General features: G+C 37.2%; 2 long non-coding RNA genes across 4 annotated transcripts; one reads left to right on the forward strand and one right to left on the reverse strand.

Moving 5' to 3' along the window:
* The first annotated feature begins 5,354 nt into the window (after nucleotides 1-5,354).
* Nucleotides 5,355-49,272, forward strand: LOC106895538. Of its 3 annotated transcripts, none has more exons than XR_001413439.1 (4): nucleotides 5,355-5,960; nucleotides 48,362-48,647; nucleotides 48,746-48,859; nucleotides 48,986-49,272. It is a non-coding gene; the product is annotated as an uncharacterized LOC106895538 (long non-coding RNA). The 3 variants fall into 3 exon arrangements; XR_001413438.1 differs by having other exon boundaries at nucleotides 5,368-5,444; nucleotides 5,829-5,960; nucleotides 48,746-49,272; XR_001413437.1 differs by having other exon boundaries at nucleotides 48,746-49,272.
* A 6,632-nt stretch (nucleotides 49,273-55,904) lies between these two features.
* LOC106895539 lies at nucleotides 55,905-60,950 on the reverse strand. Its single transcript, XR_001413440.1, has 3 exons — nucleotides 60,827-60,950; nucleotides 58,393-58,500; nucleotides 55,905-56,549 (listed from the first exon to the last, which is right to left on the reverse strand). It is a non-coding gene; the product is annotated as an uncharacterized LOC106895539 (long non-coding RNA).
* Between the last annotated feature and the right edge of the window lie 83,229 nt (nucleotides 60,951-144,179).

The following is a 144,179-nucleotide window of genomic DNA, read 5'->3' on the forward strand; positions in this document are numbered from 1 at the left end:
GCTTGGAATGTTACATTTCTAAATGGCATGTGAATTAAAATACAGTAACTCTCCAGAGTGAAACAAGATATGTAGTTAAGAGTACCCTCTAACAGATGGAGAGGAGCTTTACTGACATTGTACTGTATCTTCACAAGACAGCCCACAGGAAACATCACTTTTGAACATAGCCATTTTGAGAGTGAACCCTGCTGATAAACACAGAGCAGATATAATTATATGCACTAGTAACACTCCATAGTAGCAATAGGGATTTGACTTAATGGTGCTTAGAGAGTCAGATGAGTGTGCTGTTGATGCCTTGGGTACCAAGAAAAGAATAATCAGCATTTAACTGGGCTCATAAAATTCAGTCTTAGCTAGGACTTTTCTATTCTAGGGAAAAAGAAAAGGGAATGAAGACAGATTTAATGACATTAATTAATGTTTATTTTTCCGTTCCTAATATGATAGGTAATTTAGGTAACTTAAGTATTTTTATAGTGTGACACAGATTTTTAAAATAACTGAGAAATCTGATTTCATATCTTGCAGTAAGAGGGAATTAATAGAACTAAGACTAAAAAGATTTTTCAGGGTCCATGAGTATATATTCAGATACAGGTCCACAAATATAATTAACCTTGAGATAAGCAAGAATTCTCTGCCTTTAAAAATATAACTCTAAAGACAAAGAAACTGTATTTATAACGACAAAAAGTTTCTAATTTTAGAATTCTTGCTATAAGGACACCTTTTAAGAAAAATGTAGCATTCCTTAAAACCAGAGGCAAGAATATTATCATTATAACGTATGGGTCCTACATGGGGATCTGCATTCCATAGTCACATTTACTTTGTAGTAAAACCCCACAGTCTCAATGAACGTAGGGGAATACGTAATTAAAAAGTCATATTATTAACTGTGTTAATTAAATACGGTATGAATAACTGAAGGAAAAAAAAGTGTAGGTGGTGGAAAGGGGGGTTTTTTGCTGGTCCTATAAAAAGGTGGAGTACATTAAACACTGTTATTGTGTGCCATGCATCACATCTGTACTCTCAGGCACTATTCAATCTATTTGGAAGAAAATAAAGTTTTACAGGACAGCTTCCACTGCAGATGGGAAAGCAAGGAACATACTCAGTAGTATCACTCTTAGACAGGACGTTTCTAGTGTTATTACATTCTTTTGAAATTAAATACATTTGGAAAGGTAAGATTTTGTCTAAAACTGAGAAGTTAATTTACACAGAAACATCCTATCAAGAAAATTCTAGGTTCCTTTTATTTGTACTCAAGTTTTTCACTTACGAGTCCAGAATAATGATGGTATAGATTAGGCATCAGTAAGTTACTACAGACCAAAGCTGGAAAGATGTGATTTAACAGAATGTTAATTGAGCACCCGGAATGCAAAATAAGAGGTACCTAGAGAACAAAGTAAAATATTGTTATCTTAAGAAGTAATAGCTGAAGACCCCCTGACAGCAGAGAGCTCACAGCCATTCTAGATCTAGGGAAGCGAAGGGCACACTATATCCATTTTCACAGTATTTCCATCACAGACTATGACAATACATCATACAAATCTCTGTGGCAAAATACTAACATACATTTTATCTAAAAGGAGCATGAAATGAAATGCAAAGGTTTCAGGTTATGTAAAAGAAAACTTGCAGTACTGTGTTGAATGATACTCAGAAGCATAAGTACATCGTATTAAAATGAGTCATCTGCCAGGTGCAACATGTGTACTGCAACTGCATTTTCATTATACTGGATTTTCAAATGTAAACTCATTACAAAACAAACAGCCTCTCAAACAAGGTAGCTCCATCAACAGAAGTAACACTGATGCAAGTTACCGGCTTGAGAATACAATTTGTTTTATGACACCGATGTGAATAGGTCATGGAAGCGCTAAACACTTTAATACCATCCTGGGTGTAGGATGTGATCCTTACTAAGCAGGAAAAGCAAATTTCAGCTTAAGTGGTAAATCTTCGGCTATAAGGATACTAGCAGGGATGAAAAATGGGAGGTTTTTTAATTGTTATTACTATTATATTCAGCATATTCTGGGTTCTCTCTGTGTCCTCAGAATGTTAGCTATGATAAATACTGTATTTTGTGATGATCCCAAAATCAAAGTTTCCCCATACACTTTCCACTAAAGACCAAGTTAGTGTCACAATTGTTAAGATTAAGGACATAATTTTTTCTGGAAAAAAGCAATGGAGACAGAAGCTTTGAAGGTGCTATACAACTGCTGACGTTAGAAAGCACTGATATTCTCCAAGCACCTTTTTACTTTTTATGATCAGTGCAAATATTGTCCCTCAACTCTAACAAAAGTTTCAGATCATCACAGCATTTACAGATTTGCACTTTGAAAAGCAATTTTTCCAGTTAAACAGCAGAGAAGTTAAAAAAATAATTTGTTCATAAATGAATATATTGTTTTACCAAGATTAAAATAGAAATAAGAGAAGCTGGAGATCCGACTAACTCTGGAAGCAATCAAAACCAAGCAGTAGCCAATCCAGGGCAAAAAGTGCAGCATGTATATTTCAAATTGCTTATATTTTGTATGTTATCAGGAGGACTCAGAGACCTAGCCTGTTTGTACAGACCTAGCCTGACATGCATTCACAAATTCATAAGTCCTCTTGAAATTTGGTTCTGAGACTGGCAGACACACACCAAAAAAAAAAAAAAAAGATTTCCTGACAGATTTAACAGTATTTACGTGTTTGTCTGAATCAAGTTCAGGAATCTCACTTTCTGTGATCTGATGCCTTTTCTGAGGGCTTGCAACTTGATGATCAGCATATGATCTTCCTTCCTAGTCCAGGATACTACTCATTATTACTAAAAGCTAGCATTAACTTTAGGGAAGCATGAGCGAAGACAATTTCTTTCTCATTTAGTTATAGAAAGAGCTGTTGATTTATGTCTTCAGAATCCAATTATAAAACTGTATATGGTTACTGTGACTAAACTGGTATTATGGAGTGCCTAGTTTACTCTCCCACCATCTTACACTAGAAAGCTGGCTTTTATCGGTCTACTCAAATTACAAAGAATTTGCAAACCATTCTTGAGGTAGTGGTATGTCCTCAGAAAACAAGTATATCCTTAGGAAAGCTAGCCATGTGGCAGCCTGTGATCATTGCTTATGTTCTGTTAATAGAAGTGCAAACATGTGTGACTGCCAAAGAAAAAAAAAAAGGAAAAAAAGAAAAGGAGCTGAGAGGGATATACGTTTCTACATGAAGATTAATAAGTGTTCATTTTGGATATACAAGCATGAATTCAGGCCTACTTTAAATTATCTTCAAAGCACGTCATCCTCCTTTACTCTGCATGTAATTTCAAATTTCTCTGTCTAGTAGCAAGCATGATATGCTACCATTCAAAACAAGCCATTAATCTGTTTTTGCTACTGCTGGTTAGTCAAGCAATCAAATTCAAAGTTCAAATTCAGTAGCACTCTACTTCAAAACGAGATCTACGGCCTGAACAATTTTTAGTCAATAACTGCTGCAGTTTGAATGTTCTGTTCCTAGCCATATTTCTGTGGCATACTTCTGATTTATTTTTTTTTAAAGGTCTAACTCAAGCATGCTTTTTTCTACAGTTAACTTTTGGATAATTTCTGGATGGCAACAACTCACAAGCAGTTAGCAGCCTCTTTTTACCATCTCTGCAGCTAGATGGGATTTGGTAAAATATGAATAGTACCTACTAAATATGGGCTTGGAATTTTGTGTGTACACACGTATGTGTACATGTGTGCACTCTCACGCTTCAAATGGGAAGGAAAAAGAGCGACTTAAATACCATTCAATTTTACAAGGCGAACAAAAACGCTTCACAAAGAATATATGAAAAACTAGACAGTTTCTTCAATGCAATCTTACACAATGAGATATGATAATAGCAAGTGCAATTCTCAACACTTCCTCAACTGGGGGACACAAAGATGCATTATGGATATTTGCCATGATGAAAGACACAATATTTCTGCAAGTAGAGTCAATACCTTCCAATACCACAAGACCAAGGAACACATTTCTAGTCCCAACATTTTATTTAAGTGCTATTTCAATGCACCAAGAATTACAACTAACACAGTGCAATCTAGAATGTCTGAAAAAGAGACACATTTGGGTTTGAAGTTAAGAGTTTACTTCTCTCAAACTCCAACCTAACAGAACATAAGAATGAATTATAAACCTAGTCTCAAAAATAGTAATGAAGGAGCACTTGCTCAGGATTAGCATCGGTGCTGACAGTCGTGCGAGCACTTGTCCCTGTAAGCAGCAGCACTCCTAGAAAGTTTGTCATGCACAGAATTCAGCGGGGCAGCTATGCGCTTTGCACTCTTAAAGTCTTAGGAAAGGAAGACTGACGTTACTTGTGTTTGGGAAAAGCTGGAAACCAGAGAATTTACCTCACACCCTGGGAAAAAAGCCTCATGTTTAGATGTTTCTTATTAAGGTAGCAAAAGCGTGTATTGCTCTGTGGAAAGTGTTAAACTAACAGTATAGAAAGGTACAGTGGACAGGACGCTTTGGAGGTGATGAAACATCCTGAACAAAATTAGAAAGAACAAAAATCTCCTACAAAAAAAAAAAAAAAGTTACTTAATGCAAAATTGTAGCTATTGTACCTTTTTTTTAGCTGACTTCATCACACAAACTACAAACAAAGCAGCTTTTTTAACCCATTCCTCCCAGAACTTCTTAAACCAGCAAGGACCTGGGAGGCGTCTGTTCTCTCCCTCAACCACCACACCATCCCTTCAAGCCACAAGACAAAAGTGCACCTTGGTCACCACCATAGACCCAGCAGAGCACACCACCACCTCACCTACCCCAGCTCTGCAATTAACAAACCCCAACCAAGCCACACCCACACTGCTCAGTTATTTACCTTGCAAAAGAAACACCTTCTCCAACATCTAGACAAGGTATTCACGTACAATTTACTACTCTCAAGATACGTGCAAACACTTGAAAGTATCTCTGAAAACCAAGATTACTGGGTACTTGACCTCCCCTCACAGACACCGAAGCAAGGCCGGCAGCCTACAACGCTCCCCACCTCCGGCACTCACATTTGTGACTAACCCACAAACATCGCCCCGGATTACCAGGGCGGGGGGGGATGCCTTCCTTTCGGGTGCACTTCAAATAAAAACAGCTCAGCGATAAACCTACCCCTACAATGACCTTCGAGGCTGAAGCCTCAGCGCCGCTCTCCCGCCGGGCCGCCCCGGCTCTCCACAGGCACGCGCCCACGCCTCGCGCCGCTCCGGAGGCTTCCCGCCCCGCGCATGCGCAGTGCCCACCCGCTGACAGGCGGCACGGCCCGGCCCGGCCCGGCGCTGCCTCGAGATGGCGGCCGAGCCTGAGGGGCCGAGTGCGCCCCCCCTCCCCCCTCCGTCTTCCCTCAGGTACGGGAAGGAGGTTTTAGGGGGGGCTCAGCATCGGATAATTCAGTCTGTGGTTACAGCAGGATTGTTTTTGTTAATTGGCTGAACTACTTGGGAGCGAAAGGTTCGCATACAGTAATCAAGCAAAAATTAGAGGCTTTTCTGTGAATTTAGTTGTCACCAAGATACAGGCAGTTTTGTAGTGTTCAGATTTCAGTCATTTTCATGTTACGTTTACTGTGAGACGTGTACAGCACTTTCCAAACCAGGAGCCGTTTCCTGTCAGTAACACCACGAGTGCTTCGCTCCATCTTCACTGAAGCTGGGCCTGTCTTCCCACTTGCGCTCTTCTGACAGCCTCATGCACTTGGAAGCAGTAATAAGTGGTAAATTTTTCATCGTTAGGACAAGAAGCTTATACTGAGTGGACAACAACTTCTCACATGGCCACATGTTGGGGTAAATGCTGGAGGAGGCAGTGCCAGAGGTGGCTGTGCAAAGCGGAACCGCGGCATCTCTCAAAACTGCTGGAATTGAGTGAGTATTTTCTTACCTTAATTCTGGTAACTTGGGCTGAGGCACACGCCTGCTCTTGTTGGGATGTACTTGTCCACACATCATCAAACATAGTAACTAAACATAAGTATTATGCTTATACCTTGAAATGTTGTAACTGGTAATTAGAAACAATCTATTCTTTGTTGACATTTTTTGTTACAAGTGAGTGAATGGAAGTTGGAGGTATGCCTAGGACAGCAGTAAGAAGGACAGCTATTGTCCTGTTAGCAAGGTTGTTTAATTTCATGCATGGGATTGAAAGAGGAAAAGAGATTTTTGTCAGGAAAACTTCTTCAGTCTTTTTAAATATACTCTTCTTTAAAAACTGAAAAAAATTCTTTTTTGTTAGCAAAATAGTGAAAGAAAACTTGAAGGTCTCTCATGAAATATTTTCTCCATGTAGTACACCAATGGAAATAGTAAGTAGCTTTGTGATAGTTTTTTAGGATTGTTTCCTAGATAAAATATAAATTTACCTAGCTAATACAGGTAACGTTGCAGTATAAGAAAAAACATCTCATTGAACTGACAGTTTATTTAGGGTCAGACAAAAGGTGCCTAGGACGACCAGAAGTTCTTCTATATTCTTTTTATACTTTGATGTTTCTTGTTGAATAAGGATTTTTTAAAATATCAGAAACATTTAATGAATAAAAGGAAATGTCCATACACAAATGAACCAGCTGTTCTCTCCACCTGGTTAAAAAAATTGACCAAAGTGCAACCAGTCACAACTTCTCTCAGAATTTTTCTGACCAATACCATCCATACACGCTACTAACCTCAGGAGAGGTCCCAATATTAGTTACAGCTTAAGGGAGACTGGCTGTACTAGAGCTACAGAGCATTGCGAACAAATTAGAACAGAAAGCAAAATTCATACTCTCTGAGAGAATATGGTCTCTGCTTCTCGTAGGAGCAGTCTACAAAAAATACTGACTAAAATAATCTGAAAAGAAGTTTCTAAAGCAGAGTTTACAGGTTTTTACACAATTGTCATATAAAGCTATCAAGGAATGCTTTCAGAATAATTACACCATGAAAATTGAGCATGCGAGTTTTAAGACTTGAACATAAAGGGCATCAAAGCATTCTAAAGACAAACTAGGGCTACAAATTAAATCTAGCGAAAAAGCAGCAGACTGGTTATGCGTGAGCTGAGGTTAATGTCAGCCTATAAACCAATAAAGAGGATCTGAGGTAAGTGCCAGAATAGCTTTCAAGCATATTTTCCCTTGTCTGGTTTTGACTAATACAATAGGACTACCAATAGGCCAATGGAAAATTTATCTAGTTTATTGATAATGTCTTAAAGTGTCTAAGTACCTTAAAGTTCACAATACACACAGTGTTTACAGCAGAAGCTTAATGAAGCTTTAATTTCAAATTAAAGTTGAAACATAGTCATTTTCAAGCAAGATGGGTGTGGGATACCTCCCAAGTCTGTGCTGTAATGATGCTTTTGCCTCAGGCAAATGACCTAGACAATTACTGAAAAGGGGTATTAGCAAGAGCAAACTGAATTGAAGAAGTACAGATGATTGGAGTGTAAAACCGAGGGAATTTTCATGTCTTAGAATACCTTACCAGGTTCATGTATAGGAGTTCATTTAGGTGAATTGCTTGTCAGAAGACAGATAAGATCAAAGTGTTGGAAGTCAGATGGCAAGCACAGGTGGTGTGATTTAGGATCGTGTGAGAAGATAATCTAATAAAATTATAAGGAGAAAGGTATGTATAAGTCATGTGATACTACATTAAGAACCTAATTGGGAAAATGCATTCTTTTCCCCAGCTCCCCTATACTCTTTGTACAGTGTTGCAGCTGAAAAATCCAACAGGAGTGAGAAAAAGTTATCCATTCCACTCTAAATAAAAAAGTAATTTTTGTCGCACAATATATGGGATGGAGGCTACAGTGTAAGATGTGCCTTATGGAATTTAAAGCATAAAAAAGCAAGTGTGAACATAATAGACTACCATTAGGAAATTATATGAAAGCACTTTGTTATAGTTCAAACTATGTTTTAGGCACTTAATGAAGTAGGGAGGCTGAGCACTAACTCTGGGGATGCTTGAAGTGTGATACTGTAAGGATATTAAAATGTTTATGCTGCAAAGGTATAAGATTGTTACATAACTAACAGGATTGTAACTAATAATATCCAGTAACACCATTTAGTTAGGTGGAGTATATTCTACTTTGTCTTGCTTTTTCAATAAATCCTATTTTAATCTCCTTGAATAAATACAGACTAACCTAACTGTACACTTTCACGAAAATATGATGATTGCTTTATGGTAAAAGGCACAGGGCAAGTTTCTCTGTACAATTCATTGTCACTCAGGACTTGCAGCATCCTTTCTCTTCCAAGCTGCAGTCCTTGGCAGAAATAATGTTTTACTCTATTGTTTAAAATGCCATAGGGATGACAGTAAAGAGAACTATGTGCTGAAGTGGAGGCAGTTCTTTAATACTGATGATGGAAAGTAATATATATATATATACACACACATATCCACACAACTCATTCTACTTAAACTGAAATAAATTGGGCAGGGAAGGAAAGTGATTTCACAACTGCTCTTCAGTATGCTACTGAATTCCTTTTCTCTCTGTTGAACTAAATACAAAATTCAAGACAGATTTTCCTTAACGTTCAATAATTTCTATGAGTATAGATTTGGAAGTTTGGAGTGTTAGAAGAGTCAAGGTTTGGATTTGTCTTATCTATGAGTGATGGAAGGCTTACAGAAATATGAATTTAATCTAGATTTGTCATCTCAGTTCACGTGACTGAATGCAACTTTACTGCTGTCATCCAAAAAGTTATGTAATGTTTCAACTTCAGTAGAAACCAACAGTATTTATAGAATAAACACAATATATAACAGTAACCACCAATTTCTGAGAACATAGTGCAAAATATACTTTCAGCAGTTGCATAGAATAATAGGTTATTAGCAGATTTATAATAAAAATATTTTATTGGAATTAATAATTAAAATAATGCTCTAAGGAATTTTTTTTTTAAAAGATGATTCTTCTTAGAAGCTTTTCCTTAAGGAAGGGGAGGGTACTTTTAAGGATACAGATGACATTTGGTTTATTTTATTATTAGGCACAAGCTCTTTAACCTAAGTCATTTCAGATGTTAAATTACCTTGTAAAAGCCAAAGGGCTCTTCTGAAGTACTTTCTTCTATGCACATTATGGTTTCAGTACGACGGAGTTAAAGAACCTGTATTTTGTAATGTAATTGAAAAACACTCATTTTTATCCTAGTCAGATGATGGGAAAAATCTAGATTATTCTATATTTTTCTAAGCTGAATGTGTTCAGGACAGCTGACAGGCATTCAAGATATGAATGAGTCTAACAGTAATTATTCTACCTTTTGAACTAATGGTTCCATTAAATAGTCACAGAAGCTCTTTACAGGGCAGAGGGAGTGAGAAGAAACACCGGTGCAGACTTAAGCTCAGTGGCTATAACAAAAAACATGTTTTAAGTAAACTTGTCTGATAAAGCTGACAAGAAAAGCCTCAAAGCAATAGTTTTGCTGATGGAACTGAAAGGTAATGAAAATAAAAATTAGAAATAAAGATTTTCCTACTCACTTTGCTAAAATAGTGCAAGAGAGAGAAAAGCAGTAAAATAGCTTCTTTAATGAAAGCACTCCATCAAAGGATATTCTTAGGGTATGACTCCATGTGTTTGTTAGATACAGGTATAGAAACTTAAATATGTTGAAACTGTTTTAAAAATGAAGTACATACTATTCATAGTATTTCTTTTTCATGCTATGCTTTATCACTGGCTCCTTTTGTTACTTTCAGTAGCTAAAGAAAATGCTGCTAGTTGTGAACTATAATTACATTTTTCATTCAGACACTCTAGACATACCTTTAAAGATAAAATTTATAACTAAAGAAGACGTGTATGGGACTTCTGGTTTGTTCTTCTTCCTACATGATATTATATTATACTTATATCTCTCTATATCTGAATATGCTCATCTTGTGTCATTTCAAGGACAGATTAAAAGGCCAGAAATAATTGTAATTTTTCTTTAAAGCAGAACTAGGTGGGGGTTTTGTCATCCAAATAACTTCGCTGTTGCCAATGGAAATATTGCTTACTGTACTTCTTGGTAGACTGTTTATATTTGACACGTGGTCATTTAGTTAATTGCTTTGTCAAAAGAGCTTGAGATCGGATAACAGGATATGTCCAAACTCGGCAGTGGTAAACTTCTCCCTAATCCCTGCAGACTTTTTAAGCTCTGAAGCACGACTCCTATCTTTTTCTAATCTAGTTCTCTCATCTTTTCTGAGAGGTATTTGATCACATTAATATTTGTGATGTCTAACACGTTCTACTGGAATGCTTCTCCAACTTGTGTTTCTTGTTTGTCCGCAGGAAAAAAAAAAAAAAAAGGTAAAATGTTCCAGATAATGAAAATCAAGAGTAAACAGTTCAGGATAAGACAATGAAGCAACCAAATGGGCTTCATTAGCAACTAAATCTTGTGGGGAGTTTTAAAACATGGAATTCATGTTTTAGTGCTATCCTTCTATAGAAGATCCATAGAAAACTGGCACATCTAATACCTAGGACAAATCAAGATGAAAGGTATAAGAATTAACAGAATACTCTAATTTTCCAGGTAGGATTTTCTGTACAGTGCAAGCTGACATTAGCTGAACATCTGATAAATTGCAAAGTCAAAATTATGTTATTTTGTTCCAAGGACATCCTCAGGTCATGTAGTTCCTTTTTACAAAATAAGTAAAAGGTACCATTTCCAGAAATATGGCGTAAATATTCCAACTATCTGTTTAGATTTCATCTTGTCATAGAGCTCCTTCAACACAGTTCCTTGATTTTAAAAAATGAAATCACCTAACATAAGAGAGCTGGTGATATTTCTCTCTTCTCAGTTGTTGTCTTAAGAGATTGTTACAGCTATGTTCAGGGACTTTTTTAATTCCACTAAATCACAAGCTTCCATGCACAGTGTTCTTGTGATTTGTTTTTGTACATCTTAAATCTTTTTGAAGTTTTGTTTTCCAAGGCTATTACCACAGACAGCTAGTGGGGGAGCAGTTTTTATCAACCACTGAGGTAGCTATAAGTGGAAAAAAAAATGCAGTGACTGTTTCTGTCTCTGTTTTTGAGGTTCTTCAGCATTTTTGAGAAATTTCAGAAATAATAGTGTGATATAGGTTGTGTTTCTGGTTTTAATGATTACTGGTTAATGATCATTACTTCCTATGCACAGACCAGAACATACTTCAGAAAAGGCAGCAGCCCTCACTATTGCTTGTCCTCAATAAAGCTGGCACGCACCTACAAGGATTATGGTGGAAATAAGAGTTTCCAACACTTTCAAACATAAGAAAATATTCCAGTCCCTTTTTCAATGTTATTTGACTGCAAGCGAAGAAAATGGCAGGCTGAGGGAGTGACAATTATGAAAATCTCTAACCTGATTTTGACAAATGTGCATAGAATAGAGTTCACTTACTTTTGGAAGACTAAAAAAAAAAAAAAAAAAAAGAGGTGTCTTAAGGGCCCATATCTGTGTGGGTAAGATAACTGTTATAATAACACGTAGTTATACACATCAGCCTTCAGGAGCATTCCATTGCACTGTCTACAGTACGCTTAGTATAACAGGCAGCTTATTGCTTTTACATAGTAAGTGTTTCAGTTTATTGTTGGTTGCTCAATGTTATCTCTGCATTTGCGAGAATCACGTTTGAAGTCAGATATCACAACATGACAAAGTATTGAAAGACTGGTTGGGTTTTTTGTTGCATTATTTTTTTTTTTATAATCAACGTTCCTGTTACATGAGATGTCATATTGAATTTGGTTTTGCCCTGAGGTGACTGGATAGGATTCTGAAAGGGTTTTCATAGCCTGGATTTTAGGAGATAGAGGTGTTGCTAGAAGCAACTCCCTAAAGAAGGAATACATGCAGTACATTTATTAAAAATAACTGGTATTTAAGTTAGTTAACTGTCAGTACACCTGATGACTTCTTCTGTATTGTTCTTTGTACTCAGAATCTGCAGTCTGCTGTATGCTGCTTTGGTTGAAGATTTTTCTAATAAAATCCTTCTATGCGGGTATGTGCTGTTGGTGAGAAGTTTCTGTTAGATGTGGGAGTGGGAGGTTGCAAAACTCTCCTGTACAAAAGTAACAGGGAGAACAGTATGGTCATAAAAATAGAAGTATTTTGGACCAGTATTTTGTTGCAGAGAAAATATCACAGAGAACTAACTGAAAGAGGGTCTAATCTGCTGATTGATCATCACATTGAATTTTCTTTTGTTTGGGTTTTTCCATAGTGTTACTTAAGGTTTTTTTCAGATACCTTTGGAAATGAGATACCATTGCCCTATGCATTAAATGACATTTTGAAAGTCCTTCAGTCCTCAGAAATTACTTCAGGACATAGTGTGCAATGAGGACAATAATGGAATACTTCAGAGCGGAAGGGACCTCTGAAAGTAGCCTAGTGAAACCCTCTGCTCAAAGCAGGGTTACCATCAAAGCTAAACCAGATTCCTCAGGGCTGCTTCCAGTCAAGTTTCAAGTATCTCCAATGATGGAGATTCCATGAGCTCTTCAACTAGGTGTTGTCAGTTGACTTGTTGCCAATTATTTTCTCATAACTAGTAAAAATGTTCATTGCTGCAGTTCCTGTCCACTGGCTCTTCACCTATTATCTTTTCTCACCTCTGAGAAAAGTCTGTCTGTGTCTTTTCTGTAACTGCCATTCACCAATGGAAGGCTGACACTACCTTCTTTCACCAGCTCTTCTTTTCTCCGGGCAAAACACACCCAACCCTTCCAGCCTCTCTTCTTACCTCCTGTGCTTCAGGCCCTCCACTGAACTCGCTCCAGTTGTGTCAGTCTCTGGTCGTGAAGAGGTCTAAATCTCGAGTGAGTACTCTAGAGCAGGCTTACACAGGCTGAATAGAGAGGGAAGAAATTCAGTCTTGTACGTAGCAACAAACTGATACTAAATGGCAATAGAATACATACAGTATCTAGGGCACTGGCTACATCCAGTGCTCTCTCTTGATCTAGCCAGTATTAAAGCATGAAAACACAGAATATCGAACTTCACGTGAGTTTGTGCTTATGCTTCCAAAATCATTTCTGTTCCTTAAATGATCTAAACATGTACATGAATGGTAGCTCTTGTTTCTTCCCTCATCTTATGTGCTGGCTGTAAAATGATGGGCAATTACAAGGCAACCAAGGACCTGTGTTAATTTTTTTCTTTTGGTACCTGTGTATGTAAGTGGACCATGAAAACAGAAGATAAAGCCCTATGTGCCTATGAATGGTATGATTGTTTATTTTAGTTGCAGTGAATAAAATTAATCTTGATGGCTTTCCTTGACTCTATAAAGAGTGGCTACTTTGAGTGATAGTTCAGTATCAGTGGAAAAAACGTGCTTTCAGTTTTATCAAAAAAGAAATTAATTTGGGATGCAAACACAGTTTCTAATTCAGCATTATAAATGATCCTATTTACACAGAGAAATACAACAGATTTTTTTGTTCTTAATGTTATTTAGATTGAAAGGTATTTCTAATGCATCATTTGTTCTATTGTTCTGCACCATGGCAGGCTTGATGTAATTATTCCTCTTTCCTTTAATAGGTAGCTTAGTAGAAATAGGAATTGCTTCCTTTCCTCAAAGTGTCTCTGACTTCAAGGTATGTAATGCTGATATGCTCTAAGAAAGATACTGTCAGAACCTAGCTCATTCCAAGGAAGTAGTCTCATTTTCTGTTTTGAACTCTTCTAACTTGTCCTGCCCCACCACTGATAATGACCTACTCCTGTTAACTTAATAAGCAGTAATAATTAAGTGATTTGGTAATAAGAGCATAAATAATATTTTCACCAATTTACCAGTGGAGGTCACTATCCCTGCCTTTAAGATCTGTGTAAGTCTTCGGTGGATTCAGCCATGTTCTTTGTGAGTGACTTGTACCACACATTTTCTTTTTATATGTTTTTTGCCATTTAACTTTTGTGAGGTTTAATCACTGTAAGCAGACTCATTTGACTTTTATGATGCAAATAGTAAGCATATGAAATGTGTTGCTTTGGTCATCTTTGCAAGCTGTGCAAGGCTTAGAGCCATAAATCTTTTAGTTTCTGTGTCAGATTCTACCATGATCACAATGGCTTGAGATTTTGAGAAAAGATGAAGTATAGCATATGTCTTTAGAATTAGTCTGCTCACTCTGTCATGGGCCTGAGCCTTGGCAGGAAGATGCTATGGGATACAGGTTACTTTCCTGATTTATGTATGTCTCCTGATTTGGTATGCTAGAATACGGCTGTCTCTGTGGTAATATGTTCTTTAATGCTTCATTGAAGCTGTTCTTAGAGAAATGAAAATGCATGTATTTGACATGCTTGTGTAGTCGGTTGGTCGATCAAAATAGATTTTTGTCTCACTCATCTTTTCATGGACATCATTATCTATTACTTAAAATTATTCCGAGAACAATGTCTGAAGCTTCTTTCCTAAACTTATTTGAATATGGCTGTATAATCTACACAGAGCAGTGTCCTTTTGGACATGTGATAAAAAATTAATAGGACGTCAGATTTTTTTAACACTTGGCTCCAGCTGCTGGATTTCTTCCTGTATTAAAATCACTGAAAATCTCTTTTCAGTTCTGTTCAGAAGGCAAATTATCTATGAAGGGTAGATAAAGTAAAACTGGCAGATCTAGTATTTCTTGATGAGATGTGTGAGTATTAAAATATGCAGTTCTCTGAGGCAACATATAAAACATGCATAATCTATTATAATGAGATTCCAGAAAGTACCGTTCACAAAAGCTGAAAAGCTTGGAAGTGATATGAAGGAATGTGCAGTGCAGGCCTGGCTTCAGATGGAACTCTGACTTCTGTGAAATTAGTGTGGGAGTTATCAGTGTAGTCCAGAATAAAATATACCTATTACTGTTGACATTATTTGTGTTACAGTGTGCGAACGTTGTCCTTTTTTTTTTTTTTTATTAAAAAAAAAAAAAACAAACTTGTGCTCTGTTTTACTAAATATCACAGATATACATGGTAAAATCACTGCAGTAGAGATAGTCCCTCTTCCTGTGTTTTTCTTTCCAGTACTATGTGATAGAAGGTAGGAGAGGGAAGAATTTTTTCATTATCAGTATTTTGGAAGAGAAAGGCTGAAAGGTGTTAACAAAAGTTGTCTGGCTTTAGGCAGATAGGACAATGAATCATTCTTTAAATCTCTGTTTTCACAATATAAAAGTAGTATAGTTCCATATCCTGCACACTTTAAAATTTTGAATAAAATAGAATGATATTATAAGAGGAATAATTATTTAGCTCAGAACTGCACTATCCTTTTCACTAATGATTTATTTTCAAAATATTTGAAATTATTACATGATGATAAACAGTACCTTGTTGTTGCCTCACAGTTACCAACATAGTGTGAGTGTTCTGTTAATTAATCCATCTTTTCTAATAGTCTGAATCTCTAAGAAACCTTTAAATAGTACTTAGGACAAGATGTTACATGCTGTGAACATAGAATTTCACATGCAAATTAAACAGATAGTAGGACATAATTATGTCAGACAGTCCAGCAGTAAAAGTTATGGCCCTGAATAAACCAAAAATTCAAGAATGCAAATTAGAGATTTGCTAAACGGGACACCTAAGGCAGCTGATGACAGGTAAATGAAGAGAGACGTGTTTGAAATATGACTTGTATCTTGAATAGGGAGGGCCTTCAGTTTGTGATCAGTATCACTGTGTAGCTGGACTCCTAAGCCCCAAATGCCTCTCTGGGCGTACATATTTCAGTCTTCCATTTAGACACACAATTAAAAACCACCTTCTTAGAAATACAAATTGGAAGGGTCACTGACCAAAGCAGAAAGGTCTCTGCTTTTTTGGTTATCATGTAATGGTACATTACACACCTAGGAAATCCAGGAGATTCAAAGTCTGTTGCAACCATCATGCAAACGGTAGGTTTAAGCAGGTAATAGGCACAAACAAGAATTATAATCTCCCATTGACATCAGGAGAGAAAGACACTTGGCATGTTGCATACTTATGATGTAGTTCCAATAGATATGAATTGACATTCACCAGGAATAGGCTGGCAAAAGGTGTTCTTCTGGTTTTGTTGTGGTTTCCTAGTTCTTAGATAGATATTTTACTTATCACAAAGGGGGAGAAGAAATGGTTCTAATTGGAAAACATGAGTGTGAGCCCACAGTAGTTGTTATCATGCCTCAAACACTTATCTATTAACAACGTAATATTTTGAACTGAGTGTTATAGCTAATGTATGATCTAGTTATTTTTAGAAGAGATTTGCGAGTTAGATTGATTTCATGTTATTTGTTGTTCTAAGTACTTCTTTATTAAATTATATGGTACTAACTGGGATTAAAGTTTGTCAAACCATACATGGAGCTCACGCTTGCCCCCAGATAAACATACTGCTAAGGTTTTTGAGTAACGTTCAGAAATATCTCAATAGGCAGTCATGTTTCAGAGGAGAGGAAACAGTATGTGGAACTTTACTTTCCATTGCCATTTATTTAATTTTAGGTAGCATCTAAGAAACAAATAAAAAGAATTATGAAGGATTCTTCTTCGGCATGCAGTATCACAAGATATGCTAAAACACTTAGACTTGTATAACTCGGAGACTGAATAGACACAGCTTATATACTTACCAATATTTTGTAGGTGCCATTTATTAATATTAGTAATAAAACTAAGAACAAATTTCTTATATATTTGTCTTCCTTGTTTATAATATAGTTGTGGAAAGTGAAAGGTGCAGGGTTTGGGTGTGCTGATTATTATTTTTTGTCATTTCAGAAATTCTTAATTTTATTTCATGTATATGCATATATTTACTGTTGTAGCAAATCTGGCTAGAGATTTGTCATTTTGTTGGGTTTTTTTAAGTGGGCATAAAGGCATTTGTAGCATTCTTAAGAAAAGCATACCTGTGAAATCTACAAATATTCTGCCTATAAAAACAAAACATATTACATTTTGTCAAATCTTTATATCTGTCCATTAATACAAATTTGGGTTGAATAAGAAACTAGATACATAGTTCTATTTGAATTGCTGAGTTTCTCTGCTAGTGAAGCAGTAACTTCACTGTCGATAAGTGCTAGTTGTACTGTTCAAGGAACTAGGTTCTCGGTGGATACACTGTGATGCTCAAAGCTGCTAGCATCAATTCTCATCAGACTTTTGGCACAATATTGCTGGCATTTTCTGTGAATACTGTTGAAGTCACCTTGTGAATTGAAATGCTGCTTAACTTCTAAATGACAGCACATAATTAATATAAAAGAATATTATCAGCTCTCTTGATAATATAGCCATCATACCACTGTTAAGAAACCCACTGTTAGAAAACCCACCTATTTCATAGCATGCCCATCATTCTCTCTTTTCCCCCTTTTCTGCCTACGTGCTTGCTTGTGAGGTGCCTCTGTTGCAAAAATTAACCAATATATATTTGCTATTTTAAAATATAACTGCAAACTGTAATCAGAGAAATAAGTATTCCCACAGCAAATACTGAGGGAACTGAGTAACTGGCAGTACTTAAAGGAGGAAGGAAATAAATATATCAAAACAAAAAAAACCACTTTTTTGTTGCATGTCTCAAGGTGTCTGTGGCCACAGTTTGCATTGACTAAAATGCCTTTTATCATTCTTAAACATAGTCCTCATGTAAGCAATCAATATTGGGGGGGGCTTATCTTTTTGACAAAAAGTGTAGGATTTATTACCTGCATCAGTGCTATTTTTAGAAATAATTCATCAAGGTTGTACAGACATCTTGATGTCTATAATATTAACACATTTTGAGCCTTCTCTCTCACCCCCATCACAGTTAATCTTGCTTTAGTCTTTTACAACTTGGAAAGAATTAATATATTGAAGCAAATGAAGAAAGAACTGGGTATGTTGATATGTCCTCAAATTCATACAAACTGTTTAGCACCTCTTAATAACAACCAGAAAGTCCCTGTGTGACACAGGCTTGGGTTTTGCGGCTCTAGCTGGACAGAGCTATGGTTTGCTGAAGCCTGTTGTTGCATGAGGCAGCACTTTGCTGTAAAGCAGACGCTATTCCCAGTTAAAAGAAGTAGCAGAGTCCTCTCAATGTATATCCCTCCTGTTTCTTAGGATACTTCTTGCTCCACCCTCTTCCTTCTTGTTCACCTGTTCCCAGAAGAACAGGGAAAGGAAAACCCTGGGGTTTTCTAAAATGCTGTTGGAGAAGAGAGGGGACTGCTTTTTGCTGGATGGCATTACAAAAGGATGATCTGTATTGTAGGAAAGGAAAGAAAAAACAAGGCTGCTTGGAGAACATGTTGGGAGGAGTCTTGCAAGGTCTGGAAGGGAATGAGAGTATTTTTTTCATTTAAATGGAGGAGGAAGACGAAGTCTTGGAAAAGAGATAATAGGATAGGCTGTGGAAAAGAGAAATATAGACCTCTAAACCAGTCATGATCTTCTGAAGTTTCTTAAATTCCCTCCGAGCCTGACAGACCCTTATTTAATAGAAGCTTTTTCTTTTTTTTCAGATCAAAGGAAATATTGACATAACAATGTACAGTCTTAGGTTTCAATTGAGGCGAGGTTTTGCATTCATTTCAGTGACATTAGACCAAATCTATAAACGAAACAAAAAGTATCTACTATTTTTTGACTTTCAGAATGCACAGCTGAAGTGAAAAAACAGATTTAGCTTGAATGAAGATGAAGTACTTAAAGGTGTACTAAATTATAACTATCTTTTTATAGTGTAGAGATTAACACTTCACAATAAGCATAAGAGTTCAGTAATTCTCCTGTGAAGTCAGTCTAAGATAAAAAGACAGCTTTCAGCAAGGAAAGTAGATAATTTGTAAATCAGGATAGAAGCAGTGGCTGTATCACAGTGCAGCTGACCATTCTGTACCTTTTTCAGAAGAAAAATAAAATCCATATTCTTGTTTACCATATTTTTTTTGGAATCATTAAAATTATTGTAAAGTAGTATGAAGATGACAACAGAGAAATTGAATGTTCTCAAATGGGAGGCAATTTAAGCAGTTCTTTTAAGAGGAAAAGAATGTCAGAATTCTCACTGTGTGATTATACAAGCATTCTAGACAACTTTTATTTCTTCTTATTTTAGAATTTTGTTTCTAAAGTTAATTTAAGTCTTAAACTGGTTGCTAATGCTAGGAAGACCAATTGATAAGAATTATTTCCTGTGTCTTGGGAAGCTCCAGTGTGTCTGTTTTCATGGTTGATTATTGTGGATTGTTAAACTCCTTTTTGGAATAAACCGGTATACGTGGTTTTTTAATTTGCTCTGGATTAATTTAATATATATTGGAACTAGACGGGATGAATTCAAAGTATATGGATATATCCCTTTTATCTTTGTGATGTTTTAAAATTATATTATAAAAGTGTTCACCAGAAAAAGCTCTTGCACTTAGCCTGCTCTACAGAAAGGAAAGGAATTCAAACTACTCTCTTACCCACGACAGAGTATTTCTTTGGCTTTATACATGTTCTGTATTATTGTTAGTTCTCTGTAAATTCTCTCTTTTGACTTCAAAACTTTGGTCTTGCTGTAGACGTTACAGAGATTATGATTTAATTATAAGCTGTGAGACTTATTTTGAGAGGAAACTGCATGGCAACATAAAGGAAGCAATGATAATTACATGGTAATTTTTGTTATAAATGTGGGATGTTCATTTGATAAGTTATATTGTGCCATATGCATCTTGAGATGAATATTAATGCTACTTCAATATAAGACAGAACAAATATGTCTGATAAACTGGAAGGGCATTACATTACATAGAAATAACAGAGGAGAGCTAGGCAAGTTCCTGTGGAAGGTCTCTAGGGTTCAAGATGGTTCAGGCCTTGAGGCTTTGGAGTTCCTGTAAGAATTGAATTGTCAGGGTAAGAGGACCCTGTAATTTACTAAAAGTGGTGAAGGAATAGGGTGTCTGCTTTAGTGTTCTCTTCAGGCAGGACTGCAGATCCATGGGCTGGGTTGTTGTGGGTTGCTGCCAACTGGAGCAGTTCTTATACTGGGGAAAAGAAGTTAAATTCTGCATGGATGAGAGAATTAGTAATTGAGGAGGATACTCCCCCATATGCTTCAGATTAGCCATTTTGCTATTTCTTACAATCTGCTGTCAACATCTTATGAGGGCAAACCACTGCAATTGCTGTGTTTTTATTTTTGATTTCTGCAGCAAGCAGCAAAGAAAATTCTGACAGCTTAATCAGCCAGTGTTATGCAAATGTGTGGAAAATTACAGTAGTTGATGTTTGAAGAGCGTTGTCAGCAGTGAAAGTGTTTATAATGTTTGATAAAGTTACGGCTTTTTTTGCAAACAAGTAAAAATAAAGACTATATCATCGTGTTTTTCCGTACATTTATGTTTTGGATTCCCAGGGAAATTCAAATTCAACTGAATCAGTTTTGTCTAATCAGATGGTCAGTGTTTAGTGCTAGGGTAATATATTTTTGTGTTTATTTTTTTTGGTCTTTTCAATTGTTGTTAATACAGTGAAGAAAATGAAAGAGGAAAAAAGCTGGCAAAAGGCAGAAATAGCTATCACCAGCCAAGTATCTTCAACACATTGATTACTTTGTAAGATGTGAGGTGTTGTCACCATAGTTGGCCTGGTGCAGAAAAATGGAGAAGAGCACCTTGTGTTGGCAGTTTGGATTAGTGCTGGTTTGAGGCACCACAGAAGCAGGCACCATCTGATAGACCGGGCAGCAACAAGCATTGGCATAATTCTGAGGCTGACAGAAAAAGGCTACATTGTATCATTACTCACTGGGAAATTTCTTCCTGGTATATTGAATAGGCATATTGGCAGGAGAGTCACAGTATCTTAGCAGATGCTGTGATCTATGAAGTCAGGTAGAGATGCAGATTTTTTACTGATGTGCTATACTACCTTGTTCTTCATGTTGATTTCACGGCATGGCTGAGAATGTAATTATTTGAACTTCTGCAGGGGCCTCATCTTGATGAGGGGGTTTATTATACTGAGACTCGCTTGTACAGATGTTTGATCTGAAAGAGGCAGAAGCATATGAGAAAGGTGGGATAATGCATTAGTTAGCCTGCTCTACAGAAAGGAAAGGAATTCAAACTACTCTCTTACCCACGACAGAGTATTTCTTTGGCTTTATACATGTTCTGTATTATTGTTAGTTCTCTGTAAATTCTCTCTTTTGACTTCAAAACTTTGGTCTTGCTGTAGACGTTACAGAGATTATGATTTAATTATAAGCTGTGAGACAACATGTATTATTTTGAGAGGAAACTGCATGGCAACATAAAGGAAGCAATGATAATTACATGGTAATTTTTGTTATAAATGTGGGATGTTCATTTGATAAGTTATATTGTGCCATATGCATCTTGAGATGAATATTAATGCTACTTCAATATAAGACAGAACAAATATGTCTGATAAACTGGAAGGGCATTACATTACATAGAAATAACAGAGGAGAGCTAGGCAAGTTCCTGTGGAAGGTCTCTAGGGTTCAAGATGGTTCAGGCCTTGAGGCTTTGGAGTTCCTGTAAGAATTGAATTGTCAGGGTAAGAGGACCCTGTAATTTACTAAAAGTGGTGAAGGAATAGGGTGTCTGCTTTAGTGTTCTCTTCAGGCAGGACTGCAGATCCATGGGCTGGGTTGTTGTGGGTTGCTGCCAACTGGAGCAGTTCTTATACTGGGGAAAAGAAGTTAAATTCTGCATGGATGAGAGAATTAGTAATTGAGGAGGATACTCCCCCATATGCTTCAGATTAGCCATTTTGCTATTTCTTACAATCTGCTGTCAACATCTTATGAGGGCAAACCACTGCAATTGCTGTGTTTTTATTTTTGATTTCTGCAGCAAGCAGCAAAGAAAATTCTGACAGCTTAATCAGCCAGTGTTATGCAAATGTGTGGAAAATTACAGTAGTTGATGTTTGAAGAGCGTTGTCAGCAGTGAAAGTGTTTATAATGTTTGATAAAGTTACGGCTTTTTTTGCAAACAAGTAAAAATAAAGACTATATCATCGTGTTTTTCCGTACATTTATGTTTTGGATTCCCAGGGAAATTCAAATTCAACTGAATCAGTTTTGTCTAATCAGATGGTCAGTGTTTAGTGCTAGGGTAATATATTTTTGTGTTTATTTTTTTTGGTCTTTTCAATTGTTGTTAATACAGTGAAGAAAATGAAAGAGGAAAAAAGCTGGCAAAAGGCAGAAATAGCTATCACCAGCCAAGTATCTTCAACACATTGATTACTTTGTAAGATGTGAGGTGTTGTCACCATAGTTGGCCTGGTGCAGAAAAATGGAGAAGAGCACCTTGTGTTGGCAGTTTGGATTAGTGCTGGTTTGAGGCACCACAGAAGCAGGCACCATCTGATAGACCGGGCAGCAACAAGCATTGGCATAATTCTGAGGCTGACAGAAAAAGGCTACATTGTATCATTACTCACTGGGAAATTTCTTCCTGGTATATTGAATAGGCATATTGGCAGGAGAGTCACAGTATCTTAGCAGATGCTGTGATCTATGAAGTCAGGTAGAGATGCAGATTTTTTACTGATGTGCTATACTACCTTGTTCTTCATGTTGATTTCACGGCATGGCTGAGAATGTAATTATTTGAACTTCTGCAGGGGCCTCATCTTGATGAGGGGGTTTATTATACTGAGACTCGCTTGTACAGATGTTTGATCTGAAAGAGGCAGAAGCATATGAGAAAGGTGGGATAATGCATTAGGAAGTGCATTAGCTTTGGGGGGTCCAATTTGTGCTCACGGGATAGTACGGTCACACAGAAGAAAGCAGAAAATATGGACCTACTCGTCTGCCTCTAGACAGGGATGTATAGTTGTCATGACTTAACTGTGTTGTGATTTTAGTCATTCTTTTTTTTGACATGTAGCAGCTAAGTGTCCCCGAAATATCAGAAAAAGTGAGCTTTAACTGAAATTCAGAAATAACCCTTCCAGTCAAAGAAGAACCATTGTGGGTTTAAGTGTTACAAATGAAATGCTATATGAATAAGCTATAGTTATCTAAGGCTTATAGAATTCAATGCAAAATCTGGAAAGCAAGAAGCAGTGGATGGACAATAGTTGCAGTTCATCCACCACTGGGTGTTAAAACCAAAGACAGAGAGCATATTGTTGAGCAATTTTTGTGCATGTGTGACTCCATGTTATGTTTTTGGCTTACTGAATGGAAGGAAAAAAGCTGTGTTTCTTGGGGCGTAAGTGGGAAGAGCTGCAATAATATTCTAAATAATAGTTCCTCTTTATTTTTTTATTAAAATGAGAAAATAACTGCTATGGGAATAGGCATGTCTCCTGCTACTGCACAGCTGTAATCAAAATTCAGTAAACAAAGTTTTTTCCTCAACTGTACATGCAAAAGGAACTTCTGTCAGAGAGATCAATTAAATCATAATTGATGGTACCATATCTCTAAATAGGAAGTGTCTAGATTTAAAAAATAATAAGCAACCAAACCCTTTCATTTGCATAAAAATATGACCTACAGCTGTAGTACATTTTAAAGATAATTATGCAAGGGGAAAAGAAAGAATCCTTATAAAATTAAGGGTTTATTTAACTTATTCTAGGGATAAAAAGTATTCTAAAACGTATATGTTTCTTGTATGCAGTTTGCATAAATATAAAATGCTTTCAATTACTAAAAATGCTTCCTGGCTCGACAGTTACATACTTCCGCTCAAATTGGCTGTCAAATATTTGACATCCAGATTATTCTCCCTGCTTGACTGGAACTGCAGGGATTGTTAGGGAAAAATACAAGTATTCAGAAATTCAAGCTTTTCATTGGAATTTCACATGAACATTTTAAAACTGTTAACTTTATCAGAGCACACATTAAAGAAAAATAAAGGTAAACTAACATGGCTACTTCTGGTGACCAACATCCTTGTTTGAACATGCTGAAAGTTGGTTTTGTAGATCACATCAAAGAACAAAGTTGTAAAGCTATCAGGTGTTCATTAGCTTATTCCAAAATAGAGTTGATTGCTATTCTGGCTTCTTTCCTGATTCTCATAATCTTCATTATAATCATGTACTAAAGTGCAAGCTGAATCAGCATTTTGATTAAGGAGATTGTTCTAATAATAGATGAATAGCTTTTTTTCTTTTGAGCAAATAGCAACCAAATAACTCTTAAAGCTTTTGTTTCTATGAGCCTTATATTTCCAGACAAATACCAGATTTTACAAATTTCCTTCATTTGACTGCAAGATGAGGATAACTGCATTCCATGGCAGCCGTGTTATTTAATAATGCCCTTAAGAAGAAAAAGATCTAGCTGGAAATCACTGGAAAACTTCTGTAAGGAGAAGAGTAGTGAAGGCTTATAAAATGAAGATCATTTATTTAAAGAAACAAACAAAACCAAAATCAAGATCAGAGCCCCAACAAAACTGAAATGTACGTTTCTGATTGAAATGAACAGAGATACACACTAGGACACAAACTGAAAGTACTGTATATGTTACCCTCTTTCTCTGTTATTCTTAGTTGATCACCTCTTGGTATTTAAAAAAAAATTTAACAGAGTAAGGCAGGCTTTAAGAAAACCATTGGCAATAATTTGAAGGATGCTATTAATCATTATCTCCACTCATTCTATCGTTATCAAGAACTTTTAACAAGGTGTCCATAGTCCAGAGCTAAGATATTTTTCCTTCTATCCTTTTTCTGGTTTACAGTTTCTTGTGGAATACTGCTTCCAAATTTGACATGCCGGTCTTTTGCAAAAAACGTGTGTGCTCTTCTGCCAACTCTGTAGCTTAGCACAGATGACTTGATATTAGATAGAGGCCCTCACTTAGGTCCTTAAGATAGAATGCCATTCTTGTGAACTTTAGGCCAAGCAGTTTGGGCTGACTTAAAGATGCTGCTCTTTGCCCAGTCCACCAAGCATTCATTTCCTCTGTTATCTCAGTCTTTGCAGTCCCCTTACGAGAGGGACTGCTTAGAGCGGCTTTTCTGCCAAACCTAATTGCTTCTTGTTTGGGATGGGGAGCTGGGACTGCGAGGTGTCACCCTAGCCTGGCCTATCCTTCTAATTGTTTTCCCCCTGGGAAATACTAAAGGCTACTTTGATATCCTAACTTAACAACAATCGATGAAATGAAAATGAACTGTCACCTAACAGAAATGCAAATGTAATCTGCTTTAGTCAGTTCCCTGCCCTTGCTCATCAACAGATACCCATAAAAAGCTCTCTATCTGTCTCTGTATTTCATCTCCTGGGAGAAGTGATGCCTCCTGATTCTTTACAGACCCTACCAGACTTACCTCAGTAATTTAAGATGGTGCTCATTACTTTCACCCCAAAATTAAATATTTCTGGCAGTTAGAGCAATGAGCTGTTGGGTAAAAAATCCCAACAAGCTACTTCTCACAAAAAATAGACTCTAAAGATGGAAAATAGAGATAATCTTATTTCAGCTTATTAATTATGCCTTGTAAGCAATGAATCAAATCACTTTGCTGTATAATACAATTACTGCTGTAATTTGTAGTCATTACAGTTTGTGCTGAGGTATAATTGTATAATTCATTTTATGCAGTTTATTGACAGAGAAGGTCTTAACAACTTTAACACGGAGGCTTACTTCAGGTTTACTGCAGTTTAATTTGCAGATGAATAGCACAGTAGACCTAATAGCTTGTTGTGTCTACCTGTCATAGAATCATTTATGTTTGGGTCATGCACAAACAAGAAAGATAAAAACCAAAGAGATTCAAGATAGGAACATTACTACCTGGTGCATTGTTCCCCTTATAGTCCATTAGGTTCTGTTGTGTCGTTTGCGCAGGCTTAATTCCCTGGTCAGCAGTATTTTTATAACAGGTTGTTTGAAGACAGTAGGTCGCTCTTCTACATGCAGTGGATTATTTCAATTAACAATTTAATATTTTAGCATAGTGTTCTGCATATAATTAATGTTTATTAAATCCGTTGTGATTGGATAGAAATAGATATTTTTTTTTAAGTGTCAACTTTCCCATCTAAAATTGAGCATAATGACTGCTGTTAAAAGTTAAGGAGCCATTGTTGCAGGGAAACAAGGCACTCTAACCTTGTTCTCTATGCTTTCTTTGTTACTTTCCTGCTAGCTGATATCTGATGTATAATAAAATGTAACAAATAAGTCATATTCCAATTGTGGTTTTATTTTTTTTCTGATTCTGTAATAAATTTATATCTTGAACGTTATTTGTGGTGGGTTTTGGGGGGGGTTTAAGATTTTTTTTCACCTTTGATGTCCCTCTTCCTGTTAGCTCTATAGTATTCTAAGAATTATTAGTTTTACACTTTGCTGGCCCCTTCACAAATAATAGTGATATTTTTCCTTACCTAGTGACTCTCCTTCTAAATTAAGGGGAGGGATAAAGTTAAAACAACAACAACAAAATTATTACCTTACGGAATGCAGTCCGTGTTCTACATATTAAGACATACAGGCTATGCAGACATCACTTAAGAAGATATACGTGGGTGATTTGTAGAAAATCACTCTTGTTGAAAAAAAGTAAGGGGATGATTCTGAAAATCTGCCATGTGCAGTGGAATTGGTATCTGGGCAGGTTTTGGAACTTAGATTATTCAATTCTCAATGGCAAATATACATCACTTGGTTCAGATAAGTTTAGTTATGTAATATTCCTATAAATTGTATTTGAAAGATGCTTTTTAGTGTAAGTCTTACCTGAGTGTTGGGTGCTTTGGATTTCTTATGAAATCTGACAGTTTGTAATATTTTACAAGCATAAACAATTACTTCCAGAAGATTATAAATAGGCATCTTGGACTAATTTTTGTTTTCAGCCAAATTAAGATTTTGAAGTTTGAGAAATCCCTGAGTTATTCGGATGTTAACTGAAATTTTTCATAGTGGCAGAACAACTGCCTTTATACTTAGCCTTGGAGATACATATACCTGGTGCCCTACATAGCATAAAGGTAAATCAAATTTTTATATTTTAGAAGAGCAAGAAGGTTAAGTTATTGTAGAGTTGTCTGCATGTTTCTATTTGCTTACATCTATAATATAAATAAATTGTAATGTATATCCACTGCATGAAGCTGCAATATATTAATAAATTGAAAGTGTTTCATGATAATGAGATTGTGAGTTTATATCTGCTTGATTAAAGCCTTGGAAATCCCTTTCCTAACATACCTCACAAGAAGCTGTCTTATGAGTTTGACAAAGAGACCTTACCATTATGGAAAATCAGTGCAGCAGGAAAAGGGAGAAAATTATTACCAGAAACTACCAGAATGGGTTAAGAATCATAAACCTTAGAAAAGGAGGATCTGATACGAATGAGCTGATTTGTGATGAGCAGATGAAGGAAGTTGCCACTGTTGCATAATTGAAGGAGTGATTGCTTATCACCTCAAGGACATTCCACAGACAAAATTTGTGGGCTGAGAGTGGATGTAGCAGCTGCAGTTGCAAAAATGACTGCATAAACTTTTCAGTTACCCACAAGTGAGCAGAGCTGAGTCAGTGGCCATCAGCATTCTGTCTTGAAAAAAATTCTGTGCATAGTCCAGAATTACAACTATTCTGTTTTAATAGCAAAGTATTTCTTGTTCATCCTGGCAGAGCAGTGCAGAGATGATGCTATTGGGAAAAGCACAGGAAGAGGTGGGAATTTGGGGCAAACTTTGATGGCAAAATCACAGCAAATTACTGGCATGCGAGGGAGGACCATTTGCTTTTGCCATAAGCAGTGTTTCTAGAGTTACTGCCTCCCTGCTGAAACCCAATCCTGTTGTTAACACACAAACAAACATGGACAGTGATTTCAGTCAGTACATCTGTCATTTTATAATTCAAGTAGTTGCTGTAACCTTGCTTTTACTTGTCATGAGGATTAGATTGCAATATGAAGGAAGGTTTATGTATGATGAAATAGCTTGATCTTCCATAGAGGTTCCTCCAAAACGTCATTTGATCTTTGTTCTGTTTCCAGTGGGTGCTCACAGTGAGCAGAGCAGTAGATGAATATCTTGCAGAGGTAATTGTGCAAGTAAAAAAGGTTATCAGTTACAGCTAACAGTCGCTGCTCTCTTTTTGGAGATTACACTGTGATGCACTAGCAATCCACTGATTAAACAGTTCATGCGAATAGTATCTCGTGTGTCTTGGACAGAATCAGACAGAACAGTTTTTAAATAGTTACTTTTTTGACTGAAGTAAATTAGTGAGCTTTGAATTGAAACACACTGAAGTAGATCAAAAGGGATAGTAACCTCCTTTTACTGGTGTAGTTGAAGCCTTAATATAGTCAATGAGCTCATTTGGCCAATCCTTACAACGTCCGCTTTGCCCAGCTCAGGATCCCAAAGTGAAATACTTCTTTGCTTGAGACTGACTGCAGCATATGTCATTGTGCTCCTTTGAAGTCAAATACTCAGTTCACTCAAAATTGCCAGGACAAATGAATTCTATCAGCTACATGCAGAGTTCTAACATGTATTCTTTTCTGATAGAGTCTCAAAACAATTTGAAAGGATACTTTGCTCATTTGGCATGATGCATTAAGATATGTTACATTTCAGTTCTCTTGTTGCCAATATGACCTTCCTGGAAATCCAAATAAATCTTGCTAGGTATACCAAAGATTAGCCCTTCAAGGATAGACAGCTTCTCACGTATCCAAAAGAAAAACTGGTAGCTCAGTTTTGCTTGAAGAATAGCTATCTCATGGGAGCTATATACCATTTACATAAAATCCTAATGCTTTACCTTTATTAGGTAATAAGTCACGTAAATTTGACCACCTTAAGCCTAGAAGAACATTCCTAATTGAGAGCTCTAACAAGAAATGTTAAAGAAAGAACATAAAGAAAAAACAAACTCAATGCAAGATTTTATCAAGATGCTGCTCCAGGATGTAAGGATCTCTAGACACTATTTGTCGTGGCTAAGAAATTTATATTTGTTACTACGAAAAATAACATTTTCTGATTAAGCTGATACTATATGGAAATTATAATTGGTTTTCCACACTTTCTATCATTATTACAAATTTCTTACAATTGACCATTCAAATTAGTATGTTTTCATGCATAGTACTAATTTCCAAATACTATCTCCTAAGAGCTACATGTGATGTCTTACAACTATTTAAGAAAACATCATTGTATAAGCAATTATATTTCTTATTACTTACATGCAGTCTATTTAAAACCTACTTCTGTTAAATTAAAAAAAGTCTTTTAAGAAGTTGTCATAAGGACCTGCAACAAACTGAAGTTATTCTACTCTCTTCCTTGATACAAACTTTATCCTCGGAATACAGAATCCAAATTGTAGTGCCTCAGAAATACTTTGAAAGAAAATAATGGCAAATGTTGCTATGGTTACAGAGCCATTCCCATTCCCATCTGCTTTTCTTTTCTGCCTTAGTAATGAAAGTGGAAAGAGGAAATTTTATTCCAATGCTGTGTATGATGCTTTGCAGGGGAGATTCATCTCCCCCTAAATACGTCTCAAACCATTTTAAAACTGGAATATTTGGGGGTTTGGTCTTTTCTGAAGTTGTTTATCCCTGTCTTCTTACTAAAGTTGATCTTAAAAAGAGTTTTTAGTGAAACTGTCAGTTTCACTCACAGTTCAGCTTGGATGAAGGACAGATTCAATTTCCCTCCTTCCTCAGTCTAATACCCCTCAGGTATAAAATACTCAGGTTCCCAGAGCTACCTTAGTTTATTGAGTTACCTTAGTCTCAGGAGTGACTGGTACTGAGATTTTTTTTTTTTTTAAGGATTAAAGTACAAGCTATTCTTAAGATTTCTTAAGTGCATGTGGAACAGATAAAGTAGTGCTCTAGGATGCCCGGTTTTACCCCACGAGGTTGCTGGGTTTTTTAATTTGTACTTTGTGAGCAACTTCCATTTTCTTCTCCTTCTACTAACACAAACCTTTGTGAACCCAGAAAGAAGCCTAAGATGCTTTAGTTCTCAAAGATACTTTCATAGGACAAGTAATATCTAGTATGGCTGAATTTAAGGGTTTGTGAAAACTTTTCTGAATTTCTTATCAACAAAGCATCGTCATCAGTTCTTCCTGAGGATGAAAATAGACTTGGAAGCAGCCACTGCCAGGGTAATGCAACTGAAATGTTCTCCTGAGGACCATAAGCAACCTCGTTTAAGGTAGCAATGATATGGCATAAATGTACTCTCTAAGGACAGAATAACTGATGCATTTCCCTGGGGCTTGTTATGATTCTGCTACAGAAAGTTTACTGTGAAAGATAATGCAAATAAAGGCTGCTTGTCATGGAAACACACAAGAGATTGTGCAGGCTTGGGGTGGTTTTTTCCCCAGAAACCTCATTTGGGAATGAGAATAGGCTTCCACTTTACAAAAGCTGAAGACCTAGACTACTTTACAGAGCCCCATTAGGAAGAGATTTTTTTTGCTGGCTGTCTTGTTTGTAGATACATGGGGATGTGAGCATGGCTATCATTAAGGTTTTCTGAGACTTTTTTCAGTAACATAGTTCTCACTAGCTTTGCCAATTTTTCCATTCTGAATGGCTTTTCTAGATTTTTGTATACAGACACACAGATGTATCCCCTTTAATGTTTGGTTTAATTTAATTTTATTATTTCAGCAAAGTAGTTGCAGATGTCTCTGAGGCTTAACCTAAGGAAGTTGTATAGTGCTGGTTTCAGTTTTTTGAATTTGGATTTTCTCTTCATTCTCTTGAGACTTTGCTTTTTGAAAAACTTAGGCTTTGTTGCAGAAACATAATTTGATGGCCTTTAGCATTACTTCACCTTTGCTGACACTATGGAAACCTATCCAAATTTTCAAAATTACAAGACTAAGAATTTTTGTTAATTCTTGGAAAGGTACATTGTTATTTTAGGCAAGCCCTTCACAACTTTTTTTGCTTGAGCAGACTGGATATTGTCTGTTTTCACACAGTATCTACATGTCCAGACTCTTAATGAACTATCTCCTCAGACTAACTGAGCATGCACCAACTGCAACAGCTTTGGAAAGTTGAAAGGGCTGGAAACAAGCCATCCTGGAGTGCAACAGCTGCTTCATGCTGCCTAGAGTGGAAGGAGGGGTGCAGAGGAAAGGCCCGTGGTTAGAAATGGGAGTTTGCATTCCTGCTGACACAGCAGGAGAAAAAAAAAAACACAAAACTGATTGAAATGAACATGGTAATAGAGCAGGATCTGTGTGTAAGGGACATAAGCCTAAAAAAGGAACAGCTAGTGTGACCTTGGTCTGGGAACATTAGTTTTAGAGCTGAACAGCAGAAAAGGACATGAAGCCGTGCCTTATGGAGATATAAAGCTTGCTTAGATTTGGGAAAAAAAAAAAACCACAAAACTGATTGAAATGAACATGGTGATAGAGCAGGATCTGTGTGTAAGGGACATAAGCCTAAAAAAGGAACAGCTAGTGTGACCTTGGTCTGGGAACATTAGTTTTAGAGCTGAACAGCAGAAAAGGACATGAAGCCGTGCCTTATGGAGATATAAAGCTTGCTTAGATTTCATGGCATTTGCTGACACAACAGACTGGGTGAGATAAGAGGACCTTTTGTGATGTGTAGAGATGGCTCAAGACTTTTCAGTACCATAGGAAAAAAAATAACATTTTTTTTTGCACTGGCAGTTGTCTGGAATCTTGAGAAATGGGGTGGAATGGAGGAGAGTAACTGCAGAAATATTAGAGATAGAAGTTAAAAGTTCAGAATTGAAGAGGACTGCAGATATGAAGGTAAGTAAAAAGGGTTGAAAGGAGTCTGAAGTTTCAGGAGGAAGAAGCAGGGGACCCGGGAGACTTTCAGACCGCAGTTGGCAGAATAAAGATTAGCAAGGACAGAATAAAGATCAGGAAAGAACATAGTAGAAAGAAACAAGTTTTAGAAATAGGAAAAAGAATTTATCCACATTATTTTCTGGAGTCTGGATTTAGAGGTGGACAACAGTAGACAAATTAGCTGCTAAAAGCATCAAACTGCCAGTGTCGCCTGTGTCAGAGAGAGGGTGACCTATTTTACTATTTTGCTGATGCTGCTACAGAAAGAGTTGGATTATTAACATCCAATGTCTAGCTGTGTTTCTTCAGTGAGAGTCAAACTATAAGTTCACGTAACTTGTTCAAATTTTAAAGTAAGCAGAGATGGGTTATGTACAACAGACTATAGATGATATTCACTGCCTAGTGTTTGTACTGACTGAACCCTCGAAAGCACAGAAACGGACACTGGAACCTTGGTAGACAACAGCAGACTTAAATATGTTACTGAGAAACCCTCATGATATGCTTAAAAAAAAAAAACCAACCAAAACCCACCACCCAAACTTATCCATCTTTGTCCAAACATCTTACAGAGGATGCTTTAAACAATAAATGTTTCTGATTCTTACCACCTTACCAGGTGACTCTCTGCTAAAGACTTTGGACTATATGCAATATCATAATCTAAGACTAATATTTTAAAAATTCTGAATAACTTGGGTGCTTAAAACTTATTTGAAAGAAACAGTAACTTATGCAAGTTTAATTTTTGTATTTCTGTGAAATTTATCTTCAAATATTTAATTGAAGTTTAAAGAAGCCTCTCTTGATTTCATGAGAAGTGAAACATTAATTAAAATTGACTTAAAACCTAAAGAAATACATAGAGAGTTGTTTCAAATAACTTAAACATGGGATAGGGAAAGATTTTAATTATTTGCATATTTTATTACAGGATATAAAAAGCATTTTTTTGAATAAATGCTAGTTCTGCTGAGTTTTCTACCCATTTATCTGTAAAAAGATCAAACAGAGTATGCAGTTTCCAGAACACTCTGACTTCCTAAGCTGCACTAAAAATATTTTAGTTCTGGCTGTCCAATATAAGTTACTGGAGAATGTTCTGTCTTTTAATTGGTCTCTACTGGTTTTATGCTCAAAGGACAGTTCCTTTAAGATAGCTAGCAAAACTCTTCTAAGAGAAAGAGCAATCAATATCTTAGAGGGGTTTATTAAAGGAAAATGTTATCTTCTTTGTCTAACTCAGTTACAAATTTTGTACATTTTATCAATGTTAGTCACTCAAATAATTTTTTAAATTATTAACACTGCTCTGTCTATAATTTTATTTCCTTTGTTGTTTTCTGAAACTGACTTCAATATAGAATGAAAGTAACTGAGTGACTGAAATTTAGGTTGAAATCCTTTTCTAATTCTAAAAATAGAGTTTCCACCTACCCCAATGCCTGAACTACTCAGAATTGTGAGAGCTGTGTCTTGTTGCTGGGCATCGGGCGCATCTGCAGAGTTAACTAAAGAAAATCTTAATGCTTTAGGATATCTTCCATTTATGACTTCACAGCTGATAATACTAAGTACTGTTCTACTAAGAACATGCTACCACTGCCCAAATACACAAGTTTATTACATGTAAATAATTCTAAAAGCTATTCTTTATCTCAGGATTTGTTGTTTGTATACGAAGACAGCTAAAAATTGCCACAAGTTTGTGCATATTATGGCTATAGGTATCCTTTATACCATACCTCATATCACATATGCCCTGACACTGAAAGCTTTACATATGTGAATTTTTACTGTCCATATTGTAAAGATGAAGGGGGATTACTGATGATTATTGATTCTTACTAAAAACAAAGGGTGATTATTGATTGTTACTAAAAAAAGAAAAAAAAAAAAAGGTAATCATTGATCTATTCTTTATATAGTGGATTCAGCCCACTATATGAAGTTAGAGCAGGCCGTCTGAATGGTAAGTTTTTAACAAGTGAAAATGAAGGTGTAGCAGAGGGGTGAGGGAGTCTGCAGAACTTCAGATTTTGTTGGCAGGTGGAAACTCATTATAACTGCACATGCTTGAGGAGGTACTATATATATATTCTGTACTTGCTATTGAGACAATTCTCACCGAAATACTCCTGTTTCATCTGTCTGATAAATGGTGATCTTGGAAAAGAATATGGTTCTTCTCAAGGCAGCTGTGCAATTCACTGCCTCGTGCTTCCTTTCTCTGTATGCTATAAAGATGAAGTCTATTGCCTTAGAAATTTACAAATGAAATCTTTTCTTATGTCACAAACTGCTTTTAGAGAAAAGCACAGATGTAAAATCCCTGTTTGTCTCTGAAGGGAGGCTACTGACAGCAAGGCTCACCACTCTTTAATCAGAATCTATACTCAAGAGCAATACTGCAGTGCTTTACATGGAAAGTGTATTGCTTAGAATAGCTTTCCTTTTGAATACTGGAAAACAACACTACACTTAAAATCATGTAAAAGGGACAAAACTGTAGAATGTCTAACTTTTTATTTGAAGTCCTGTGCTTCAAAACAAAAAATAGCACTCTATCCTCCTCTCCCCTCTGTACAGCTTTCTAAGAATTCCGATTGCTGCAGCTGGGATGTGGGTTTCTAGCTGCATTGCAGAAATGTGTGGGATTTGGGGCAGGGGTGTTAGGGCCTTGTTTTGGGGGGAGGTGGGGGGGTTTGCTATTTATGGAACCATAGGCATTTCTTTTTACTGCATTCTGGTTGGGCTGCTAACTATACATTTGTGGAACAACTGTAGGTTTTAAGAAGCCTGAAGAAGTAGGAGGGCAAGACCACTGCCTGCATTTCAGTTGGTTTCCAGCCATTGGTGCAGGATATACACTTCCATAAAGCTTCAACACATTTTAAAATAGTTTGGGGTTTTTTAGTTAAAAGTAAAAGATAGCAATTCTGCTGCTCTCTATCTGTTTCTCTTTGTGAAAGCAGATAGAATTGAATACTGTTTGAATACCATTTTCTTTTCTGGTCTTAAATTGTAATGCTTCATTAGCATGACTCCACTAGCAGAGTGGAGCTTAAAACTAAAGCAACAATGTCAATGTGATTTTAGTTTAATCTAATCCAGTGGTCTAGAGCTTAGATCTTATACAATACATATGGTGATCTTTATTTTTATCTTCTGTTGTAATGGAAAACTTATACCAATAGTTTGAAGCATTTTAAACCGAAACGGATGACAATCCAAAGATTGGTCAAAATTTGGACAAAAGATAATTTTTGAGCCTTTCAGCACATCTGGAATTGCTTTCAAGAACTGACCTGTGGTTCAATATTTTTGAGATATAAAGATACAAGGTGGCATAGAGATGTCAGCTTATAAAGTCTTTGCTCAACAGAAACACAGCACATTAAAATTGCATGTGATAAAGTAGGGGGGTTTTGTCATGTAGCAGGAAACATTCTGAGTGACTCCAGCATGGTTTTCCTCTCGTCAACAAGATCATTTGAAGAAAAATAGTTGTGCTTCCAAAATAATAGTGTCTCCTGTCACAGAAATGCTGAATACTTGGTTCTGCTACAAGGATTTTTATGAGAAAGGAGCAAGACTAATTTACAAACATCAAGAACCAGGATGTGATAAACCTGGCTATGCTTGGATGTTTAGAGAATCCGTACTGTCAGTTTAGCTACAAATGTGTTGTGGCAGTCAGGAACACTTGCCAAACTTCTGACTTTATGTATTTTATGTCTCCATCATCTGGGTATTCAAAAAATATGAGTTGAGGCCCTTAAAAACCTTTACAGCTGTTCAGTTACATAGACATGAAGCGTGCACTTCCATTTCTTTCATGTTGAATTTGAGTTTGGGAGTTCCACGACATACGGGAGAGGTGGAGAGAAAGAATGAAGCAGCAGCAGTAAAGGATTAAAAAAGCTTACAAGCTCATCTTAAAAAAAATAAATTGCATCCATCCATCAGTTACATTGACCACGGGCACTTTTAAAATCCTGACAGTAGGTATCCAACACCTTTTTGATAGCATTTGCCTATAAATGTGTATTGCGATTCACTACGTAAGTTTTAGCACTGATACAAAGTGGTGCGAATTCATAATTGTTCATAGCACAGTTAGAGAAATACATGAGTTTAGATACGGACATTTTCACAAGCTTCTGTAACTGTCAGTGTAGCTTTTAGTTATTTGTGTCGCTTTGTATTCTAATTAAGCATGGAAATAGCACCAAAAACTAATAATGTATGCTCCTATGTCTCCTTTTATCATGACATATTTCTCCCTTCACTTAAGAAGAAATATACATTGGTCTGGTCTCCTTAACACCTCTGTGAAAGCAATAACTCTGTCTGGATATTTTTGGCATCTGAATGTGGACTTTTTTGTTATGTTAAACTAGAAATATCCTAAGACATTTCGCAAAGTATTCCCTATCAATATTTTGTCCTTCTGATGCAAAGATTATATTGCATTTAGACCATAAAGTTGGTTTTAATTTGTTGCTTTTTTGGCACAAAGACATCCTCTTCTTGTCTGGAGCAAAAGATGCAGTCTTGTTAACTGTGCTGCATGTAAATGAGACTGCAGTTCTGTAATTAGAAAGCTAAGCACAGTATAATTATGAACTCTGAATTGGATGTTATGTTTATTTGAACACATATGTATCCTAACTACTGAGTTACAAAGCAGTACTAATTTACACAACTCAAGGCCTGTCTCTTTGGCTTGAAACAGCTCCTAAAGGCAGAAAGGAAATACACTGAGACACCTGACAAAAACTCAGATGCTGGCAAACTGTGGTGTGTGCTTTCAAACACCACCAAGTTTTTTTACCAGTATTTTCGTTTTAACTTTTATCAGTGTAAAGGCATTACATGATTCACTCCGAAAATAAAAATATCTAAAAAAGATGAATTAAGAGAAAAATCTATAGCTGAATCTATTATTTGCCTTTTGTCTAAGAGAATACTTCATTGCTGCAGTGGTCTAATGAGTCACTGTGTGCTGCACTCGACTTTGACTGCATTCTTAATAAAATAGTTGCACTCTCTCCAGTCACAAATAGGATTATTATAGTAAGACACAAAGGCAATGGATTTTACTTTTGATTCTGCAAGAAAAACTTGAGTGCACTCAGAACTCAAAACTTCAGCACATACAAAGCAAATCTGCTTGAACAGAATGAGCCAAGGAAGGGAAGAGGAAAGTATTTGACAGTTAATGTAAAGACTACTGCCTAAGACTTAATGTGTATGGCTATTTCAGGGTTCAGTGATCTTTGTCTTCACTGGGCACTTCCCTATTCATTCATAAAACTCTCTCTTTCAGTGGTAAAGAGGCAATATTGAAAATAAAACTGCTGTAAAGTGAGAGAGATACTGTTCAGAAGGGTTACCCTCGTGTAAAACTATGGTTGGAGGCAGAAGAAATGCTTAAAGACATCTGCGCAGAACTTTTTGTTCTTTTTTCTTACTCACTTTCTGGATTTCTGCTATCCTGAAGTTTTCTGGGGGAGAAGAGAGGAATAGCCACTAAATCAGACATAAGATCTTGCTTCTCTCACCCCTTAATGAATGCCATAAGAGCCAGCCTGCTAGGTCTCTCATTATCAGCTATTCATGATCGACTTGAAATAACTTTCCTTCTGAAGCTTTATCAGAAATTGACCTTTTCTCAAAATCTTTTAATAAACTGTCACTTTCTGATGAAACTTATCTTGGAAAACATCCTGGCAACTATAATAGCAATAGTTTGCCTTAAACTTTTATTTTAGACATAAGTGTATGAGTGTGTGCATGTGTATAGATGATTACATACCTACAAACTCACAACCCCTACAGCACCACCAATCAACCATTATTTTTCTGGAATCCTAGTTTTATTTTCAGCAATTGGCCTTTTTTTTTTCCAATCTTTTTGTTTAACTGAAAAGCTTTGGGAGCTATAGATGCAGGCATAATTAATTACAGGCCAGTGTATTTATGCTAGTATTTTAAACTTCTCAGTGGGCCACCTAGATTTTGGGAGCAAATGTGCAAATCTCCATCTCTTTTATGCCAGTCTAATAACAGAAGAATAGTTTCATGGCTGTGTCACTCCTTTTGCCTTCTGTTGACAACAGTTGCACCCAGCCTTTCTTGCTTTATATTGCTTGAACGGTTACTTGGCAGACCTGTGGTCTAGTTTGTGGTTTTTTCATGTGGCAGGAAACAGGACTGAGCCACGATGTCTTCCCATGAAGAGACAGGAGAAAATAGAAGAGAATTCATCTAGTTAATGTCTAATATGGTTCTTTCAGGGACAGCACTGGAGATGTGCAGCTGATATACCACCCCTTCCTCAAGATGATACTGAATTAAGATATGTCCTGAAATTATCTTGCTTGGCCTGCTGGCTAAGGACTGCCTGTGAAGCATCCTTAGGTAGATATATATGAGGCTACCAGCATGGAAAGCGGTGCTATACTTCCATTATTCACACATATTTTGTCACTCTGTTGAACTGTGTGGTAACTACAAAAACCACTAAATTTGCATTCTTAACACTGTAGCTCACGCACAATATTAGGAAAATTGCATGTTCTTGTTTTACTTAGAAAAATATTCAAATTAGGTATCTTAATAAACATTTCCATCTGATCAGTTCCAGAAGTTGTGACAATACAAGTCCTGTATCAAAACCAGAAGTCATCTTTTTCATATGCCAGGTTTGTATATAAATGTAGTGTTTCGTTGAATCATTCTTAGCACAACAGAAATAAGAAAATAGTAAATTATATTTGGACTCCTTCCCTACTATCAGTTGGAAAAAAAAATATTGAAAAATAACTCAGTAGCTGTAGTCCAAACCTATTTATGTTCTCAAACTTGCACCAAGCCTTATATAGTTGAAGTACTGTGTATAACAACAGGTACAACTGAGCTGTTTTTAATTTACTGTTTCTTTTAAGGAGTTTCTTCCCAACAGAGTAAACAAAGGAACATGCTTCAGACTTTTGCCCTGCCTTTGAATATCACTCTTTCCCACTCTGGTATGACATCTGGATGTTATACCTGGTGACAGCAGTGACCTCCCAGGGTTCAGCCTAACCTACTGCACTACATTTTCTTGGAAGTGGAATCCATACCACTAGCTCATAGCAGTAACCTCAGGAAAGTAAAATGTATGAAGAAAATACATATAAATACCTGAAAGATGTAACATTTGCAAAAGTATAAACTCAGGATAAATGGCGTTGCATTTATATATAAGCATCCCTAAAATAAGCACAGCCTCCTCAGGAGCCTGGCAATACATCATACTTTTTAACTCACAGTTGAGGAGAAATTTCTGCATAATTGTTTGTGGAATAATTCCTAAAATATAATTTTTATTAAAAATATATAGTATTGTTTACACACTAAGGAAAGGTATAAAATCAAAATGTTTCCAGGGTAGAACACAGCAGCAGCTGGTATGCGAGGAATCCACTGCATCCCTCACTCCCTGAACAGTATTGCTTGCAAAAGCAACACGGAGGAAGGAGTGGAGTGAAGATTCCACAGCCAGACTCTGTGATTACACAGCAGATATGGGAACAAGATGATCCTATGGAACTGATAAGCAGCATACTTGCTACCCTGAGCCAACAGTCTGTCAAATTTTGATGAAATGCTGTCCTTTGTGTGAACTTTGCTCATTATAATGGCATTATAATAGCAAAACACACCCCAGCCTGAAGACTACCTGTCTCCAAGGTGCGATCACTCCTCCTTGAGTCTGCGCTCTGAATTTTTCGTAAACTATACCTTTAAATGCGAGGCGAGGGAATTTTACACCAATCATAATAAAGGTATTTATGACTAAAGTCACTCAAACTCCACCCTGAAGGTAAAAAATAGTATAAAAACAGCCCAAGAAAAGGGCGATGCTAGGGAAGATACCATCATGAACAAGTCAGGGAGGACCCCATCACGGACTGCCTTTGACTCCCAGGACCAGTCGAGGGGCTGAGCAGCATGTATATACTAATACTGGCAGCATGGAGACAGTTAATTTTAACTTCATTAAACACATCTTTCTCTGCACTCCCTCACAAAGGAAATGCAAACACGCTTTATTATCTTGTAACTTTTGCTTCAGTGTCGTACTTCTAGAAACAAGATTTTTTTTTTAGGGATTTAGGGGATTCCTCAGACCACTCTTCAGGAAAGCTGATGGGTATTTCAAACATCACCTTTTACCATTCACCATTATCACTGAAAAGTACACAGCTGTGTCACACCATAGAGAATTATGTTTCACTGCACTGGGACTATAAAGGAAAAAGCTATGAATACTTTAATTCATTTTCTTTTCAAAAGTGCATAGTTTGGCCCCTCAGAATGTATTCCTCAGGAGTAGCAATTTATGATTGCAATGAGCTAAACAAACGCAGAGTTTTGAAACATAAAAATTACATTGTTTATTATATTTTGTACTGCTATTTGTGCACTGTAAAAAGGGAGTCAAATCAGTAACTCACTGCGTCCAGAGCGCTTGACTCAGCCGTGCCAAATTGGGAAAGCCTCACAGCACTGGAATCTGAGGACCATCAGGTGGAAAGGGCTGCCATTATTCTTGTGGAAATGATCCTGAAGAGGTGTCCATTGTTGCACCATTTCTTTGGAAACAAGTTGTATTGTATTTTTAATTCCTTTCTTTGGATGAGCATTTGATTTCTTAAAATGTAGACACAGATTAAATTCATGTCCTAATGGTCCACTGAACCAATAGTTCAACTGCTTTTACAGTAGAACAAAACAACTTCAGTGATTGCACAACCACATGATTATGTGCTGGGAAGATCTAATTTTCGGGCATTTATCACCTCATTCCCTTCATTAATTGTCTCTAGGTGTGGTGGGTTAGCCTTGGCTAACAGCCAGTCTCCCACCCAGCTGCTTACTCACTCCCCAGTCAGCAGGACTGGAGTGAAAATAGGAAGAACGTGGACAAGAAAGCTTGTGGGTCAACAGAAAGACAGGGAGGTTGCTTACCAGTTACTGTTGCCAGCAAAAGCGACTTGACTTGGGGAAAATCAGGTTAATCTATTGCAAATTAAGATACATTCAAGTAGTAAAAAACCACAAAGATTAAAACACCTCTCCCCCCAGCCTCAGGCTCAACTTCACTCTTTCACCCCCAACTCCTCCACCACCACCCTCCCCTTGAGCAGCGCTAGTGGGGTGGAAGCTTATAGTCAGAGTATACAAAGGACTCTTTCTGCTGCTCCTTCCTTCTCACCCTTTTCCTTGGCTCCAGCGTGGATTCTTCACAGATCATTGTTCCTTCAAGAAATATCCATCTCCTCCAAGAAAGAGTCTCCACAGACTGCAAAAGAGGTTTCTGCTTCGGCACCATGGATCTCCCGCTCCCTTCTCCAACCTTGGGGTTCCCTCTTGTTTCTCACACTTTTCATTCCTTCCTCTCCTGCCCTCTGGCCTTTACTGCCCTTCGGCAAGCACTGCCAGCTCTGCTGATGGGCTCAGCTGTGTCCTGGGCTGGGTCCACTGCAGAGTCAGCTGGCCCTGGCATGGGGCAACCCTGGCCTCCTCCCACAGAGACCCCTCCTGCAGCACCACCACCCCCGGCTACCAAAACCTTGCCACATACACCCAGTACAATTGCTAAGGCTTACCTTCCTGTATGATCTTCATTTAGTATTGACAAACCTGGAGTTACCGTTATATCAGTCATTGTTATCAGCTTGTCAGTTACTTAATCAATACATTCCATCATCTCTGTGGGAGTTTTGGTCATTTAGCTGCTAATTCCTGTTTCACAGGTATGTTCTGCACTAGGTGATATATTTTAACAGTTTTCACATCCACACATTTGTATGTAGTTTTATTATGTAGGAAGTACCTAGATTTAAACTAGCATCTCAAATATATGTGGGCCATCTTCCTTTTGAAACTTAACATTTCTGCACGTCAGGTACGTGCCAGCGTTGCAAAGCAAGAAATAACATACTGATAAACTGGTCATGTCCATTACCACCAGTAATTGGGGGTTAGCAAAACAGCAACCCAGTTTGCATCCCTACCTGCCAACATAGCTCACTGTAATACTCAGAAGGGAAGCACCAAGGAAACGTTAGAGACCTCTTTGTCTATTAAACTGTGCTTTAACTATTAAAACTGTTTCTTTCACCCATGCTTTGTGGGTGATTAGGGCCATCTCCAGCTGCACTAGAATGAATATTCTCCATGTTTTTCTTATCCCAGCTGTTTAATATATCCATCAAAATATCTATGCTATAAGGATCTTCAGATACACTATTAAATGGGAAAGCTCTTCCTTAAAAAAGTCTTATATGGGTCGTAGGATACAAATGACACGTCTCAATTCCAATTAAGAAAGGAGTCATTTTTGAGTAATCTAACATATGATTGAGTATTTTTATCCTGGTCTGTTTGTGAAGGGTCCTATGATCTTGGTGGTATAGTAGAAGTAATTTCAAAATTATTTTTTCTGTATAAACGTTAGATATCCAGGATGTTTTTCTACAGAGCGTCAGCCAGCTGGAAATTACTTTGCAGTTGTCTGTCTACACTTACAGATTGGCCTTCAGGGAGGGAATAGAGACAAGGTGAGAAGATGGCATTAATGAAAGCTAGACAAGCTTTTCCACATTCAGTATTAGGCTCTTAATCTGCCAGATCTTTACCCCTAGTAAGCGCTTATGATGAAAGCTTTTCTATCCACTGTGCTTTACACTAGGTGCTCTAAGTCTGTAAAAAGGAACAATGATTTTAGCTGATTTTTAAGAGGTTTTTTTAGTGAGCCTATGTATAATTTCTGTATAAATAGTGATGCATTTGCAACTCTTTGTATAACTTTAAAAAGTTCTTTGCAGAACTTCGGAAAAGACAAAAAACTTGTTTGAAAAGATAATTGGATGTTTTTGAAACAGAATAGAGCTGGTTAAAAAAATAATCATATTAGGCAATATTTCCCAATTAAAAAAACACAACCACTCCCCATATCTTGAGAACTAGGAATCCTGAGAGAAGGATGCAGAATCATCCCTCCCAACCTAGTCCTTCAGTGAATTTGATACATTTCTATTGCTGTCTCTGCCAGTGAGTGCCTACAACTCTCCCATGATTCTAGATTCCAGATATTTTTCTTTCAGAAGAGATCATAAAATGCTTGTATAGATGACATCTCATCTTCCATGGATTTTTTTGTAATCAGAGGTAGGTGAAGGTTAATTAGATTTAATACAGCATTGTGGGTTTTTTTAAGCAGAGCCCAGTGATTGCCAACTGGCACAGTGCGTAACCCAACTTTCACATTCTTCTGGTCTGTTCAGTAAGTAATGAGATTTCTAGAACAGCAGAATTTGCTGCAAAGACATTGGGCTGGGACTCACGAGACTTGAAATTTATTCCTCGCTCTACTACTGACCTGCTGTGTGACTCCTATAAAAATCACTTCAACTCATTCCTTTTCATTGCCACCCTTTGCTGCAGCTTCTTTATATAGGTACTGACCTCCTAAGGCACTAAAGCAACTTCATAATTGGAAGTTGGGCTTTTTAACCTCCTCGGGTTAAAAAAAACCACTGTCACTCTCCCTCCGTAACAATCTCTGCGTCTATTCAGTCCCATTATATTTATGTATCATACAATTAAAATGCCTTCACCTTTTTATCAATAGCAAAATTCAGTGCAAAGTGACACCTACTATGAAATTATGGTTACGAAGCAGCTTACTGCAAAGTAAGTTTGATGGAGGAAGTCCAGTTGTCCAGTCTACAGCTGGCATCAAAACCTTACCCCTGTAACTGTCATCCTTAGGGGAATTCTCAGCATAGGAAACAAGGAATTAACAAGCAGAATGAAATAACAAGCCAGCCCACAAGTATGATCCTTCTTGGATAAGACTACGGTCTTCTCCATGTCATATTCATGCAGGTGCCCCCCTCTTTTTTTTTTTTTCCTTGGAGTGGGGGGAAGAGAAGGGGAGAAAGACACTCAGACCCAAGGCTTTCCTTAAAAATGACCCAGTAAAAGAAAATGTAGGTTTCTATTAAAGATTTGATAATTTCTGCTGTGATAAAATAGCTCTGCATTAAGAATAATTAAAGCTCTCATTTTGCCTTTCCTTTTTTTAACAATGTTTGTTACAACAATTTCCCTGTCCTCTAAGCCTGAAAAAGTAGAAAACAGAGAATGGCAGTAAGAAAAAAGATGTGAAATGATGAATTGCATTCAGCACCAAGAATATGTAGGCAGAAGAGTAAGAATGGCTGTTAAAGAAATCATATCATGAAAGATAAGAAATCTCACAGAACATCAGTCATTCTTATTCTGCATGTTTGCTGGCACAGTAAAGGCAATAAAACAAAACATACGCTTTCCTTTGTGTAGTACACAAAGGCAGGATCTGAGGAAAAATAACTAACCATCTAGTGATGGTAGTCAGCTAAAATAAAATAGATTCCAGTGCTGCAATTTGCAGTATCCTGCAGTGTTCGCTGAAGTTTTTTCTCAAGCATTACTAATGTTAGAACTTTAGACAGCTTCCTTGAGTCTTTGTGGAATGTGTTATGTTAATTCCTACAGTGTTAAAATGATGTTTTGGCCTGACAATAGTATGCAAAACTCCCAGGAAGGCTGTGTTTAAAACAAAAAGCTACAAGCAATTCTTTCTAAATTGCTCCCTCCTGTTTTAAGATATACTGCACTTTCAGACATTGCCACATCCCATTCACAGTAGCATGCACGTAAGAGATGCAAAATCTTAAGGTCTAGTTAGCAGTTTACTTCTATAGGAGGTTAAAGCAAAGAAGTACTGCAAAATGAATCTCTAACGTGTTACATGGTACCCCAGCTTCATCCTAGAGTTAGCCTTGTTACGCAGAGACCATTTATTTAAATCATCATAATAAAACTAATTATCATCTTGCTATTTGTTAAAACTTACATGGTGGAACCAAATCTCTTTAGCAGGATGGTTGGTCACTGTGTGGGTCTCAACAGGAGCCTGTCACAAGGATGCTTGCAATGGCATTTTCAGATGGATCAGATGAGACTTCCCAATCTGCTGTTCTGCTCCATCACAAGGAACAGTTACTCGGGAAGACAATGGCATTTTCAGATGGATCAGATGAGACTTCCCAATCTGCTGTTCTGCTCCATCACAAGGAACAGTTACTCAGGAAGACAAAAGCCATAACTCTTAATGTCGCCCCTTCCTCCTCCTTGCCTCGAGCTTTTATTGCTGAGCAGCTGTCATGTGGTATGGGATGGCCCTTTGGTAAGTGGGGGTCAGCTGTCCTGGCTGTGTCACCTCCCACCTCCTTGTGCACCCCCAGCCCCCTCGCTGGTGGGGCAGGGAGAGAAACAGGGAAGGCCCTGAAGCCAGGTAAGGACAGTTTGCCAGTTCCTAACACATTAGTGGGTTATCAACACTGTTCTGGTCACAAATTCAAAACATGGCACTATATGGGTTGCTACGAAAAAAATTAACTCCACTCTGTCTTGATAAACAATATTACTTTTAAATCACTTGATCTAAGCCCAATTTCCTTTAAAGGAATCTTTTTCAGATTTGAAAAAAGAGCAGCAGATGACTGTACAGCAGTCAGCTCAACAGCTAGGGCTGGGATTGATCAGTAACTGCAACTATAACCAAAACTCCAAACTGCCAAATTCATGATATTTTGCATCTGAGGTTCTCAGAAGGACAAAGCATAGACCCATTAATTTCCATCTTAAAAGTTCCATCTCTATGGTGTATCTTATTCTTTGATGTGTAAAAACTGAAATGCATCCAGAATGAGTACTTACCTGTGAAAATACAGCAATTAGTTCTGCATGAAAGCAATTAATTCCAAATAAAATTCAAGAAGAGGAACAAGCTCTTCTGTCTCAAATATATTACCCCAGAATACCCTCCTTCTAGAAGGATGTTCATCAGAATACTGGGAAATATTTTAACAACAAAGGGAATATTTATTGGAAAAAAATATAGCGGTGGTTCTCAAAGCATTCAATTTTTGGTCCAGAGGGTTAAAATAACAACCAGGAAAACAAAACTTCTAAAGTCTTAGGTCTGGAAAAAATGGAAATGAGCTGGAATTTGTATTCTGAAGAAGAACTAAAATAGAGCAAGAGAAAAAACCAGCTGCTTCAGGAATACAAATGCTAAATTTATTAATGCAAGAGAGGACAGTATGATTAAGGTGTTTAATGTACTGTGTAAAGCAGCAGAACAGTTGGCTTAATCTGTTTAACCAGGAAGGCTAAAAAAGCCATGAGTCCAGGCTGGAGTAAGTTCATAAGTGGGTTATTTCCCCATTCTCTGACTGAGATTGTTTTCAAATTTATTTATTTTTCCCCCCTCATGCTCAGTTCTGGCAAAACCATACAGAAGTACCTCAATAATAAAAATGTTAGTTCCAGTCACTGTTGACTTCTCACTGACTGGATCGTACCGTACGTGTTCCTGACATTCAGCTGCACAGCACCGGCACATTAATGAGACTTGCTCACCCTGATAGTTACCATTTAATTATTTTACCGGATTCTTATACAGTTATTCTCAGCAAATGCTCCTTCAAAAATAGAGCATAAGAACCTAAACCTTTCCTGAGAGAGATGGAGAGAAAAAAAGAATTAAGGACTTAATGTCTCAAATGAACTCCAATAATAGAGACTATAAGGGATGTGTGGAGATACCATATGCTTTCCATAAAATTTTACAGTACTTTGTCATTGTAATTTTTTTCCCTCAACGCGTCTTGAATTTTCTGGCTTTAATCATCCTCAGACCAACAAAAAAGTTAGCAATATTGTGTATTATTTATGTATATTGCCTGTTACTTACCCTCAAACCAGCTGTAGTGGGTAAAGGATTCTCTAGACAGACTCAGTAAGTCCGTATCAGTGGCAGGGGGCTGAGTAGAATTAGGACCAGCCAATTAATAGTAGAAGGCCAGTGAAGCCTTTTATGCATATAAGCATATGTATGTATATATGAACATACACAAACACAACATATAGTGGAAGAAACACCTGGAAGCACTTTGTCAGAAAGAAAACCAGATGAACTTTAACACATACACAAGTACAATTTCTGTTCTCACAGCCCCAGCACATTCATACAATCAATAGGAGTTGAATTTGGATCACTGAGTATTGAAAGTGATCCATGTATGCCTTAAGGAATATATCACCGAGGAACGGTAGACTGCTTGTGACATAAGCCAATAACTGGTCCTCTCAAGAGAAAATGCTGTAGAGAACAAATGTCATTTCTCTGCAGGGAGCAAATGAGCAAAAGTCTGCTCACTGGGACTCTCTTTTTCTTCCACGCTGAAGAATTTAGTTCACTGGGAACACTGTCTTCCTCTACATTACATACGCCTCAACGACAAGAGGAGAGAGTCTTACTACTTCTGCCTTAAGGACAGGATAACCTTAAAGTTATTCCAAATGGAGTTATGCCTTAAAAGACCTTGTAAAAAGTCTTACCAGTCAAACTTGACAACAAACAGCATCATTCATGTAGAATGGATAAATAAAATACTCAACAGTGAAGCAATGAGCTTGCAGGCGATATACAAATCCAACTTGTTTTCCACTTGCACAATATGCTACAAAACAGAGATTAAAGGGAATGTTTTATAAATGTAGTCATGGTAGTTTTTGGCTTCTTCCATCCTCAGTAGAGGTTAATACAGAGTACCACCCTCTTTCAATTGACTATAGACAAAATCTAAAATTAAACCCAACTTTTGTGACTATTGCTACATATGCTGAAATAATCAGTTTTATTCTGTGCTTACAATTACCTCCAAATATAAAAGAAATTGCTGGATATGCTATCAGTTGCACACTGCTTGCCAGTCTCAGCTATTTACTATGCTAAATTATACAGCTTAAGTACAAAACCTAAAGTTGCCAGAAATCAGGGCATTTATAACTTGGTAAAGCAGAAGGGGTGGGAGGGATGAACTAACACCATTAGAAGCAATGGATACCCTTCTTCAAAAGCATAATTCAGTGTGGTATTCAACAGGTAAGTAATTCAACATTTCATTTATTTGAATATAATTTAGCAGACACTATCCTGTGACAGCTATTATCAAGTTAGCTACAATTGTTTTGTTGGTCTCATTGTAATCTTTTGTATTTGTAAGATAAGAGTCCTAATTCATAGAAGTATCATAAATTGCAAAAAGAAACATTTTATGTTCTTTCATTTGGATTGTAAATGAAGCTGCTTTTATACCATTTCCTACTTTTTCTTAATGCATGAGCTTCATCTTAGAATTTTAATTTAAAAGGTAACCTCCTAAAAATAATATTAATTAATATAGTTTTCCTTGTATTCCCCTATTACCTTCTGTCCTTTTAGTTCCAGGTTTTCAGTTGTAATGGCCTACAGCTCTACTGCAGGCTTCCTAGAGGAGAAACAAATTTGTGCCAGCTTGCTGAATAACCTCAGTAATGTTCAGTCACTCAGAACTTCCCCATCTGTGTGTCCACCCATCCAAAGAACCAGATGCTCTGAAGAACTTCATAACCACCTTGCCTGATGTATCAGTATCTGAAATATGTTGCTACCAAAACCACCATTTCCAGCCCTACGAGCAACGGCAGCAACTGACCTACCTGGAGCCCTCGGTTGTTTAGGCCGTCAGGTACAGTGCTTTCTTCACAAGTCAGCTGTTTCTGCTGCTAGAGCTAAAGAGAAACCTGCAAAAGGATTTTATATGATTTTTTTTTTCCTCCCCCACAGAAAATGAAAAGACTTAACTTGAAGCATTATAACAAAAACTAATAGAAAGCAACCATTTTACCAAGGAAGACAAGTTCAGAGAACAAGCAGATTTCATCAGAATTAAAAGCTAAGGTTTCTATGCATAATTATTCATCTACTATTTCCATTTAGACAGTCAATTATTTTATTATTGAAATTAGATAATGAGATAATTACATAAACTTCCTTTCTAAATTTGTATGTATTCCATTGACACAGGTTGCAGAAATATTTTTGCCAAGAACTTGATGATTAAATGTGAACTTGCTTCAGCAGAAATGAAGACATGTCCTTGATTCTTTGTTACAAATTCGTGCAGCTCTTTTCATTCAACACAAAGATGAATACATAGGATCTGAATCAGCAACTAATCATTTTCCAAAATATTTGGCTAGTAACCTGAAATTTCTTCTGAAAATACCTTAGAAGAGAGTTTCCTCATATAAAAAAGAAAAAGTGTGTATGATGTATAACGATTTTTGTAATAAACTTAATTGTGTTTTACTGTCATGAATCATTGCAGCTTTTCTCTGTTATACCCCTTGAGTGAACAATTACTTCTGATCAGAGGCTTTGGAAAAAATATTAAGTCATGGTTTTAGAAACAAAAGAAGGATGTACATGAATTTCAAGGCTCTGTTGAAGTACGAGGTAAGCAGGCAAGAAATAGATCTGATTTACAACTCGCAAACACACTCCCAACTATATTACACTTCAAAGCACTGCAAGAGAAATATTAATTATATAATATTATAAAAGTCATCCAGTGATTAATCCTACAGAGTTAAGCATCTTCAGTCCAACTACTGGAGTATTAAGAACGTTGTAGAAACAGTTTAAAAGTGACTACCACTAAAGAGCGAAAAGTTACTGAAACATTATTTTCTTTTATTAAATAATTTTGTTTAAAATGCTTTAATTTTACTTTTGTTGAAGCGCTTTACTATGTACAGCAAATCAGTTTTTAATGAAAAATAGTAATACTATAGTTCCAAGTCATGTCAGCCAATGAACTGTTTTAACAAGTAAGACTTGGAAAAGGCGCATATGCATTTTAGTAGTTTGTTTTCTAGTTTTGAAGTTAAACATTCCATCACTTAAGCATCAAATCTTCTGCCTTGGGCAACTATTAACTGCTGGAACTTCTGTGGAGGCCAAAGGTACTGCCTCCCGACTGTTTGTTACCATCACTCCTTTGCCAAAAATTGCCAGCCCCATAGAAGGTGATGTTGCTCAGCCAGCAGAATGGGGCAGACAAGATTCCCTCAGCTGTTTCAGTAGAAACTTAGCTTGAATCCAACTGTTCATGTGTGTTGGTAAATCAAAAGAAATGGTAGAATTTCTTCTAAAGATTTAATGTTTAGCATTCAATGTTGCATACAATTTTGCACAATAATAAAATTTAAGGATTGAAAGGATTTTTAAACTCATGTCAATGTTTGTCTGCACCTTCCTATCCTGAAACAGCTATAAAATGTTAATACTGTTATTCTTTAAGTGATATGCTTCATTAGAGCTGTTAGATCTTTGTTGCTAGGTACTTAGAGCTGCTGCAGCCAGAATCCACAGCAAAACTCTCCAAGACTGCTATGCCAGGAAAAAAAAAGCATCCAGAGGCGTGGCAGAGACACTGCACAGCACTGTTCTGCATAGTCCTCATGCTTTTTGTGCTGCTTTGCTATAAATAGGTACAGGGAATCTAATCAAAACATTGAAGCAGGAAATTTTCGGGAATCTAATCAAAACATTCAAGCAGGAAATTTGCAATTCTATCAGGAGCTTATCCAGTGTCTTCACTTGACCCTTCCTCATAGTTCTCATATAGAAATTGCAACAGCAGTGGTTTGGGTTCAGAACTGGGGGGGAGGAATTTGGATCTGAAGGCTCTCAAATGGTTTCTCTTCATCTACTAAAATGATTTGTCCCAATGCAAAAGTGACGTAAGAGTTATAACCATACGTTGTGTATGGCTGGCACATGAATTTTGCCATACACCTCACACTGAGGGGACAAGCTGACTAAGAAGCCACGTCAGCAACATAACCTGAGCAACACTGAGCTGTTGGGAAGAGGAAGGAGTTAAATCAGTTCTTGCCATCTAGAAGTCTTTGGCCAGAGATGTAAGTTCTGTCCCTAGCAACTGTAACCTGCGCTTAGATGGGTTTAGATATCTTTGCATCATGAAACTGCACCCTCTTTCTGACATAGTAATAATCCCCAATTATAGCCTGAACTGCAGGAATATGGCATTAAAATCACGAGAAGGGAAAAAATTCATATTCAGAGAATATCCTTGCTAAAGCAGCAGTGGGTCCTGTATGCCCATCAGGCCTAGAGAGATACCTTTTTTTATGTAAGACAGAACTGTTGGTTTTAGTCTTACAGGTGGATTCGTTTATAAATGCTGACCCTGACATATAATCTTCAATAAAAGCTGTGCTTTTCTATCTAATTTCCATCTTTCAGCTGAGACATTAGCATTCCTTATTCTATGTTCTTCTCTCTCAAGCATTACCTCAGATTAATTGGCACTGTATAAAATAAGTTGCTGGGTGCACAATGGTAACCATGGTAGCTTTCATACCATCTTCACAATGCATATGTAATTCAGTCCTCAGGAAAACCTAATTAGTATGTAGCATAATATATTCTCTCTAAACACATCACCGTGGTATGAAATACACACAATCAAAGCAAACGATGCCTACAACCTCCACTGAACTGGGCTACCATTACGGAGCAGTTACATTGCAAATGATTATACTATTCAGTGGTATTGCTGCAGCATCCCCAACATGCATAATGCTGCTTCTTTAACCGTATGCCTTTTCTTTATGACCAAAAGGTGGCAATGTTCTACTTATTATCAGCTGGCCATAAAAAGTCACTAGAACTGTACTCATCCAGGAGCAGTGAAATCTCTCCAGCCAAGCCAGAAAGCTATGCATCATTAACTAGTGTGCTTACTAGTCCCACTACTTCGGTGATGACACCTTCAGTTAAAGTGACACAAATATTAAAATACCATTGAAGTTGTAATCCAATGAGCTGTGTGTAAGTACATTCATGTATTTCTTCTTACAGGGAAAATCAAAAAGCATATGCAGCTTAAAAACAAAGTGTGTTCTCTGTTACTCATCACATCTAATCAGGCCTTACCTAGGACACTCTCGACATGTTTATACCAGACAAGTACTGCCAGGCACTACCCTGGCTGCTCAGAAGATGCCACCGAGCCACTGGAGATTTTTACAGAAACTTATTTCAAGAAATGTAACTCATTTGAGGTGACCTCCACAATTCATTTGGGGATTTGCCAGTTGTGAACACTGAAGTCATCCCAAGCATCTGCCAGTGAGGCCGTAATACCACACCCACATGGACTGGCTGTGCACAAAGCAGCACGGAAGGGACAGCCTGCAGCTGCTATTTCTCTTGTTAGCACATCAACAGCTGCATTACGTATTTTAATGGAACAAGTTTGGAATAATCACATGTAGGAATAAACTGCTACCCTGGTGCTGGGCCCAGTCCTACGATTACCAAACATAGGGTGTCCCACACCCAAACATTCAGACTTTACTTCCATAAGGCACTCAATGAGAAAGCTGAGTGACAAAAGAAAATACGTTTTTTTCCTGGCGTTTCATAGAAAGATGTTTTTCACTATCAGCAGTAAAATGGCAACTCTTCCATTATTTTGTATAACTATTTACAGTATACAGGATGACCAACTGCTTGCTATGGAGTTAAATCATAGGCTAGCAAAAGAAGGAAAGCCAGGAAAGGGAGGAAGATAGTCTATATTAGGAGCATCCTTACAAATACACTGAAGTAACAGTCAGGTTTCTAACAAAAAAAGATGGCCCTGTCTGAGGCCAAATTTGGCATCCTGATCATTCTGCTGAAGCTAAGGAGAAAGAGTTGGAGTAAGAGATCTAGAGAAATAAATGCATTTTCAAATGCTGCCAGCTACTATCTGTTAAATTACTGCTGGCTACAGAAAAGCCAAATGAGAACTGCTTCTCCACGTAACAGGAGCAACAAGAGTAAGGAGGCATCCAGACGTGCACAGGGCAGGCCGTACACAGCGGGTATGGAAGTAATTGAATTCCTCATGTGAATGTGTATTGATTTAGTGTACTGATGTACTAGAAATGCTACTTTCATTAAGTGTGGGACATCAGCGTGTCGGGTGAAATGCAGACATTTCCCAGAACTTGTTTTGGATCCTAAATCAACTTCCCAAGTATGATATGAAATAGTTCCCTGGCAGTTAATCCATCTTGGCCTGGAATCCTTAGTAATTTTCATGTTTACAAGATTTATCTTCATTCTTCCCCCTCTACATGAGCAAGAGAGGAAATACTTTCCGACTCATAACAAAAAACTTTCAAACTGTTATAATATTTTTTTTGAAGTGTGGAGTGGTTTTGGTAATACTGTTTGACCCTTCTTTTATACTGACATGGACACCTTTCTCCTGACAAGTCCCTGTGATGTGATAGAGCTGTTATCAGAACAGAATACACTGACTGTGACGTTTCTGCTCCAACGTTACTGTGCCATTGACAGCCTCTTATCCCGCTCCGCCAGGATAACAGATGCAGATCTCCATTTCAGATAGACATGGCAAAAGGTAGTATTATGGTCATAAAATTCCAGCCACACACATGCTGACAATCCACGTGCGTCCGATTCCACACATTTGGAAGGAAACAGCATTTCTTTCAACTGACAGTGCTATAAAACATTTTTTTCAAGTAAAATCGTCATTGATTTCAATTAAATAGAGCAACAAGAAAATGCCCTCTGTGAATATTGTAATGCTTAAGCAGACACATCACACTTTCCATTTATGGCCATTATAAAATTTATTTGGCCAAAAAAATGGGGAAAACTGGTAAAAAGTAGCAATTTATATGGAAAAGCCTGCTAGTTCAGAAAAGCTACTGATCTTCATGTAGGTGATGACAATTATTTCATGCATTTGCATTATCCTCAAGTATGTGTTTATGACATTTTTCTTAAAAAGATACATATTAGATGTTTTGTCATCTAGCCTCAGTCATGTCAGCAATTCTAAAAAACACTCTGAAAGTAGTTCTGACAATTTCTGGGCTCACTAGATGTAGGTCCATTCATTTATGACCACCTAACCTTGGCCACTGGAAAAAAGTGAATTAGTGATCACAAACAGAAACAAAACCAAACCATTCCTTCAGTTTCAGGTAATAGAATTCGGGACCATAAAGATCACCAATACTATTTGCCATACATTATAGGTTCTGCTTGTATTTCATAAACAGCTTTGCTTTATGTAAAACACCCAGGCAATACTATCCGTGACTGCAAAACATTTTGAACCTTCTCTACTAAAAAATGGGTTACTGAGTCTTCAGAATAAGAGCTTTTCTAACCCAACACATGAAAAGTATGGCAATGAGGTAAAGTCAGCTGTGCCACAGTGGCTGGTACTGAATGTCTGTGGGAAATCTTATAGGCATTTAAGTAATAGCAATACAAGTTCTATTATTATCCCAAGTAATATAATTTAAGCATTAACAGAGTAAAATACTAGAACATTTTAAATGCCTTTCAACTGCTGAAAACAAATTGTCATAGTCATTAACTGTTTAGCATTAGAAATCCTATTTATTCATTAAGGTTATTTAATGCTTATGAAATTATTTAACTGTCATTTAATTACTAGAAATTCAAAATCATCATCTTCTTCAGAGTCATCCTGTTCATAGAGACCTTCTTCACCTACCAATATACTTTACCAACCATGGATATCTATATATACTGAACCAAACGTATAGATACATACACTCGCTAGAAATCAATGCTCCTTTCAAAGTCTCTGGGGTTTGGTACCAAATATATATGGCATGATTAATTAGAGAAGAATTTTTTAGGTGTTGCAGGAATATCTCAAGAAAAATCAATGGCCATAAAGATGAAGAAGGTAAGAGGAATGTCAAAACCAAAACCTGCTGCCACTGAAGTGCAGTGCAAAGGCATCAGCACTATTCAAACAAAGGAGAAGGTGCAGAAGTTACCACCACCAGAACGTCACAGCAGAGATCTTACCTAGAGGATGGGCTGTTCCTTTAGCCCTAAACACCAAGTTTCCCCAAGAGTATTGTGCAGCCACAAGTTTCAGATGCAATTCCAAGGTATAATATAATGCAAGATGCCTACAGATACTAACTCAGAACCAGGCAATGCTGTTAAAATATCATTATGATTTGCAAACCAGCAAGGTTTTATGAACCAATTCAGATCAACTCCAATGGGTTTTTTATGTACTATATATATATTTATACAACAAAGGAAAAATGAAATCAGCACAACAGCATTAGTCCCTTTAATGTCTGCAGTGCACAGTAAGACTTCTGCCTTACTACACCTTAAAACTTTCTGAACATTTTTACAGACTTTCTGAACATTTTGTAAGTGTTCAAAAGCACTTACACTGGGAGTTAGTTTCCTTATTTTGGGGGGGAATCACATTATTGGAATTAGATAGATATTTTGCAGCAACTCCCCTAAGCCTGCAAGTACAAACAGAGGCTCACGCTACCTGCCACACAAACGTCACAGTCAATCCCCCATCCCAAGAGCTGAAACTAAATACAGTCCATGTATAGCACAGACAAAAGTTCAAGGTCCAAAACTCATATTTAAAATAAATAGCAATCCTTACAGTAATTTATATTCAGAGTTCTAGCTACACCATTCACAAGGATAAAAAAGTCACGGAAGAGCTTCCCAGTCAACTTTCAGCCCAAGACTCCATACCTGTGCTCATGGGTGTAAAACACCCATTTCACATCACCAGTTCTGTTAAGCAAGACGCTATTACAGAATCTGAAGGATAAACAGAATGCAGTATCACATATAACAGAGTTCCATACAAACAGACACTCAGGGAGACAAGTAGTGGCTTATGCTACATGAAAAATAAGACCTCCATTAGAACTAAGGGTAGTGACAGAACCGCCCAAGTGACACCAACAGGCATGACACAAAACCCTGCCCATAAGGTGAACGTTTGCAAACCCAGAGACCCATCACCACTGACTTGTTTTTACGAGATCACATTGTAGAACATGTAGGACGTGTCTGAGCATCCTCTAATTGCTATCAACAATATTATGTTAGTAGGTAGTGCTACAGCATATTCTGTTATACAAAATTTTGTGCAATACACCATTACCAGTCCATTTAAGCATGCCAATCAGATCCATTTCAAAATAAGTATATTTAAGGTGTAGTACAAAATGCAGAGATGATTAACTGTGATGCCACTGAGAAACAGAGTCACTCAAGAACTGAGTCTTTTCTTAACAAACTTGGTTAACAAATCCTGTCATTTTTCACTAGAGCTGTGAGTTGTCATTCAGGGGAAGCTGTCATTGTACTGACACACTGCAACAGGAGCTCCAGGGCAATTGTGCAGATTAGGAAACAAACTACTCACGTCCCATTTGAATGAATGGAAAAATTGTAAGGCAAATTTGTGTTTGGTTAACTTAATAACATAGCTTGTCTTCTGAGGTATTCCCATGGGAACTGGAAACCCAGAAGTACATGAGCTGACTTATTTTGGATACTTCCCATGTTATCACTAATTCAGAAGAGAGATTTCCACATGCAACTCACTGCCCTTTACAGGGCTTTAATCACTTAAAATGAGGGCTTCAAGTTTATTCATAGCAGTTTCTGGAAACCAGAGAAGGCAATGGATTGGGCACAACAATGCAGCACCTGAAAACTGAAACATACACAAATTACAAATAGAAGAACAGAAATATATAACTAATTGTTTGGGGTTTTCTTTCTTCCAGTTCCCTGAAGGTTCCAGAGGATTTGGTAAAACCAACATTTTTATCAAAACCAAATATGCAAATCTGCCATAAGTACTAATTCTCCTGCAGTTTACCGAATCAAACCAAACATAATAAAGATTGGACACCTGAATTTTCTGCCAAGGTAACAATCTCTGTATAGAAGTCCCCACTCCACCTGAAACACATCAGAACGAAGGCAGAAAGAAGCTTATCCCACCACGCTGAAAGCTACTAGGAAGGGATTATTCTCTCTCTCGCCTTTGTCATTCACAATGGTGTTCTTGGGAACAGATTTATTTTGTACTTACGGTGTCTAATAACGGCTGTTACGCATTTATTTCCCCACTATCCTGACACAGTAGTGTTATCCTACTTAACTCTGCAGCTCTTTCTGACATAAAAACGTACCCACCATGACATTCCTTAATACTGTAACAAACTGGTGCTGACCTGGGACTTCCTGGCTCTTACCAGTGCACATCAGTTGATTTAATTCCCTCTAGTACTAAGGGATAGAAGTCATTATATAATCGCTACCAATAATATAAAACCTGTAAAACAGAAAACACCCAATTTTAATGCCAAGATTGGCAGACACTTTATCTTTAGAGACAAGTTTTTAAGCAGCCTTTAATTAGAAGAATTGGTCCATGGGGTTTGTTGTTTTTTGTTTTTTTTTCAATATACTGTTATTTCTCAGACACTTTCACAGCTTCATTTTCATCTCATGGCAATTGCTGGGATCCAAACAGTGGCTGAAACAAGTTTTGGAAATGCTGCGAATGAACACCTCAATCAGAACTCCTACATTATCAAGAATGCATAAACCAGAGTTCCAAGCCCTGAATTCAATTCCAGCATTATTTTGGCACCAAACGGCAACCTGTTTTCCACATCACTTGCACTGGAAGTCAAAAGGCAAGAAATCTTTTTGAACAAATCTAAATCAAATTGTAATAAAGAAAGTACAAATTCTAGTGTCAAGATACTACTGCTTTATCAATCTTTCTCTACCGTATAAAGTACAACATTGGACTAGCTTTGAAACCCAACATTAACAAGTCTCATTCCCACAGAACTACCCTTATCTTTGGCTGGAATTTCGCCTGGGCTTCTGTTGCTTTGGTAGAGTTGCTGGTTTGCCCATCACATACCTCCTCTTAGAGCCCACAGAGATGGGTGGAGAGACATGATTTTCTGAAGAGAACTTCTCCATCATTATTAAGCTCCCAAAAGTACAGTTATTACTAAATAGATGTGGCTGGAGGGTAAAGGGTGGGAGATACCAAAAGAGTAACAGCATTGTCCACAATTCTTACTTCCTTCTAAAATCAACAAAGACTTATTTTAAACAAGCTTCTTTTTTTTTTTTTAGTGACTGGTTATTATCTAAAACAGATGCTACACGTAACTAGAAATGTTCACTTGTTTGTTGCAAGAGATTTTTAAGCATAAAAAATTAGATGTTTCTATTTATCACCTTCCTCTTCTCCATAAGTATCCTTCAAGATAGAGTCTAAAAAGTCAGACATTTACTAGTATGATTTACATTTACTAGATACCCAACTTCCAAAGTAAAGTTTGCCGAGGTTCCCATTAATTTCCCTTTTTATGTCCAAACTGTCATGTGTGTGCAGGGCAGTGCAGTGAACCTGGTGAACTGGCCTATTTAAAAAAAAAAAAAAAAAAAAAAAGAAAAAGAAAAAAAGGTGGGGAGGGAAAAAAAAACCCACAAAGAAAACCACAATTACATTGAAAGAAACTCACTTAGGCAAAGTTTGTGACAGTGTAGTTGAGAGTCACACTGCGATGTCGCCTCATGCGTCAGGGAAGGTATCCACGGTACAGTGGGCACTCATTAACACAAGTCTTTTCCTGAGTGCATGGATGGAAACAGAAAAAAAAAACTTGGATAGTTATGAGCTTAAAACAAACAAACAAACCAAAAAACCCAGCCACCACCAACACACTAAATCCAACCAAAAACTTGTAGTGATTTGATCTAGCTTCATAGGAATGAATAGCACAAGCTAGAAAATACTTGGATAGTTATGAGCTTTTAATTTATCTTATATTAATTTAAAAAACAAACAAACAAACCAAAAAACCCAGCCACCACCAACACACTAAATCCAACCAAAAACTTGTAGTGATTTGATCTAGCTTCATAGGAATGAATAGCACAAGCTAGAAAATGCAAGAGAGAAATACAGCAAAGTAGAAAGGAATCTACAGTTTCAAAACCTTATTGGAAGCAGGAAAGCTCGGGGGTGGAAGGCAGGGATAATGACACCAGGCAATTAGTAAATGGAGAGGCAAACCAAGCACTAATAACACTAAACCAAAAACCTATGTATGTAATGCCATAGGAAAACCTAACTGTAAAAAGAAGTATTAAAACTACTGAAGTGCTAAACCAAAATATTTAGAAAACAGAACAAACGCTAATCATAAATGTATTAGTTGATCCTTTCTTCTGGGTGGGGAATAAATGGGATGACTTCTGAAAAGCTGACTTCAGCCAGATTTTTCTATGATCTGCAGTTGCTATATCATAAAAAGTAGTACTTGAAAGAAAGTTTACTTGTATTAAAAATTAAAAGCTCATGTCTCTTATTTAGGCAAACACCCTCGTAGTTCAATTGGCATTAAAGTATTTGTTTACTCAGTCTCATTACCTATTCTGTAAGTTTTTATAACCTTCTAAAATATCAAGTAGCACACTGTATAATAGCTTTTCCAGTTTTCTCTCAAAATCCTTCCCAAACAGTAGCTTAATCTCTTTAAACACTTGTCCAACATTCCCTGCATGCACTGACACCATGGAATGCCTTCCAATAATAAAGAAAAATAACAGCATGGTATTTAGTTTATTTTTCATTTCTCTTGAGCTGTAAGTCATACTTGTAAGATAATGATTACTTAATGAATGATTAACCCATCGTGTACTTTAGACAGATAGAAGACAAATTTTGAGTTGTTTATTCTGCATTTCCACTGCCAAAACAGTGAAATTTTTTCTTTTTGGCTTTCTTTTTGCAATTTCATGCTGATTACATTCTGTATGAATATGAAAATCTTAATCAGTGGGACTAACCTAAATATTTCTAAAGACATAAGCCACAGAGGAATATGTCAGCCTATTCTTCCAATAACAAAATGAAATAAAATAAAGCAAGGAAATAAGCTGGAATAAGCACATCATAAGTATTTTTCAGAGGACACACTCTTCCTACAGCATTTTTGTTCATCAGACAAACTGACTGATGGGCATAAAGTGGGTGAGCAGTAGGAAGCCTACTCTGATTCCTCTTCCATTTCCTGAGATTATCTTGCTCTTACTGGAACAACTGAAATGATCATACAGGGGTTTTTTGTTTGTCTCACAAATGAAAACTCTTGTTCCCTGGACTTTCTCAAACAACAGAGGGCACAATCAAGCTCAAGCTGTGGGCAGGGCTTGTTCCTCTGCATTGCAATCCTTACCAGGAACAATCCTGGCAGCAGGATACAGCAATACCATCCAGGACTCCAGCTCCTGGCTAAATCCACATATGAATTTGTATTAGATATAATCCAGCAATAGAAGGCCATATTTGAAGAAAAAAACCAAACAAAACCAAACCATTTGGATGAGTTCCTCATCTACATTTAAAACACAGCAGAAAGAATCCAAGCGACCATTTAAAATAAGAAAAGGCACATTCGAATTCAGAACATCTCAACATTGGGAAGATTTACAATTCAGATTTCAAACTTACCAACCAAACTTACTTGCTAACTTAAAGCTGCATTTTCTAAAAAAGAACTACATTTTAAGGTCACATAAAACTTCAGAAATACAGTGTAATAAACAGAGAACTACCCTGAAATCCACACAACTCAGATTTCATGCAGACTGCACTCAAAAATGAGGTAGGTTTTTCATACATTGCTTGGAAAACCATCATTATGTCAATGGTGGTTCTGTATAATTTTGGTACGTACTGCTGAAAACTGCTACATAATGTAAAAATAATATTAATATATAAAAGAATATTAATTATATCAAAGTTCTGCATTCACCAGAGTCAAGGGAAACACATTATTGTGTAGGAAGTTCATTTCATGTGAGCTTCCCCTTAATTCCTTCTGCGTTTTCTGTATTTTATCTGTCCTGCTGGGTTTAATAGCATTTATCAAAAACTAATTTGTCGCTTACGTGCAGGGACCATAACGCGTAGGAATAAAGATGGACTTAAGTGAAGCAAAGTGGGGCAATGTGAATGCAGTGGAACATAGTGATTACAATAGCAGAAGCTTCCAAGTATTTTAAACAATCTTCACTCTTCAGAGGTCACTAAGAGCAAACAAGACAAGGCACAAAGTATGAAGTTCTATGTATGGCTTCTCCTCCTCATCCATTTGCTTACTGCAAAACTTAGTGTGCCTTTTTAATGCAAATTTGTGTCACCTTCTTCTATTGCAGGGGGGGTGTGTTTGTATTTTAGAATTATTGTAGTCAAAGTTCCAGCTGAAGATGGGAAGTTAACATAGCTTAGAAGGAAACGCATCAGGCTGTAGCCCTGTTTAAGCACTGCTGACTTCATCCCACTGGCTTCTATTTAAACATGGGGGAATAACTCCTTTAAAAAAAAGAGTGAATATGAAACCACTTGGGATCAGTGGGATCAGCAAACATCCACGGCTTCCTGAGTACAATTGGTCAGAGGAGAACTGAATCAAGGGTGAAGAAACAGAGGTAATACCTCGGTGAAAAATAAGAATACTGATCAAATTTGTAGCATTAGTTAACTCACGAGCTCACAGACACTCCGGGCAAGCGAGAGATTTGGTCAGTAGATTGTCAACGGAGAGTACTTCAAATAGCTCTCGCCAAACCGACTTACCCAGCTTTACAGTAGCTTTTGATCTCTGAGAATGAAGGATTTTCAGAATTCCTTTAAGTTTCAAAACTATGAGGAAAGTGATATATTTATAGTTCACGATGACAGGAAACACTGAGATGGAACAGAAATCATTCTCAGCAAAGGGAGCAAGATAAACAACACAAACCAATAAAACATTGCAAAAACTCAAACAACTGCAAAAATAAGCTATTAAGCATCAAATTCAAAATGGAAGATTTTAGTTCAGTCTCTCAGCTCTCCAATACTAATTATTGTCCATTAACTTTCCACGTAACCGTCATGCTGCAGCTTCACGTGCATGTTTTTATTCAGTATTTTTTATATTGTAATGTCTTTTTTTAAACCTGCATAAATGAAATCCACAAAGAGTTTACATTTGCTACTGATAAATACCTGTTCAAATCTTTTTGGCAGAAAGTATCTGGAAGAAGAAATCATAATTATTTCATAAGAAAAACAAAATAACATGCAATCCTTGTTCTCATGTTGTCTTTCTTCTCTCCACTCTCTTCCAGAAAACTTTTAAAAACTGAAAAGCAAGTAAAATCAATGTCGTAAGGATTAGTTTTAAAAGCACAAACTCAGGAAAAAAACCCCCTCATTCCTACTGTATTTCAGGAGGAGAACAGGGAACTATGGAATTATACTTACCCATGGAGCTTCAAAAAAACCCAAAAGTAATCATATGTTGTCAATAAGACAAAATTATTTTAAAATAGAGGCAAATTGGTGATGGTATAAAGGAAAAATACATGGAAAAGATCATGGACAGGAACAAAGAAGACAATAATCTCTTATTTTCACTTCTCCAATTTTAGAATCCACATCTTATTCTGACAATTGTACAATGTAAGTACATCGAGGTGTGTCTTCATATTTGACTTCTGACACAAAGGACACCAGCTGCCTGGGAAGAAACTCTCAGTTAAAAGAAATTATAATTTCAAATTAGAATCAGCAAAAATAGTGTCAAGAAGGATTTTTCAAACAGTATGAAAAGGCTGGCTGTTAACTAAAGTTTTAATTTTTTTCTTTACTGAAAGCTTCATTCTACATCTTCCATTTTGGTTATTTTTGATTTATTGTATATTCCCAATGAGTAGTTTGAACATGAGAACATGCAAGGTGGAGGATGTTTTTAACATCACAATTAAGATTCCTGACATTAAACTTCTCTTTTAAAAAGCTGCAAATCTCAAGGAATCATGGAATGTTTTGGGTTGGAAGAGACCATAAAGATCATTGAGTTCCAACCCCCTGCCCTGAGCAGGGACACCTCCCACCAGACCAGGTTGCTCAAAGCCCCTTTCAGCCTGGCCTTGAACCCCTCCAGGGATGGGGCAGCCACAGCTTCTCTGGGCAACCTGTTCCAGTGCCTCACCACCCTCACAGCAAAGAATTTCTTCCTGAGATCTCATCTAAACTGGAAGAGGGGATATTTAAAACTATTGCCCCTTGTCATATCACTACACTCCCTGACAAGGAGTCCCTCCCCTATCTGTCCTAGAGCTCCTTTAGGGACTGGAAGACTGTTATTAGGTCTCCCCACAGCCTTCTCTTCTCCAGGCTGAACACCCCCCACTCTCAGCCTGTCCTCACAGCAGAGGGGCTTCAGCCCTTGCAGCATCTCCCTGGCCTCCTCTAGCCCCACTCCAACAGGTCCATGTCCTTCTTATGCTGGGAGCCCCAGAGTTGGACGCAGTGCTCCAGGTGGGGTGTCACCAGAGCTGAGCAGAGGGACAGAATCCCCCCTGCCCCCTCTCACCCTGCTGGCCGTGCTGCTGGGGATGCAGCCCAGGATGGGGTTGGCTTTCTGGGCTGCCAGCGCACGTTGCTGGCTCATGTTGAGCTTCTCATCCACCAACACCCCCTAGTCGTTCTCCTCAGGGCTGCTGTCAATCCATTCTCTGCCCAACCTGTATTTGTGCTTGGGATTGCAAGGAGAGCTAATCATCAGCTCTCTCCTCCCTAGAAAAGTTTACTACTACTGCATTTATCTGCTCTTTACTCATGCATTCTTTTTTCTTACGTTTTCATACAAGAGTAGAGTAAAGCATACACCCGTACTGAGGGTCTGAGTCTTTTAAACAATACTCTGTGCTACAATGACATTTGAAGATTGCTTTTCTACACTATACATATAATTTCTGGTAGTACTTAAAACATTCCTCCAAATCAACAAGACCTAAGGGCACTTGACAGTTCAGATTTCTGGGTAACATTTTAACTGACAAAAATTGTACACTACTTAGAAGTCAATTTAATGTATATCTACTGAAAAATATTTTTAAGAAAGTCCCTTAAATCACGCTCCCTTGGAGGCCTAGCCAAGGTATCAATTAGAGGTATCAATTGTAAAAAGTCCTAGTCCAGCTTCTACTGAGGGGTTTGTGAATATCGAGTTTTCTTTCACCATCAGCACCAGAAGATCACAGTAATTACAGCCTCCTCCCTCCCCCAGAGACAAGGTTTAAGAGTTCAAGCAGTACAAAGCTAACGCCTCCTGCGGGTGTTAACTCGAAGGCAAGGAAAGGGAGAAAGCTGTCGGGAGCGTAATGCTGGGAAAGAGGCGAGAGACAAATTGTGCAGCAGCTGATGCTGCAAACCTGTTCTTCCCAATGGAAGTCAGGTTAACAGAAGTCAGAGCTGCCAAAGTAGCCTCCCCGTGTTTTCATCTTCAGAGAATTACCACATGCACACACTACCAATAAGTCATTTTTAGACTTTTTGTAGACATTTGGATGTGGGGATTTGGCATAACTTTGGGACAGATTTTAGCAGGAGATAATTTTGCTTACAGCCCTTGTTCTCTAGCACTCTAATATCTCTATCTGCATGACAGATTAAGTAGCACACGGGAAAATCAAGAGAGCATTTTTCAAGGTGGCTGTGCTGTACTACTAATGATCCTTACCCGTCAACTTTGCCAGCAGAAACAATTGCGAATGTGTTAAAGCAAGAGCAGGTACATAATGACAGAGACAAATGAGACAGAGGCTTCATGAACGTGGTGCTGTCGCAGCACAGAATCCAACTGACGTTCCCCCTGTAACAGACACAGAGCACATTTTTTAGTTAAGAGACTGAAAACAGACAGAACAAGGCAACTGTTCCATATAACATGCAGTTACAGAATTACTGAGGAATGTTGGTTAAAACATTTTACCCCGCTTATTAGGCATACACTATTCTGAATTCATGGATTTTTGAGAACTCCGACTTCTTTTACCATAATGATCTGCTTAAAGATGGTGGTTAATTAAGAAATGTAATGCTTACTGGTACTTTGGGGCTGAAGTTACATGATGAAAACCAAAATACCAAGTAATTCAGATTTTCAGATACTGAACTAATTTCACAGAAAAGAAAGCTTGCATATTTAGCAGGAAGCCATCAAAATTCAAAATAGAAGCCAGCTTGAAATAAATGATGTCTTATTTTAGTGAGCAAATTTTGTTGAATTGCACTTCTGAATGGAATTCAGCTTTTAATGGAAGATAAAGTTTTCAGTGAGCAATGCATAATAAAAAGCAGAGCACAACCACAGCACAATGAAGAACATTCCCACTATACATATACTCAATCTAGGGCATTATGATTCAAAGATATCACAGCACAATAAAGAACATTCCCACTCAATCTAGGGCATTATGATTCAAAGATATCACTTATTCTTACTAAATCAGGGGAATGTTTTGAGATGAAATTCAGGCTGAATGCTTCTCTGAAGGACATTCAAATCCTTCTGTAATACTCAAACTCAATTCATCATGATGCTATTCCCATTCTGTCCTTATAGACTGGAATCAAACAGCTATTTTAATTATTGCAATATTAAAAAAAAAAAAAAAAAGTATTTCAGAGAGCTGGGGCCCTTTGGAGTGGTATTCGACTGGAGTTAACAAATTCAGCGAGGAACTCAATCTTCTCAGCTCTATAAATTGCTACATAGAGGGAACCCAGAAGTTTTCATGTCTTCTCCTGGGAAGACTGGGCCTGGCTGCCGTTCTTCCCCTGCGCTCTCCCTGCTTAGAAACAACTGATCTCTCAGAGCTTCAAGATGAGCTGATGAAACAATCCCAGGGCAAGGATTACAGCCCCCTATTTCTAGTCCACTACACTCCAGCACCATTTCTTTTCCCTCTTTCACATGAGCTATTTACCATATTCTATTCTTTTGTTTGTTTGTTTTGAAGTTTGTTGTGTTTCCTCATTAGAGACATTTGCATTTCTAGGGAAATGTGCACCTGATTTACATACTTGTTAAATCCAGAAATATAAACAGTCTTGAGTATTAGTGCACTGACAGAACGTCATGATGTAAATAATGCAAAAGAGTCTCATAACAATTTCAACACATCTCTCTCAGGGCAATTTGTACAAGTGCTCTGTGTTGTGGCATTATTAAGAAAATTATTTTGATGCAAGCCAAAAAGAGACAGTTACAAGTAAAACCACGTCAACTTATAATTTTGTCCAACTTATTACACAGAAAGAATTAAATGGGTGAGGGGAAAACATATTAAAAGGCAAGTGAGATATTTAAAGAAATAGATTTCAAATTTGCATTGCCCTGTGAAGATTGCTGCGCTACTACCAGATTTGCAGAGCTGCCTCTTGAGGGCATAACAGCCCAACCACAGGACATCCCCTTGAGTCAGGGCATGCTGAAGAGTTGAGCGTAACTAGTGAATCCATCAAAGACTTTTTTTGAACTCTGTAGAGCTTTTACACAAGCGCCGTGTAATTCTCTTTTCAGTAGAGAAGAACATACTAAACATCAAAAGGAGTTTTCCAAAACTTCTCGGCCCTTATTACCATCAGCTGTGCTGCATAGAGTATTAGACTTCAACAAAGAATGAAAACTGGCTTTTTGTAGTGATTTTTAAGTTATAGTTATTATGGCACAAGCATAATTATAGTTGGAAATAAAAGCATTAGCCTGGACATGAGTCCTGAATGGAAATATTTTTCCCCTCCAAAGCTTAGAAAATTGTCTTTAATATGGAACCTTTATAGATCAAAATTGTTGCATTGGAAGGGACTTTAAAGACCATTGAGAATCAATCCCCTGCCATGGGCAGGGACACCTCCCACTAGACCAGGTTGCTCAAAGCCCTGTCCAACCTGACCTTGGGTCCATTTTGAAAACTTCCTCCTATCTTAGCTATACTTTCAAGAAAAAAAAAAAAGTGTTAAGTAAAGTTAACCCCATATACTTTTCAAAATAAAAAGCACGCTTACTTTTTCATAAAGCATTAAACACCATAACTTAATGTAGCATCTAATCACAGAATCACGGAATTGTCGGAGTTAAGCACATAATCATTACTGCTAATGACTTCCCAAAATTTCTTTATTTTATATTTATTACCCCTGCAAAAATAGGGGTAATTTTAAAGTCAGATACTGGTATAACTAGACTGATAATATATTTATATTATAAACATAATACTAGAATTCTGGCCTTGAATTAATATCTCAGATTGAGTATTTGAATAAAATGTGCATAGTGAAAAATAGAATATGGTTGCTCAGAAGATCAATCAAAAATAGAAGCCAACTTGTAAAAAGAAAAACAAACAAGCAACAAACAAGATATGGCTTAAAAGGTGGTACGTCTGTCATCTATTTTTTCCTCCAAAATCTTTAAATCAAGTTAAATATGAAATGTGACAGAATAAACAACCCAAAAATACCCAGAATATCATATTTCTTGTATTGCTACTGCTACAACAGACTACCTGTCTCATTGCTCAGGAGATCTTTACCCTATTCTGATTGAATAACGTGCTAACTTCTTTTTCTTTTTCTTTTTCTTTTTTTTTTCTGTTTTCTTTTAAAGACCAAGGGCATACTGGGAATCAGAGCATTATGTAATTTTCCCAAATAGGAAGATTTCCATGACAAAGGCAGACAACTCGGCACAGTGCTGTGTGAAATACAAAGGGAGCTGGAAAATTCCAAGGTTGGAGCACAGAGTTTGCTCACATACTCACGTAAGTAACAGTGAGATAACACATGAATCCATATATCCATATATCCCAATATCCATCTCCTCTCAGGTACTCCACAGCAAGACACCTAGATTTTCAGATTTTCATTACTTTACCTTTCAAAACTACCGTGTATGTCAAAGCTGTCATGCCAAGGATAATTAATTATGTCTGACTTAATTGTGACTAGACATTTTTGGAATAGGGTTAATTATACACAGAAGCCATTCTCTTATGCTTTCAACCTTGTGACTTGCCCAGACACGCAATCTAAATTTCAAATGATCAAACGTAACCTGGATACTTAGAAAGTTGAAAGAAATACCCAATTTGTAGTTGTCAGTCTTCATCATTTTTCTTGTCTGGAAGAAAAAAAAATCTCACCACTTAAATAATATTTATGCTACTTGACACACATGGGAAGTACAAACAGCCTACAGCTGCAAGCAAATCAGTCTCTTCAGATGCAGTTTGCTTCATAAAACTAGTATCCTATTACATGTGTATAATAAATAATCTGTATGTTGAGAGTTTATCATCTATAAGAACACACTTAACCTGCATGTTCCTATTTAAGTTACTAAGCACCACCTCAGTTTATGTAAACACATGCATCTAACGTCCTCTCTGAACCTTCCTCCTCTACGCTCTTGCATTTTTTGCTTTCCAGAAGAATTTCACCATTTCTAGTTTTGTTCAATATTTTATAAAGGGAAGGGGCATTTATAAGGCAGATTTACAGAGCTTGCAGTCGGGTAGATTTCTGCTTGTGTGTCAGCTGAATGTATTTTCTTAGTATAGTGTCTATATAGTTGATAGCTTCAGTCCAATAACAACAGAAAAGTAATAGCACTAGGAGGCATATGAGCAACTCAGGGAAGTTATGTCTATTTAATGGGGACGGATTGTCCCCTGTGAAATTTTTAAAGCACAATATACAAAACAATGAGTCATTGGTTGAGAAAGCAGCCGGTTCTGTTACAGAACAGCTTCAGAAAAGCTGTTATATCCTCAGTAAGAGAGGTGAACCAGAAAGCTGAAAGCTGGAACACTGACTCAGCAAATTAATGCAGGAGCACATGTTGCTGCAGATGCTGGAACTCTGAAGACTGATTTTCAGCTATGGTTATGAAATACAGAAACTCAGAAGCATTACCTTGTAGGTTACAAAGAGCTAAATTAAGTTATTGCTTACTATAAAGCAATGATGGCTCCAGAGCTAGACTACACAGGGTCAGTTTTCATTAATAATTGTCCTAAAAGTAATTCCAAAGTTAATGCGAAAGCGAAGTGAGTTCTGAAAGTCAGTAGGAATTCTGTTGTCCACTTGAAAAAGTGGATACTACAGGAGTCAGTGATGGCATTCTCTGCTAAGATTTCAAACACTACAAATCACAGAACAATATGGGGTTGGAAGGGACCTCTGGAGATCATCTCGTCCAACCCCCTGCCAAAGCAGGTCCACCCAGAGCAGGTTGCACAGGAACGTGTCCAGGCGGGTTTTGAATGTCTCCAGAGAAGGAGACTCCACCACCTCCCTGGGCAGCTTGTCCCAGTGCTCTGCCACCCTCAAAGTGAAGAAGTTCCTCCTCATGTTTAGATGGAACTTCTTATGTTCAAGTTTGTGCCCATTTCCTCGTCTGCTCACAAATTAATTAAGCCTTATATTACCCATGAAATCACACATGATTACAGAAGACAGCATGCTGTTGTATGTATAATACATAGACATAAGAATATTTTATATTAAATTTTTTCCTTTATCGTACAGCTAGATGCTAGCATGTGCTGACGTGCTTGCCACAGTAGAAACAATACACTCAATTTCTTGTTTTACATTAAGATCTTGGATCTTGGATGTGGGTGTCTATTTTTGTCAGTTAGGTTGACGGTTGGACAAGATGATCTTTAAGGTCCCTTCCAACCTAGAAGATTCTGTGATTCTGTGATCTTGTCATACATTATTATACTGCATGCAGGAACGTGCATGTTTGATAGAAATTTTTCTAGAAATCCAGCCCTATTTTTCTTAAATATGTTGTGCTGAAATTCCTATTGCTTTGTTTTGAATTCTTTCCTTACAAGAGAAACGTAATTTAATAGAAAAGAGTTCAAAACTACAAGCAACACGAACATCATGGTTTACTGTGAAAATGGGCAAAAGCACTGCAGCAGTTCTTTATCGTTGCTCATTCTTCCAAAATGACAACTTTATATAACACCAGGAAGAGCTGACTGCTTTCTGTCCTGCTGTACTGACAGCTTCTGGCACAGGCAATTATGACTCAATTTAAAAAACCTGAGAGAGCATTTGCGCGTGAACACTAGAGATGGGCCAGCTCTTTTTTAATCAGCTATTAAGCACAACAAAATGGCATTTGAATTCTGTCTGGTCATTCTTCACCTTCCAGACTATCTGAAGAAAAGCTAACAGGCAAATGAGGGACGTTCCAAATATGAAAATAGAGCAGAGAAGAAGCAGAGTGAGAAAGACTGAAAAGCAGTAGTGATTGCAAACAGTAGTGGAGAACGGTTAATACTGTAAATCTTTTCACAACAGAATGCTTATTCTAGATGAAGTAGCACTTGCTTCCACTTGAAACAGCCATTTATTTTTTATGCATCTTTCCAAATAGGATAAACTGGAGGAGGAATGTTTCTAAATTTTATCTGCATAATACTTCAGACATCATGTGACAGCGTATTTCTCACCAGCTTCCCATCCTATTCCACATCCCACAGGCTAAGCAGCCTGTCATATTAATAAAACCAGAAATATCAAGGTTGGTCATCCCAAAATCAAATTATTTGTGACCAAACAAAACAAGAGTTATAGCAACTATTTTTCCCTATGGGAACACATTTCCATTTTGTACCCCTAACACACAATAACTGGGTTCCAGGAGCAATGCTGCTTGTTATCCACCCGGTGAATCTTTCTGTCCCGGGATGTGCAGGCAGTCTAAGGGACTAAGCATGTGCCAATTGTCACCTGCTACTTGCTTTTTCCTAATCTACCATCTGGCTTCTGACTAAATAGCTAGCAGGGCTTCTGATGTCAGTCACACTCCTGAAAGGGAAAAGATTCATGTCAGTATTTCACTTCTGTGGTAGTAAGTGAAGTATCTTTAGGCACTGAGACTCCTCTTCCACCATCTCCAAACACATCCTTCTCCAGTGCTGGGGGAAGATTTGCAGAACTGTGCTGGACTGTCTTCTAAAGGGAAAATGTGGAGAAGTGGTGGTGAGAAATGACACTCACTCACCAACAAACAGTTGCCAAGTCCTGGAGACAGATTGTTCTTTTGCAATTAGCTAAAAGCAGTATAAGAAAACCTAACTATTCTTCTGTTGAATATGAAGGTTGGAGTTCAATCTTCCCCTGCCTTTAGCTGGCTAAGGTATTTCACAACGGCCACCATTAAGTTCAAGGATGATGTCTTCCTCACTTTAGGAAAGGACTGCACCCAGGAGGACATGTTGCTTCACCAGTTTCACTGCCCTGTTGCCTGCCCTGTACCTGTAACTCGGGCCCCAAAGATCTGCAGAGCAGACAGTGACTAACGCTGCTCTAGTTCTGCTGCCACTGAAGCTGTCACCAGAAAGTGTCACCGGGATGAGAAGACATTTTGTATTCTGTCTTACACAGGGGTGCTTTCAGTAGCTGTTTCATCTTTAGAAGGTGATAGCTGAAGAACAACACTGCAGAATTTACAGTATTTAAAAAAAATTGAAAAGCATTTTAATTGACTATGCACACATTTGTGCTGCTGACATCAGTACATATTTGGGACAAGCTGCTCTGGAAATACAAAGCGAGCTGACAACTCCTGGTATTCCAGCTCTCTAGAGTCAGACAGTGCCTACCCTCACAAATTCTGTGGTTTATATCAAACCAAACGCAGATAGCACAACTGGGCATAACTCCTCTTATTAATTCTGATTAGTCTTGTTGCACTTTCCCTCTTCTGCCTCACAAGGACATTAGTCTTTTTGGAATCATTTGCAGGCTGGTTTGTGGCAAATCCCACTATCTAAGCTTTCTTTCACAAATTAGGCCTCTACTCTGCACTTTACCAAGAGACAGCACCCACTGACTTTTAGGAACTTCAGCTAATTTTCCTAAACACGAAAAATACACTTGCTTCCTTTAGTTAAATAAACGTTAATACCAGATTTACAAAAAAGATTTTTAAATGCACCTAAAATTATGTATGCCTTAATGAAGATAATTAAGAGTTAAATCTTCCTATACCATATGCTTGTGGTAGATATTGCCATTGCTCGACACCTAGTTAATTAAGTACTCCAATTTGAATAGCCATTTAGATACACGTGGGATGACCTCTCTGCTAAAGGATTACCCAATTTGCAAGTGTTAGCAGTAATCAGAAGAGGAACCAGGTTGTCACAGCTTCAGAACCAAGTCAGTGTCTTGGAGAACGTGACACACATTTTGGTCAGCATTTCTGACTGCATTCATTAGCCCTGGATTGTGGAAAGGATTTGTATTGCTGGGATTGCTGAGCATCCACAACAATGAATTTATTTAAGCCCTCATTCCAGCTAAATTCAATCCTCCTACTTCCGTACACACTTTTTTCTATGAAATCAAATCAAAACTCATGACAAAAATCAAATTAACTCAAGACTATGCTGTAGAAAACAAATATTTGGGGGGAATGAGATGGGAGATTGCCTAGTTAATTCTTTCTCAATGAGTCAGACAGTAAAACTAATTTTCCCTTGTCCAAACTTTCTGCTGACACCAGCTTGTCACTGGTAGAATCAGTAGTCTAGAACAGCCAAAGATCCAGCTCAGCCTGTCTCATCTTGTGGATGTTATTGGTGTTATTCCTGTCTGTGTGTCATTTTCAGACTTGGCAGCTGACTTCTACATCCAGCTCTGAACTCAAATCTAGATCCTGAAACTGAGAATATCTATGGTTTATTTGATTATTATGGAATTACTTTTTGAAAAGTTGGAAGCTCAGTAATACATTAAAAATAACGTGTTTTTTAAATTACTAATGTTAATCAGGAGTTAATATTTTTTCTGTGACTCGAAGACCATGCCATGGTTTCCTCTCTTATTGACAACTGACTTCTGAAGAAGTCAGATGAGATTTCATATGTGATGGGGGAAAATAATCCACCTCTGACTTTTACAAAACCTGCTAATCATTTAAAAGCTCTTGAGGATGGCTGAGGACATAACTACATGTTCTGAGGAAATCACATACATCGACAGACAGGCATGATAAATCATTAAAAAATGGATTTAACAAGTAGTAAAATTTGTAATAGCTGTAAATATGAAAGCTATAATTTCTTTGGCATGCCTAACTGAACAAAGGCATCCCAGTTTACTGAATGTCACCAAACAGCTCTAGAATTTAAGAGTATGTATTTCTCAGGGAGCAGGGGACTTTCCAGACAAGGAACATGTTGAGTTGAAAGACGGTGGCAAAGGCTGAACTGAGCAACACTTGCCATAAGGCTCACTAGGCCAGTCACACCCTAAGCCAGCTGCACTCCAGCAGAACATACATTTATTCACCTCTCCCAGGCTAAACACCTGGCTGGAAATCTGAGGCAGGTTACTCAGAACATACTTTCGGAAGCACACACAGTGCTTGGTTCTGTCTGAACAATGTGAGAGTTGTGCTAATAGCAGCAATTAAAGGGTCTTTGTTATCTTCCAGGTCAGTAGTAAAGCAGCTAGAAAATAAACACAGATGTCCACCTATCTCAAGACAAACTATATATAAGCCTATAAATTAAGAGCTTTACAGATTTATGAGTATATGAATAAGCTTCCATTTCCAGACAAAGCACTTCTGGATGAGCCAGTTTTGCAATCTAAACCCCAGTAAGTAAGCATAGTTGAACGCCCAGTCACACGTGTAGTCAGTGAACACTTTGCTATTAGGATTATGATTGATAAATACTTTAGGTCACACTGTAATCTATATTTTGACAGCTATCCTGTATCTTTGATATGCTAATTAAAAACAATGGCATTGTCATTCTACAAGCTACAGCGCAGAAGTGAAGAAGGAACACTCATCCTGAAAGAAATAGTAAAATAACTTTTTTTAAAAAAACAAACCAAAGGTCTTTGGCTGGAACATGTTAGAATGACATATCTAGTACAGTGCAGAAATAAATACATTTTTGTGTTCAGAAATTTTACAATCAAATCTCACAATCCAGTTTACACAGTTTTCCCTTGAGATGCAAGAGCAAGACATTTTGCATTACTGATGTAAGACAGTTCACACACAATAACATAGTTCATATTGGTCTATTTTCTTTTATTTACACTAAATACACATTAAATAACGTAAGAATTTTATGTTGAAGTGGCTTACCTTCTCTGCCATTTTTCTTTTTGTCAGGAGTATATTCTTCTGCACTCTTGGAACATTTTGTCTGCTTTGCTTTGACCTGCAAAGATATTTTTCTAAGCAATTAAGTCAGTTGCAACTAATAGACCTAAACAAAGTGAGCATTCTTCAGCCTGCTGGAAGCTGAAGTGATGTAAGCGATAGAGAGCTGCAAAACAGGGCAGCTCACATTGATGAAGACAAATCCCATGCCGATATACACCTCTGCAACTCCACTAAGTCTCACTTGCACAATTTTTCTACATAAATGAAGAAAAACTCTTACGACTAAATTATCCATAGTTAAAATTACTATTCATATTTAAATGCATTGTTAATTCTACACATTAGATAAATTATATTTACATAATTTAAGTCTAAAAAACATATCACCATATCAGTATTTCAATTGTTAAAAACCTATTCTTTTTCAAAGTATGTTCCATTAAAACAGAACTGTCCTTTTTATTTTGTGTTATTCTGGTTTCTTTGCATTTGTATTTCAATGTAAGCGAAACTGATAACAACCTTTTATGTCTGTGATCACTTAAATTAGAAAGTGAACTTTTTCCGCAGGGCAGTGGGGTGATGCCAGGCGTGTAGTGACCAAAAATAAATGATTATACAAATCCAAAATCATTTATCAGGTGGAGGAGAGGGGAAGAAAGGTGCAGTTCATCAACTGGGGAAAGTACATGATGCTCTGATAGCATCTTTTGATAAACCTCTGATTAATATTTCTCCTTAAGGTGCTGATCAACTTATTTGGGAGGTCACATAGAAACATCCTCTGTGATGCTCGCTGGGTAAGGATACACACACTTTTTAAGGAGCAGGTGCTCATGATGGCCAGAAAATAATGACAATACTTTATTCAGTGTTAACTATTTAACTTGGTTATGCAAAATTCGATGTGGTATGTTTTGCCACCTTCTTTGATTTAAGGATCCACTCTTCCAAATCGGAAAGCTCAAGGAGAAGTTAATGCAGTTGGATTCAGACAGACATTGTTGCAATAAATGGTCACACTGCTGTTCCTCGAAGCGTTGCCATAAGCTCTTGCCCTATATCCTTTCTTTAAAGATTCTTGTCTTACTCTCAGCAATGTTGGGTGTGTTCACATCGTAGTGTGCTGGGAACACGATTCTGTCGTGTTTCACCCTCTCTCCACCAGAGGGAAGAAAAAATAAAAAGTCTTGACAATAAATTGTACTTCTAGAATACAGTAGTCACAGGAACTACACTGAAAAATCATGCCAAGGCAGCAATCAGCAAGGTTTCATCAGCTTCCTTTTCTTCACAAACCCATTCGTTGGTTAGAGACTCTTTAACAGCTGACATACAAGGAAAAAGTCTGCCCTCAGCCATTATCTCAAAGTGAAAATATATCAAGGCAGATTCATCTGGACAGCTTCTCTGCAGGAACACGCAGGCCAGGATACAGCCTGCCCCACAGGAGACACCCCGCAGAGTTCCGACAAGTCCTCAGCAGTGTTTCAGCCTGGATATGGAATTCCTTCAAGTGAACGCACTTCCCACGTCCCTGAAGCTACAGCTTTGCAAACCTATAACTACAAGGCTGGAAACATAATGAGCTCCCTGCAGACTTCTTCCTAACACATGCAAAAAGACATGCAAAATACAAAGTAATATTGCTAATTAGGCAGAAAAAAAGCCCTGTATTCTAGTTCTGCAAGCAGCTGGGCTGTTCCCTTCCACTGAGGTCATCAGGATGACCTTGTCCCTCTAACACTTAGCCCTACTGCAGAAGAACTGCCGTGCACCAACGCTTATGTGGCTTTCTGAAATTCAACTTTTAATGCTGCTGGGTGACCAATGTCTTTTTACAGGAACATTCTCTCCTATCTGTGGATGTCAGCTTTCCAACAAGTGGCTAGCTCCTTTATTGACCATGATATTGATAGCTTAATAGCACAAACAGAAAACAAAGATGAATTAGCATCACACATGTAGCTGTTTCCTGTAGCACATTGATTACAAAATGTATTAAAAATCAGAGTGACCGCCCATAATTCAATAATCCTGAATGAAGAGAGACCATGCAGGAAGTAACAATACATAATAAATACAACTTAGTTGGTGTAGAACATTGAGAGCTCCTTGGAGGTTTTCAGAGAATACATTTTCCCTGGAAATGTTGATACAATTAAGCCCAAACTTCCCATAGAAACAGAAATTTTTAATTTTCTGTCACAACAACCCTGTGGGGTAAAAGAGACCAGACTTCAATTTCCTCTTTTGCCTTTCTGGGGCAACTGACATGAATTTCACCCTTCTATATAAAATGGCAGACTTCCTAACCCACCACCTATACTGGGTCAGGATGCTGTATATCTGTCCTGGCTCAGTTATCTTTATTCATCTCCAATAAAGAGATGTCTTGAAGCTGGACATCCTTTAAAATCTTGAATTTGGCATGACCTGGAATAGGACATGTTTGAAAGTACAATTTCTGCAGGCTTGAAGTTATTTTGAAAATAATCTCCAAGATGACTACCATTGTGATACATTTCTCTAAGTACAGACATTGATTGATCTTCGCCATTAAATACTTAAACTAAAAATGCAACATTTATAAGTTAAGGGTAATAAAGTTTATGTACCTGAAAAATAAGATTTGACATATTAAATTTGATCAGAAATATGAGAGCTTGTTACTTATTTCTTTGTGTTTCCTTGAGCAGTACACTCAGCAGTAGACTACTCAGCAGTAAGCTGCAAGAGGCTTATTTAAAGGAAGAAATATAGACAGGACCAAATCTGACTAAAAAAAAAAAGAAAAATAGAAAGAGAGAGAGAAACTTTGGGAAACAGGCAGCAGAAATTCCATTCCAATGCAAATTCTGGTATCATAAGTCAGGCAAAGTTTCATACCTCCTGAAGCAAAACCAACAGAGAGAGAACCACAAGAAGAATAGCCCTGCTGCAGACCATTCTAAGCCTAAATATATCTCTCAGGTAATTCTCTTTAAGAAATTTCTCTGTATATAACTTCTACTTTCACACATAATTAAGAGCTGTCATGATTCAGGCTAAGAGTTGCTGGAAGTAGGATAGTAATTGCAATCTTCCACCAGGGATAGATGTAATAAATAGTAAAGATCTTTCACGAAACAGTACCTGCCTTAAGAACAGAACTGCTGTCTCTGTCACCTTCCAAAAACACATGGAAATCTGCTATGGTAATTTAACTTAGAAACAAGTAGAAACTTCGCTGGATAGTGCTTTGCATACAAATGTATATAAGAGAAAGAAGCAAGACACTACAGAAGAGATTCAGACTAGTCGAGCGTTTTGTAGGGGGGGTGAAGGTGTTGCTAAAGAGGTTGGCACCTACCAGCAAAAGTCTCTATCTCTCATTTGCACCTCATTTTTCACCAAATTTTTAAAGAAACTGAACTTCTGAATTCTTTGTAAATAAGCAAGAAGGCATTTTTAAAAGTCAAGAAATTTACATGTAGCATTTTCACTTACATCCTTTCTTTTTCCATCCGAAATGCCTTCATGTATCTGTGTTACAGCCTGCACATGACTTCACACTACAAAGTGTGCGTTCTCCCTTCCTACCTTCTAATAACACTCACAGTTCACAAGTAACACCACAGAAGCCCTCAGAGGGTAGCTGCATTTTTATTCTGAATATATGTATTTGGAGTAATGTGTTTCTCCTCTGAGACCAGTACCTCCAGTGGCATTTTTATCCAATCTGTTGAGCTCCGATGTGAATGCATATGCATTATACCCTCCTTCCAGCACGCACTGCTCTTCAGAAGGAAATTCCTCACTGCTTTCTGCTGAGAATTGCTTGAAGCCTCAGACTTTAAAGAGTTGTACAGAACCTGATAAAGTTTTCAACTATGAAGATGTAATGCTTTGAAAGATGACCCATGAACGAAGACTTTAAACGTTATTTTTGCCTACTACAGCTAAATGGACGTTTATCAAATGCTTACTAAATGGCTGCAGAACAAAAAGGGAAATGATGAATACTTCATGCAGAAGGATTGAATTTTTTCCTCTCTCCAACAAAGTAGCATTCATCATTTGCTTCCTCCCCTGCTACATTACCATATTTTCTTCAAGTGATGTTTTTGAAGTTAGACATTTTGCCTCGCCATTTTATCTGTCAAGCAACTCAAAAGAAATCAATGATCTTACTGGAGTCCACTAATGTTTACATCTATTTTCTTCCTTGTTGTCACTTTCTTCTACTTTTGTCAGCAGTGATTATTTACAGGGATTTCAAACAACTACATTCTGTAAGTGATGCATCAACAGAATTTAAAATCATTACCTTACATTATCAATTATGATACCTACCCGACTGAACAAGAAAAATGAAGTAACTACCTTTTAAAAAAGAATAAAAAGGACTTCTGAGGCATCAGGAAATTCAATCATTCAACAAACATGTTTCTTTGTTTTAATATGTGTAAGTAAATTTTGATTAATGTCCTAAAAACGTCATGCTAGTGATTTAACCTGTAAACTAGTTCTATTCCACAGCTTTACAATAAAATTTTGTGTCTTGTGCTTAGGCTTAACACACAACACACCTGAATTTTGATGCGTGGTATCTTTTTTGTATAAGTAATATTCTCTATTTAAATTCATAACCAGCTCCCTGTTCTTGGTGGTGGGACTGAAGTGGTGAAAGCATTTCAAAATACCTTTAATGTATAAGCAGAGATACAAACTTCCAAACAGGATAAACAAATGCTACCTCTTTATTCTAACCCACCTCCATAACCCTCTGCTACTCTGCGTGTTCCTCGAGGACCTCTCTTTCTGCCTTCATTTTCTTTGGCACAAAAGTGAAAATCTCTCTCTAGTTCTGGTAGTTGCTAAACTAGTTACTACCAGTGACCTGGCTGGTACTTCCAGTAGCTTTACTCCACTTGAAGTTTTAAACATCCAATAACCAGGTATATCACAGAAGCCAATATGGACCACCAGAAAAGCTGACTCCACCCTATGATAAAAAATGCAAAGATGCTCACAATCACTCAAAACCTAAACAGATCGGTTCCCAAGTGGCTCAAAGAGCTGACTGATAAATAATTTATCCAGAAGGCATTTTACCTTACTTGAAAGGAGAACAATGCTACTTGAGATTGCAGGGGAGCAGATCTGTTTATTTGTTTCTTCTTTTTGTGAATTGACGTACTCAGTTCCTCTAGAGTGTGTCTGAAATAAACTCTGGAAAGGAACTATAAGCTGGGAAATAACCTTCTCTGCCAGCAGGAGGTACGAACAGCCCGCAGTCTCATAACAGATTAGCAGAGAGATACTAAAAAGACTAATCCGACCAATCTCTTAAGAACGCAGAAACAGCCACTAGTAACAAACCAGCGTCAGTATTACAGGCAATACAAATCAGCTCCACTAGATTAAAACAATGTTGGCAGAAGGAATTCATGAAACAGTACTCTCTTAGAAAGCGTGCATCTTACAAAACACAATCTTCTTTTGACTTTCACTGATATAAATGTTAATTATTGCCAGTCCACTTTTCGCACGCCGTAACAATTTGGCATACATTGCTCTAGGTACCTTTCAGTGGCAAAATGCCTCAGCATATGCTGGCCACAAGATAAAGGTTCTTATAGGCCTTATTCTTCAGGGTGAAATTCCCATGGCTGATATTCTTTCAGTGATCTCGGATAGCCTTAAGTTACAGCCATTTGGTTTTGCTGAAAAGTGGAAATTCTGCTGATCTTCCCCAAAAGATCCAATTAATAGTTGTGTAGAACTACTTTGCACGTCTAAGAGATAACATCATGAACATCTCTAAAGAGACTGCAATGGACTTTTGAAACACTATTCAGGGCTTTTTGTTTCTTAAGGAACTGTTAATGGAACAAGCCTGAAAAGCGTCACATTATAAACTAGTGCTAAGGATGTAGGTATAATACTGATTTTTCATACCATCTTTATGCTACTGAAAGTTTTCTTGGCTGCTAAATAAAAATGAATGACTTCTGAAAGAAGGAAATGCCAACTAACAGACAGCAGTTACAGGCAGTAAGTAACCCCCAAACAAAGCACAGGATCAAATAATCAGCAAAACTATGGGCAGTCCATCTTCAGCTCTCCAGTTTTCCCTTTTTCTGCAAACCAGATTCCTTGTCTGAGAGAAGACTGATAATATTTCAACATTCTGAGTCTTTCATACCTCTCCTCCACAAGTGTGTTTACAAAGAAAGCAAACTATTGCATTAATCTATTCCATGAGCACACATGACTTGAGTAACAGTTTCAGATATAGAACAAAAAGAAAAAACCCATCCCAGCATGACATGGCACATTCAGCAGAGGGGCGACAAAAAATACACTTTTTATAGTTGTCAGTTGTTTTGATGAAAGTTCCCCAATTTATTGCTTCCCATTCAGGTCTTGTAGAGCATATACCTCCAGTTATCAATAATTATGATAAAGATGTCAATCTGTGCTGACCTCTGGGGACATTTTCAAGGCTTTAAATATAAACCATTTTGCATATCTTTTCATTTTTCTTTTGTAGTTGAGTATTTAAAAAGTCTACCATTAGCAATAACAGAGCATTTGGAATGGTTTCAATATCCCTCAGTCAACAGGCAGCTTTACAAGGAGGATTCATAATATCCTTTGCAAGTGAAGTGATTCAGAAAATTGCAGAGTTCAGCAGGCATTGAAAGTAAAGTTTGCAGCAGTTGGAATGTTGTATTTAGGTGACATTTTGCCTCTTCCTTTTGCTTCACTTTACCTTAATACTTGACTAACTTTGTTCTGTTTCTTTTAATAGAGATGTAGTTTAATTAAGAGTTAACTCAGTTAAATTTAACGTGAAAGCAAATCTTTTTGGGGTCTTTGTAGGCCCTCAAGATATTTTAATAGTTTTGCATATAGAGCTTGGTTCACGTATTTAAACAGTTCAAAATATTTTGTACTATTTTTGGAGTGCAGCTTTACATAAAAAATTCTCACCTATTATTGTATGTTAGCATAATTATTTTTCCATTGACTTGAGAATGTGGCGTTCCCTTTCCCCCACCCTACACCCTGAAAATACACTTTGCCCAAAGGTGCTTTGACCTATGAGTAAGTAAGTAGCAGAGAGAAGCCCGAAAACATGAACATAGAGAATAGGGAAGGAGTTTAATCTTAAACTAAATTTATCTGGGGAGGGTAAGGAGGGAGGAGCTGTCATTTGAACTACCAGCTGTTTCCTATGCATCATTAACAGGTTTTGGTTTCTTATTAAAAGGTCTAGGAGTTGTCTTTAGTTTGTATCTGCAACCCAAAGAGATTATATTTACCACTACATGCAAAAAAAAATCTTGTGTAGAAGAAACCAGTATTTATTAATAAACATAAAGGGAAGCACTGATGTGCAAAGCAGTTCTGCCACAGAAAACACTGGTTAAATGAGCCAGGAAATTAAAGGAGGAAGGTAAGGAATAGATCCTACAATGCATCTTGACAGACCTCTCCTGGGAGAAGCCAACATGCTTTCCATCTACTCTCCATTTCAAGTGCTGCACTTACTCTCTCAGTAGCTGTCCCACCCTCCTGTCAGAGTTAAGATGTGTCCTTACATTCTGGTCAGCGAGAGCAAGCAGCAGGCAACCAAAATAATCCCTCAACAAAAATCCAGGTCAAAAATAATCCTTATAGTGGTACCACTAATTGCTTTCAATAGGGAACCATAAAGAAACAGAAGTCTGCTTTTCCTTTTCTAATACTGAAATATTTCTTGGAGGAAGCTCTGGCTGTGAACTTCAAGTTATGAGTAAAAGGTAACTTGTATTGATTTTTCTCCTACAAATCTTAACAGGTTTATGCAGTTTTTGAAAGGGGTGTTGACAGAATCCTCAAATGGATTACAACTGTGATCTTTTATTGAAGAACTGAAAGCCGAAATTCAAGGACACTTCTAGCTTTTAAGAACCTTAATGCTGCAGACACAATTTTCACTTGTCAAGGTGTATTTCCTTTTTTGAAGTCCAGTTGGGTTTATTCTGGTTGACTGTAGAGCAGAATACAGAGTGGGATGTTCAGCACATGGACTTCCTAACTGATGCATCATGAAGCGGTGCCTGGAATCCAGGCAGCACATGGACCAAATAATTTGCTAGATTTACCCAATAAATCTATGCCCAGCGTGTTTGAAATCCTGCCCCTCACTTAGCTGGTTACCTCTCTTATGATGGAATAGCTGATTTGCCCAAGCCTATAGGCAAGCCAGAACACTTCTGGAAGGCAACTGCTCAAATAAAGCGTTCTTTAAAAGATCTGAGAGAAATTCATACTGTTATGATTAAGTCCCAGTTACAGTAGCACCACAACACTCTCCAATGGCTCCCATGGCATATCTGCGGAGGCAAAGTTTCAGATTCAAGTGCTGCACACAGTAGAGGTATGAAACACCTCCAGAATTACATGAAAGTTTTGGAATTTAGAACCAATTTGACTTAGGTAATTTTAAACACTTAAATTATTTATCAGATATGTGCAGTAAAACAAAACCACCTCAAAATCACCCTCCAAAAAATACTAGAAAACTGCAATCCAATAACAGCCAGTAAAGAAACACTTCTGCGAATTACACATATATAAATTATATATATATATAGGGCTCTGGATTAAGATTAAAAATAGAGACAATTTGTTCCTAATAAAGCAATGTCAAGACTATAATTTTCATTGCCTTCTTTTTAAACAAGAAACTAGACAACAAGAAATTCAATATTTGAAGTAAAAACGGGACTGCATAAAAAAATACATATAAGTGATATATTACCATTCGGAGAGACATCTGTACTTTCCTTCCAAAACTCCTGTGGATTCTTAATTGATAAATTTCCATACCATAGTTCAAAGCTCATGTGCATATATCAACAGTTACAGACTTTAGGACAAAAAGTTGTAAATGTTGGCGTAGACATATGTCACTTCGAGTTATCTTCCTTGGGATTTTGATATTTGGATCTGAATATTACCACCAACAACTCTGATGCCTCTGATCAGCATAAAGCTAATTATGTGCTGCTATTAAAGGAGATTACACGAGACAGTGACAGTTGGAAAGGCCTAATGACCAGCTGGATAGAAAAAATAATGACCCATGTTGTCAAGTAATAAATTTGCCAGAATTTTTATAGGCATTTTTTATCACCAGCTTCATCATTTCATTCTACCACTAAAAAAACCTGAACAACCCCAAACCAAAAAAACAAATTAAAAACCAAACCCAAAACAACTGGAAAGACGTCAAGATTGAGAATGCAATGAAATTTATCCTCTCAGCATAAGCATCATTAGTCACGTAGGTCAGTATCAGTCAAAATATGAAAATTCTTCAGAAGACCTAACATCAGTTTTCCTAACGGTATCTTTTGCTTCTCTGTAAACCACCTGTGGGTATTCAGTGTTAGCTAAAAGAACGGAAGCATATAAATACGCATCCTTTACATATATGTAAATCCACAGAGAGAGGGGGCTGAGACTAGTGTTATTCCCATCATGGACAACCATTTATTTGCTCCAACTACTGCCAGATTCCAATAGCCAAGACGAATACCTGGCAGTCATGAGATGACAACGTGATGGAGAAGCTCATGGTACCAAGATTCGTAAGTGTTGGTGAAAGGGAGCCCTCCAAAAGAGAAAGATAAACAAATACCAACTCAGCTACTCTCATCATTTACACCAAATCTATTTAAAGGTTAACATCCCTATTATTCTTTTTTTATTCCACATATTATCATTGAATCAATGAGGCCCAGAATAAGCTACGTTTGAAAGGGGCCACTGAAAGTCATTTGGTTCAACTCTGGACTCAAAGAAGGCCAACTTAAAGTCTATTGCTCAGGGTCTTAAATGATTCTGCATTTTATAAATTTTGATTCATAAATTTCATTGAAACAGGTATATTTGAACCTCTTAATGGAAGTCAAAAATAAATAAAAAAAGACAACACCTGAATTCCCCACTTCAGACAGCAGTGAGCCATTCTGACAATTTAAACTGATTTTTGCCCTGTCTGAAGTGAAAACATCACCTATGTAAGTTACTGAGAGAAAAAAAAACCAACACTTTAGCAATTACATCATTGCAGGCACAGGGGGCAAAATACACAGGAGGGTTTTTTTCTACCTCCTAACTTAAAAAGCACAGAAGCTGAAAGCTTAGGCTCGCCCAGAATTGAAATAAGCTTGGGTATAAGCAAGCAATGGAACAAGCAATTCCTGCAAAGAATGCATCAGACAAAAGGTAACTACGCAGATTTTTTTCTAGCCAAAAGCTTCTAGGTTTCTTAGTCCTCATATTTCACATGCTTTCCCTGTCAAGCCAAGGGCACTTCCTACATTTGTGTATCAGAGATCCAACTGTGGTGTGTGTAAACTCATCCTTCAGACCCCCTTCTAGAGCTCTGCAACTTGATTGGGAAGCGTATCGATATGAAGCCTGTCCAAAAAATCCCCACCCCCCCTCAGTTTAGTTTTTTTTCACTTTACAATAAAAGGCCTCCCCCAGACCTTCTGTTAATGCCACTGTTGTTACTATCCCTAATCTCTACTACTTTGTATTGTACTCACAATATGCTGTTTTAGAGATTGATTAATAATCGAAGCAGAGCTGAGGCATTTAATCAATCTCAACAACAGATTACTGCTTTGTGTACCACAAAGAAAGACAGATTATCCTTTTATTATTGATTAGGCTGGCTACACTCCTGCCAGTTCCATTGCCCTTATTTCTAAATATTTTTGCTCAGCAAGTTTTCAACCTGCACCAATCTTAAAGACAAAAAACATTTCTTGGAGCTTTATATGTATCGATCAGCTTTCTACTGCAATCCCCTGACCTTTTTGGGATGATATAATAGTCACAGAGTACATTAGCCTGTTTACAATGCCTTCTTTCCTCATAGAAAATACACTGAGGATGCTTGAACCATTCAGAGTCTTTTTCATTTTCCCATTGTTCAGATACAATACATTCAATCTTTACTCTTAATACTTGTAGAGAAGTGGTTACAATTTATAGACAAGCACCCAAGTTGCATCCTTTCACATCAAGGGGCTTGGCACTGGCCTATATGGATGGGAAAAGTGCTGCAGAAGGAATAGACTTCAAAAGCTGCATAGAGAAATAACAATCAAAAGAGCTCACTCAAAATGAGATGTAGACTTCAAAAGCTGCATAGAGAAGTAACAACAATCAAAAGAGCTCACTCAAAATGAGATCTGGCTTGAGTTGAGCAGAAATAAATGCACAAAATCACCAATACAGACCACTAAAAGTGTTCAAACACCAGCAGATATCAACAGGGATGTTATAAGTAAAGCATGAGGTGATCCACTTTCCCCAGTAGTGCCAGTATCTGCATATACATAAGATCCTTAGAAGCACAGCAACAAAATAAAGAGTTTAAGAAAGCATGTTCAAGGAGGGCAGGGGGAAGTCTTTACATTGAAAATACATGTTCATAAACTACAGACTGTAAAAAAGCTACTGGAAAGGTAAAAGAAGAACAAGACTTCCATACCCACTGAATAGGACAAGAAAGGTGAAGTTCCACTGCTGCCAGGGAAAGCAATCAGAAGCAGGCAATCCTTTTTCACTGTAAGTTAGTGAAGACGTGGATCATGCCACTTAATGCAATTCTGGAAACTATTTCACTAGAGATTTTTAAGAAGAGATAAAGATTTATGAGACAGCTCAGTAGATTAAATGACCTCTCAAGTTTCTCCCACCCTGTTTTTTCTGCTTATGTGAATGCTTTCAAACCAAATGTTTACAGACATTGCTAGGGCCAGAATGTGTTTATTGTTGGATTTACCAGAAAGAAGCAAGTCAATTTTATGTGAAACATTTGTGTTTAGAGTTTGCTCTTTAACCTTGACTTGGACAGAAACAGAAAGCTATTATTCTCTGCTCAGAATATCTGCACAATGTGCCAAGGTACTGATGCAAAATCAAGATGATAGTGCAAATGCAATTCTTCATTGGTGACTTGAGAACGTTTGCTATGTTAACATCAGGATACAAATATCCTATTCCCTAAAACTGGAACATCTATTTTCCCAAGTGAGTTCCCACTCGCCACTATAAAATTATAATTCTTCATAGCTCTTTGGAGAGTTAAACAAATTCACTTTTAAAATCTTGCTTATTTACCACTGCGTCCGTTTGCTTTCAAAGACCTGAGGCTCTTACTGTGCATGGATTCTCCCCTTCTGAGACCTACCTCAAGCCCAAGCAACACAGAGCCCTATTTATGGGTCTGACTCTCCCTCTTTAATTGTAAGCCCAAAATGTAACTAACTTAAGAGACCACAGTATTTCTTGATTAAGCAACACACTACTAAAAAGCTAATATATCAATTAAATAATAATCTAGCTAATAAACACACAGCTATTATTAATTTAGAATTCTGTCATTTTGTGCACTATTACACGTAATTATAAAATCATTATGTATCATTCTTAAATGTTACAAATGACACACAACTACTACAGAATTAAATCTTATCACTCCTTCAGTGCTGTTCACAGCTGTGGATAGTTAAGGAATGTTTCCACTGAGCCTTTGAAACAGAGAACTGAGAAGTGCTGGTGATGAAACAGCACACCAGAATAAAGTATCTGGTTTAGGCTCAGGCCAACAGCTGGCCCTTCCATAAGCCAAGATGAAGCCTTGGTAGAAGGACTCTCTCTAGAAGCAGTGACTGGCTCTCATCCTGTGTGCAGCAGCACAACAGAAACCTCACTCTTGGCAGCTTTTTCTTCTTCCTTTGCAGTTCTCTACCCTGCTTTGCCATTTCTCACCCTTTTCACTTTCACAGCAGGGGTTTATGCACCTGACCTTCTCCTCCCAGAACACCCAAGTTCCTCCTGTCCTGCTGAATGCCTTGCAGCTAATGTCCCACCAAACTAAAATAAATCAGCTTTGAGAGGAGTAGCATCTTCTAACAAGACAGAAGCTGAAGAACATTCTTTGCCAAGAACATCTTAGTTTCAGGATGATATGTTAAGTTGGCCAAAAAAACCTGTTTCAAACCATTTGTAACAGAAAAAAAGTATTTCTTCCCAGTACCTTTTTTTATTTATTTTATAATTCTGCCAAAGCACACCCTAAGGAATTTGTCCCCTCTCTATTCTGGTTTAAACCTACAATGCAGTTAGGCCAGGTCCTCCCTGTAGACAGTATCTTTTTTCTTCAAAGAGAGGATGATTCATTTTACTTTGCTGTTTGCCAGGTATGTCTATCTCATTTCAAATCACTTGTTTCTTTTTAATTTAAAACACATCTCCAATACCTGGTCACTGTCATGCATTACATACTGATTTGTCCACTGCTTTTTTTTTTTTTTTGGAACAGCAGGTGGATATGAATGTTAAAATGGACCAAGCCAGTTCTGTTTGTCCTGAGTGTCTGGGTTACGTCCCAAGAAAGGAAGGAGGATGTAAGGGCAGGCCACTGGTGCTGCAGCTGTTCCTGGGGAGCAACTCAACAGTAAGATGCCAGAAACTACATGGTGTGCCAGGGAAGGAAGTCCCAGCACAGTGCTGAGAACCTGCAGCTTGAGAACGGACCGTGACTTCCCCCGCCTGGGAAAGCCCCACACTTCTCAGCAGGGACAAGGGAAACTTCCCTGTGACCAGACCAGGCTGTGTGGAGTTTGTTCCTACAACGGACAAGTTGACCAAACCAAGGCCTGGAGCAAGGACCTGTCCTGAAAGGGTGCAAGAGAAGAAGCAGGAGGGGACAGAGAAAAATATTTGTAGATCTTTTCCAGTTGTGCTCTATCTCACCTATCTAATGTATTTAAAGAGTTAGATAATTAGTGTTTACTCTTAAGAAATCTGGCTTTTTAATTTTAAAAACCTTTTGAACTTTGTAGAGTTTCCTATAAGGAAAGACCTGAACCAGACTCATCTCCAAGTTCTGACCACATAAGATTCTGACAATGTGGGCACTACCAAGACTGACTGGAAACAACAGAGTATCTTTTTGCTTCTAATCCAAGGATACAAATATAGATTGGTTTTATTTCAACATTACATCTAACTATGGAAAAATTGATAAAGTGTTCACAGTAAAGGACTGTATTTTGAATACTGTCCCACTGGATTTACTGCAATGACTCCTACTCAACTGTCATTTGTCACTGGTCCAATTGAGCAGAACATTTTATCAATGACTTACTGTTACATGCGTTTGGTCCCTACCCTCAAAGGCAGAAAGGTTTGACTTGAACGTTCTTCCCCGCTTCCCTCTAAATATTTGTAAAAACTATGGTTGTAATAATGCCTACACATAATTCAATTGACTAAGCTATGCAAAATGAGCTCATATTGCTCAAAGCAATTAAACAGTGAAACAAAGTTTTTATATGCCTATGAAGAAAGAAGACATTTTCTGTAAGTACTTTTTCTACATAATAAACAACCTTTTTGCTGCCAGATATTTATACCAAAGATGTAGCTAATTCTGGGTGTTTTCTGAAATACTAATATGAATCTGTGGGTCAGGAGCAGTTCATATTTTCTAGTTATCTCATACTTCAAAGAATCTCTGTTAAGTTCACTAATAACTGCTGGGGAGGATTCTCGTTTATTACATTACTGTTTCTGTTTAATGGTGGAACCAGTAAAAGGTTACACAGGTGGCATCACCTACATCAACACCACAGACACCTGCTTCACAACAGTTTAGGTATGGCCTTGCTTTGGGACCAGTAAATTTTCATTCCATTATCATGGTAAACTGAGGCAGACCTGGGACTATTGTGGGGGTCTCTGCCTAGAGGTGACAATACTGAAGTACTGTTTATAACAACAAAGTAAGATTTATTTCATAATTCATGCATGAAGACAGTTTTCAGCCCTGTGTAAGATCAGTAATGTTCTATATATACACCAAGCTAAGTAACAAATCCATCTTTGAAACAAAGGATGCTTCTGCTCCCAGAACTTTCACTGGCCAAGTCATCTCACTGTGCAACTTTAAAACTAATGGCATACTTTCAAAAATTGGAATTGGTTACCTTCTTACAATGTGGGTATAATTATGCTTTTAATCTGTTTGGGTTTCTTTTCCTTTTTTTTTTTTTCCTCTTTTCTCTAAGGTTCCAAACCTCTAGCAATTGCCTTTCCTTCCACTGTCATCATTCAGCAGTCACAGTTTTCACCCGTGGTTCTGTTTATCGGCAGGTTTAGAAATATGTCGGGGAAGCATTTTACAGACAAAAGCAGCCATCACTACAAATCAACTGGAAGCTGCAGGAATTAAGTTAGCACAATACAGAAATCAAGTCAATAAACCTACTGAAAGGCATGCTACTGTTAACTCAAATTCTGTGTCCTATTGCCCACATCACAGCAGCTTCTGGCTGGCTGAGTGCTGGCCTGGCAGACATTCCCCACTGCAGGAAACATGCAGGGAACCAGACCTGTCTTCTGTTCCATATCTGCTGTCACCTCTAGAAGGTATTGGTAACAGACTCGGGAGACCAAAAAATTTCAAGACAGACAAAAAACATTCTTAAAACAGTTAAAACACACATTCTTCACATTAAGGGCATGTTCACATTACCATTTTCATTTACACGAGGAGCACGCCTCTGAGACACATCTCCTGATCAGACTAGAGCTTGTTGGCAATACACTGTCCTCAGCATCATGTCCTAGTCTACATATTTACTCGTACTGCTGCTAATGGAGACAGTCATTTGTTCTCAGGAGGCTGAACACTCAGCTCTGGTAGAGCCCTCGGAAAAGAAATCTGTTTCATTGTATGTTCCATGGTTTGGCAATTTGTTTCTATTACATATTTGGACACAAATCTTTCAGCAGCAGTATCAGGGAAGGCTGGAGAGGAAAAAATATTCTTTAAAAAAAAAGGTCGCATTTCCAGTTGCCACAGCCATTTCAAACGTCCAAGTAGTTTTTGTCCATCCCAGTGAACATTTTTTGGACAAACTAAATTGGAGGAGTCGGACGAGTGGTGGATGCCCCCCATTCCCTCATCTCATCTGTGGATTCAAGTGTTGGGTCCAAATCTCTGCATCACCAAAACCATCAAACATTACAACCCCCACATTTCAGATGAGTATCATGCATTCACTTAGATGGAATCTGTCTCTTCCATCATGCAACCAAAAAGCATCTTTGGAAGAGTACAAGTCTATCAGTTTAAAAAAAAAAAAGTTGCATTTCTCTATGCAATGACTTGACCTCATCAAACCACCTACAAATGCATTCACTAACTAATCTATTTCATTCTTCAGTTACCTAAAAGCAGCTCCTCATACAAAAATTTTCCTAAAAATTTATTTTGTTTGCATTCATTTCTTAAAATTTAAGAGTTCCAAGGAGGGCGCAATATTCAGGTAATAAAACATTCCTCAAGTTCCCCACTACAACACCCTACAACATCCTGCCCTTCCTCTTGGCGTTACCAGCTCCCCCATCCACGCTGGCTGTGTGCTGCCTGTGTGCTAATAGGGAGCTTTTGTTAAAGGTCAGAGTGAAATTCAAAGACACAGTTATTAAAACAAAAAGAAAAATTGCCTAATTTCCATGATCTGAATTCTTTCATTATTTACTACTACTTTACAGGCGAAAGGGCAGAATTATTCATGATAATAGAGTACATTAGGCAAGTCATCTTTCAATTGGCTAAAGTAATTTAAGCTTAATTAATTATCTTGCAACAGTTTGCACAGAGTCCTAGAAAACACTAACTGTGAATTCCCTATTAATGATTTCAACCAACCAGTCTAGATTGTACAATTTTCTGTCATTGTTGAGGAACTGGTGTATTCTTATGAACAAGATCATTCCAGATTCTTATATGCAGTCTCAAATATGATTCCGACATACATGATACACTTCTTGATCACTCAGAAATCGTATGTATAATATGAAAATGAATTAACATGTAACCTCTTATATATTTATATATGTTATATATATAACGTTTATGTAAATATATATTTTTATATATTACGTATAGTAGTGTATCCACATGGACACATGTGGTTTAAGTTTACAAAGCTATTTAGCAGAATTTACAATAGCAGTTGGAATTTTAACTCTATTTTTGGAAAGGAATGCAATACAAATAGGAATTTATTATATCTGGTGTATGGAATATTAACTAATTACACGAGATTTATCAATTGAGACTTTCATTCTAATGCCAACATGTACCCTGCAATAGGACACATTAAAATCCTGATCATATAAAGAGACCTCCTACAACCTGGAAGATGGATAAAGGATTAAAAAAAAAAAAAAAAAAAACTATGCTTTCCTAAAACAGCATTTCAGATAAGGTGATCTTTTTGCATCCATGGACCTTCTTATGTACAAAACTAACAACATCATATATGCATTCAAGCATAACATCCACTTCATGTGTGTTTGTGGGTTTTTTGGTTTTGTTTTGGTGGGGTCTTTTTCTTTGCTTTATTGCTTTAAAATAAACAAACAAAACAACCACCAAAAAAACCCCCACAAACCAACATTCCTCTGTTTGCACTCAAATTTCACCTGAAGGCAGGGGCTATTTTCTTCTGGATAGAGTGGAATCAAAGTGATTTGAATTTGCTACACTTGAGACCGTTCCATTCACAGTAAGTATGTATTTGGAGAGAAGGTTGATCAGTACATCAAGACATGGCCAGATACATGCTGCTGTAACAGAGGAAGAGAAATTAGTAGATCTCTACTGTTTTTTGGCTCTGGAATTCAGCCACAGGGAGGCTGTGTTACTATGGAAAAGATTGCAATTGGAGCAACAGGGTTTTTCCTGCTGACGTGTAACTATCCCCAAGCAAAATAGTAAATAAAGCAGGATCAATCTTTCCTGGAGATACACAAAAGTGCTACTTCTCTCCCTCTCATCTTCAACAATTGGTCCAGGTCTCCAATTATAGTTTCTCAAAGAGAACAAGGCTAGGGAAAAAGCTATTCTCAACAGTAGCGAGTCCCTTAAAGTTATCGATGGCTGGGACCTGGCTGCTTTGGTCACTGCTACGTGAAGCAGGGTGACAAAACGGATCCTGGAGAGCAGACCAGTCAGAACAAACAGTGAAGTGCCATGTGACAGAGAGGGGCAGACATTTAGAAATATATTGTCTGCAACATGCATGATCTTGACCTTTAAGGCGAATTTCCACTTACCTGTAAACAATAAAAGTGCCTCATTTCCCTATATTCTACTGGGGAACCAGTTGCTCAATTTGAGCTATGAGACCTGCTTAATAAATTAATCACCAATATAGAGGGTTAAAAGATTGAAACCAATCTCTTAAAATCATTAGGTACAAAAACCATACTCCAGGTCTTTATTACTTCATTATGTAGTGGAAATTGCTAGAGAAATGTTATCGCAAGCAAGAACATATGCTTATTTACCTGGAAGAGGATTTTGTTGTTATCTTGATCCCTATTCCCTCTCCAAATCAACCTAAGCTTCAGAAGATTCTCTCGAAATAGCTACCAAAAAAAAAAAAAAATCATCATTCTTTGTGTGGTCAATAAAGTCACTGCAGAGAACAAACACATGGAAGTGGAACTCCTACAGAATGTCCCTTTCAACTGAAAGGAAGCTCAGAAAAATAACACTCTGCTTAAGGTGGAAAATTGACTCTTTAAGGTCTTTCAGACAGGAAAGCAGAAAAAGACAGGTTTTTGTGCCAGTAATGTTTTGTCTGTGAATATTATCCAGCATTTCTTATACTGGCTCCAAGGTACATTGCTCTCAGGACTCATGGCAGTGACAGTGGTAGAACGAGCAGCACAAAACAGCAAAACTGCTCTGGAGCTGAAGACTAGACTATCTGCTGAGAAAGCCTGTATGTGCATCACCAAAAGATGGTGGCCAGATACTAATACAAGTGATAACTGTGTGCGTGTTTTATTTTGAGATCCTATTCCACCTGTCATCCCTACTACTATGCAGTACAGATACTCCCCAGTCAGGATGAGATCCAGTTATGTGGAGATGCTGTACTGGATTTCCCCAGTTACCAAACACAGATGCAGAGTTGTTCCATCACCTGCCAAACCATTTCTAAATCAGGTAACTACAGCAAATCTTGATGAAAGATGAAATTTAGTATGCATGGTGGTGGGAAAATCTTTCATAACACATTTCCCCCCACACACCAAAATTCAGTGCCTGCCTATAACAACACTAGCATAAAAAGAATAAACCTTTCACACTACGTTTTGGAGTATTTTTCACTTTGGCAACACATCAAATACTTTCATGTCTCACAGTTTCAAAAAGTCAAGTGTTGTGGGATGCACAGGTTACAGCTCCACTGGAATTGCCAGCTCTGGAAAGGACTTTAAAAGCTCTGGGCAAATAGAGCCAACACAGTAAAACAGAACTGGCAGCATTTAACAAACTTTTTGTGTGCCAAAATGCCAACGTCAGCCAGTGAGTCAGCTGTATGCCTCTCTGTTCCCTAGCACGCCAGAAAAACCCATTATCAGTGCTACTACATGGGGACCAATAATGATATTACTGATACTGCCTTAATGCTCAAAGTCACAGCAGTAGTATCTGAAGCCTTATATTAGCGTCCTTGTGTTTCCTTACTGCACCCACTGCTGTGTAAGGCAGAGACAAAGAAAGCTGCAACACAGATTATATATTCATCACAGCTAGTACAGCCTAATACAATAAAGTCAGCGCCACAGAGTCACTTGTCACTTTCAGAGCATGAGATGAAATGATGCCATCTGCGAGAGAAAATAAAACGGGGAAGTGAGTCATAGCACACTCTGAATAAAATGGCACAGCCACTCCGGAGCTGGAGAGAAAACGATGGAGGAAGGGCAATCAGGAAGTCCCAGCGCTGGTGATTACCTCTTAACTCACATAAAGATATCGTTTGTTTTAGTCTATGGAAGCCTCACTTGATAAACCTGCTATGCACACCTGCACTCTCATCCTAGTTTTATTACATCTACTAAACACACCTGCATTTTTATGACTGCGTTTACCTGAAGTCCCCATAGTAGCAGGGCCAAGAATATATCTTGAAAAGTAGAGTATCATTAGCCAAATTCAAATTCATGTGAACAATCAAAACATCACTATTTAGGATTTAATTCATTCCAAAACACACTATTTTATAGTTGACAAAATAAATCAAATATTTGGAACTTGCAAACTTTCAGCATCTGAAGTTCTTTTCAGAAAGTTCTCTGTCCAAAGTGAAAAGTATAACATCATGTCCATACTCAAGATAGGCATCCAAGGGGGGAAAGAAAAAGTCTCTGAATTCTATTTATCATTCTGTTTTTTAACTGTTCTATTTTATATAATTCTACAATAATTCTGAATGTACTCAGATGATTACAAGCTTCAAAATCCAGGTATACATTAGCTTTTAAAAGAGTTTAAGTAGTGCATTTTACCATGGAAGTATAAACTGTTTTCTGATATCCAACTACTTCCGGCATAAAACGTGCTTCATTACTATGGAGAAAAGTGTGTGTTTTTTTTAACCCACCTAAAATCATGCTGCCAACAGGCTTCAGCTTGACCACAGAACCTGAACTGGCAAATCTTTTGCACATCGGTTTAAGAATGCCCAATGAGCATAGTCTCTATAGAATCTAAAACATATAGCTTTTTAAGGATGCTCTTGGTGCAGTAAGTAACAGAGAGTCCATTGGTTCGCTCTCTTTGTCAGAGGTAACAGTAATTTATATCATACTGCATTAGGTTGCTAAAGGAGACATCACTGATCTATTTTGTAACAGATGGTTATTTCTAAAGGTGAGGGTTTAAATTCCTACATCATTCATCACCAACATACTCTGAAAAAAAAAATTCATAAACCACAGCATATTTTAGGAACATCTTACCAGCTCCCAGCAACTCACCAGAACAAAGTTCACAGGAATGCCACTCAGCTACACTGCACATGGACACTCCTGTCAGGTGGGCAGATACTGTAAAATCAGTTATTGCTCCTTGCCCAGATGTTTGATGAATCACTCAATACCATGAATGCAGATCAGATTGCTAAACCCTTGCTTGATGTTGTAAAGATATTTCTTTTCTCCTTTATGTCATACGGCATTATTGATTTAGCTTACTAGTTTCTTACGGCAGCACTGAAAAAGTGCTTCCACACACCTGTGCCAGATTAAGCTACAGGTCTGCAATTATAGATCTCTAAAAGATACAAATCAATGTTTCTACCATGGCAATGAACAGGCAACTGAAAAATGGATAAATTGTTTGCTTGCTTTAACAAGATTTAATGGTATACACTTAACTGTTACGTCTGCTTATAAGGAGCTTAATAGAATAACTGTCTTTCTTTGTTGTATTGGTTTTTTCACTCTTACATCTAATAATTTCAAATAATGAACGTACAGATTCTACATATCTGAATAAAACCATTAAGGTGACCTAATGATTTGCTCCCCTATGGTAAAGTCTCTTCAGTTAAAAGAGTTGCTGGTCCTCAGCTAAGCCTTGTACCAGTCCCAGGTGTGTTCCACATGTCAACTGGGGAGTGCTGGCTGAAGCCACCCTGCAGCAGAGAGCAGGCACCTCAGCTGGTGAGCAGCAACTTGGTCACTTACAGGTCAGGTCACTTCTGACCGATGTCAAACTCCTTGTAACTTCCACAAAAGCCAAATACTGATAACTCTGTAATGGGAGAGTTCAGAAAGTTCAGCGTCTGAATTGGTCAAAATTCATGAGTTCAACCAAGTAAGTTGGCTGAACCCTGCATCTGTGGCAGGGAGAAAGGCCATTACTGAGCAGACAAAATCCTCCTCGCACAGTTCAGACTCTCCCACCACAGCAGGTTTTTTTTTGATGTATGGTAGTACCTCGGGTGGGGGAGAATCACTTTTCTGTGGAAGAAGGTTGGCTGCCAGTACTGGTTCCACCCAGGTAATGAGGAAGGCCATGCCTGCTGCCCCTCCACAGAACTAGTCAGTGCTCCCCCCCTCGCCACACCCCTCCGCCCAAATTCGAGTACTGATTTCCCAAGCAGATGGCTGCTGCTGGTAAATAGATAAATTATAGCCAGCAGAAAGCATGAAGCTTGGGATCACTGCCATGGTGAAAATTGAATCCTCGGGAAAAAGTATTATATATAACTTAACACTACATCTAAGAGAATAAAACCTAAATTTTTAGAGCACAGTGTTCTTTACAAAGAAAGTTCACGGTTTCCTTTTTTATGCCTGAAGCTTTGCAATCACTAGGTTTCTGAACTGTATTTTTTCATTAGTCTTATGCTTCCAAATATAATCTATTATTTGGCAGCAAAGGCAGCAAAACATTTGTTCCCTCTCAGTACAGCTGCAACCAATTGGATTTTAAAAAATGGTACTAGAGATCCAACAGTTCTCCATCATGTTGATTTTTCCATGGTAACATGGTTGTATTTTTTCCTTGGGGGGGTAGGAAGGAACAGGATGAAGAAATGCATTTCCTGTGTTCTCTCCTTTTCCCACCACACATTAGACGCCAGAATTGCATACTATGAAACTTTTTTTTTGCATTTGTCTAAAACAATCTTTTGCCTTTTTCACTCTCAGGCATGCAAATATAAAGAAACTCCAAACTATATCATTATATCTAAACCTGAGGACACTGGAGAGTTTACTGTGTGGCTTTTTACCTAGAATCACAAAAAGGAAACCAAGCAAATATGCCCCCCCTTCAGATATATGACAATACACTGAAGATGGTATCGCATGGGGATTACAGTGGTATTTACCCAAGAAACATAAATGAACCAAAAATTTTTGTAAATTAGTGTAAATTAGGCTAATATTAGTGCTAGACTAGAATGCTGGCCATTGAAAAACTGCAAACAGCTAATTCTATGGTCAAATAGATTTAATTTCAAACAAAAGGTTGCATTTTTTGTACTAGATACAAAATATCAAAGCCAGCATAGTACCTAGATTAGTACAGAAATGGGACCTAGTACATACACAGTACATACATACATTGAAATTCTGGTAGAAAACACAAGAAGCAAACAAATTTCAGCTGAAAATATCTGGCTTCCTCACTGATTGCTAGTGCCAGACTTAGGCTACAATTGCATCTCAGAGTGAGAGCTGCCCCGTTGCAGAGGCAGCAGCCTCAGAAGCCTGAGCTCTGGTAAAAGATACTGCTCTCGTCATCCTTACTCCACCAGGCACCAAGGCTTTACCAGGTCAGTCTGATCCTGTTTGAAAAACAGGGTTAAAGAAAAACATGGAACAACCCAGCTGTTTGGTGCCTTTAGTCTTAAAACCATAGCCTCTAAACCAACTGGAATACCTGCAGTTGCAATTTCATTTCAAAGTAAGACTTTCGTATGAGTTATTATTGAGTAAAAGATAAAAAAAGATATAAATCCCTAAGTGGTAGGTAGCTGACAAGCCCCAGCTGGGCACTTGCTGTAGGGGAAGGAGAGGAGGTAAAGGAATTCCTCAATTTCTGAATTGCAATTTACTTCTGCAAAACATTTAAGGAAAAGAAAATGCAAAATGTAATTTTGTAGAAAATCTAACACAAGGACATTTATTGGAGCCAAGTGTTCCAGAGCAATAGAACTCATTTGTCAAATACAAAAATCAACTTCTAGTTTAATACAGAATTAGGAAGGAAAAAAACCAAACATGAAAACCCACAAGAAGTCTGCCTGGCAAAGCAATTGCTGCTCTTTGGTAACACTTCAGATGAGGGCCAGAAGGATTAGAAGAGTTTATTGCACAAGCATGGAACTAATCATGAATGCTGCGATGGATCTTTGGCCTCTCAAAAAACATTGATTTGAGGAGCTGAAATTTCTCACCAAGTTCCTCTGAATTTAGTGAAGTTTACTAGACATATATTTGGAGCCCTATATGTTAGAATGAATTAAACGATTTATGCATAAGATGGGAGAGAAAGTATAACGGCTAAATGAACTTGTATTCTGCTGCTTAAAATCCATTCCAGTATCTTACATTCTTCTGTTCGACTTGATCAATATTTAAGCCAGTCAACTTTAACAGACAGACATCTCATAATGTAGTTTCTGGCAGTGGTTCTCCTTATCTATAATAAATTTTCCTGTATATTAGAGTTTAATTAGCTATCCATAGTACTCCTACCAGCTGAAAAACACTAAAACAAGCAGGATTTGACACTATGATTATTTATCAGCCAGTGTCATAAAGAATTAATAAGATAGATGGATAAGGTAAGTGTAACCATTTTGAGGATTCAAGGAGAAAAAGAAGTTAAAATACATAATTAGTACAATACAAAAGAACACACACAGAGCAGAAAAAATACTCTCAAGCCATCAATGAGCAAGTTATCAAAACAGGCACATAATAAAACAAATTCAAACCCTAAGTGTCAGAGCAGTCCCCCTCTAAGTTCACAAACCTCGCCTGTTCTGCAAGGCATCTATGCAAAAAGGCCTCCGGAATATGAAGAGCTGTTCCCCTGGGTTTTCCACCTCATCTGCTGTCTTGCAAAGGCAGAAGATGTTTTGCTGCCTTCATCTCCCGTTAGCAAGTCAATAGAGACACTCTTTTCTTGTGAAAGCAGACCAATTTCCTGAATTTCAACCCGATAGGCCAGGACAAACATAATGAAAGCATCACTCTTGCATTAATGCAATTACAACTTATATTTTAGAGTTTGACAAGATTGCATATCAGTCTTTCCCTGGGGGACTTTTCAGGAAAGGTAATAGAAAAACTATTTAAAAAAAAAAAAAAAAAAAATCAACTCAGCACACTAGATACAGCTGGTTTAGTCACTGCACCGTGTACACAGATGCCTATAATAACATTTTTAAAGTCAGTTTGAGGAGCACAAGCTGATGGTAAACACTGTCAGATTTCATCTTTACTAGAGCAAGGGAGACTCACAGCAGATGCCTCATAACCGACTCCTGACAAAGCACTGCTGGGTCTGTATGTGTCCCATTAGTGTTTTAAAGGTTTTAAAGTCTGAAATACCCCAAGGTAGAATTATGCAGGCTGACAGCATATGATCAATACTGTTATGACATGTACTCCCTTAATGATCTCCGTTACAAGTACTAACTTCAATGTGCACAACAGATTTCTTTGCATCTTAAGTTTATTTCTGTATACTATTTGATCTGCAAAAGAACACCGGATTAATTGCACTGCAGCCAAAGACGGAACTTCAATATCACTGGGTTTTTTATAAAAACAGACAAAGTCTTAAAGCCATCCAAGCACATGCTTATACTACTAGGAACTAAAAGGTAAGCATGTTTGCAGAAGGCATGGCATTTATTCATAGGCATCAGTGTTGAGATACTTTTTTCAGCTCTAAGTAACCCTATATGAAATGATACATACAGTGCCACTCAACTCCTTGGGGGAAATATCTACAGATATTAAAACATTGATGAAGAATGATGACTGTCTTTATATAATGCACCGTGTTGTGAAATACTTCTCATTTATTAGAAATGTGAGTTCTTTTGAAGAACAATACTTGAAAAATACCTATTTTTTTTCCAAATACCAAGCAGATACACACATGTATTTTTTCAATAACTGTCTTCATTTCTTAAAAGTTTATATTTGCTTGTTTTTTACAAATGGACTACAGCAATCTTTTGCTATATGATCATGAATATTTCAGAACACCCTGTGGCAACAGCAGCTATTCTGAAGACAAAACCCAGAGTTGATGAAATAAATAAAGAAAAAAAAAGTACACATGGAACTAAAACGATAAAGGGGAAATTCAGTTTCAAGCAGTTTTTGAAGTTGACCGAATTATTCTGTTGTGGCTATGAGACAAAAATTTAGAGATTCAGTAGTAACATGGGACATAATTATGTCTTTCAGTCAGAAATCACAACCTTAGAAGTTGTGAATCAATATAAATGGCAAAACTATTGATATTTCTATTTTCCTTTTTATTGGTAGAGAAACACTCTAATTAAAGCAAGCATAATTTGACATACTGGTAAATAAATGCCTCCTCTGTTATGTATTAACATCAACTCTGAAAACAGTTCACTTCATGTAGCAATAACTTAAGAAGACTTTAGTTTTGATACACCAGTGAACTGTAGAACGTAGTTCCTTCTCCGTAGCTGCATCATAACAGCACGTATATTAAAAAAAGTGCTGAAAACTGACTTTTCTGAAATTAATATCCCCTACTCTTTTTTTTAAATTCTGTAATTCGGTATGTTAGTATATCTGGCCAAAGGATAACTGGATATAATTAACTTGATTTCTTCTCCTGATCTTTTGCTTTGGATCTCACCAACAGGACACCCAAGTCACATAAACCAAATTTCTGCTTGGATTTATTTCATGTCGAAAGAGTCTTGCACAACTAGCATACACTTAACAGGTACTTCCATTAGCACTAAGGATTTTCACCTTCTTAATGAAACTAACTGTTTTCTGGTGTCTCATGCAATTTTCCGTTCTCTCCATCATCCTACTTAGGAGTAAAATTTCAAGGCTCAAAGAGGTTTCTTGACCTTAGACAATAATACAGTCTGAGAGAACCACAGTGCAGGGAAGGGAAGGGAAGGGAGGACCTTCCCACCTCTGGGCAGAGACCAGCCCTGTGGTGTTTATTCCCCCTACACCTTAGTGCCTGTGTTTCAGGGATTTGCTTTTTGGTTTTTCTTTTTTTTTTTTTTCTTTTTTTTTGAACCACATTGTAAGTAAGAATTACAAAATTTAGACCTCATAGTTGCTTTTGTGTAACACTGCATTCCTATTCTGTAATTCCCCTGTATCATTAGTGTAGTCCAGGACATAATGGTATTGCTACTAACATACCCTTGTGTGTTACACAGAGACAAGCAAAATCTAGCTTTACAACAAGGCCTGCAACCTTTAGAACCTTATTAAACTGACATTATCTACTTGACTGTTCATCACCCTCTGTGAAGTCTTATTGCTTCATTAAAATCAAGTTATTCTACTGCTTCACAACTTCATACAGTTAAGCATACAGTTATAACCTTTTCCCTTGTCTCTTTTCTTCTATTGACATTTTTTGATAGCTCTATGTCATGATGTATTTCTTAAAATCATTGTCTAATTTGCACAATTCGAATCGCTCCGCTTTTTGACCTTGCTCTGTGCTCCATGGTAGGAACACACATTAATTCTCAATAATCATGCTGTATTTATATTCTGAAGTGACAGAAGTGAAACATACAAAAATGGTAATCAAATCCTGACAGAGTTTTTGAAACTACTTCTCAATTTCTTAATTACTTCCCTTTTTCTTTGCTTGTACTCCCCCATCCTTCACCACCCCCACTGCCTCCCCCCAGCAGCACACATATATCTATGACCCTGTCTCCCAGTACAGAATTCAGTAACTAATGAGGTGGCAGTGCCAGTGCTTGTCCAATTTTCCTTCCCCTAACATTTTGTCAACAAGATAATAAGTGTTACTGAACAAGCAAACAAGCTTTCATTATTCCAGGCTCTCAAAAGTAAATTTAATCCATCACGTGCAATTTCTACGGAAAACCCACATGGCCCCAGTAACACGCACTGCATCCTCATTTTCACTTGGGCTTACCTAGCACAGGAGTTCCTTATGGCTGTTGTTACTGACAGCTTGTTTGCAATGTAAGCCAGGGCTCTTATCTTGAGTAACTATCTCTTGTTTACTTACACCACTGTTTTACATCCTCCTTATTGACTTAATAGAAGCAAATCAAAAATAGCAGTTTCTACCTTCTGTACAAATTTGCATGCCATAATTTACTAGATGTATTGAAACATCTTTACACTGAAAGAGCAGCAACTTATTTTCAGGTATCCTGCTGTAATTGCTATATTACAGTAACATATCCACAAGACTGGTACTTCCCACTCAGGAATAAAGACACAAGAGTATCTACTGCAAGAACATGTATAAGACAAAGTAATAATTTGAATTAAAGATCAGTGTTCCCTCAGTGGAGCTCAGACTACAAAAACTGTGTATGTTGTCTTACCTTGTATTGGTAGCCTGGCACAACAGTCATCAATGTCTCCATCAAAAGTACTAAAAGTTTAGAACTATTTTAAAGACAGATCTGAATAATTCATTTCAGGGTACATAACTCTAAGAGACACTTCATCATAGTTTTGCAATGAAATCCCCAGTGTTAGTGTTTGAAATTCTCAAGCAGTGCTTGTCACGAGCAATCTGACCACAAGCGGGTGGGAGAACAACAACCTGACAATTACAGTTTAGTCACACTATTGTAAGATACAACACTCAATTCAGTCAGACAGCATTCCTTCAGTAATAAGCAACGCTAGTAAAGCCTGATCAAGATATGGCTATACTTTGCAGCTGCTAATAAACCAGTTGGCATAATTACAAGAAAGGAAAGCTTTCTGTTTCAAAAGTTTACAATTTCAAGCTCCATTTTCAATACAATTTATACAGTATTGTTTACATACAGATAGAATGGACCGTGCCATCTACAGGCTGGGTTTTGTTTGTTTGTTTTGGGTTTTTGTTTGTTGGTTTTAATTTTATACACTGTATGACTAGTAAGGAGTAGATCTTGTTACCCACATAAATCAACAGAAGACAAGGTGAGTAATAAGCTTAATGCCTACACAACAACCAGTCCTTTATCCTTTATTTCTACAGATAACCATGCCTTCAAGTTATCTCCAATACAAATTCTTGAATGGGTACTAGAATATGAAATGCAGCCACATCACCGGAGAGAATATCCTGACTCTGATCTTCCTGCAAAACCCCAACTAGTCTAGACACCTTCACACTGGGCCAAGAAGGGTACCTAATTCTTAAAACACTTGTACCACACAAGTAAGAATTACTTAAAAATAAATAGGGAAAAAATGGGTTCCAAGATACCATTTCTACTCATATCTTATTATTTGCACACCTTCGGGGCACTTGCCAAGAAATGTGGTTTTATAAACACAGCTTAGCTACTTAAGGGCCCATTCAAATGACAATTAAAATTCTGTTAGGAGAGTTCAAGAACCAGCTTAATTTCTGTTAATTCGTACATTTTTCTGGTCTGTTGCATGGAAGTTCATTTAAGTGTTATTGAACTGGAGTTAAAATAGCACTAGTTTAAATAATTTACCTTATTTCAGTAGGGAAAAAAAAAAAAAAGATCAGTACTGCACCTCTTTTGACAAGGCAGCAACTTTCAGAAATTTAAGCTACTCATAGCTGCAAGCCATCACAAGAATATATTCAAGCACGTGATCAGTCTTCATTGTATAACAAGCTCCACAGAGATTGTTATTAGTCACAGATAATAATTCCCACCGTTACGAAATTCTGAGCTCAAAATAGTACCTCCCAAGGAAAAATTTCATTGCAAAGGCAATAAGACTTGGGGTGAAAATCCTCAAGTTAGTGAACTGGGAAGAAAAATTGAGAGCTTGCCCAAAGTCATCTGGCATTTAAGGAAAATCAGCAAAGCAATCGGAATTTTCTTCCAAATTATGTTGCAGATAAAATACTACAGCAGACTGAAAATACCTCCTGTGTACCACAGAAAAATATTTACCATTTTAGGTTAATTCAACTATGAAAGTATTCTTTTAAGCTCAAAGTATTAATGTACTCTAGGTTTTGACCATAACAATTAAGAAATTAATCTTATTGCTTAAATTTATGAAAACTTGAATAGGATACATTGGGTAGTTCCAGAAGAAAAATCAGCACATTAGATAGCAGGTTCATCACTTCCTAGCAACAAGAATAACCTCAGATGTGTAATCTTAGCTGTACTGGGCTCTTATCAGTAAGCTTTAATGTGTGAAATCTCATTAGCAGGGAAGAACTACATGCTTCCTAGGGAGAAAGAGGGATATTTAGTATTTGCTACAGAGGTCTAAAAAGAATAGAAACAAGAACATTCTATTGCTGACAATTTTAACATGCCTAACTGAAGAAAATAGGTACAGAAAAGGTTGATGGAGCTGTCATTACTGGGCAGGTGTTATTTTATTAGAGAAAACATAGGGGCAACTTAGCTCAGTTTCCATGGCAGGTTCAGACCAAAGACCTGAGACTAGCCACGCTGATCATAACTAGCAAATAAATACAAGCATAAAAAAAAGGAACATGTTTAATTTATGTTTTGTTCCTTCAAATCTAAGAACATTAACTGGGTAATTAGGACATAAACCAAAAGAGAACACGTTCTCAATAGAAGGTTAAAATGTCTGCTATTAAAATAGTATTAAGCTGCATCTACAGCCAACTCACTTTCACAGAGCTCTACATGATCCATTAAGAAACATTCTTCAAACAGAAAAAGCAAGTAACCACATACCAAGCTAAACATGCAAACCAAATAGATAGTAAGCACACTGACTTGATTCACTGGGACGATTTCAGAAACATGACCATGTGTACCTGATGATTCTGCAGGGCTAGATTAAATAGTGCTTGGTTAAGCAAGATCACTTCAGGAAGACTTACTGCCCATGACACTTGAATCAAAACAAAAATACCTGGAACAAGTGATGCTTTTACTTGAACTATTATGACAGCACGTGCAACAACTAAAAAACCAAATGGAAGAGCATTAAGTCATCTGTGCTGTTGTCATCGATTCAGACTAGTACAACTTGAAGAACTGCATTTACCATTCATGCCTTTAACCACACAGAGAGGTGTGTAACACCCAGAGATATCAGGGTGTTTACCTGCACGGTGCATCCACCTCCCCATTTAGTTGACAGGAGTGAGATGTGTACCTCCTGATCATTCCCACTAGTGGACCCATGCTGGTTCGTCTGGATGTGATCTAAGTATGCTAATCTGGATGCTTTTGGATGAAATTTAATCAGAAGGCGTGTTCAAGTAACACACTGAAGTATCCTAATCACTATAAGGTTTTTGAACCTACAGACGATAAGTAGTTTCAAGTAAACTTTTCCTTTCCACCCCAAATGCAAGGGTATCACCCACACTGTCTTACTGCACAGAGATACACCTACTTGACCACAAGAGTTGCTAATGGTCACATAGTCAAGTTTTGATTGTTTTCTGGAACTTGTTCAGAATCTTGGTACAATTTCTGCAAAAACCAAGCCTGCTTCAGCAGAACACTAAAAACAGGATTCAGCCATCTAGATGGACTGCAGCATTGATGCCAATACAGTTAAAAGTAACTAAAATGCTGTGATTAGTCTGCTTCATTCACTAATCTTGTATTGCTAAGAAAAGTTATAATTGCATTGTTCCATGCTTACTGCATAAAAATGGCATTTGCATAAAGGGTCATCTAAAGAAGCGAAACTCTTTCGCACATTTGTACTAACATATATATTTCCTTTACAACTGCACCTTTTCACATTGAACTGTCTCACACCTATGAAAACTTGGTTCTTTGAATTACATACATACCTTCAGCATTTCTGAAGTAGCCACTTCCTCTTCCCAGTTCTTTCAGGAAATTATTATATACTTTTATTCACTTTAAGTCAAATAATCAGAATATGTTTCATCTCCTATTGTGACCAAAAAGATTCAAAGCTGAAATTATGATCCAATTTAAAAGTCATTTTTTCCTGACCTGAGACTGAGGAACCAGCCATAAGCCCCAAGTGGCTTGTCAGACCGATATATAAATCCTCATAATTCAGAGTTATAAACTGCCCCTTTCACCAAATACCCCAGTAATTCAGCAACTCTCATATTGCCACAGGAGCAAATGTATAGTCTTGAAAAGGCTCATCAACATACTTTCAATTTGGAAGCATTTTTATCAGTTCAGAAGAATGAACTTCAGAGATCTTGATATTTTTCTCAGCTTTTATTTTGTATTGTTACTTCCATAATAAAACATCGCTGTTTGTTGTCATTTGAAGAAAATTTAGTTAACTCTTATCAGTAATGCAGGATCATTCATTCCTTGGAATTCAGTGTATTTCTTATGAGTTTCATCAAATGAACTGTTCAGAGATTCGTCATAAGAAATTTTATTATGTTTACAGTTACTGAAATAGTTCAGCTTAAAGCCAGTGCTTGCTGCTGAAAGGCTGATATTTCAGTTTAACAAGTCTATCAGTTCTAAAATTTGTAACACAAATATCGGAACACAATTTTAAGATTGCATAGGATTTTACAGCTTGAAAGCAAGTGTGATAGTTAAATCACAGATTGTATATACAGTATGCACTTGTGAAAAGTGAAAATGAAATAATGGGATAACACTTTTTTTTTCCCAGTAGGCATAAAATACTACTTTTACCCTAACCTAATAATCTTGGGTGATATCACTTCAATCATTGGCACACAGACATTCCAGTTGACTCTAGTCACACATTAATGTTTTACTGTCAGTCGTAGTGAAGACAGTTTTAGAGAAAGATTTCATCAAGTCTTTTTGGCATCAGAACTTAGTGGGAAACGAAGCTATAACTGGAAATGTGGGTGCAATAATCTACAAACATGATTATACTTCATTTTCATGTACGACTTGAGCTCTTATGTCCCTATTTCCCCACAACTCCTACCTGATAAAACAATTTTCTCTCCTTGAGGCTGGCTCTGGTCCTCTCAGCCTGTATTCCTTGCAGACCTGCCTATAGGAGAGAAAAGACAAATACAAAATATCACTATTTACAGGTCTGAAGATGAACAACATTTTCTTCATAAATCTTAAGTGCAGTTCACATGATCCACATACCTTTTATTTTTTTTAATATATATATTTATTTTTAACTTGGTCATGACAGAGTTCTACACCTATGGCCTTCTCAGACAGTACTTCTGTAAACACCAAACGCCCCCAACCCAAGCCCCCACTGGACATCATTAGACAGAATTAAGAAAAGCATACCCTACTTCAGACATACTTCATCTTCCAGCTGACACCCACCATCCTGCCCCGCTCCCTCCGACAGCTGGCAGCACTGCTGGCACCAGAGTGACGCTCATGCTCTCCCCGAGAGCAGCTCTCTAGCAGTTCATGTCACTTAGATGATAACTTAAAAGCCCCATTATATTAGAAGAAGCAAATGCTTGAAGTTTTCATTTATTCCATATTCTCAGAAGAAAACTTCTACAGAGTAAGGAAAACAAAACAACAAAAAAAAAGACCTGTCATCTGAGTGTGTATTAATAACCGTTTATGTATAATTTTGATTCCTCTTGATTGCTCAGTAAATAATAACAAGCACTGAAAAATACCTACAAACAAGTGACAGAAACTGTAAGTTTCTATGAAGAAGTGGCAATGTGTTAGTGGAACTAACATGTTTCAGAGCTCCTGCTGGTAAACTTCTGGGGAAAAAAAAGGCTGCTTCCAGTTGCAAATAATCTCTGCACACTGACACAAATGCCGATAGATCTCCACATCCAATACTTTATTACTCTATCTCTTAGTGCTTTTTCTCAAATACAGTATTCAAACTGAGCCATCTTCCTATAATGTGTAATGTTACCTGTCTGATTATAAGTTACAATTTTATAGCTGTCTAACACCACAACTCCACAGCTTAAATGCAAATATAAGCTAATGGCTTCAATTTTATGCAGCTTTCGAAAGCAACATCTAATCTCGCCCAATATAGAATTTCTGTTCTAGTTTTATTTCATTTCATCTTCCCCTATATGCAGCAGTGCTTAGTATTTTTCAAGGTGGTTTAGTATCTTGCCTCTGTCAAGTTCTATTTTGTGGTTTTGGAAGAATTACAACAAAACTCAAGAAATGTGTAGGCTTTAGGAATGTTTTAAGCTTTTTCTTTTTGAATGACTGCCTTTTTGTACTAATCATTTTTTTAAACAGAAATGTGTTCCACAAGAGAGGTGAGAAGTAGTCTCATTAAAGCATATGTTTTGTCTCTTTGTTACTTAATGCCTCAAAACCATTTCAAATTCAATGTGCTTAATGGAGAAAACCCATCTCCTTTGTTTTGCTACTTTTCACTCTATAAAATAAGTATTTTTATTAGTATGCTGCAGATCTCCTCTACACTTAAGTTCAACTCAATGAAGCCAATAGTATTTATTAATAGCACATTATTTTCATAATACTGATAGCATCAGTTCTTTTCTGATGTACGCTTGTCACGTTTTTTGAGTTATCAAACTGATTCCAAGCACATTTTCTCATCTTCCATTTATGCAGCTTTATATCCTCCAAAATAGAAGAAAAAAATACCGAGACCACAGAACTTTTTAATTCCATCTCACGTATGTAATGCATAAATCCACTGAACAAACCTACCCTAATACAGTAACTTCTTCCACTTTTCCCCCTTAACAGCAGCCTCAGCAGGCTCCCACTGACAATGCCTTCTCTTCTTACAATTCAGTTACCCCTCAACCTTAAGGGGCTGCTTCTGTATCCTAATGTCCCCCACATATACAGCATCTTTTTTCCTTTTTGACATTCAAAACGAGTCTTATGCAAGTAACAACTGAAAATCTCCTTCTCCTACTTTCGTAATAACACAAGAGGTACTTCAAGCAAGCTGTAAGGAATTTAAATATATTCAGTCTTTCGGTACATGGTAGAACAAGTTTCCCATCAACCACCAAGAAACAGTCAACTACTTTGGAACAAAGCCTTTGACACTGTCCCACACAACATTCTCGTCCCTAAGTAGAAGAGATGGATTTGACAGATGGACCACTCAGATAAGTAACTGGCTGGCTGGTCGCACTCAGAGCTGCAGTCAATGGCTTGATGTTCAACTGGAGACCAATGACAAGTGATGTTCCTCAGGGGTCGGTATTGGGACTAGTGCTGTTTAACATCTTCATCGGAGACTTGGACAATGGGATTGAGTGCACACTCAGCAAGTTTACTGATGACACCAAGCTGAGTGGTGCAGTTGATACACTGGAGGGAAGACATACCACCAAAAAGGACCTGGACGAGCTTGAAAGAACACCTGTGCTGTGAGAACAGGCTGACAGACTTGTGGGTGTTCAGCCTGGAGAAGAGAAAGGAGACCCAATAACAGCCTTCCAGTCCCTCAAAGGGGCTCCAGGAGACATAGGGGAGGGACTCTTTGTCAGGGAGTGCAATGATAGGATGAGGGGTAACGGCTTTAAAAAGGAAAAGAGGAGATTGAGGTGAGATCTCAGGAAGAAATTCTCTGCTGTGAGGGTGGTGAGAACCCTGGCCCAGGTTGCCCAGAGAAGCTGTGGCTGCCCCATCCCTGGAGGGGTTCAAGACCAGGTTGGATGGGGCTTGGAGCAACCTGGTCTGGTGGGACGTGTCCCTGGCCATGACAGGAGGGTTGGAACTTGATGATCTCTAAGGTCTGTTCTAATCCAAACCATCCTATGATTCTATGAGTTCTCCTGCAAAAACACTGAGAAGACACATCTAAAGACTAATTTGTCATTTGGACTGTTTTCCAAGAAAAAGAAAAGTCAATAAAAGGAAGTATATGGTTACTGCCTAAATGCATAATAGTTTGCTACAAAAAGGAAGTATATATTCCTTTTGTGCACTATAGATAGCAATGGGTTAAACTGCAGCAAGGGATTTTCTGTTTCAACACTGGGAAATATATTCCAATGCTAACGATAAATGCTAGGTTCCTACAGAACCTAGAAGTGCTGAAACTTTTGTAGGATGTCTGCTTACCTCCTAAAAGGAACGTTTGATGTTTTGGGGACTGTGCATTGAAATTCAATTTCAGATTTATATTGCAAAGTTCTAGGAATCGTAGCCTGAAATTTAGGCACAAATACATAATCAGTAATTGAAGCATCCTTTTAGAGGAATTGTAAAACGTAATATACAATAAAACAAGTGTATAATGCTGTGAATACCTCATCTCAGTATAACAATGAAAACAAGAACATCAATTAACTTTCAGTCTAAGTACAAATGGCTATCCAGTGATGAGTCCTTCAGCATTATGGAAAGAAAAGCACTCTGTCCTGAAGTAAATATCTTCCACAAATTCAAAAAAATGGTTTAACTATGATATCTTGCTTGTTGTATATACTCTCATATCGCATTAATTATTATAAACACCACTTGGGATGGTTCTCACTTTACAAAACTTGCTTTCCAGCTCCAATGCATTATTTGCACCTAAAATGCTAAGCACCAATGAGGACTGAAGACAGCAATGAATTTACAGTAAAAACAACACTTTAGTATAAATATGCTTAAAATAGAGTGAAAGCAGTTTACCAAGCTTAGGACAACAGTCATTAAAAGCCATAGCTGCATGCACTAGAAGCGAGTTGAAAGGCTTCTTTCTGGTAAATGCATTTTTGAAGAGTATACCCTTTATCCTTTGTTGAAAAACCTGGAAAGGGAAGTAAGATTGTGTAGCTTATTTATGGGCAACACTCACTGATTTTTTTTTCTTCCTTTTAACTGTATGAGTAATTCTTTGGCAATATGCCTTCAAAGTTGAAAGGATGAACGTTAAGTTATGCGCAGAACAATTTAGCAAAAGCTGTTCAAGCAGCACACAGGAATAAGAATCCACATTTAGAATTTAATTTGGTCTCAGGATTTCAAATTGTGGTAGATAACAATCTATTAGCTGCTGAATCTGTAGGTACTCTGCTGCTAAGTGCTTCATATAATGCCCCTTCCACAGACACTCCCCATGTTCAGATTTCCATTTAACAGTTTAACAAAAATTAAGCTGCACAGGTTCTTGTCAGATGATTTTACACTCTAGACAGAACCAGCTTCCATATCGAGCATGTGGTCATTCATTATAAGTCCACAGAGGACAAAAAAAAGTCTGTGCAGTTTTCCACTGCTGCCCTCATTCTATCACTGAACCACAAACCCACACCAGGGCTTACAGCAAAGAGGAATAGCAATAATTAAAGAGTAGGAAAAAGAAGAATTAAACCACTCCACCTTAACAAAAAAGATACATCATTACAAATGCTTCAGGGATACTAAACCATAATCCTGAGTGTAGAAGTAATGGGTTACAGTGCGTGTTTTCTATATGATGTCATGAGGCTCTTCAAAAACCAATGAAATAATAACAGTCTAACTTGTCTTGTGTGCATTAGCAAAATATAAGTCAGCAGATGATACAAGGTTGGTCTTCAGTGTTTTGAGCACAAAACACAATGCTTCTATACTACTACAGGAACGCTGTGACAGTGCCAACATCCCACTGTAACCCAAATGGGTCTACGGGACAATAAGGTCACCCTCAGGCATGAAGGGTAAATTGGCCAAGTGAAAAATAGACTTCTCCCGAAGTTTAATACAAGTCTAGAAAGGAAACCTAGCTAGCCATCCAAACGGAGGTATAAGACACAATGGCAGCTATCAGGGATGGTCTCTCCCTAAAACATTCAGCCTGAGAGACCTGCACTTCTTCCACGTGGAACAGCACTAAAATAATTAATACATTAAAACAGTCTATCTTGAAAAAAAATCTATCATGCAAATAACACAAAATAATGGCCTTATTGGCAGCTGTTTCTGTGGTCATTTCAGGAGAGGAACACAGTCATACTTTCGGATCATTAGCGTGCACAAGACAAAGATCTACAGTGTCGCCTAGTTGACAAATTTAAGCTGCTACATCCTAACAACTGATACTAAGAGGAAAAGTTGCAGTTCCCTGCTCTTCTCTTCTGCCATATAGGAAGAAAGAAAACTTCACTTGTGATAAAATTCCAGCTTTCACACATGGGAAAAAAGTAAAAATAAAACAAATCAAAGAAACAAAGACTGGGTCAAATTTGTTCCTCAGGTAAGAGGGCTTGAAATCAAGTAAGGCTACTACAACGTATCCAACATACACACCTACACACCAGAACCACCATAAAAACTTCAACGCAAACAATTCAATAGAATTATTGCCTCCCCAATTTCCTTAAACAAACAAACCTGTTAACAGCTACAATAAAAGCACTACATCAGTTGCTGATGCTTACTAACAATGCTTCTCAGTAACTTGAAACAGTTTCACTTGAACATTTTGACAGAGTTTATGTTCTGCACCTTTCCACAAGGCATTCTCCTCATCCTCTGCACACTCTCTCTGACTTACCCTCCCATTCCCTTCCAAATTATCAACTTCTCACTGATTAAACACTTGTACATTTAACAGAGTAAGCACCATTCTTCCTTAATTCAAATTACTTTTTGTGCTGATACTTTGTCATACAACTATAGAACATAATCTGTGACATCACTACAGAGTCTTTTCATTTAACACAACTCAGAGACTGAATCCAAAAAACGATGCGGCCTCCATTCAGGTCTCCTCTTCATCAGTATATGTGTTGGAAGCAGAAGGAGGAAAAAAAGCAAGAAAGGAAAGAAAAAAAAAAAATCAGCAGGAGGTACAAGAAGCAAGATTAAATTTGCCACCTACATGGGGGTTTCGCCTAACCCAGCCCTAAATTGTTCCACTTTGTCTGCATTTCCAAGAGGTTCACACTGTGCAGAATAGCAGCTCCCACCTTCTCTAACACCCACTAAAGTTGGAAAATCAAAGAGAAGGAATTTTAAAGACCTTGCAATTTTAATGAATCATACTGTGCATCTACCTACTGTAAAGCAGCAAGTTACTACTTTATGAAAGGAGTAACTTTACATTATTATAATAAAAATTCATGGCAAATAACATCACATACAGATCGTCCCTCTGTAGGGAAGACCAAGAATAGGATCTCTTTGCAAGTCCAAACCTTTTTTTCCACATGATGTTGCACTCGGTAAGGATGGAAGCTGTACAAACCATTTAAAACATTGTTCTCATTCTCAACAGGAGAGACGAAGTATCTTCATCTCAATTAAATACAGATTAAAAGTTTTTGAGATTACTTAACTGAGGTCAACGCATTAATATGTTTTATGTATCTATACTTATAATACATGTTCTTTGTAATGTGAATGTTGAAGTTCTACTTAATTGTAATATTAAATAGAAAACGTTAAATAGTTCAGAAGCCTTTATCTTTTGAGTTCTCTGCTTGGTAGTTTTTTAAGGAAAATCTGCAAACCGACCCTTTCCGCAAAACACCTCAAGTAAGAATAAAAGAAACACTGCAAAGCATGAGAGAAAAACAGGACAAAAGAAACCGAGTGCAAATGTTCCCGCATTTCTTTGGATAAAAAGAAAGCATATTTAACAATATTCCTTTCTTAAATGAAAATCTTTGAAAAGTAATGAAGGCACAGGACAAAACAAGTAAGCTGTCTGGTACTCGCTGCCCAACTATGTCTGTAGCACCCCAGACATCACAGTCATACCCTACTTCCCTTCTACATTTCTCTCACTGTTACCTGGATTAAGGCTGAGGAGACACTCCTATCAGAGACATTTTCAAACTGGAGACTCTATCTCCATCAGAACTGCAGAGGATGCAACACTGCAAAACGTGTACTTCATAATTTTAATTTTTTTATAGCACTTTTTTTTCCCCAAGAAGTCTTCTAGAAGAAGAATTATGAAGTTTTATTTAGTAAGGGATGCGAGTTTGATGGTACAGTATAATTCTCTGTTTGCAAAATTTAAATGGTAGTCATCCCAATAATTAATTATTCCTTTTTTTTTTTCCCCGAAACAATGTGAACTTTTACCAGCCATAACTTCTTGCAGCACCAAGTCCCACACATTGCCAGCCTACTGCATCAAGAACAAGCTTCTGTTTGTTTCAAGTCCTTCACCTACACTCTCCTTTAGATAGTGCTATAATTCTTCTACAGCAAGAGACAATGACAAACTCATCTATGACAGCCTTGATATACAGATTCCATAACATGATATCATTAGTTGTGTCTTCTGTAAGCAGAAAATGCCATGCTACCTACACATTCCTATTCTGGGAAGCATTCTGTATCTTATCATTCTTATTGGTCTTCTTGAACTCTTGCTCTTCTATATCCCTTTGAAATTAAGATAATTCAAGACAAAGGCACTTACCAAGGATTTTACAATAAAATAGAAGATGCTTTCTGATTTTTTATTTTTTCAGCAGTGTATGTAAAAATCCCACCAGCAACTGGATGGCTAAAGCTCTTCATGCTCTATTTTATGAGTTCTTACTAACTTTCTGTTCCATTTTGTAATTTTCTCTTTCTATTCTGTAATTTTCCCTAAATGACCAGCAGCCACGTAACTATGAAATTCCTTTAAATTGCTGGTAGTTCTTTAAAAGTTGGAATAACAATGTCATTTTATAAAATGACAACCTAGAAGAAATTCTCTTACATAATGAGACTGAAACACAATAAGACTCCTTATATACATATTATTTTAACAGTAAAATTACTATAGATTGTGTCTGCATAATCTAGAAATAGCCTAATTATCTCACCAAGTCTGTAATTTTTCAGAAGGCATATCATTCACCCCAACATTGCTATTTTGGTTATTGTCCGAGCTATTGAAAATGCTAGAAAAGCTTTCAGCAAAACACGGCAAAACTACTAGCAATAGGGACTATAAATACTTATTGTAGCCAGAAGCGTTTGGATGGGCAGCTCAGTTCAAACAAACTTAGTGCAGTCCCACATTTACACAGAAAAAAATAGGGATGTATAGCCAAGGTACTAAAAACTGTGTGTCATGCCGAAAGTGGAGGAAGGAAAGTTTTGCATCCCCTTGGCTTGTATTTCATTCTGAATCAACACCCTACTTGCTCCGGACAAGATCCAAAGAAAAAGAACTAAAATATTTTATCAAGTGCAGACTGAAACAGTCACAAGATCCAAGTACCCAAGGGCCAATTTTGCTATCTGTGTAAAGGACTTCAGTACTGAAGTGTACTAAAACAACTAAAGGTACTATTATCTTGGTTCATCCTCAAGCCTGACAGATTTTACCCCACGTACTATACATCTTATTGCAGAAGTTCTCCCTTTTCTCCTCTTCAGCGTCTACTGAGTAGCAGTTATACATTACTGCTCACCCAGATTTTGACTGAAAAGAAATTTGTACAAAATCATTCCAAAGTGCATGCAAGCATATATCTGGTAGTTAGCTGCACTAGGTATAAATATATCTCTATAAATGACCCTACCATGATAAAATTGCCTCAGTGCTTTCTTTCCAATTCCAGCTTCAACTACTTCCTGCAGAGAGCACGTTAAGTGTTTGCAGAACTCAAAAATCAGTATAGGTGGTTTGTTAGTTTTACCTGTTGTCCAGAGTTCTGAAGACCAGGTGAATCACCTTATTTATACACAATAAGTATTTTTGTGTTCTAGCTCAGTAATTTCACTGTATCAGTGATTTCCTTCCAGGGATTACATTTTTGCTTGTGCACTTGTCTTCAAGTCTTACAATATGATTGTAAGTATTAAATAGGAAATTTCTAATACTGCATATGAAACAATTTTACAGGTACAACCACAGTAAGTCAACGCTTCTTCCGCTTTCAAAGTTATTTTCCAAGAGAAGGAAATAATTCCTCTATTTAAATATATATTTGAGTAAGAATGAACATGAAAGAAAATCAGCATTGTGGAGAAATCTACATTAAATATGAATCAAAGTTGCTTTAGAGATAAAAGGAAATACCTAGACAACTCCACCTTTTATCACATCTGATTCAAATAATGAGTTTAGCAGATCTATATTAAAAAAATAGCTACTATTCTACATAGTTGGATACTATCCTTAAAAGCTATGGTATCCTTTTAAGGTTTTAAGGATATAAATTGAATTATGACTTGAATGCTTCAACAAAGGCATTCCAGGTATCATTAAGGCTTATCTTGCACCTCCCTACAAAAATGACAGAATTGTTTTGTTTGGGAAGATAACCCAAGAAGGTCACGTGGCTGATTTCATGAACTTGACCAACTTCACTTTTGAAGTGGTTGCTCAGAAACATATTAGCCAAGCTCTGACTATCCCCAAAGCTGCAGATCTCACATCCTGGGCACCTGTTCCAGTATTGATCCACAGAATTTCTTAGCATCCTACTGGAATTTTCCTTGATGCAACTTGTATTCACTGGCCTTCATCTATTTCAACTTAAATTGGCAGCTGTATTTGGACTTGGGCTTCAAATAGAGTAAATGAACAGATTTCTTTTCCTTGCTGGTTAGCATCTGCTAGAGACTGCCTAATGGAAGGCCCATGCTTTTTTATTTACCCAGGATGATTTTTACATCTAACCAAATTCATCCCAAGCAACCTTGACTGCTCATGCATGCTAGATGCTGACACAACTATTCAAAATACTATCGAAACAGTGAAGTTGCATACTGATGGCATGCATTGTGACCAGAGTTTCAGTCTCTTTCTTATCTCATCTCAATCCTTTACACACCACACACATCTGTTCTATAGCTTAGGACAACTTTTAGTTCTCAATAGGGCAGAAATTAGTTTTTTTTTAATTCAAGGAATTTTACCATTCAAGGGTAATTACATCACCATTCAAGGGAACACATACTGTTTAAAACGAAACTACGTTCAATATATTTTGTCACAGATCAAGTGATTAACAAAATGAGTCACCGCATAGTTTGAATGATGGGACTTGTTACATCAGCTGTCTAAACTCAGATGAATCAACAGTTATTGTTTCCACTTGCAGCCATAAAACATCCTCTTAAAGGAAAATTTTTAGCTACAGCACAGCGCCCAGCATGAGATATTGTGAAAATAACAGCTAGATAATAGGAAAAAATTCCACCATCTACAACCAAGGGAGCTTCCATTAAGTACCTTGGAAAAACCCACAGCCATAGATAAACACAGAAGCAGTAGAATTTCACAATTCTCTGCTTTTCAGTAATCAGTGTTTCTAATTTAACATCTGCTTGTTTGATGCTTCTGACCTTCTCAGGAAAACAAAGTTGATAGGAGTTATATTATTTAAAGATAACTTTTTATAGGAAGAGGTATATCTAAATACATCTATAACTGCTGCAGTTTCAGTTACTCCACAAAGTTGTTATCCTGGCAAGTAACAAGACTGAATGTAGAACCACTGCAACTCCGACTTTGCAATTATGAACTCAATTTTCCAAACACCAGTTTTAGCAGTGTTGATCAACTTAACATGTTAATAACATGCAGAATATCTTCTGACATTAGAAGGATGTAAAATACTGTAAACAAAAAGAAAAAATTAAGTCAAATGTGCTATTAAGTTAAATCAAAGAATTTGTTCATGTTAGCTTGTAATGCCTATTAGATACCCAACAGCAAATTTATTCCACCATACAGATCAGAGGATATTGTTTCTAGCCTGAGATGATCATCATACTGAAACACATATAAAAATGCTTAATTACTAGGATTTTTTGCAGCCAATTTGTCTGATGCTCTAGTAACTGTAATAAGAAAAGCAGCTTATTGCTGGGCATTCCTAAGCTGTACAGAACAATAACAGGCTGCCAAACCCATCAGATATATTCAAATGAACAAACAGAAGGTTACAAAAGGCAATTATCCACAGAGAACTGTTCTGACCAAGGAACAATACAGGGGAATATTTATATTATACATATTGATTCAATATGAACCGTTGTTACACAGTTTATAACTGTAGCTTTGAACACCTTCACAAAGAGGAAGATCAAAATATCAAGGAACTTACTGGAAATGCATAAATTGAGTTCCATCATCATTAGCCAGGACTATGAATTAAAATACAACCGGGGTGATAAATACTAAAACAAATGAGCTAGCTAGTCGTGAGTATGGGAACTGGGTTGCTAGATTATAACTGGATTTAGAAACAACAAATGATATTTACATTACATGCATCAACCTCAATAAGTAAAGCTGGCAAAAGGAAAGAATAATAACTTATAAATAGAAATTATATCTGTTCTCATTATGGCGGAACTTGCATCACCACAAAGCAATGCAGTTATCAATTAACAGTTTTAAGTCTAAGGTCTACTTGCTTGTCTGAGCTTAGAAGCTCCACAGTATAACCTCTTGTTCCAGTATTAGCTCTAATGGCATTTACCACATATTAGCCTGTGAAAAGTTGGGAAATAAATCTGGAGTTTTAAAAAAAACAAGTTATTTTTGTACCTGCATAACATTTTGTTCGCTATATAAAACCATTTGGTTCCATTTATTTGCAGTCTTTAACTGAACATTTTGGAAGCCTCTCTAGATGGAAGATTAATTGTTCCAGGACAATATTACTTTCCATTTTACAAAGTGACTGGCATTCCTGTCTTGTTTTCCTTTCCTCATTGCTTTGGATAAGTTAAGCATCCAGAAATACAGTTAAACCCAGGGCTGAAGGATTTAGTTCAGAGAAACTTTGATACAATCAATCATGTTTTGAGCATGGGAAAGGAGGCAAAGGGGAAGTTTTAATTATCATTAGCTAGAAAAACAGTCCTGGTGCACAATTTGATTACCTTTTGCGTACCATACCCTTGATATTTCAAATTCACAACAAAGATACTTAAATTGAAGTTGTTCTGCATATTGATATTATATATCCACTTAAGTTAACGATTTCAAATGCCACTACACTACAAGCCTTTAAAACTACTTTTGTTGTTTTTTCCATAAGAAAGACAAGGCAGAGAGGCAGACAGGCAGGCGTCTGTTCTATAATCATTACATGAAAAAACCTGACACTTTCATAATAAAAAGCTAATGTCTGTATTTCATAAACAAACCAGTTGTGCTACAGCTGCCAGGGAAACTATAATCCTACAACAAAAGTGATTTCAGCAAATCAGTTCTGCTATACATTAAAACAAACAAGAGTTTTCTTTGTTCTGTTCAAACACTACTCAACCACAAGCAAGCAATGCCTAAAAACCCAAAACTCAGGAGAAGTCCTAAAAATCCTGAAATTCAAATGCATCTAAGTCCAATGGTTAAAGCATTCAGGTGAATTAAAATTGGTTTCCTCACAGCCCAAGAACCGTCCTCAGAATTCAGTTCTCCTCCTGCTCACAAACTACCTTTCTGATTGAAAAACAATTCCATCCCACATATTCAAAACATATATTTTGCATCATTCATGTAACTCCTACGTATACAAAATGCTACCATGACAACGTGGATGCTGAAAGTGAGTTAAGTAGATGATATTATGCAGTTAGATGCACTGTACTGACACACAAGTATGAATATTTCAAGTTCTATCTAGAGACAAATTTGCAATGCAAGGGAAAAAACAAACCCATAAGCACAAGGATGTTTCCTTCATTACATATCAGACACAGTCATTGGCATTGTTCATGATGTCACGTACTGGATTTACTACTGCCTCAAAATCTTTTGGATTTATGCATCTTGTCTCCATCAGTTTGGTTCAAACAATCCCTAAAATGTCTAATGGACTCTTATGGGCAAGATAAAATTTCATCAGAATTTATTCTAATTTCTGATTGCACTTCTAGTTTGAAGCCAAACCCTTTCCAGTTTAAGAAAGTAAACACAACCCAACACACTAAAGGGATTAAGGCCTTAAACTTTCTCTTTTAAGCTTTTCTGATACCATATGTTAGATGTAAATATATTTAATGAAGTTAAACATGAATTTTTACAAGCCAAGTAAACAGCCAGTATATTAGAAAATACACCCGTTAGACCTTGCGTGTCACCTGACTGACAGTAACAAAACAAAAAGAGAAGAAAACAAAAAATACAGTGAAATTTTCCAGGTTATATACCTGCTATTTCAAAACATTAGAATTATGGTTGGAAGTAACTGACAATAACGGGAGTTGGAATAGCATTTGTTATCATGACTTGGTGACAGCTTTGAGTAACAAGTAAGCATGAGAGACATGTCACCATGAGCTTTCCCAAGTGCTGGCTACACACCAGCACAACGCTCAAAGGCCATTGTTTAGGGAGAAAGAAGAAAAATAAAACAAACCACAAACCAAAAAACCAACCACCCTGGAACACAGCTGTCACTTCTTTGGTGGTGTGAATGAGTTTTTCTTGGCTAAAGCCGTCAGATTTCTCACATCCCTTCAGTGATGGCCTTAATCTCATTCCATCTTCTTTCTAATTTGGGTCAATCAAGAGAAGCTAAATCCCTGTCCAAATTAATTTATAAAATTATGGTAGATTAACCTTTAAGGATGAAACCAGGTTTGATTTATTGTAGTTCAATAAGGAATAAGGCCCAGATGATGTTTACTTGGCTTGGTAATAATTGCATCATTACAACAGAAGTGTTAACAGCTTCTGATGGCAAATATATTTCCTCCAATGCAATCTGGAAACTGTTTTAAGAGCATATAACATTGTTACTTCACATTTCTTAAAGTCTTTCCCACCTTACTTTGTTATTGTAGATGATCTTTTGTGCTGGAGTTCTGGAAAAGTTAAATAGGTACTCTGCTACCCAACAGAGATCAGTTTGGCTTTTTGAGACCACAGATTTGGAAGGTACCCTGAGGGGATCATTTAGCCCTATGCTTTTTCTTATGAGGGAACTCTCCCACAGATAATTGTGTAACATTTTAAACTCCAGTGAGAGTGCTTTTGACTTTTTTTTTTAGCTCCTTATTGCAAGAAAGATTCTTTTGGCTACAGTATACAAAATATTTAGAATTATTGCTGCTGCTCCACAAAGAACCACATGCACTCCTACTGGTCCAGCCCTCATTATCCTTTATGAATTGTTATTATTAAGAAAAGACCAGTGTTAACATCTGTGAAACCTGATTCACTATATTGGCTGGAAATTCCAGGACACACCAAGTACTCATTTTAGTTTTCCTACAATCAGCAGGTTCCCATTCTTACTGTACTGGTATTCAAAGTAGCACTGTCATTAGCACACAAGTGCTTCACTTGCCATCTAGCAGAAAATGGCATTGAACAGAGTCATGGAACAATGGTGACCAAAGTAACCAATTATGTATAAATTGACTGAGTGCCTTGGGATCTCTGGGTGAGTAACTACAACAGTCTGTCAATAATATGCTTAAAATCTGAGCTACAAGGCCATCTGACTACGCTTTAGATCCTTATCAGTCTATCTCCAGATTAGCAGTAAGAACTAGATCCATAACAAGGTCATTTCCCACAGCATGCAGATATTCGCAATCTGACATTTAAGACTGCTCCCAGGTACAAGAAAAAAGAGCAGTATCTTCTTATGAAAGAGTTTTTAATGTGTCTAAGGTTTGCCACCAACGAAATATGGACATATTACTGTTTTCATCGCAGAGACTATCAATGTGGAATAATACAGATTTTCCTATTTATTACCAATTCAGAGACCTAGTAATAAGACTAATAAATCCTTTTGCTATTCACATTTTAGAATAGATGGAAAAGCACAAGATGCTTCAGTGTAATCTTGATACATTTAGAAGATCTTTTACTTTTACCTCTATCAAAAGTGTTTAAGTTCTTCCACAACAACTGCACGCAAATAAGGGACTGCAGCACCACATAGCATGTTTGTCCTTTGTAGCGTACCTTAATCCCTGTCTAAAGGAAGCAATAAATTTGAAGAAATTTTAGAACAGTAACAACTGAACTAGCAAGTTGTCTTAAAAACCAGAGTATATTCCCTTCAGTTAGAGAAAATGCAGCAACATTGAAAAAGTGAGCAAAGCATACAATAAAGAATTAACTAGTATAACAGTCACCTCTATATTATCATCTTGCCTTTTGTGTATTCCACATGCTCAGAGCTACTGATTTACTAAGTCACTCCTTTACTTACACCCTTTCTTCCTAGTTAAGACTAGCACATACACAGTATTCTGAAGCCAGGGCTGATGGAAAAATGAAGCACTGCTGCAACACCCACTACCTATCCTTAGAAAACTCCTTTTTTTTCCCCCCTTGCCACTCCTGATTGCCATTTGTTTGAGCAAAGTTGGACCTTTGGATATCTGCCACTTGTTTGAGCAAAGTTGGACCTTTGGATATCATGTACTACATAACATTTTTTTCTAACGCAATTGATGAGATGGGAGACTAAGCTCCATTCTACTCCAACATGACAGTTGTTGATAATTAGTAGCTACCTCGTTTCAGTCACTTGTTTGAGTACAACATGGATGCAGTCAAAGAGTTAACACCCATAACACAGTACCCTTTGAACTTAATTCCATATGGCTACTCCCACCATAACAGATGGTGTAGTTATTTGTTTTCAGTTTACTCCGGATGTACTGTTTTCTGTCTTCTGTTAAAATGACTGTGGCTAAACAGTAAAAATGACAGCTGCCCATTGCTGTTGTCCTTTCCTTGCAGCTTGCTATCTGAAAGCTCAAGGACAACGCTGCTGAAGGAGGAGATTGCTCATAGGCTGCAGGCTTTCCAGTTGCTGTTTCTGCTCCTCTCCACGGCAGCAGCTTCTCTCAGCTGAACAGACTAGCTGCTGTCTGGGAAGGAAAAGTAGGAGACTTGCTTGTAGCAGAAGCAGCTAGTTGTCAGGAATGCCAACACCACATCTTCCATGAAGAGCTTTTCCCAAATCCTTTAAGTTATTTGAGTTTGTTGTTTATTCACAACACCTTTTTTTCATTGCTCCAGATAAGATAAAAATCTTATCAAAGAACTATTTCATTAACGACCTCACAGACTAATATTTCCTACAGCTACTAAATAAACTACTTGCACATTGTTAGGGAGAACTAGGCCACTACATAACATTGAGTTTTCCTTATTTTCTGCTATATATCCATATTAACTCCCTGAACAGCAAATCATATGGCCATGGGAGAAGATGAATCCTCATTATTACTTTTCCATGTTAGCATCATCTCATTGAAAGAAGAAGGGATGCCTGGGCTACTGAGAGAGTAAGAGAGAGAAGCAGCTAAGTCCCAAGGCAAATCTCTCTATTGAAAGAGAGAAAGGGTATCAGAGACAGTCCTACAGCTCATTTTGCCCACAGTTCCAAAGTTTAAGATGAACAAATACTTCTACACCACTGACATCAAATACAACAAGCCAGCAACCAAATGTTAACTTCACTTTAAACTAAATTTTACTAAACTTAACTTGACTTTGCCATTTTATTTTCTTAATTGAGCCTCTTCAGTTTAGTTTAAAACATCATTACAAGCTTAAGATGAAAACAAGGTCTGAAATGAATTTTTTTAGAGTTGTATAAAAATACTTTTCATAACAATAATATATGACTTAATATTATTGTATGTTGCACTTTGACTCTATATTTTTTCCTTTACTCATTAGTTCTTTAATTAAAAAAAAAAAAAAGCTGAAAAAGAAAACAGGCTTCAGTTCTATATAGTGATGTGCTTGTTTTTTCCCTCCACATCCAACCATGTGTACTGAAGGTATCTTTAAGGTCAGTGAAAACAAAACAAGAAGGCTGAACTTTCTTTGCTCCACAAAAAAAGAAAAAAAGATGCTTGTGTTAGAGAAGTTATGACAGTTATTCAAGGATTGATTTGTAATCACTAAGTGCATAGCTATGTTTTTTTTAAACGTTTCCATCACCAAGATATCAATGCCCAGCCAATAAGCACTGCATACAAGTGAACAGTTAGTATGCAACATCTTAATAAAATCCCCAGTTAAAACTCCCAAATTATGGTCTATTTTATCCCATATGCCAGTATAAAAACAACATCAAAAACCACATAGATGCTTGACTTAAGTTATACTACTTGCATTTCATAACTTCAGACAAAGTTATGGTCTTCCAAATAATTTAGTTCTAGCTAGATCGTGTGCCTCAGGAAAGGCTATATATGATTTCCATCTCTTCCTGACTCCTCCTCCATAAAGATGAGGTTCACATTTAATTCAAGCCATTCTAAGTCACTTCCTTCTCTGCCTTCGGAATGACATTCTGGCTGCCAAATATCAGAGTAACATGGCAGCGAGCAAGAGCTGTGATCAATTTTCAAATTGTACTTGGATAATGGATACAGGCATACTTCATGCAGATTACAAAACGGGGAGGTCTTCACTGAATTTTCACTATGATTTATTTTATAAAACAGAGACGAGGCTAGAAAGCGGGGCAAAACCCCCAATCATTTATATAAGATAATGACAACAACATACATTAATTTACCATGTAAAAAGACATCTTTGGGGATTATTTCAGCCACTGTTCAATTAAGTCATTAGCTTTCTTTTCTTAGTAAGACCCATTTAAAAATCATCCAAATGCCAACATCAAAATGAAATAAGAATTATGTACTGCTAAATTATAAAACAATCTCCTTAATGCAGAAAAATCAATTCTGCAGGCAAGGTGAAATTTGTGCAAATGTCTATTTGGCAAGAAATAACCATTATTCACTCTTCTTAATATTTCTCAGAACTTAAATTTATATATCATCTATTTACTTGAATTCATGTAATTAAGACTGCAGATAAATGACCTCTATAGCACTGCACTATACACAGGTTGATGGTACTTTCTCAGCAGTAAGAGTGAATTTCCTCCCTGGGCAGTAGCAGCGAGGGCTCACCCTCATAGATCCCAAGATCCTGCGCAGATGCTCCACTCGGACACTTGACTCATCACTGCATCAACAGTGATGTGAGCAGTTCTATATTTTGCTGCTTTTACAGCAGCTTCATTAGGAAATCCAAGTTTTCAAGGGCAATTTTTCCTCAACAGTAACCTGTGTTCCAAGTTAGAAATTCTCAGTCCAAATGTTAACCTCCTCAAAAAGTATTCAAGTATTCAAGTATGCTGTGACTATATATATTTAAGCTTCTGATAGCAATTTGGCCCTAAAACATTCATTTTGCCTAACAAAGTTCTGTTCAGATTAGGTCACCTTGAATCATTTACAGCACTAAGAAACAAAGAGAGTTGAAAATCCTTGTCTTTCAGGTGTTGCCACTGTTAAAGGCTTTTTGTTTTCTTCTTTCAGACCTTACATAACCTGTTTTGGTAGCGGATCCATTTGGGAATGGTGCTTTGGCAACTCTTAAACATTCCATTATCATCATCTGATATCTTGCACTAATGTTTATAATGTATGAACTCTTCATATTTCAAATGGTTATCCCTTAAGTCGATCACTAGACTTGCACCATATCTGAACCAGCAATTTCTTCCACTCAACACTTCCATTTCACCCCAAAGCAGGGAAATAAACAAGGATGTTCATTCTGTATTTGCTACAGTAGCACAGAGTTCTACATGTCCAAGCTGAAGGATACTGAGCACTGCAAACTTTCTGCTACTGTTCTAGGCTAAGTTGAATCCACTATTTCTGTACTACATCAATATGTAGGATAAGCATAATCCAACTTTTGAGTCTGTAATAGCCTCTGTGTTCTCCAAGATGCCCTCTGGTTAATCAAGCGTGGCCAGCCAGGTACACACTCACTGCCCGTTTCATTGCAAAATGACAATTTTTCAGTCAGGAAAAACTGAAATCCTGCTTTTGTTTTGAATCTATTTGCAACATCAAATATGAAGTACTAAGGGTTCAGCATATACAGTGGATACTAATCTAGGCGGATGTAAACATTTGCAGTTTTTGCAGAGGCTGAAGGAAGAATAAGTATGCTGAAGTGGATCAGGCATTGCCAGAATTACTTCACTTACTTATTATGTGCAATTCATACTGTCACTGGGAAGGTTATGTTTCCTTGGCAACTATCAAATACATTGCTAATGTCCCTGAAGAATTTCTAGTCAATAATGATTTCAGTCCTTTAAAGCCTATGTTTTTAAACTAACTTTTCGGTTAGTTGAATCCTACTTCAAAGTTTGTGTATTTAATTTATTATTGTCAGGTAGCTGAACATTTTTATAAAGGAAAGGTTTTAACCTATACCTTAGTTCTCTTCAGGGTTTTAGAGCAGTGCATCTGAAGAAAGCAAAAATGTCAATGAGAAATAAAAACTTGCAAGGAACCTACCCCATCTTCCAGCACAGAAGTCTAGGATCAAACTGAATTAAGGTGAATACTGAAATTACATGACAAACACTAATATCCACTCACACGTTTCTCAGTCAGGTAACCACTACATTGAGAACATGAAAAGCATATGCAGTTTTAAGAGAAATAAAGACAATGATTGCAAATACTCAAGTAGAACAATAAAAAACCAGATTTCAATTCAGCTGGCCCACCAGAAGTTCTAAACACCCCTAAGATTACTAACAATAAAGCAAGGATCTGTGAACAGGGTTTGGTTTGCTTTTTTGTTAGTTTGTTTTAAGAAATTAATTTGCAGATCAAAGCTAAACCTACTTCTAATGTCTGTATAGTGGTCAGTACGTGAAACAAAAACACCAGAAAAGAGATATTAAGCATATTACAACTCTTCTGAGCCTTCAAAATGGCTGCTTTCTGTAAGCATGGCCTTTTACTGTTGGGGCAAAAAGGGAAAAAAAACAAAGCCACAACACACAAACCAACCAACGGAAGAAAAAAACCAATACAACTCTACAAAATGGCATTTAATCCTCTAACTTCTGTATAGCTCTACAGCTAGTAAGTTTTTAGATAGAGAAATTATCCCCAATGACAGATGACAACATTGTTTCTAGGCTCAAATCTGCAAACTATTTAGCTGTACTAGTCACCAACACCAACTAGGGAAACACAGAAAAACAGCTGGATATTAGCAGCTGTAAGCCTGCAAGCAGGCATAAGTTTAAAATACCTGTTTTCTTAATGTTATTAATGATCTTACAAACTTAATTTCAAAAGCAGTTGGAAAAAAATAATAGAAAAAATATATTCCGGGTCAGGAGACTATAAAGAGGATAAAAAGAGACATCGATGGTAGGAATAGGGATTAATGATGTCTTTCAATGTTTCCAAAAATGACACGAAGTTTTATCTGGAACTAAATTGACTTTTTTATCTCCCCTTTTCATTTAGTATATATTTATATATTTAATATACTACGATATGTAAAAACTTACAAACAATCCCTAAGCAATTGGGCTAGTAATGGTGTGGGCTACCACGCAAAGTGTTAGTTTACACGTTCATTTGAATTCTCCATCTATTATGTTACCACCAAACAAAAAGCACCTATAAATGTAAATAATCACACAGGAGAACTCTTGGAATGTTATAATCCTTTGGAAAAATAAAAGCAAAAAACATCTTGCAAAGTACACCACATCTATTAAGTTCTGTATTATGTAAGATTAGTGGTCCTCTGGACACTTAAAGGAAAGCAGTGGTACAGCCTTCTCTGCACTTTTCTATGGTACAGCAATAGCACGGAAATGTCAAGTCAGTCCATTGAAGCATCTGAGCTTGTATGTTTGAGGATGAGACCAGAACCCTCTTTCATGTAACACATTTTATTTTGCAAATATCTTCCAACCACGCCTGCAGTGAAGGTACGGTAATTAGCAGACCAGAAAAGTGAAAAGAATAAAAATACACACTACAGCAGGAAAGAGCTAAAGAAAGAGATTACAGGCAACACTGAATAGCTTTAACTAAGTGTCAACCAGTGCCACACTTTGCACTCCCAGAGTGTCACATTTTGAAGCTATTAGTACAGCCATGCTTTACCACAACACATCTCACACCACTGGGAGCTGCTTTTCCTCCTCCAGTTTTAAATATTGTTCTTACTGTATTACTAAATTGCTGGACCATTTTTAATACCTCTCATGACTTTGACCTGTACATTCTACTTATCTTGGGCAGCACAGATAGCGACTGCCTTGTTTCCTTGTTAAGTTTAATAACAGAGATTAAAGGGCCCACGTACAGCAGTGCTTCACACTGAGCACTATCAATCTTCCCCAGTGGTCAGCATCTTCAGAAACCAGATCATAATTTGCTGATTCAAGATTCTCTTTCCACCATCTATATTACAGACTACTATCCCTCAATCTGCGTCACACCTCATCACTTAGAAGTTTCCTTTCTTCAGCATCTTTGCAAGGTTCTTCACCAGATAAAAGTAACATCTTATTACTTAACTTTTCTGCTTACTTAAGGGTTAATTTTGCAACTATTCACCTTCTTGTAAAACACATCTTAACTTTCCTTACTACTACTGTAGCAGCCTCCACAGCTCTTCAAGTGTATATCCACAGCATTCTCACAGAAAACTGCCTTTAATAGTACCTCCAAACAAGTTTGAAGACTGAAGTTTTCACTGCCCTGCTCTCATTTCATCTTATTTGTTTTAATATCAGCGCAGAGCAAATAGTGCTAAGATCTTAGCCGTACATTTAATTCTTTTATTTCCAGAAAAGAATTTGAATGTAAATTCTTTTCCTCACAATAATAATTTTGAGACAAGTGTCAATTCTAGGACTCTTACTGAAGATGAGAGCATTTCTACGATGTTCTGATTTCAGGGTATAATAAATTCTGTCATTACTGTTACATCACGCTAACAATAAAAAAATTCTTCACTCTCCCCAGTGTATGTTTCAGTGCCTGATGAGAAACAAAATACCTCATAGAAAGTTACACAAAGTTGGGAAGTAATAATAATGATTATGATAATGATAGGTTTTGATTTCTGTTTACTCAACATGAAGACGAGCTACGAAAGAGCCATCAGGACAATATATAACCTTGCGTGTAGGTTGAAGTCAGTATCCGGTAAAAGATCTATTTACAGAGATCTTAATATTTTCTACTACCAGGTGGCACATACAGCAGAAGAAAAGTGTACAATAATATTTTAAATACTTGCTACGACAAAAAGAAAATTTACTCAAGAGTTTCACAAATGAGGTCTCTTTAATTAATGCATAATACTAAATCCCCCCCACCTTACAATATGAAGGCCTTCACTAGATTTCTCCCCTGAGTACTTTGTCATGGTATAGCTTTTAAACTACCCTAATATTCAATTCGGTGGTTCTGTTGTCACACATCTTTCTTTTGATCCTTAGTGGCAGCACTTCAGTCAGGGCTTTTTTTTGGTTGGTGGGGTTTGAGTTTTTGGGTAGGTCTTTTTTCTTTTTAATTCCTTTTTTTTTTTTTTTTATGTTTACTTATACACTATCCATGAGATAAAAAAAGAGCCCTTCATTTTGGAATTAATATCTCTTGATCTAGCAGTAAATTCCTATACACTAATTACAATAACAAAGACAGGCAAGAGGTCTTTTCTTAAGAATAAAAGTAAACAAACATGTATGACCAGTACAATCTGCCTCGTGCTTCTTAAAATGCAAATATAATGAAAATGCACTTATAATTGTTGAATATTAAGAAACATTGGGGGGAACATACTAAATTTGGAACAATATGATTCACTTGAAGAGATGAGTTTTGTTTTTTTTATATATATAAGAGTGATCAATGATAACTCAAACCACTAGAAGGCAGTCCGGTTATTTTCTTCAGAGCTGGTATTTTTCCTCATGACTAGAGCTTTGCTGTAGAAAAATCTCAGCCAAAAAATAGTTTATAGGAAAAGGAAGTCAATTGGTTTTGTAAGCTATAAAGGTCAAAATACTTCTGTGAAATATTCCCTTTGGAAAGCTTGGAAAGAACCCTTTTCTCCAAAATTTTATGACAGCTGGTAAAGCAAGAAGACATATGTTTTTTTGTATTGCCTAAATAAAAATGACTGATCCGACTTATTAACACTGTTTCTCTCAAGACAAAAACAAGCATTTCCAGCAATTTTATGCAGTTTTTATTATACATTAGCAATATCTGCTTTTAGATGAGCAATATTTATCCTCAACATCTGTTTGCAGGATTTAAAAGCATGCTTCCAAATTTATTAGCTTACATGGAAACAATTTTTCAGTCTATTGAGAATGATTAACTGAAGCTTTTAAGGCTACAGAAATAAAAACAAGCAGTGAGGTCTGATAAAAGTCATGCCTCTAATTATCCGATTCATAAACCAGAGAAGTTCACTTACTTAAATTTTGAAAGAGATTTAAGAGTTTTCTTTTCCATGCAGTTACAGATTTCAAAGCCAGTGAAGAGACTATGCTATATTCTGATGGTAGAATAATAAATTCATTGTAGTAAAGTCCCAAAAGACTAAATAAAGTAACCCAGAGACGTACAAACAATAGTCTAGCAAAATTACGTACAGTAAAAATCTATCCATCTTCCAGAACAGACAACAAGTAAACATAACAGAAATAAACATGAACATCTACAATTAACCGGAAATCTTTCAAGAAAGTGAGTCTGAAAAATCCCACTCAGATTCTTTAAAATAAAGTGATCTAGTATAGCTAGATCTTTCCATTTATATAGTAACCCTGTATCTAGAACAAGGGTTCTAGATAGAAATTGAAGGTAGCACTAGAGAATGAGAATTCCACGCCATGTTAATGAAGTCAGTTTATGGAGCAAGTTTTCACTAGTGGACACAAGAAGAGCTGAGAGGCGTGGGCATATGGGCTACATTCATCTCATCAGATGGACACACACAAGGTTATGTACCCTGGAAGGCAGAAAGGTGTTCAGGCCCTCGTCTATATCACATATTTTATTTCCGCGCTCAGCGTAACTCCCTGCTGAGCACAGGCCAGACAGAGAAAAGGCACTAGACAGGCACGTTTTATCCAATACTTGCAAGCTCCCTGTCAACATGTAGAGAGAACACTAAAATTTTGTGCATACAAAGGCTGCTTGGCTTAAAATATACAGTAAACAGGAACTGGGATATTATTAATAGCTTCAAAAATAGAAGCTGTTAGACAGTTATGCTATTTGCGTCCCTCATACAGACTGCCCCACTTTCTCACTACTATATATGATGACTTTAATACAGGATTCTCACTTAGGCCTTTAAGCACATAAGTATTTTTATTTTTTTTTCCCCAGGGAGCATTTTCTACTTCTTTAACATAAGCCAGGTACATAACACCCCTTATCATAACATAGCACAACAACAAAGACTTCCAAACATTTTTAATAAACAAACATTTTAGTGCTGACAGATGACTAATTATTCACCGGTCATAAAACAATTTTGATGACAGTCTTGTGAGCCAGTTCTCTTAGATGACAAGCAGAGATCAAGTATTAAATTTAAATTAACCTTACCTTTCCCCAGTTTCTCTGCTTTCCGTAGAGAGAACACCAAGCATCACAGCACAAGCCACATGCAATGCTCTGATAATTTTGCACTTTGGCAGCCAGCAGAACTTTGTGCACAGCTTAATGTTAAATGGGATTAATAATGTATGAGATTGTCATTTGATGGTACAGGAAAGAGATTAAGCTATGTAAAAAAGGAGGACAGGAACTATCTTAGCACCCTCAAAAGTTAAAGGCATGTTTACTTGACCACAAGTAAAATTAGTGATTTTATTTATGGCAGCAGGCTACCCCAGAACTCTCATTAGTTAGTTCAAAAATTCTATCCTGAGAGCAATCTCATTGCTGCTCCCGCTGCCCAAGCCATAAAAAGTCCAGAAAAAACAACGAAACTTGAAGAAATAGGTTGCATGGAAAGATGTAAGTAACTATTTTGCAATTTATTGCTAAATGTAGCAATGTCAAGATTCCAGCTTGGATATATTGGGAGGGGATGAAAAACAAAGCTACAGAAAACATCAGAACTAGTTGGCCTGCACAATTAACTCTCCAATAAAACATCACCTATTGTTACATCATTTTACTTGCAAGAGGGAATGGACACTAGACAATGATTTAATCTGAAAAGGAATAGTAAAGGAACTGAAGATTTAGCAAGAATTATCATTGATGCAGCAAATAATCCCTCAATTCAATAACTTCACAGCACAGAAGATGAGACCACCCTTAAAGTTACCATGTGTGGATTGCTGAATATTGGACACGGGGACGTCAAAGTATCCCATAATGCTCTCACTTTCTAACAAGATTGAGCACAGCAAACACCAAAATCTCCCTGAATAAAAAACAACCAACAAAACACAACATTTTGAAGACAGACCTTAATAGAGATTTGTGAAACAAAACCAAGAAGTGAAATGAAGAACCTTTACTGAATTCTCATCACATAATAAAATGAGACTTTGAACTAAGACATTTTCTAACCATAATAGGAAATAAAATATAAGCTTCACTCCACAATGGAATTGCTGGTTCACCGCCATCCACTGACTACCCTTCTACTTCAGAGGAACAGAATGAATGATTTTCCTCTTCTACTCTTTATGAAAACAGGTTTTCGTAGGTATTGCAGTGCTACTAGATACAATCAAGTTAAGGGCTTTTTCTTTGTTCTATTTTTATTTTACCTAATACATCTAAGCAATAAACTGATGAATTAATCTTGCTATGTTTTTCTCCAAATAAAAAAATATTACAGGCCACTGTTTTCATCACACAAAACATTACATCCTTTTTCAAAGCCTCACAAAGCTCCATGAAAGCAAACATGACTGGCAGGGATCATACAATAAGCTTAGAGACTCTTGGTTAAACACTGGTCAGCCCAGTGTTAAATATCCTCCACCACAGAGACTTTAGCCTCTGAGTTTTGGGATCTATTATTGTGCATGCTAATTTGTACAAAAGCACCCAAACCACCAATATTGGTATATGTTTCTCAAATTACTCCAACAACCACATACATGAGAAATTAGAGCGAAGCCAAGAGAGAAAAAAGGGATTATGATAGAACAAAAGGATAAAAGGAAAACACTGAGGAAAAATTGAGACAAAATACAGTGATTTAACCCACATTATAGTGCAATATCTGAAGTATGAAATTCTTAAGAAAAACTCCCTAGGATAAAAAGGCAGATGAGGCTGCAGGTCTTTGAATCGTAACATGCCAAGACAGCTCTTTAATCTTGCAGCCTATCTATAGTAACATTCTGCAATTTTACAGGGCTAAGTTATTTTTTACTTCCCTTTCGCTGATCTTCCCATGCTATCTAATGCTAATGTGTACACTGAGTAATAGACCCTCAACAAAAATAAAATTTTCTAGTTATTCTTTTTCCAGTGCCTACCCTTTCTGAGCATTTCAGTAAGGCTTGTCAGGGTCAAACCCTTTTTGTACCCTCATGCCTCGTATCCCTGTAGTCCTACAAAGATGAGATGAAGCAAAAGGATTACCTTGGTTGCATCTTCACAGATGCTAACTGTTGCCAATATTTTGTGCCTGAACAGATGCCTTTCTAGCCTCAACAGAAATAATATTAAAAAATACAATATGTTATTGATATGGGATGTATTCACTCATTAGCCATATTATGCATTAAGTGCTATTTAATGCAGGTATGGAGAACAAGTTAGGGTAAACTGGAAAAAATTCAGAACATTGAGTGAAAGCAAGTTACTGTACTAATGATTTGCCAATGTAGAAGAAAAACTGTTAAATAACCTCATACTATCAAACAAGCTTGTGCTGCAACTCATTCACTTAGCAGAGCTGAACAGGTGAATACAATTCCCATTTTCAGACCCTTCCATGTGAACGGAATGCAAGCACAATTCCAGCACAAGCCCATATGGTCTTTAGTTCCTATATGTTGTTTCATTGTTCTTTGGTATTAAATTCTGAATGTTTCTGCGAAAACCCATTAGAACCCCAATTCTGCAGAACTTCAGTAGCCTGCATTCCCACTGATCATGGGCTTGGCACTACCAAGAAGACTTACAGACTCTAGAGCTGAAGGACAGTCTTGACACTTGAAGTTGTAAAATTTTGGTAGATGTGAGAATTGCATTATTAATGTCAATTAATAAATTAAATTAACTAGTCTTTTTCCAGCATATAATCTACTGCATAACAAATTCAGGAATATTTTAAAAAAGGATCCAAAAGTATATGTATTTAAGAAGCATCTTTAACAATTAGGGTTTCCAGAATTAATTCACAGAGTGGCTCAAGTGTTACTAGCAAAATTTTAAAAATCTGTTTTGTTATTATGCAAACAAAGTACACAACAAGTGTATTACAGGTACAGTACTTCCCCTACACATTTTAAGCTTAGTTTTGGCATTCTAGCTGCCATCTTCCTTATGGGCACGTTTATCTAATTTTTTTTGTCAATATGGTAATCCAACAAGAACTTTGATTTTAAAAAAAAAAAGATCTCTCCCCTTAAAGAGGGCTATTAATGATCAGCATTTTTGCAACTAGTCATTTGTTCTCCTTTCGACTATTGCTAATTTCTAAACACAGGCCAAAGTTCCTTTTGGACAGGATAATTTCACTTTTTACTGGAAATTTATAAAGCGCAGTCCAGCATTATTCTAGAAAGTACAGGCACTATGTGTAATCAGGCCTTACAGACAGTTGTACCATCTAGTACAGCAAAAGAAAAAAAATAGTATTCATCCACTTTTAATCTCAATCAAAGGGGAAATCTCAGGAATGGTTAAACAGACACTTGATCAGAGTCCCTGGAGCATCCATGTGTAGATAGAGCATAAAGTGGAAGTAGCAATTCCAGCTTCCTTATAAAGCGCTACAGCTATTTTTAGATGCAAGTTTTCCTGATAATTCCTTCTAAATTAAATTATTAAACTTTCAACAATAAAAAAAAAGCTATCCCTACCCTTATGACAAGTGTTTTAGCAATTTCTCATCACACTGAGCAGAATAAGCATGCAATGCAGTGTTACACCTCCAGGGACTGAGAGAAAACACAGGGATTAAAAATGTCTTGCAATAAGGAACTTAGTCTAATCTATAAAATTCGGGAGAAAACTTTAGAGATAATTCCAGCTGGGATGTTCTGTTCTGCATTAGAAATATAAGTTATAATATAACTAGATCATCTAAATTACTTTTAACATTTATTCACAGAACAGTTTTTGCTAACATTGATTTTCCTACACCTTCAGTTAGTTATTTCAACTACACAGTTTGAAGCCTAATTATTTTGCAGATTTACGGTAGCTGAACATCAGAGCACAAGGATTTGAACACCACCACCCCAGCTGCAAGGCAAAAAAGCATGTACCTCAGAAGTTCCAGATAATGAAAAAGGACAACTTGGAAATCCAGCACCAGATGCACACGTACACATACAGGGGTGCACTAACTAGCTGTATATCCCACACAGTTCATTCTAAATCATCGTATTTTCCTGTAAAACAAGTCATAGTGTAAGGCTGCTACTGTATTAAGCAGCCATGTAAATACAGAAAAAAAAGCCTGGCTCCAAACCATTCAATTATAAGTAAATAAATAATCACAAAAAAGATTATGTCTTCTGATGTCTTCCCTCTCCTATAAAGATCTTTATTTAAACTGAAAGCAAAAACAGGTCTAGATATTTAGTACCAAGTGCACTGTAATAAATTTAGCAACTAAATCTGTCAGGGGTAAGATGTATCAAGATGTACTAAACTACAGAGCTCTTGCCACCCAATTTTAGACTCGAAATTGTGTATGTGTGTGTGGGAAGTTTCCATTAAGTCACTTGAAAGCATCGCCATTTTCAAACTATGTCATACCACTGATAATGTTATGTCTTATTCTTCTTTGACTCAGTAACACAAAATCAGCTAAAATATATTCTCAGCAGCCAATTTTTTTCCTCTTGGAAAGCCTTTAGAATTCACATGCCTGCATTACCCTTTCCTTCTATTCATTATTGTCCTATTTCCAAGGTGTTAGTAACACAAAATCAGCTAAAATGTATTCTCAGCAGCCAATTTTTTTCCTCTTGGAAAGCCTTTAGAATTCACATGCCTGCATTACCCTTTCCTTCTATTCATTATTGTCCTATTTCCAAGGTGTTACTTCCACATATATTCTTCATACACCTGGCTACCTTTCTCCTCATTTTCATCTTCCTTATTGATAGTACAGCAAGCAGCTGATGCATAGAGTTTGTCATCCAGATGGCAGAATCATTTCTTCAAAAATAAACAAAAGAACTTTGCCTTCTATTACTTTTATTGGTTCTTATTTCAAAGAGAATAGGGAGAAAAGGGGAAGGCAAAGGAAACTCACTATGAGCTGGTGAGAACGATACCATTAAATGTACTGAGTATCAAGTAAATGGAGGGTGGGATATTTAAAAAGATGCACCTGTATAAGAACTATTTCTTACAATAATAACCTTTTTTGAGGGATTGGATAAGGGAAGGTATTTGTATTCCTATACATGGCCTTAAAGCTCAAGCTCAAAAGGATAAGGAATCTGTATTGTGAAACATTGCAAAGTTGAAAATATATTCACAACACAAGAATTCATAATCAGGTAATTCCTCTGCAAAAAGTTATGATAAAACAAGTTATCTTCAGTTCATCAACTAATAATCTTTGTGTCTCACAGGCTGGTTTTCTTAAAAAGAAAATTTGATACAATGTCCTGCTGAGAAACCAATCCGTATCAAATAAATACCATCTCTTTGTATGAATTTAAATCATCAAGCACATAATTTTTCAAAGTTCATGTCCTAACTATGCAAATGATTTGTTCACCTCTTTAGAGAGCATACCTCTATACATTCACTATGATGCACTTATGTTTCTTACATAATGCATATTTACACCCCAGAAACTGTTTAAAAGATTCTGTCTGTCCATCTTTTTGATCTCTGTATCAGTAATTAATACTAAACTGTAATATCACCTTTTGGGACCATAGTCTGTTTCCAAGGATATTAGAGATATAATTATATTTTTATTGTAGACTAACTGAAAGACTTCTGTGTTGAGAGTGCAATTCAGATTAATCTACTGTTAATTGCACCTACACACCTCCTTTCATCAAGATATTGTGGGGTACTATGAAAATTATATACCAACATTCCTGTGACTCAAATTGTGTTTCTATCACATGGACAGGGAAACTACAGCACAAAGGCTCTGATTGACTTGCTGTAGGTCAAAACTTCAACTGGAAATGAAATTCCAGTTTCACCCTACTTCCGACCGCTAACTCTAAGAGGCAGCAATGGGCACATCTGCCTGGCCAGAGACAGCTCTCCACTATAAATTCTTACTTTCATGAGTTCAAGTGCACAATTGTTAAAAGTGTCCTGTATTCCTCAACGCTATCAATTTACTGTTGTATCTGACAAGGCAGAAATACCAGCCTTATACAAGTTTTGTCACCCCTCATCAGTATGGTGTGGCTGCTACCTTACTTGCCAAAACTGCCAGCCCTCAGGAGAAAACCTCATTTAATTAGCTTAGGTTACACTCCAAAAAGCACAGAACTTGAAAGAAAACTAAGGCAACGAACCAATAATTAAATTGTTGCAATTGTAGTGATAAAAAAAAAATGCTAGGGAGACTCAATACTGTGGACTGGAAGTTGGTTTTTGTTTTGTTTTGTTTTTAAAAATAATGGATTGCACAATATTGTTATGGAGTAATGGAATATTCCCCTTTGTACGGGAAAAGCTCTGAAGTTTGGTTTGATTCCTGTGGATACATTCTTTTTGCTACTCTTATCTTTCAAGCAAAAGAAGGAAAGGGGGAGGGAGATAAAAGTAATAATAATAATAAAAGTATCTTCAGGAAAAGAAGAAAAAGTAAATTGCACCTTTGGTAAAGTATAACTCAAATGCATCTGCATAATATTAAAACCATCATGTTACAAAGGAAGGAAAGACAATACTAAAAGGTTAAAACAGCTTGAAGAATTGTAACCAAGTATATGGAGTTTAGAACTTAGATTTACTCCTGCAGGGATTTAATAATACAGTTCAAGAGCATACCTTCTGTAACTGGCTGCGCACGCAACTCCAGTTAACAGTTTCAGCAATTCACTGGAACTGGGCTGGTCTCCATCCCATATTTCAATCTACATGCATCCTGTTCTGTGTAGTTCAACACCTCTTGGTAGCCCCAAGATTGATTTGTATCAAACAGGAGTATAACATGTACCATGAAATAGCTTTAACCTCCTATGAACTTCCTCCAAAACACCCCATAGTCAACTACCCATGTTTTCCATGTTGAGCAATAGTAACCTCTGACTCAGCTAAATCAATATTTCCAGATAACTTCTGCACATAACATCAATCAAGCTTTCACAAATGTATGCACTGTCTTCCTTTTTTTTTAAAAAAAAAAACAACAAAAACATCTCTTTACTGCTGAAACTCTGCCATTTTCTCTCATGCATTGAAAAGTTGGAAGAGTCTTCAATGCAGCACTCTAACATAAGAAAAAAAAAACAACCAAGCTGAGAAAAAAAAAAGTCCTATATTTCTCAGAACTTTATCCTATATTTATCAAAAACTTCAGTATTTAATTACGTTACTACTTTCATCCTTAAGACACTAGAAAGAGATCTGGACTTGAACAAATATTTTGGGGAAAGGCAAAATAACCTGCAAGATTTTAGGGATTACAAAAGACTGAAGCATAAAAGGCACAGGATATGAGCTTAGGTGATCGTAAGATCACCTGATCTTACGACATTAGGGGAAAAAAAAAAACAAACAACAAGACAAAACAAAGATAGTAACACTCAAAAAATTCTCTTTATCTCTGGCAGAGATAGGAATTACAAGTGTCCCAAAATAGTAAGTATTTTGTTCTCTGAAAAGCATTTCTTCTCATTTCAAAGAGTAAGGTAAAAGTTGTTGCAGTTTCAGTATTTATCAATTGTTATCCTGTACAGAAACCTACATAAAATACATAAAATAAATACGATAATGTACCTATATTAATCAATAGGCCAAGATCAGCAAGTATTTATCAAGATATGACCAGCATCGAATATTTGGCTGGTAATTACTCTCAGTGAGTAAGAGGAGACATGAATGTGTCAAAAGCTTTACCAAGTTGTGATCCAAGTAATTTAAATAAATTGTGTGCCTATTTTATATCTTCATAAGCTTTGTAGATTTCAGCTGTTAAAATAAGAAGTCTCTGCAGAAACTTATCTCACACTAACCTACTAATTTTGGACAACAAAAACCCCTCAATGTACTACCATTCTAGTTCCTGTTTAGGTCCTAGTTTGATTACAATGCAATTATCAAAAATCGCTTCAAGTATCATTTAAGTTCGAAGCGCTTACATCTTCATAATAACCAGCTAAAGTAGTTCAGATGAAATCTGGGGCCAAGCTAGTCAACTTTCTGAAGGGCATTTCTGATCTGATGGAGATCATTTCTGAATGGTTTCTAATCGACAGCCATAGCAGATACACTTCCTGTCCACTTACTCGTCTCTTTCACAGCATACCTGCAGGGCTGTCCAAAGTCAAGTGCCTCTGTTGTTTCCTCAAAATTGGAACCAAATCATCTTTTGAAGTGTTGAAATATTCCACAGAAACTTATTTTGCACCATCCACTTAGCATGATTAGGTTATACTTCCTTGGCAAACAGACTGTTCTCAAGCCTCCTGTGGTTTGTCCAATGCCATTCATTTGTCACTTCTATCTTTGCCTATATCTTGCAATAGCGAGCAAGTGCAATTATGTGCACTTAACAAATAAGTGGAAACCCACTGCAACAGACGCTAATCTCCTTGGCAATTCTTGCAAAGTGATTATTTTTTTTTTTTTTTTAATGTGCACTCACAACATCAGCAGCAATCAACCTTCAGTCTGTCACTACACGATAACAGCCGTACAAGGGAAGGGCCGAGGATCCAGCTGAAGAAACACAGAGTCTGCAGTGCAGACCCTCAGTCTCTGCATCTCAGGGGGAGCCAACCTGAGCAGGCTCTCAGTAGCTATGACCGATTTAACATAAAAACTCACATTTAAAAGGGAAGAAAGAGTCTCTCAGTGAGTTGTCCATCTCTAGCTACGTAGGTGAAGTATCTGCAACATTACACATCGTCGCGGCAAAAAGGCATCATTTAAGGAAGGCAAACATAGATGTCTCTTAATCATTCAAAAGAACACAAATATACAAGTGCTTTGGCAGCGTGAGCCTCACACACACAATACAGTCTTAAACTGTTCTGAGCATCTTCGAATGTTCACGTAATTAGAAAACTACAATCACTGGTAACTCATTTCATGGAAAATATAGTACAATCAAAAACTAAGCATTTTTTCTTGTTATCTTAGAAACTCTGACCAAGAAATTTGTGTGGTTTTTGCATCAACTCATAGAAAGAGATTTACGCAAAAATTCTCATCTGAAATCAAAGAAACATTTAGACTCTTGAAGCGAAGCTGAAAGACAAGTCCATTTTCAATACCAGTCAGAGGCTCCATGGTTCATGAGTTCCACGTGAACCCTGTGGAACCACAGGGTTCCACAGAGAATAGAAGTCTTCCTTGCAAAATTCAAATACTTCATTGCATGCTCTTTGTAACGTGCTACAAATACCTAGCATTAGTGTTACTAGTAGACATGAAGTGGCTTAAAATATTAGTGTGCTTATTCTTTCCCCAAACTGACGGATGTAATTTTAGTCACTTTACAACATAAAGCTGTTTTGTGATGCAGGTGAGGGATTTAATTCTTCCCATGTAAGAGACTGCAATGATAATCTTCTTACCTCCGTTCTAAACATAGACTGCTCCTTTTAAAATATTTTTGTTTCTTGCTTCACCAGATAATAAAACTTACTCTCTGTGGATCGGCCAGTAGAGGGAAGCATCACATTCCCAAATCTCACAGAGTACAATGTTACAGTAATTCACCACCACAAGTTTAAACATTTTTTGATTCAGCTCAAAAACAAGTACTTTCTCAATTAAGCTTTTTAAAGTTATGACTTACCTGTATGGGACAGCAGAGATGCTGAAACTGCTGAAGAAAGCTGCGGTTCTCTCATGAGATGGTGTTTGCCGCTGGAACTCATTGAAGTATTGCTGCACAAGGAAGGATACGCATTAGGCAACATTCTGTGAAAGGCAGTTGAATTTTGGCACAACTATTTTATTCAGACTCAGAGTTTGGTTTGTGGTTCTGTTTGTTTGCTTGTTTTTAAGTTGTTGTAAAACTCGCTTCCCTGATCACAATGGCAGTTAGAAATATCTGAAGTAAATCCATAAATATTCCCTGCTTTCATCTTCATTATGCTTGCAAATTCGAAGTTTGAGATACACATTACTTTAAAATAAACCGAAGCAGTAAATTCTGCTCAGAAATCACATGAAGGTAAGAATTAGTAGAATGTGTCCCATGATACACGTTTTCTAAAGCAATACCTGACATTTAACACTGAATTGACTATTACAAGAGCACTTTTCTCAGATTTGTGTAAATCCTTTCTGTTCCCAGCATATTGATTTGGGTTTGTTATTGCCTCCTTTACGAGGCAACATGAAGGCTTCATGACCTCCCTTCCTTAAGGGAGGTCTCCACATATTTATCATCCTATCAGTAAAGCCAAGAACTCTGATGCACCTCTGAGCCTCAGCTGCAAATTTACAGTGTGACAAACGATTATTGTTAATTAAGAAGACTTCAATACATTTATGACTTCATACATAATAACAACTTTAACATCAACCTGAAAGTTTTATTAGGTGATTAACACACATAATAGAAAAATAATTCTGCAAAGATTATCACATTTCAGGCCTCAACTCATTCAAGCTCACTTAACAGATTGGCAGCAAGTGTGCACACCCACTGCATTACTTTTATTCTTTAGTCTTGTTTCCATTACCATAAAAATGAATAAAAAAAAATTACTACTGTATTTTCATAGCAATGCCTAAATAGCTTATCAACTGTTCAACAGCAACTAAGATCTTAATATAAGCAGAAATAGTTAAGAAGTATATTTGAGCATGAATGCTCATTTCAGTTTGTTATTGTCTGCCTTAATTTACCACCAGAAGCTGCCAAGTGATTTGAAGATAAAGTACTGTTTTCTGTACTTAGGTTGGGATATTTGCTTTCCTGCGCTGTAGCTCAGACAAATATAGTTAAACCAAGCCAATTGCCCTGAGGAGACCTTTTTTTTTTGCCTTCCTTCACCCAAAATTTAAAAAGGTCATCAACAGATTTTGATTGTCTTTAGGTACAGAAAGAATATTAAGCTTAAATAGGTATGGAAAAGCTGCACATGGGATACACAAGCACTATTTCAGATGTCCCAAAGCTCTTACTGCAGGATGATATACAAGGAAACAAAACAGTTCTTTCAGTAGCTTTAAGAAGATCCAGGCACTCAGCAATATGAAACCCAAGAGATTCTCTACAAACCAACAGAATTAGAAGGATAGAAAGATTAGCTGCAGATTAGCAACTGAACAAGGGGGACAATCACTTCCCTAGTCCTGCTGGCCACACTATTCCTAACACAGGCCAGGATGCTACTAAACTTCCTGGCCACCTGGGCACTCTGCTGGCTCATATTCATCCAGCTGTTGACCACCACCCCCAGGTCCTTTTCTGCCTGGCAGCTCCAGCCACTCTTTCCCAGGCCTGTGGCATTCATGGGGTTGTGTAACCCGAGTGCAGGACCCAGCACTTGGCCTTGTTGAACCACACACCATTGGCCTCAGCCCACCCATCCAGCCTGTCCAGATCCCTCTGTAGAGCCATCTACGCTCCAGAAGGTTGACACACTCCCAGCTAACTTGGTGCTGTCTGCAAACTGACTGAGGGTGCATTTGATCCCCTCGTCCAGATCATTGATAATGAAATCAAACATAAATGGCCCCAATACTGAGCCCTGAAAAACACCACTTTTGACCGGCCAACCAACTGAATTTAACTCCATTCACCACTACTGGGTGGTTTTGTGCCCAGCCATCCTGCCAGTTTTTTACCCAGCAAAGAGTACACCCATCCAAGCCACAAGCAGCCATGCAAGCACTGCGAGGGGGTAAAAGAACAACCAAAACAGATTTCAACATTAAAAACCCTCTTGTAATTCCATTGCAACTTCAATTCTTTATTTTGTATTCATTCCTCTAATGTCAGTACTCTCTGCAGTGGCTTGCTTGGGAATGATGGAAAACACTGCACCAACTTCAACAATAACATTTGTTCCAGTCAGCCTACTCCCCTACCAGTTTCATTTGCTTTCCCCTTCAAATAAAGCAGTGCCTGCACAATGTGCCACTTGCAATAGAATAAAAACTTATGTACCCTCCTTTTTGAGGGCTCAAAAGCAGCAAGGGGAGACAAAGTTCTCTCCAATTTTCTCTAACTCTATTTCTAACTAACTTCACTTACCAGACAGGTGAGCCTTTCTTTATTACTTCTTTATTACTCTGCTAATAGACAGCCTACAAACAGTGTTTTTAGAGGTCACACTGCCAACAACTTGCTGCAAACCTTCAATAACAAGTAAGACCTGGATAATGGAATCACATTTCAGTGACATTACAAGTCCAAAGGTAATTCTGTCTTGAACTGTGATGACAGGCTGAGCGTGACCACTCAAGCTAGAATTGTTTCTGGTATGTGTGGAAGCTTAAATGATCATTAAAGGGGTTTTGGGGGGGATGGTGGGGTGTGTGTATGTGTGTTGGGTTTTGTTTGGTTGGGTTTGGTTTTTTGGGTTTGTTTGTTTGTTTAGTTTGTGTGGTTTTTTTTTTAGAGATCTAGAATGCTTTGTCTCAATGATTTCTCCTCCTATAGTTATTGCTGTCAACCCACAGCCGTTTGTCGGCTTACATCAAACAGAAACAAAAACTAGACTTAAAGTAATAAAACCCTAGTCTTCAATATGAAGAATCGATTACCAACTCATAAAACCATACATCTGAGTCCATTTCATAAGTATTCTTCAAAAAACTTTCATTAACAGAACTTAGAAAACGGCAGTAAGTCAGAGAAAGCACTGATTAAGGGATGATTTAGCCCTAGTTCTTTCTCCAGAGCTGCTCAAGTGAGTTACTGGACTTTCCCCTCCCTATATATCAGTATATTTATTAAATAAGGATCACTGTAGTGCTGTCACAGACAACATCTAGTTCGGTGTAGCTATGCCTTGACCTGACAATCTGTAAAGCAAGCACATTTATTTTCAGACAGGCTTAATAAGTAAGGTCTAAACACTATTTCTCATTATACCATCACCTTGGTAACTTTCTATACATTTGAAATTTTAAACAGAGAAGGAGAAAATAAAAATAAACAAACAAAACTCAAACCCCAAACAAACCAAAAAACTAAAACTTTTTTTTTTTAAATAAAATCTTTAGCCTGCCATTGACCAGAAATATCCAACTAACATTTGTATGAAAATACGTCTATTCTCAGCTGCTTAGCAATGAATTTGCCTGTTCAGTTGAATGTACAAGATCAGCTTTGGTTCATTTTTCATTCATTTTACTGTCACTACTTGGATTTCAAATAAAGCTAGCATCCCATGCAAACTGTTTGTTGTTTTTTAATGGCAGTTTCCCCATGAGTTTTAATGGGCTATTTGTTCTGTCTAATTGCCCAAGGAAGAAAAAATATATTCCAAAAATCAAAGTGGATTTATGTATCTGAGGATGTTCTATTCCCAAGTGATCACATTTAAACTACTCACCAGTTCACTTACTAAAATATCAACACTACTCCACCCACACCCCAAACCTTCAAGCATTGTAAGCTGAAGAGAAGCAATCTCTTCTCATGCATCACTATGACTGACAGTATGCAGATAT

The sequence above is a fragment of the Calidris pugnax genome, unplaced genomic scaffold, assembly GCF_001431845.1.
Source record: "Calidris pugnax isolate Ruff unplaced genomic scaffold, ASM143184v1 scaffold38, whole genome shotgun sequence".
Lineage (NCBI taxonomy): Eukaryota > Metazoa > Chordata > Aves > Charadriiformes > Scolopacidae > Calidris > Calidris pugnax.